The 121,896-nt window shown below is 47.1% G+C and overlaps 6 protein-coding genes across 9 annotated transcripts; 5 read left to right on the forward strand and 1 right to left on the reverse strand.

Annotated features, from left to right (window-relative positions):
- Positions 1–2,829: 2,829 nt before the first annotated feature.
- Positions 2,830–13,758, forward strand: LOC117379648 (uncharacterized). Of its 2 annotated transcripts, XM_055225602.1 has the most exons (6): positions 2,831–3,056; positions 4,649–4,751; positions 7,742–8,671; positions 10,271–12,604; positions 12,702–12,764; positions 13,422–13,721. In XM_055225602.1, exons 3-6 carry the CDS (start codon positions 7,789–7,791, stop codon positions 13,472–13,474), a joined length of 3,333 nt encoding a protein of 1,110 aa, XP_055081577.1. In that variant the 5' UTR covers positions 2,831–3,056; positions 4,649–4,751; positions 7,742–7,788; the 3' UTR covers positions 13,475–13,721. The 2 variants fall into 2 exon arrangements, with proteins under 2 accessions (XP_033832245.2, XP_055081577.1); XM_033976354.2 differs by lacking the exon at positions 4,649–4,751 and having other exon boundaries at positions 2,830–3,056; positions 13,422–13,758.
- Positions 13,759–25,205: 11,447 nt separating this feature from the next.
- Positions 25,206–55,654, forward strand: LOC117379325 (DENN domain-containing protein 5B-like). The gene is given in 23 exon segments (XM_055225608.1): positions 25,206–25,532; positions 31,923–31,982; positions 33,104–33,201; positions 35,515–36,123; positions 36,271–36,469; positions 38,109–38,301; positions 39,106–39,487; positions 40,706–40,897; positions 41,019–41,250; positions 41,335–41,591; positions 43,922–44,047; positions 44,254–44,406; positions 44,529–44,613; positions 47,525–47,597; positions 47,788–47,916; positions 48,451–48,572; positions 48,847–48,992; positions 51,407–51,525; positions 52,057–52,250; positions 52,375–52,457; positions 53,135–53,261; positions 53,683–53,869; positions 55,334–55,654. Coding segments are annotated over 23 exon segments (4,047 nt in total). The 5' UTR covers positions 25,206–25,435; the 3' UTR covers positions 55,518–55,654.
- Positions 55,655–61,316: 5,662 nt separating this feature from the next.
- Positions 61,317–74,404, forward strand: lemd3 (LEM domain containing 3). Its single transcript, XM_033976359.2, has 14 exons — positions 61,317–62,374; positions 63,858–64,086; positions 64,877–64,917; positions 65,016–65,085; positions 65,784–65,857; positions 66,414–66,496; positions 67,170–67,315; positions 68,195–68,296; positions 69,024–69,126; positions 69,223–69,398; positions 69,634–69,715; positions 69,875–69,980; positions 70,859–70,937; positions 71,085–74,404. The coding sequence occupies exons 1-14, from the start codon at positions 61,337–61,339 to the stop codon at positions 71,207–71,209; spliced, it is 2,454 nt and encodes an 817-aa protein (XP_033832250.1). The 5' UTR covers positions 61,317–61,336; the 3' UTR covers positions 71,210–74,404.
- An 877-nt stretch (positions 74,405–75,281) lies between these two features.
- rint1 (RAD50 interactor 1) lies at positions 75,282–83,868 on the forward strand. The gene is made up of 15 exons (XM_033976350.2): positions 75,282–75,543; positions 76,455–76,580; positions 76,662–76,777; positions 77,049–77,222; positions 78,220–78,360; positions 78,433–78,568; positions 79,437–79,547; positions 79,653–79,878; positions 79,998–80,135; positions 80,225–80,319; positions 80,588–80,692; positions 81,081–81,301; positions 81,831–82,011; positions 82,179–82,297; positions 82,711–83,868. Exons 1-15 carry the CDS (start codon positions 75,304–75,306, stop codon positions 82,943–82,945), a joined length of 2,364 nt encoding a protein of 787 aa, XP_033832241.2. The 5' UTR covers positions 75,282–75,303; the 3' UTR covers positions 82,946–83,868.
- A 1,020-nt stretch (positions 83,869–84,888) lies between these two features.
- On the forward strand, positions 84,889–98,624 carry tmtc1 (transmembrane O-mannosyltransferase targeting cadherins 1). Of its 2 annotated transcripts, none has more exons than XM_033976358.2 (20): positions 84,889–85,252; positions 86,506–86,683; positions 88,134–88,207; positions 88,736–88,918; positions 90,268–90,349; positions 90,572–90,675; positions 91,677–91,755; positions 92,868–92,978; positions 93,264–93,385; positions 94,188–94,346; positions 94,642–94,755; positions 94,914–95,057; positions 95,378–95,486; positions 95,578–95,680; positions 95,923–96,058; positions 96,205–96,349; positions 96,432–96,569; positions 96,797–96,916; positions 97,070–97,147; positions 97,347–98,624. In XM_033976358.2, exons 1-20 carry the CDS (start codon positions 84,951–84,953, stop codon positions 97,464–97,466), a joined length of 2,601 nt encoding a protein of 866 aa, XP_033832249.1. In that variant the 5' UTR covers positions 84,889–84,950; the 3' UTR covers positions 97,467–98,624. The 2 variants fall into 2 exon arrangements, with proteins under 2 accessions (XP_033832249.1, XP_055081629.1); XM_055225654.1 differs by having other exon boundaries at positions 93,267–93,385; positions 97,347–98,585.
- A 2,426-nt stretch (positions 98,625–101,050) lies between these two features.
- On the reverse strand, positions 101,051–119,197 carry ipo8 (importin 8). 2 transcript variants are annotated; one of them, XM_033976349.2, is made up of 26 exons: positions 118,984–119,197; positions 117,665–117,746; positions 117,242–117,398; positions 116,170–116,328; positions 115,054–115,210; positions 114,536–114,625; positions 114,332–114,426; positions 112,926–113,010; positions 112,474–112,608; positions 111,632–111,731; positions 110,439–110,515; positions 109,999–110,115; positions 109,319–109,408; positions 108,501–108,666; positions 107,994–108,154; positions 107,502–107,627; positions 106,980–107,046; positions 106,450–106,575; positions 106,250–106,347; positions 105,269–105,364; positions 104,957–105,162; positions 103,866–104,071; positions 103,542–103,615; positions 103,209–103,323; positions 102,923–103,046; positions 101,051–102,389 (listed from the first exon to the last, which is right to left on the reverse strand). In XM_033976349.2, coding segments are annotated over exons 1-26 (2,994 nt in total). In that variant the 5' UTR covers positions 119,068–119,197; the 3' UTR covers positions 101,051–102,388. The 2 variants fall into 2 exon arrangements, with proteins under 2 accessions (XP_033832240.1, XP_033832239.1); XM_033976348.2 differs by having other exon boundaries at positions 106,971–107,046.
- Between the last annotated feature and the right edge of the window lie 2,699 nt (positions 119,198–121,896).

Consider the following 121,896-nt stretch of genomic DNA (forward strand, 5'->3'; position numbering starts at 1 on the left):
TGCTCCTCATCATCAGCCTCTTCATGGCAGAATAAACTTAGAAGTGAGTGGAGCAGATCTACATAAAAATGAAGAGATTTAAGATGTTTATTTGAAAACCAAGCTGTGAATATGTTGTTTACGTTTATTAACGATGTGATAAAATCTAAGTATATTCATGTTGTGTCTTTAAAGTATTTGATCTGTGTCAGACTCATTAACATGTGAAGCTCTGTCTCCCACAGGAGACTCTCTGATGTTCTGTCCAAGTGTAAAAGTTCATTATCATATGGGACAAAAGTCTCTGATTTGTGTCTTTGTCGTTCTGGGATAAAACAGCAGAGCTCAGATGATCAGGAACTGAGGCTGGAAGTGGACGGAGACGTGGACGGAGACGGTGGAGACGCTGAAATGCTCCCAGTCTGTGTCCAGGGCCCTGTCCAGTCCAGTCTGTGTCCAGGGCCCCGTCCAGTCCAGTCTGTGTCCAGGGCCCCGTCCTGTCCAGTCTGTGTCCAGGGCCCTGTCCTGTCCAGTCTGTGTCCAGGGCCCTGTCTTGTCTGTATCTGATGGAACAAACAATAAACCTTTTTTCTGTATTTCAAACTTCACTGATCTTCACAAATGGATCACTTTTCAACTAGAACTGTATTTTTTCCACAACAACGATATATAAGTTGAGTTAATATATAAGTTAATCTCCATTTTCACCTTTCATCATCTTTTTAATGTTTTATTATTTATGTAAGTGCGGCCGGGAAAACCCTCTCTGCTGGTGCGTTCACACCGGGGCGTCAGGTGCGTCACGTTCACATGTAAAGTCTATGGTGGACGCCATTGCCACCATTGACTTTACATGTGAACGTGACGCACCTGACGCACCGTGTGAACGCACCGTAATTTGTCCTCAAATGCAAAGGCTCCAACTAGAAGCGTCACACACACGGGCAGGAGCTCGCCACGCTGGGGTCACCTTACGTTTACCGAGTGTTGGTGACGTTTTACGGGCGCCAACCACCAAAACCAACCCATCTGTGCAGACCCTAGTGTCTGACGCAATAATAATGCAAAAAGTATTTGCATTACCTCTGTGATGTCTTTATTTAGCTCTGGGGAAAACCATGTGCTCCTGCCCGGCGGACAGGTCGCTAACTCAAAAAATAGCATCGGGACAACGATAAAATGAAACGCAGAGACAAACTCTGCAGCGGCTCAACCACAGTTAGCTTCAAACAGCATTTTCTCGTGGAGCTTTGCTAACTGTTTACTATGGTATCCCTGAAAATTGATGAACAAATGGGCTAGAATTGGTGACCAGTATTTATTGGTTATATGACTTAAGTAAATACATTATATGAAAGTAATAACATAAATGTTGATTAGACTAAAAAGTTATACCATTCTACCATGCGGATTAGAAGAAATATATTAACTAGCAAGAATAAAGTTAGGAACACAATATAACTATTTCCCCAAATCATTGGTTTGGTTGTACTATTCATTAAAAACTATCAAACGCAAACGTTTCACGATATATAATGAGTTTTAAAGCATAAAAATGGCACTTACCTGTCTTAATGTCAACTTTAGCGTCCTTGGCCTCGTGCGATGGTACTGGTGGACGAAGTCCTTGCAAATTTCCTGAGGACAACCCGTATGACCAAAAATGGTCATTTGCGCATGCGTGCACATGCGCAGTAAACGTTTTTTGGCTCTGACTATCAAACTATGTTTTTTTCATTGTGTCAACAAAAAATGTGATCTGAGGCCAAACTTCTGGTCATTTTAGCGTTTAAGTTTATTGAGACAACTAATGTAGAGTTTGTGGAAATTTACTTTTTTTTGGTACTGGAGGTAAAAACCTGAGCCTCAGCAACTTCAAGTTGGATTTTTTACAGTGAGTGTAAGCCCTCCCTCCTCCTCCCTCCTCCTCCCTCCTCCTCCCTCTCTCCTCCCTCCTCCTCCCTCCTCCTCCCTCCTCCTCCCTCTCTCCTCCCTCTCTCCTCTTCTCCTCCATTCCTCCTCCCTCCTCCTTTCTCTTCCCTCCACCTCCTTCCTCTCCTCTCTCTTTCTTTCCTCCTCCCCATCGCTGCTCCTCCTCTTCCTCTCTCCCCCTCCTCCTCCTTCCCCTCGCTCCTCCCCCTCTTCCTCTTCCCCCTCCTCCTTCCCCTCGCTCCTCCTCCCTCTTCTTCCTCTCCCCCCTCCTCCTTCCCCTCGCTCCTCCCCCTCTTCCTCTCCCCCCTCCTCCTTCCCCTCGCTCCTCCCCCTCTTCCCCCCCACCTTCCCCTCGCTCCTCCCCCTCTTCCTCTCCCCCCTCCTCCTTCCCCTCGCTCCTCTTCCTCTCTCCCTCCTCCTCCCCCTCACTCCTCCTCCCTCCTCTTCCTCTCTCCCCCCCTCCTCCTCCCTCCTCTTCCTCTCCTCCTCCTCCCTCCTCCTCCCTCTTCTTCCTCTCCCCCCTCCTCCTTCCCCTCGCTCCTCCCCCCCTCCTTCCCCTCGCTCCTCTTCCTCTCTCCCTCCTCCTCCCTCCTCTTCCTCTCTGCCTCCTTCTCCTCCCCCTCGCTCCTCCTCCCTCCTCCTCCCTCTTCTTCCTCTCCCCCCTCCTCCTCCCCCTCGCTCCTCCTCCCTCCTCTTCCTCTCTCCCCCCTCCTCCTCCTCTTCTTCTCTGCCTCCTCCTCCTCCTCCCTCCTCTTCCTCTCTGCCTCCTCCTCCTCCCCCTCGCTCCTCCGCCCTCCTCCTCCTTCTTCTTCCTCTCTCCCTTCTCCTCGCTCCTCCCTCGCTCCGCCCCCTTTTCCTCTCTGGACCAATCAGCGCACAGGCCAAAGTTCATAAAAGTCGCTGTTTCCGCTTCTTCTCCACAGAACTGTTTCCTCGCGTCGTTTCTTCGGAGCCTCCAAACCTCCACAAACCTCCACCAACTCCTCCACCTCCACCGACCCCAGACACCGCCTTCAGGAGCCGCCGAGGAGCCGCCGAGGAGCCGCCGAGGAGCCACGACAGCGACTTTTTGAGCCGTTTTCGGAGTTTGGCGCAAACTCCCCACAGGATTTGTCGGTGATAATGTTGAGTTTAACTTAGTGAAGGTGAGTCTGTTGTTTTGACTGAAAATGAGCGCGGATCCGAAAAAAACACAGATTTTATCATTTAACAGTTTTAGTTTTCAATGGCGCCACTTTTTTTTTTTTTTGCTCTAATTTTGATAAAGACCCGCTCTTTTTGCGTCATGAGGACGGAGGACGCAGCTTTTTCCAACTTTTTAAACTTTTGGTGCAAATTTGAACTATACAGTTTTTCTCTGATTTTGTTATAGACCATTATTTTTGCGTCATTTTTTCTGCGTGTTTACGGAGGATGCAGCTTTTTTCTTATTTTTTTAATTTTTTTTACATTTTTGTACCAAACTTAAAATCGTCTCTAAACAGATTATGACGCCCGAAATGCGCCTGAAATGTGCCCGAAATGTGCCCTTAAATGTGCCTAAAATGTGCCTTAATGTGCTTTAATGTGAGCTGTGACGGTGTAAATCGTTAAATGCACAAAATTGAAACAAAAGGCGTTTGTCTCCCTCTGGTGGACACAGCCGGACAATGTAGGATTTATTATTTTTATGAGAAACTTTTCTTTGTTTTTTGTTTTTTAATAGTTAAACATAATTAAATGCATTATAAACTATATTAAATTTCTCCTTATTTCAACTGCTAAACCAGTGCTTTTTATAATTTGAAAGAAAAACACTTTTACTTGCAATTTTGAATAATTGTTGTTTTTGTTTTTTTTTCCTTAAACGCATGGCAGGAATAAAAATAATTACTTAGATATTTAAATTATTTTCTTACAATTTGAAAAAACAATTTCTTTTTACAGCCAAACTGAGTTCTTGACGATATTAAAGTCGACACAGTTTGAAGTTCAATACATCGCTGAAGTAAATACAGATGAAAACTATAATATTAAAACTAAACTAAAAACTATTCTAAATCTATTTATTGCAGTTCATTGTTTTTAACACTTTTGTAAACAGTCTGTAATAATCACACAAGTTATTTTGGCTCTTACGGTTTAAATCTTATTGTTTTGTCAGTAGTGCAAAGAAAAAGTACGATAAATACCAACCTCAAAATATGTTGTTCCAGCTTTTCATATACTGACAGATAAGTCGATCCAGTGCTTCGTTAGCAGGTTAGTGATGTCCATTTATATACACATACTTTAATTTGATCTATTTTATTAATTTGCAGTCGTTTAAAATGTTCCAGATTCATTCTGTCGCATCTCGAGCCAAAGAACAAACCACCGCCGTCCAGTTAGATTTGATTTATTCTGGTGACATCTCTTCGGTCGCCCGTCGTTTACAAATAAAATCACATTTTTCTCGTCAGATTAAGAGTTTTGTGCTTCGCTCAGTAATTCTGCAGAAATCCACTGTTTTTCAGGCCCTTGTGATACTGTTTTTTTTTTTTTTTTTTTTTGGCAGAGATTTTTATTTTAACCAGACTCACATTTTTGTAAAGAGTTTGAGACGTCTGTATTGCTGATCCCTGACTGAAGTCGTGTAAAATGTCCCATATTTGTGCTTTATGAACTGAATTGAACCACAGATCCAGCGTTTCACTGTTGCCAAGGAAACGCCGACTGTGGTGGGACGAGTTTTAATTTTGTGTTTTTCTTTCCAAAGCCCTGGAGCTCAGCACTGAGGTGTAGTCGCTCGGTGTAAAGTGTCGCCCCCTAGGCCTGGTCTGGGGAATCTCTGTGGAAGAACCTTCATCACAGGACCACAGGTGAAGGCCGTCGGGTGGAGCGCTCCGCCTGTCGCCCGTTGGCCGTCGGGTGGAGCGCTTCGCCCGTTGGCCGTCGGGTGGAGCGCTTCGCCCGTTGGCCGTCGGGTGGAGCGCTCCGCCTGTCGCCCGTTGGCCGTCGGGTGGAGCGCCCCGCCTGTCGCCCGTTGGCCGTCGGGTGGAGCGCTCCGCCTGTCGCCCGTTGGCCGTCGGGTGGAGCGCTCCGCCTGTCGCCCGTTGGCCGTCGGGTGGAGCGCTCCGCCTGTCGCCCGTTGGCCGTCGGGTGGAGCGCTCCGCCTGTCGCCCCTGGCTGTCGGGTGGAGTGGTCTGAACAGCTCGTTGGTGCAGAGCCTTGGACAGTTCAGGAGCCCCGGGGGGAGGGGGGGGATAAATTGTCCTCGTCCCGGTGGTGTTTGAGGTGGTGCCGTGTGTGAACAGCTGATCCTGTCGGTAGAAGCTGAGGTTTGAAGCAGATGGAAGATTTTTTAGGAAGATATTTGTGTTTTAAATGGCACTGATTCAAATTCTGTATGTTAAAAAAAAAAAACGGGAGGAGGCCCCGAGAAAAACCCTGGACACGCTGGAGGGACCCACGGGGTCCCACCGGAGGAGCTGGAGGGACTATGTCTCTCTGGGGACGCCTCGGGGTCCCACCGGAGGAGCTGGGGACTAGTGTGATTATTATTAGTCCATAAATATTTGTACCAGTTCAATCTGATCAGGATTTAAGACACAAATCTAATTTTTTATCAACTTTCAGTCCAAGTTTGAAACGGGGTGTAGTGATCGTGGTGGTCGTTTGACAGCTCCGCCCCTCTCTTCACCAGAGCGTCCGAGACAGAAGGCCGGAGGTCAGGTGACACGAGGCCGACTGTATGGAGCCGGTTACGCTCAGGCTCCTCCCCCTCAGAGGTGACGTCCCCAGAGCCTCCGTGTCCTGATCTCCTCAGAAAAGAGCGTCTGTGGTGGATGTTTTTATCCGTGAGGTGTCGTAGATTTTTAAGTGTCAGTTATCGGCTCAAAAATACAGGAAGCGGTTAAAGTACAGAATAACTCTTTAATAAAAGGAAGTCGCGCAACTAAATTTAGACAGTTTGGTCACTTGTATTTGAGGAAATTGTGTTGAAGATGGAATGTAAATATGAGATTATTCTGGAAATCACAAAGAACAGAAGACAAACGTGGAAGTTGAGTAAAAGAAAAGTGATGTGGTTTGGTTTAAAGACGTTTCCTCGAGTCACGTTTAAAGGTCCAAAACTACGCAAAAAACTGACTCTTGTAGCTTTAATTCATGTTCTGATGTCTCCTCCTCAAAAACAGATGGGAGTTGTTTTGTTTCACACACGTTTACGTAACACTTTTATTAGTCTATCAGTGTTTTTTTTTTTTTTTTTTGAGAGAAGAGCTCAGTCTAAATCTGCAGGTTTTGTGTGTTAAACGTGTGAGAATGAAACAAAAACACAACTCCAGGTCTGTGCGTGACGAGGAAAACGTCTGCACATTATTTCAAACTGAAAAACGCATTTGCTTCGACGTAATTTCATACCGTGTCTAGATTGTGTGTATTTTGACGGTAGTTTTGCTGTAATCCGCGGGTCGTTAAGCGGCTGCGGGGTCTTGATGAACGGGGCCTGACGCGGAGTTGCAGGTTTGTGCGTTTTTGGCGGCTTCTTGTGCTCGATTTTAAATTTGCCTTTTGTACTTTTATCCTTTTGCCTGTTTTGGGAAGTTGAACGTGAATGGAACATCTGGTGCTCGCAAAGACAAAATGTTTATTATCGTAAAGGAAAGGACCTGAGTTGCAGTGACTAGCAGCATAATGAAGCACTTAGGGAGTTGGTAACTTAGTCGTATGGAGTTTGCTCGTGACCGTCCACCCCAGATCCCATTCATTTTTTTCCATAGACTTTCAGGGGGGAAAAAATGATCGCCCCAAGTAAGTTTTTGAGCTTTAAATATGAATTAACCCTTTAAGGACTGAGCACATTGAGCAAGTCTCAGAATGTGCTGTTTTTTCACACAGCTTCCTCTTTTTTTTACACATCCATTTGCAACTCATCGAATAACTGACAACCAAGTCCCCGTGGCTCCTGCACTCTGATTGGTCGTCTTCGAGGGGCGGCGGAGGCAGATTACCGTAGTGACAGTAAAATATTTAACGAGCCCCGTGTCTCTGCTTTGAGACGCCATTTGGATTTACACGAGGGCGCGATTGTTTGTGTAGTTACGGTAATGGAAAGTCCACAACCGCGAGTCTATCTGCGACGTTAGCATCCGCCACTATAGGGTTAACTACGCGCTAACCAGTGACCACCTATAATTTTATTCAGAATCTTTGTCTGAAACTGTCAGCTTTTACCTGGTGGAACATCTAAGAATAAAATTTAGAAGGTGCGTGTATATTTCAGTCCAGATGTTTACTTCGGCACAGACAGTAATTCACACGGATTCAACACAATCTCCCAAAAATCACCTAAATATCACGTAACATCCTCTTAATGATTAACTCGGTTTGTCTCGACATAAACGGGTCCCTTTGGTTTACATCGGTACTTAGCTGGTTCTCTGAGTTCAGACATACACATAACAGTTCAAACATACCACAGTGGAGCTCACAGGAGGCAAAACAAGTAATGGCACAATACTCGTAATATGAAGCATATATAAGAAACATTAATCTCACAAAACTTAAAAAAATACAAAGTTAATAAAACATTTAGCAGAATCTTGCATTTTAAACTGCCTTTTTGGACTTAAAACAACCGTGTGATGGATATTCGTTAGCCACGTAGCTGGTTAGTCCCCGAAATTTAAATGCAAAAAGCTCAGTGGAAAAAATGAATGGGAAATTTACTTCCAGAACGTGCGCAGGTTTTCAGGGTTGAGCTCCGTCGTTTCTATGGAGACGGGCCCAACCCCCTGAATAACTCGATGACAAAGTGTTGACATGTGGAAGTCTGTAAACTCATACCATCTTTTCTTTTTGTTTCTAGACGTGTAACGGAGTAACTGGACCGTTTGTTCAAAGTCCGCTCGTGAAATGCTCTCTGGCTGTCGCCGCAGGGAAGACTTGGGTTCTGCTGCATTTTTCCAACACCGGACCGATGTGGAGGCGGCCGTCCCGTCCTGCTCCGCTCCCATGACTTTGGGCGCTCTCCAAACCATGCTGGAGTGTTTGAGCGTTCCATCTTTGAACACGCGAGGGTCGACGTATTCAAGAAATAACTCTACAAAACGATCTTATGGACAGAAACTATTGACTCATGGACATTATCACAAGGGACAGTTGTCAAAAAGCGATTCTGTCGATGCTAGCTCAAACGATGAAATGCGTCCAAATTTTAAGAGGTCACCTTCCCCGGGATCAAACATTAATCTTCAGCCCTTAACCGATGCTTCAGTTGACTCTGTCCCGCCCAGTGCACCGCTCGCTGGTAGTAAACAATATCTGGACGATGATCAAATCCTGCAAAAGATCGAGAACAAGCTTAAAGAATTCAGAGCCAAAATGAAGGAGTTGAAAAAGCGAAGTTCCTCTGATGCTTTGAACTGCAAACCTTTAAGTTCAACTCAGGGCTGCACATCCGTCGCGTCTGCCGTGACTGGAGCAGCTGTAAAAGCCACAGAGAAGGTCGTGGCGAGGGCCGTCAGTGAAAACGAGCGTTCAAAGAGCAGCAGGCAAGATCCAGAGGGGACTCAAATGAAGAGCGCGCCAGAGGGGACCCAAATGAAGAGCGCGCCAGAGGGGACCCAAATGAAGAGCGCACCAGAGGGGACCCAAATGAAGAGCGCGCCAGAGGGGACCCAAGTGAGGAGCGCGCCAGAGGGGACCCAAGTGAGGAGCGCGCCAGAGGGGACCCAAATGGAGAGCGCGCCAGAGGGGACCCAAATGAAGAGCGCGCTGACTGAAGATCATTCTACAGGTACATCTAATGAGCTATAACGAGGGACGAGCGCACCGCCATGGTAACCGATAGTAAAGAATGTTCCAGACATGTCAACTTTAACGACTCCTGTTAAAATATAGACCAGTGCAGTGTTTTTAGGGTGAAAGATATTTTTTTTAATTCAGAGAAAAAAATGTACTGACGAGTAGAGTTCTGCATTACAGGGAAACAAATGTACACCAGTTTGTGTCCATTTAAACACTTTAACTTTCTGTCAGTTTTTTTTTTTTCGTACACTTTTGTTCCACTCAAAAGATGGCCGCCGTATTTGCATTTCAACAGAAGCCACGTTCTGTCTAAACCAGGGGTCGGCAACCTATAACACTCAAAGAGCCTTTTGGACCCAGTTTCCACGGAAACACTGGGACCCGCAAATATTTAACGTCTAAAAATGAAGATGACACTGTTTATACTTTACCATAGACTGGAATAATGCAAGTTTTATTTTGACAGACCGGCCTTCTACGTGTGGCAGATAAATACGGCAAAAATAAGTTAAGTGTCTAAAAAATGCACCTTACCACACGCTGAATCTGAGGGAGGCCTGCGCTCGTTTCTTTGAGATGAGGTGGTCCCATCGAGGACTGACGGGAGACGATGACACTCGGTGTGTTTCTGTCCATTCTGCTTCGGAGTTTTGTCTTGGTCCCTGCAGAAATGTCCTCTTCACACACAGGATGTTGTGAATGGTAGTAATGTTTTCAGTGCTCTTGTGGCGAGGTCAGGATATTTTGGCTTGATTTTCGTACAGAACGTCAGCAGAGACGTCTCAAACAGACGTTTAAGACCACCGTCATTTGCAATCTCCAACAGTCGATCCTCTTGATCCGGATATGCTCGATTCGCCCGGTTTACTCATAAAAAATATCTCTTATCTTATTAGGACAGGCGAAAGTTACATTGGAGAAGATTGAGGTCGTGGACGTATTTTTTACTGTTTTTGTGCAGCCCGGTAGCAAAACTGTAACGGACTGGTCCTCGGCCCGGTGGTTGGGGACCCCTGGTTTATTAAATCCTTGAAGTGCTACAGAGACGTCTGCTCCTGAACCTCTGCACAGCGTCTGCAGATCAGAGCTGTGTCTTAACGCAGGACCGTAAGCTGTCGTCTGAGGCGTGAGCGATGTTTGTTTTTCCACATTATTTTGAGAGACGAAGAATAATAAAATATAATTTTATTTTAATATTTTAAGATAATATTTCAATTTAAACTACAATTTAAAAAAAAAAGAACAAATAAAATATGCTTCAATTAGATACTTGTTAATATATTTTCCCGAGCTGCAGCATAAGGATGAGGGTTGCCGACCCCTAATTTAGATCTTATAATGCACCATCCGGTACACTTAAAACACAAGTACTGCCTCTAACTAAAACGACAGACTTGAGTATAGTTAAAGAATTTAAGACTACCTCTGTTTTTAATTTGAGGGTTTTTTTTTATTAGTTTTTAATGGACACTAGCACTAAAATGTCTGATTAGCAGTTTCCTTGAGCAGGTAGAAACTTCAGTTGACAACATTTTGCAGAAGTATTGTAGTGGGTAGTTGGATAATGTTCATCTTTTTACATCCACAGAGCATGTTCGGATAATGCGGGAGACTGCTGCAGTTCACTCAGAGATGGAGGACAAGGAGAGCAGTTCTGAGGTTCTCAGGGCCATGTCTGATCCGCCATTGGAGGAATTGGTTAAGGAAAACCAAAGCTTTACTGTACACCACAACCCACCAAGTCAAGTACACGTTTGTGCAGGAACTGACCCGCGTAGCCCTCAAAAGGATATGATCAAGAAAGAGGACATTGAACCTGAGGCTGTGGACTTAATGTTAAGCAAGTCTCCTCCAAAGTTGTTAGCATGTACAACTAAGGACCAGCAACCCTTTGGTTCGGCTTCAAACGACCAAACTTTTCACAGAGTTGAAAAGTCCAAACAAAGTCCATCCAACTCTCCTGCTGGTCATGGAAACTTGACTCTGAACTCGAGTCAGACTGGGGAATGCAATAATACCAATGTTAAATCCTTTGTTGCTGACTGCAAACAAGTAATTAAGCCTGAAGCACAATCAGAAGAACTGATAGAAAGCGAGGAAAAGGCGGTCCAGGCTAGTAGGGAGATGGATTCGTTCCCTTGCATAAGTGAGGAGTGGGGTAGTCTGAGAGATCCAAAGTATGACGACATATCAGAAGAAGAGGTTGATGTAACGCCACAGGTTTCCCCACACGCTGTGACAAATGCTACATCAGAAGAAGCAGTACCTCCTACACCTGAACAGCAAGACAGTTTTGAAAAAGTACCTCGTCCAAAATATGCCCAAGCGACATCATTTTTACAACAGGAAGTACATTCAGAGGAGGATTCAGAGGAGGAGTCGGATTCAGAGGAGGTGATACTTTTTGCGACGGAGTTAGAGTTAATGGATGAGATCATTGTTCTGGACTCTAGTGACGATGAGGAGGAATTGGAGTGTGTTTCCATTGCAGATCAACACCCTGATTTTCCAAAAGTTGAAGAGTTTGAGACATTTGAGAGTTTTTGGCAATTCAAATTAAAACAATTCATGAAGAACCTACCTAATCCTTTGGTAACCAGAAACGCCGAACCAGGAGCTCCTACTCAGTCTGACCCACCCATTTGCAGTGGACTTGAATCTTTACCTCTTGAAAAGGCTGCTGCTGATCAGGTGTCACCTCATTGTAGTTCACAGAAACATGGGAACGCTTTTGAAAAGGCCACTGAAGATTTGGGAATTTTAAAAAAGTTTGCTCCTGAACAAGTGCTAACCCATGGCTCTGAGGACAGCAGTGACACCGAAGATAGTTTGGATTACCCTTCATGCACAAAATCCAACTATCTGACTGCGTCCAATCAGGTTAAAGCCCCGTCTCTACAGTCCAATGACTCAAACGGTGAAGAGCAGGGAGAGGAACTCCAGGCTTCACCATTGGACTCTGCGGATTGGTTTCCTGATTTGTCTCAGGATGAAAGTGAGAATGAAGGAAAACCGACAAAAAGGTTCGTAAGCTCTCCCACTGTTGGGGCCCAAGCAACTGTAGGACTCACTGAAAGTACAGAGCCTGACAGGTCTAGAGCTCCACCCAAAAAGGCAAAGTACAAATCACGCCATAATTCTGAGAATGATCAAGATGGGAGTGAGACATGTAGCTTTTCAGCTGAAGCGTCCACCCAACTACCCAAGAGGCAAGAGTCTTTCAAATCTAGGTATAATCAACCAGATGTTGGACCACAAAGACCTCGGCAAAACTCCTGCTCTGGTCAGAATGGCTCAACGGTCCACCGAGCAATCAAACGAAAAATACCCAAAACTAACCCCAGAAGTGAAGAACAAGTTAAAAGAAAAAGGCTTTCCCCAGACACGGGTAAACAAGGGCCTCAAAATATGCCAGAGAAGGCCAGGGTAAATGCTACCTGTAGAGCTAATGCTCAGAATGCTAATTTAAATTTGTCCAAAGAACGGAAACTACATGGGAAGTTGGTTTCAAGACGGTCTTCATTGCCCAACCAAAGCAATGGAAAGTCACCTGAAGCTCAGGCATTTGGTCTACCTGCCCAAAACCGGAGTCAGCCAACCCCACCGAGTCCACCAAAATCTCACAACTCATTTTTAAACCCAAATGTGAATTCGTACAGCACTGCGGAATCAACACCAGCCAAGCAAGCACTTGTCAGGAACTGGTCAAAGAACCACATCTCAATCCCGAAAGAGCGGAGAAGCAGCTACGAAGCAGAAAGCACAAGAATGGTCCAGGATGGAAAGACACTTAAACAAAGTCCATCCAAGTCACGGAAGAGACGCAACTCTCAAACTCTGCAGACGCGACTGATGAAGAAGACCAAGCTTCAAGCCCAGACATTGACCCAAGCCGTACACCAGAAAGAGTCCACCGTGCAGAGTGTGTTGTTTGATTTCTGTTTTAATAATTGCTCATTTTACGATGTTGGACTTGACTTATGTACTTGAATTTATCTTCCTGACCCTTGTAATTCTAGGTCAAGTGACCCTCGGTCAGGGGTACAAGTGGAAAGACAAGACACGAGTAGATCATATAGATGGTAAGATTCACACACGTCATAAACATTGCGGAAAAATGAAAAACCTTTGCAGCGTGGGCGAGGGACGATCATTGTTGCTTGTGGCTATACTTTTTTTTTTTTTTCTCTCGGAACATACAACATAAGTTTATCCATATCATCTTAAAATAATAAAATCAGGGAGCTATGTTGGAATAAAGTTGTAAGATTTTAACATGAAAGATCTGTCACCTCCTGTGGTTTAGAAGCACATTTTAAAGTGTAGGTCGTTAGTTACCACAGAGCTCTGATTAGTCATGAATGAACTTCAGACTTTTAGGATTACCATGTCAGAATACTGTGTTCTTCTCCAGAGCTGTGGATGAGTTTGTAGTGAGGGGAAAATAATGATTGGCCCTATATCAGCACAGTTTACCAGCCATCGGTTGTTCTGGATTTTAAACAGTCGGCCATGAAAAATCCATGTCGGTCGACCTCTAAAGCGTCCATGTTGTTTAGTCTTAATGTCTTTAAAATTGCACATACGTCTTATAAGCGGTTGTCAAACTTTCTTGCCTGAACTTTCATTGTGAAGAAATCCAATCCAGTTTAGTCCAGTCTCTTTGTCTTGAGTAAAAGTGTAAAAGTGTTGGCCTGTTGTTTGTGGCTGTTGAATATTGTGTGTTGGTCTTGTTGCAGAGGAATGGCTGGACACGATGTACGGTGAAACCTTCAAGAGGCCCCATTACTGACCTGCCCTGACCGTTTTAACCGAACCTTTGACTCTTAATGGTGTACATAGACTTTCAACTGTTTATCTTTTTATACCTATTGCCTTTGTTAAATATTTAAAGTTTAAATGATGCATTTTTTATACTGTTCTGTCAATGTTTTATAAGTTCATGTTAATAGTTTTAAAATGTTTTCTTCTGAATAAAACATACATGCCATTATTTCCAATTGAAAGGGAAGGGCATCCAGAGCAACTGGAAATGCAGCAGTTCAGGTTCTATCTATTTACCCTTTTCTGCTGCGCAAAAATGAAATCCTGAATAATGTGCCTTATGTAAGTGAAGTGAACTGTTTGCACCTCTGTGTAAAAACAACTGGAAGCCTACCAGGCCTCTGTAGGTGCTGGAAATGAGAGTCAGGGCAAAGGGCCCTCGTGGTTGGACTTGAGTTTTTCTGAGAGACGGGGTGGAAAATGCACAAGTTAAAGTGTGTGTGAGAGAAACAAGAGCTGGACTGAACCGAGCAGAGGACTGAGGCGTCAACATCTCCACTAAATCTAAACCTTCAGACCGCGGGATCAGAAAAGCATTGTAGGGCAGACGCCACCAACGAAAAATACTTTACACGCGTCCACTGTGTCTGCTGCAGTCTGCATAGTGAATGAAGGAAGACCAGGTTGAGGGAGTGGTTTTCGTGTATTTATTATGTAACCTCATCAACGGAGGCTCAGTGACGGCACATCTGGGTCCTGATTAGCCTTTAGGCGAGTTACATCAGCACAGTATAATTAAGTTGAGGCTAGTTTGTAGCTGAAAAAGGGAGAATGATGTTGCTACATCAGTGAAGCGTAGTCTGTATTTGCCTGATGCTCAAACAGAGTCCAAAGTGTGAAAAAAGACGCGCCGCATCAACAGCAGATTTGCGCGGAAACACAGAATCGACTAGAGTCACACCCACCACAGACTCGACACGGCAAACACCCACACCCGTCTAACCACAAGTACAAATGTGTTGAAGGATCTCGTTCCTCAGCAGGAGCGGCCGTCAGGGCGAACGTGACGCCACAGATTATGTTTTTAGTAGCTGAAGATATTAGGTAGAAGCTAAAAGATTGAATTGCTAAAGAAATTGATTTGCTAAGCTAAATTGTGATGCTTATTATGTTACTCATTTAATCATCAGATATACTCTCTGCTCATTTTTGTCATTTTGATACTTTTATTTTTTACCTTTAATTTTACATTGATGCTTTTTTGCTTTACTAGAATGAGGTTATACTTATTGTGTGTTACATTTAAGCCTAAAATTGTATGTCAAAACTAAATAGAAGCCGTTAACAGACGATTGACGAATACCATTGTGGCCTTTGGCAGAGTTAAGAGGCAACAGTGAAGAGACTAAAACAGGAAACTGCAACAGGAAACGATGACAGCAGATCTGAAACTTAAGTTTAGTGGGGATTACCCAGGTCGTGGAGTTCATGGCAGGAGAATGTTCTAGAACTGTTTGGTGATTGGACAGTGACGATGTACTTCCCCTTGTAAACTGTATATAAGCTGTGCATTTTTGAAGAGCGGCTGTAGATTTCTCTTCTGAGGGGCGATACTCTCATGTACTGAAGTTACTGTTTACCTGGCCACTCCGCTGAGCTCGATTCCCTGGCGTACGTTTGGTCTCGTCCTCTTGTACGCTCTGAATGGGCCAGTGAGGCATTGGGGCCTGCGTTCAGATCTAAGTTGAAGTTATAGATCGACTTTTACTCTGCGGGGGGTGAATGGTACATGGGACGCCCTGGTGATTAGCGCCGTCCTGACACCTTCTCGTGCCTTAACCTGAGCGACCATCGCTGGCATGAGCAGGGGCGTCCTCACACCTTTGCCTGCTGTAATCGTGAAGGAAGAGATTGCAGACCAGGTAGAGAGTTGAAAGAAGTTTATCTGATCAGATGAATGAAGTTGCAGACAGCAGGCACACGCATTATGTTTCAGATGAGTTTTTCAGTACTTAAAGCCCCTTAAAGGTACTATCTATAGAAGACAGTTCTTACAAGGACTTAACTCATTTTACAAACTGTCCGTACAAGGTCACAAAGGGATGTACGGTTAGCTGTTTACAGAGAGGTAGAATACGTCACTGAGAGATGCTGCAGTCACTAAAAGATGGATTTCTAGACTTCTTGTCAACCTGAAGAGGGAAACCAGTATCATGTGACCGAAGCAGCTGGTTCTAGTGAAAACCTCTTTAAAATAAGTTTGTGTCACATTCTTACAGAGAAACAAGTTCACCTCCACGCTTAAGACACGAAGTAATCAACTCAAGATTTAAGAGTAAAGAAAAACTCACACTTTCACCTGCGTTAAAGTCGATGTACTCGTGCATCCTGGACAGAGAAAGCAAAAAAACACCACAAAAAAGACACTTACACTGACTGCATCTCCATCTTTTTTACACTTTTCATACTGGTAGGTCATCCAGCCTTGTGTGGTAAAAGGGTTTTGTAGGTTACTGTCAGGGGTCCGTTGGGGTCTCTCCCTTAGGAAAACTTATTCACGTCGCTCTACTGCTGCGGCTGTTTCGACATCCGGAAAAGGGAGGATGACGTTGCTACATCAGTGGAGCTCTTTACATTAAAAAAAAACAAAACACTCACCCATTCACCCACACACCAATGTACGCAGACGTCTTTGGGAGCTGGAATCACACCAACAACCTTCAGATGAGAGGACGAGCAACCTCCCAACAGCTGCTGCCGCCATTAAGGTCGAAAGTACACAAACTGTCATGATCCTGCCTGTCCTGTCACCTGTTGTTTCCCCTCCCTGTCTTGGTCACGTGTTTAAACATGGAGCTGGGGGCGGAGCTGTCTCCTCCCGCGCACACCTGGAGCGGATTCCCAATCAGCCGCACCCGGGGACCTGGGAGGAATAAGAGGAGCCGGGACCTGACACTCGACACCAGATCGTCCGCGTACCTCAGTGGTAGTATACGCTCGGCTTAGCTCTTGTTTTTTTGATTCTCATCACTTTTACTAAGCTGGAATTTTTGCTCCTGCCAGATCCTGCTCCCGCTCCTCGGACCCGCTCTGCTCTCCTGCCTCCGATCCGGCTCCACCCCGCCGGTACAGTCCGCCCGTTTCTCTGACTATGCTCCGCTCACCCTGTTCCTGCTCCCTGGACCCGCTCCGCTTCCCCGTCTCAGACCCTGCTCCGTTCTGCCGGCGTTGTCCGTCCTGCCCCTGTCTCCGTCTCCCACGCCCCGGGACTACGACTCACGCCCTGTTCCTGGTTCCCCGTTAGTTCTGTATCTTTGGTCCCCCCTTGAGCCGAGCGTTACGTTACAAACAAATTCCTGCAAACATAAGGATCCTCTTTGGAGATCACAGGACCTGCAGCGTGCTCTAGGAAAAGGACTGGAGTCAAAGTCAACAGCTCCAAACCAAGACCACGGTTCGCTCCAGGTGGGTGGAGGAATGTGGGGGTCTTGTTCGCGAGTGAGGGAAGGATGGAGCGTGAGATTATCAGGCGGTCACTGTGTTGGACTGTTGAGTCTAAAAGCAAAACTATCTTTACTTTTGTTTGGTCATGAAGCTTCGCTCTCGTCTCCAAAGTCGACTAGAGGCTCAGGATGGACAGACTTCTCAAGTGAATCCAGGGAAGTCCTCGTCTCACCTGAGGAAATGCAGTAGATAGTTCCCCGTTTACCTCAAAAATTAAAGAAATAAAACCTGCTCAGATGGTGACGGAGAGGAAACCCAAGCCTCGTGCACAGATACCAGATACACATTTGAGCAGATGTCGGTGATAAAAACATTCCCAGGTGTTAAAAGATCCGCTTTTAGTGAGTCCACTCTGATCCGAAGGGGAGAGACCGAAGCCAAGGACGACCAGGACTCATAACGAAACTATCACTGTAAGACATTTTGCATAATACTGGACGTTTTAAGGCGGCGTTGTGTGTCCTGAATAACGGGAGGCAGTTGTACTTTGCTGGAATTCCTTTACAGAGATAAGGCAGACGGAGATGTCCCGGGTTAGAGTTTTCTGAAACTTTCATCTACTCACAGAGAGAAGTGGAAGATGTTTTGAAGGAGGAACAAAGACATGAACCTGCTCAACATTTGATTTATTTATTCATATTATTCTTCAAATAGAGGGTTTGGGACCAGAGTAATTTGTTTAGACTTAAGACCTGAGAATATTTCACGTCTTTATGAAATGTTTTTGTGTTAAAGTTGAATCATTTATGTCTTTATATTTTTATTTTTTATCATTGTTACATAATTGCTTCAAACCATGTTATTTCTTTACTGTGAAAACTCATTTATTTGTGTTGTATTCACATTGAGCTGTGGATTCATCACCTCAAGATCACGCAGTGTTTTATTTTATGACATTTCTATGGGTTTTATTCTTTGAGGAATTTATTTTTGTTGTCATTTATTGGGGGAAATGAGCTTTGAATGTTGGCGGAGAACCTGCTGGTGTTAAATGTGCCTCAATGTGCTGTTTATTTGAAGTTTTCCTCCTCGTGTGGATTGTTCTGTGCTGAACCTGCTGCAGAAGATGTGGAGATGTGATGAAAGCCTCGTGTTCTTCCAGGTTCCTCTTGTCTCCTCACAGACGGGTTGACCTCATGGTGCACGTCGCTCCTCTACAGGGACAGTGCACAAAATGAGAGGTCGGAGATGAAACCTGCTGAGTGGAGAAACAACAACAGAAGACACGATGATTCACAAATGAGTGGGTCAAATGACACGATGTTGAGACACTGACGGCTCCATTCTGAGTCCAAACTGAGTCCAAACTTGAGTCCAAACTGAGTCCAAATTGTACTTTTCAATAAGGTTTATTTTAATTCAGTTTAATCCAACTCTCTGGTGAGTAATGACCCAAAAACAACAGGAAACCAGAGCAAACCCACCCAGACACAGGGCGTAGTAGAGCGCAGGGGTCAAGAGTATCGGGAATCAGGAATGAATCAATACTAAAACTAGTACTGACAATGTGATACTCATTTGAGCAGGTTTGATACTGAAAAAGTCCCATTCACAAGACAGAACCTGAACAGTTTTAGATCTGCAGCTGCATCAGGCGAGTTTATCACAACACAAGTCACACATGAAGAAACAAAGTGTTTATAGAATAAGGACAAAAAAATAACACAAATCAAAACATAAATAATCACAAATAATCATCATAAAATGAACATTAAAACAGAAGAACAGAACAAGTATAAGACACAGACTGAGTGACGTCAGAGTCTGAAGGTTTAATGATTTCCACAGGGGACATGAACCAAGAAGCAACAGACTCAGGAAAAGGACAGTGAGTCCTGACATGTCCCTGAGGACATAGTGTCTCAGTGTTTGTGGTGTTTTATGACCCTCAGAGTCGGGGGTCACACATTCTTCAGGGAGAAGGTTTTACTGATAAGAAACGGCTTTAATCACAACATCAGAACTTTAGTGTTATGTCCTCCACCACCCCCCACCCCCTGTGTCCACAGTGTCTCAGCACGAGTACATGAGTACATGGGTACATGAGTACATGAGTACATGAGTACATGGGTACATGAGTACATGAGTACATGAGTACATGGGTACATGAGTACATGAGTACATGAGTACATGGGTACATGAGTACATGAGTACATGAGTACATGGGTACATGAGTACATGAGTACATGAGTACATGAGTACATGAGTACATGAGTACATGGGTACATGAGTACATGGGTACATGAGTACATGAGTACATGGGTACATGAGTACATGGGTACATGAGTACATGAGTACATGAGTACATGAGTACATGAGTACATGGGTACATGAGTACATGAGTACATGGGTACATGGGTACATGAGTACATGAGTACATGAGTACATGGGTACATGAGTACATGGGTACATGAGTACATAAGTACATGAGTACATGAGTACATGAGTACATGGGTACATGAGTACATGGGTACATGGGTACATGAGTACATGGGTACATGGGTACATGGGTACATGAGTACATGAGTACATGGGTACATGAGTACATGGGTACATGGGTACATGAGTACATGAGTACATGGGTACATGAGTACATAAGTACATGAGTACATGGGTACATGAGTACATGGGTACATGAGTTCATGAGTACATGAGTACCTGGGTACATGAGTACATGAGTACATGGGTACATGAGTACATGGGTACATGAGTTCATGAGTACATGAGTACATGAGTACATGAGTACATAAGTACATGAGTACATGAGTACATGGGTACATGGGTACATGAGTACATGAGTACATGGGTACATGAGTACATAAGTACATGAGTACATGGGTACATGAGTACATGGGTACATGAGTTCATGAGTACATGAGTACCTGGGTACATGAGTACATGAGTACATGGGTACATGAGTACATGGGTACATAAGTACATGAGTACTTGAGTACATGGGTTCATGAGTACTTGAGTACATGGGTACATGAGTACATGAGTACATGAGTACATCCAGTTTGGAGTTTTACTGCACTGATAGAAAATACTTTACATCTTGTTATTTTATTAAGAAATGAAAATTATTTTTATGTTTTACTTTTTATTGACCATTTTTACTTCTTTATTGTTACATTTACACACAGCTGTGGAGTTTATGACTCAGTGTGCAGTATTTTATTTTATGACATTTGAGTTTTATTCTTAACAGTATTTTTGAGGAAATATAAAGTATTTGTAAACTTTACTTAAACATTGGAATTAATTTTACAGAGACAAGTTTGTGCGAAACACCAGTTTAACTTGAAGCTTGTGCTTAATCTTCTGCTTTTATGTTTTATGTTCTGTCTGTACTTTTGTGTACTTTTGTGTACTTTTGTGTACTTTTCTGTACCGTTTCCATCTGTGGAGGAAATGTTTCTGTCTCATGTGGTTGTACTGAGAAACTGAAGGTGGAGATGAGGTTCAGGACGATCAACCTCAGAGGAGTTTGAGGTCAGACTTTTGTACTCAAGGACTGTATTTTGTATTTTGTATTTCGTGTTTTGTGTACTCGTCCTGTGCCTCAGATGATGTGGAGTCTATCTGTGTTTAAAATTGTGTAAATAAATAATTTATTCTTGATTCAACTTAAACTCTGAGCGTCTCGGCACACGAGGTCTCCACAAAAACTTAAAAAAGGACAATAAAAATAATCTGTAGGCTGTTTGTTGAAGGAGTGGTTTCCTGGAGTGAAAGTCTGTGCACTCTTCTTCTTCTTCTTCTTCTTCTTCTTCTTCTTCTCTTTTACTCCTGTGGTCACTTATTTCTGTTTCTGAGCTCAAACTGTTGTGCTTTCTCCTCTGACACAGGATGTGAGCAGATGCACATTTCCTGAGCAGCACAGCAAAGAAAAATAATCTCAAGACTAAGATTAAACTGTGACAACTGATTTATGAAGACGTTTAATTTTAGCAGGATTAAGTAGAATAAACACAGAATAAATATGTTTAAAAGAGTTAAACGGGTTCAATTAAAAAGGTTCCAAACCAGACTGGGGCATGTTTCAGCAGGTGGAGGAGCTGATGGTGCAGAGTGAGGCCACTGCCATCTGCCCGTTATTATTATTATTATTATTATTATTATTATTATTATTATTATTATTATTATTATTATTATTATTATTATTATTACCATTATTATTATTATTACTATTATTATTATCATTATTATTATTATTACTATTATTATTATCATTACCATTATTACCATTATTATTATTATTATTATTACTATTATTATTATTATTACCATTATTATTATTATTACTATTATTATTATCATTACCATTATTACCATTATTATTATTATTATTATTATTATTACTATTATTATTATTATTACCATTATTATTATTATTATTATTATTATTATTATTATTATTATTATTATTATTATTATTATTATTATTATTACACTTCTGAATATGACTCTCAGCTGAAACATGTTAAAGGAAACACATCTCATTAAATAACTCTGACCTGATGAACAGATGTAGAGCAGCACAAGATGGAACAACAGCGCCATCTGCAGTCCACAGGAGGAAGAACAACAGCTCCAGTCTCTTCTTTTTTCTTTTTCAGGGACTGAGCACAAATCCATGAATCTTCCACAATCACAGTGACATTATAACATCAGTTCATCTTTAACATTAGTGAACAATAAAATAATATTCATAAAATGTCCCAGTGCAGTGTGTTTCCTTCAGTCCAAACACATTTAAAAACAAACAAACATTATGTGCAAGTTTTTTTTAGAGTGAAACAACAAATAAACCAGATTATGTGACACATTTGATTATATAAAATGTACTTTTTCACATTTCTAGTTAAATTATTCAAATCTCCAGCCCCAAAGAGAATCTGTGTCTGTTTTTACCTGATTTTGACTTAAAAACATTAAAAACAGAAGTAGAGTCGCTCCTCACTGACGTCACGCATCAGAACATCCTCACTACTCACCACGATGTGTTTATAAGCACTTTTCACTACTTTCACAGAGCAGAGCAGAGTTTTACTGTGATAGTAAACAACAACTAACAACAACTAGCATGTTAACGCGCACGTTCTGATTCTGACAATGAAACAACAGAGTTAAACTAGAACTTACACCGACTGCTCTGACGTCACCTGTGGAGCTCCACCCACTGCATGGACTACAAGCGCGTAGTGCATGATGGGAAATGATGTCCTGTCCACACATTCACTTCACTTTTGATCAGAAACGTGACTGTTCTGTCCAAAGAGGATCAGGCTCAGATCAGAGGTTTGAGAGATTCTGCTTCTAAGACACAACCACAGGTCCAATCGATAGGATGGATCGATAAATAGATCGATCGATAAATAAAGGAATAGATAAGTGTTAGAGGGACTGTGTGAATATTTATGGATAAAGTTCAGTTTATGTTGAAATGAGAGTGATTCATATTTGGACTGGACAGAGAATCACAGTGTGTGACCAGAGAAGGTTAAAGGTTTTGTTTTATTTTACATGATTTACATTTGAATGTCTTAGTTTTGCAAAACATGGTAATGAATCTTTTCAGTATTTTATTGAAAGCACTTTATTGTTATTGTTTATTTTGATGAAGAAAATACTTGAAGTTCAGTTTCTGAAATTGTGTGACATGTTGATTTATTTGCACTTCAAATGACATTTTTATATTTTATTTTATAATTTACTTGTGAACAAATGCAATATAATTTCAATCTGTTAAAGTGAAATAAATGTTAAAAGTTCACATCTGGGGGTTCGCTACCTGCTGGTTTACTTTAAAAACTGATCAGAGCTGAGTTCATCCCAGGACTATGAGATCCTGCAGTTAGTCTTATTGTCCACCAGAGGGAGCTGTTCTACTACAATCAGAGAACTGCGTCCTGACACATGAGCCAATCAGAGAACTGCGTCCTGAATACTTAGAATACTTTTACACAGTTTCATTATTTTAGAAAATAAAAAAATAAAAAAATAAATAAAAAACAGTCACCAGAAAAGTGCACTTATTTTAAACCTTCCTGCAGTACCAGCGTGTATTCATGTATTTATAAAAAGTAACTGTACCAGAGTACTGTTACTCCACATAAGTACTCTGAGTACAGATTCTTGGATGTACTCTGTTACTTCTTAACCCTGACCTTGAGTTGCACCATGGACCTGAAAACAGACGAACACGGGTTTAACCTGCAGCTCAGACACATCACATGTTACATTTAAAGTCTTAACAGGGGACTTTTCTCTCTTAAAGGGCCAGTACCTGACTTTTCTCATGTATCTGAGCTACTCGAGTACATGTGTCCTGTCCAGATGTGACACAAGCAGCTCTGAGGTCTGTCTGCGTCTGATTATAAACAGTTTTATCATCTGAAAATCAGGACGTGCGTGTTAACATGCTAGTTGTCAGAGGTGGCTAGTACTCATTTACATTTACTTAACAATTTTACTTCTCAGATTAGTTTTCAGACCCAATACTTTAGTCTAACTCGAGTAAGGGGTTTTGATACTCTGGGGCATTAAAGTGGAGGTATTTCCCCCTGTGGGGCATTAAAGTGGAGGTATTTCCCTCTGTGGAGCATTAAAGTGGAGGTATGTCCCTCTGTGGGGCATTAAAGTGGAGGTATTTCCCTCTGTGGGGCATTAAAGTGGAGGTATTTCCCTCTGTGGGGCATTAAAGTGGAGGTATTTCCCTCTGTGGGGCATTAAAGTGGAGGTATTTCTCTCTGTGGGGCATTAAAGCGGAGGTATTTACGTCTGTGGGGCATTAAAGTGGAGGTATGTCCCTCTGTGGGGCATTAAAGTGGAGGTATTTCTCTCTGTGGGGCATTAAAGCGGAGGTATTTACGTCTGTGGGGCATTAAAGTGGAGGTATGTCCCTCTGTGGGGCATTAAAGTGGAGGTATTTCCCTCTGTGGAGCATTAAAGTGGAGGTATTTCCCTCTGTGGGGCATTAAAGTGGAGGTATTTCCCCCTGTGGGGCATTAAAGTGGAGGTATTTCCCTCTGTGGGGCATTAAAGTGGAGGTATTTACGTCTGTGGGGCATTAAAGTGGAGGTATTTCCCTCTGTGGGGCATTAAAGTGGAGGTATTTCCCTCTGTGGGGCATTAAAGTGGAGGTATTTACGTCTGTGGGGCATTAAAGTGGAGGTATTTCCCCCTGTGGGGCATTAAAGTGGAGGTATTTCCCTCTGTGGGGCATTAAAGTGGAGGTATTTACGTCTGTGGGGCATTAAAGTGGAGGTATTTCCCTCTGTGGGGCATTAAAGTGGAGGTATTTCCCTCTGTGGGGCATTAAAGTGGAGGTATTTCCCTCTGTGGGGCATTAAAGTGGAGGTATGTCCCTCTGTGGGGCATTAAAGTGGAGGTATTTATGTCTGTGGGGCATTAAAGTGGAGGTATTTACGTCTGTGGGGCATTAAAGTGGAGGTATTTCCCTCTGTGGGGCATTAAAGTGGAGGTATTTCCCCCTGTGGGGCATTAAAGTGGAGGTATTTCCCTCTGTGGGGCATTAAAGTGGAGGTATTTCCCCCTGTGGGGCATTAAAGTGGAGGTATTTCCCTCTGTGGGGCATTAAAGTGGAGGTATTTCCCCCTGTGGGGCATTAAAGTGGAGGTATTTCCCCCTGTGGGGCATTAACTGTCACATATTTATATCTCCATGTTTTTCATTTTATTGTTTTGAAAATGCTAAATTCGCCCAAAACAACAAATGAACATGTTTTTTAAGTTTCACTTTCATTGTTTACGCTCTGAGTCCCTCCCCCCTTTGCTCTCTGTGCTAAGCCCCTCCCCCTTCAGAGCACTATCACAACACAATCAGCTGCATCGCACTAATGAAACTACTGCACATCACATCAGGTTTGTGAAGTCGTAGTGTACAGTTTGTATGGTTTTGTATATTTATGGATATGTTTATGATGCAGACTTGTGGGCGGAGCCTCGTACAGACTGATCAGCCTCTTCAGACATGTTTTAGCAGAGTTAGAACATGAGAGAAAGCTAAAAAACAAACAAAAAAAAAAAAAAACACAGTACATTTTGTTTAGTACCTCCTCTTTAATATAATAACAGTCTGAAATCTTTCCAGAGTTTTATTTTGAAAGTCCCGGGCTGGAGCTCTGTGGGCGGGGCCTCTGTGTCTCTGTGGGCGGGGCCTCTGTGTCTCTGTGGGCGGGGCCTCTGTGTCTCTGTGGGCGGGGCTCTGGTGCTTCTGTCCGGGCTGAGCAGCAGTGTGAGCGCCCCTGTGCCTCCTGCCCGGGACCAACAGCTCCTCCAGCGGATAAACCCTCCGGACTGTCCCGTGCCCGGTGCTCCGTGTGTCCCCGGGCTGTCCTCGTGTCCCCGGGCTGTTCTCGTGTCCCCGGGCTGTCCTCGTGTCCCCGGGCTGTCCTCGTGTCCCCGGGCTGTCCTCCTGTCCCGGGTCATGCCTGTGCGCCTGTAGCGGCTCAGGCTTCACCATGAGCGGCTGGAGCGCTGCGCAGTCCCGCCTCGTGCACTACTTTGCGGTGTGTGGACTGGACCCTCAGACCGGGCTGGAGCCGGACCAGTCCGCGGGTAAGAGATCCGCTGTTTTTGCGCTGTTTTATGCGGCGTTTTGTCAAGTCCAAACGAGAAATGTAATTAAGAAACTGGTGCAAAAATAGCGGTGTTTTTGAGGTAACAAAGAGCGCGCCGGGGTCAACAACCTGTCACTGACGCACAGGAGGAGACTTTAACTGGACCATTTACTCTGTTATGACTGTACATCTAGGCTGAGCTCTTCTCTCAAACTGAAAACACTCTGTTCCACCTTGTGATGTCATCATGTGGTGATACAGGAAGTGCTCCACTGTGTTTTTAAACTCCACACACCTTCATTTCTAGAATCATTTGGATCATTTCAGTCCTGGAGTTGTCTCTTATCTCGACTGAACTAAAGGTAAAAACGAGCTGTTCACTTGAAAACTACCACCTGATGACATCACAAGGTGGAACGTCGCGTTTTGAGACGTTACAGACTCATTTTGAGGAGGTAACGTGTCACTCTCCGGCGGTGGAGGGTCTGCTGTCTGTTGCCATGGTGATGTTACTTCTTTCTTTGTCTAAAATTAAAAAATTAAAAGTATCTGTATCCACGGAGACTCGGCCAAGTTACAGGTCAGAACTGTGGAGAGGAGAGCCCAATCGCAGAACTAAACCAGGTCTAAACCAGGACAGGACTGAGCCAGGTCTAAGAATGCGTGGGTTTTTTTTTTTATATTTTTGAACAATAAAAACATACAATATGACACAAGTTTAAAAATGCCGTACTGTGGAATATTCCAGGCAAAGAGTTAACATGGCCATGGAAAAGTGCCTTAGTGCAGCTTTATCTGTGGCTTAAACGTGTGTCTGGGTCTGTCCGTGCTGGGCAGTGTCCGCGTCGGTCTGCGTGTCGTCGTTTGTGGAATAAATGTTCAGAAACTCCAAAAATTCCAATTTAAAATTCCGAAAACGTTCCTGTTTGCTTGGACGCCTCCGCAGAGCCGCTCCGTGTGTGGGAGGTGCAGAGGAGGGTGGGGAGGAGGTCGTGGGTTCGACTCCTGTGTGACTGTGGCAGAGTGGTTAGCCTGAGGTTGTGGGGTAGATTCCTGGTCTGTGTGACTTTGGCTCGGGCGTGTGATGCTCTGACATAGCTCACATTCTGACACCAGATGCATTGTGGGTCGTCTCTGGAGGGCAGATAAAATCCTTTCAGACCTGATTGGCCCAAGTGTAAATCAGGACTGAACCGGAACTGGACCGGGACTAAACCAGGACTAAACCAGGACCAAACCTGGACTAAACCGGGGCCTGTCACAGTCTCTCTTCCTCTCGTTTGCCTGTGAGTTAATCCTTTTACAACTAATCCACAATCTCCCTCTCTCCCTCTGTCTCTGTTTCTTTTTCCCCGTCTCTCTCGCCATCGCCCGCTCTCCCACTTTCATTCTCCCTCTCTTCCTCTCTCTCTTTCCCTCTCCTCTCGTTCTCTCTCCCTGTCTCCCTCTCTCCTTCTGTCTCTCCCTCTCTCTGTCCCTCTCTCTCTCGCCCTCTCACTTTGTCCCCTCTCTCTCTCTTTCTCTCTCCCTCTCTCTTTCTGTCTCTCCCTCTCTCTGTCCCTCTCTCTGTCCGTCTCTCTCTCTCGCCCTCTCACTTTGTCCCCTCTCTCCCTCTCTCTTTCTCCTCTTCCTCTCTCTCTGTCCCTCTCTCTGTCCCTCTCTCTTGCCCTCTCGCTTTCTTCTTTCTCTCTCTCTCTCTCTCTCCCTTTCTCCTCCTCTTCCTCTCCCTCTCTCTCTCCCCCTCTTCCTCTCCCTCCCTCCCTCCCTCCCTCTCTTTCTTTCTCTCTCGTTTCTTGTATATTACTCTCTTCTGTTTCTTTTTGAGCTCATATTCTCATATTAAAGTTTTAATCCTACACATTTTACTGGATGTTGTAGTTTTGTACAGTTGGGACGTTCGCTCTATGTCCTGGTCCTGAAGTCGGGCCCAAAGTATCGAAAGTATCGAAAGTATCGAAAGTATCGAAAATCAGATTAACTAGTATCGAAGGTCGACTCATTTCACAGGTATCGATACTAAAATAGAGTTTTAAATGTTCATGGCTCTCCGTCTGCAGAGGGGGAGGAGCGGCAGACATTTTGGGGTCCTCTCTTTAGAGTGACCTTTGACCCCGGCTCCATATGGTGCGTTTGAGAAAAGGAGGAGACAAAAAGAAGATGGACGTGTCCAAGTTTAGCACAAAAACACACGAGATTTGTCATCACAACAGGAACGAAAAAATATCAGTTATTTTAGTAAAACTTCAACTAAAATCACAGAAAGAGGAGGCGTTAAAGAGGAGGCGTTAAAGAGGAGGCGTTAAAGAGGAGGTGTTAAAGAGGAGGCGTTAAAGAGGAGGTGTTAAAGAGGAGGTGTTAAAGAGGAGGTATTTACTTCTATGTGGCCTCTTTCACACCTCCTCTTTCATACCTCCTCTTTAACACCTCCTCTTTAACACCTCCTCTTTAACACCTCCTCTTTAACTGTGACATGTTCAGATCTCCATGTTTCGTGTTATTGTTTTAAAAATGCTACATTCGCCCAAAACAACATATTTACATTTTATGAGTTTCTTTTTGTTTTCGTCTCCTCAGTCACATGACTCGGTCACATGACTCGGTCACATGACTCGGTCACATGACTCGGTCACATGACTCAGTCACATGACTCGGTCACATGACTCGGTCACATGACTCGGTCACATGACTCGGTCACATGACTCCGCACACTCTGTTATGTCAGACGATAATCCCTTTATATAATCCTAGTCTCGCTCACACTGTGTCCGGCTCTGGCTCCAGGACAAACTGCGGCTGTGTCTTTGGGCAAGACACGAGGACAAACAAATATCACGGACGGAGAATAAGATCTGTGATTCTGAGTTTATTCAAAAACATGGAGAAAAAAGACCAAACGACATATCGCCCTCTGCTGGAGTTGTGCCAATACTAAAAGCTCAAATATCGGCCCATGTTTTGACTAATGATGTAACAATAATGGAAATATCATGATATTGTATCGTCAAAAGTCTCTCCATAATATCATGAGCCGTACGAGTCTCTGCGTCTGTTCATTATTTTGGTGCAGCATCAGCTAAAAAAACACCAAACTACATAGACCATGATCCTTTGCTCTGTTTCTGTTTCACATGAAGAAATAATTTATTAAACACTTTGAAAACTTAATGGTTTTGTGGCTCCTGTGTCTCAAAACTCACACTTTTATTGAAATTGGGAAACATAAAATAAAACTATTAAAATTCGAATTAATTAATTTAAAGACCTAATTATGTTTAAATGTAGAATACTTCAGTTTGTGGTTTTGTTTTAATGTTTTTTATGCCTCAGAATTAGCATTAGCGTTAGCACAGAGACACAAACATGTCCATGTCCCTGTGTGTGTCCATGTCCCTGTGTGTGTGTCCATGTCCCTGTGTGTGTTCTCGTCCCTGTGTGTGTCCATGTCCCTGTGTGTGTCCATGTCCCTGTGTGTGTCCATGTCCCTGTGTGTGTCCATGTCCCTGTGTGTGTCCATGTCCCTGTGTGTGTCCATGTCCTCTGTGTGTGTCCATGTCCCTGTGTGTGTCCATGTCCTCTGTGTGTGTCCATGTCCCTGTGTGTGTCCATGTCCCTGTGTGTGTCCATGTCCCTGTGTGTGTCCATGTCCCTGTGTGTGTCCATGTCCCTGTGTGTGTCCATGTCCCTGTGTGTGTCCATGTCCCTGTGTGCAGTGGGACTTTGCTCTTTGTGTGAATCAGCTCCAGCTCACTGTGGACTCTGGTCCTGAGTCACTGATGTCGTAAACTTAGAACCGTCAACAAACCAAACGCATGTTCTGTACGTCTGACGCCACGGCAACACCGGGAGGAACGCCACGTTTAAAGCTGCATCATGTCACATTTCTCGATTAAAACATGTGAACTCAAGACATTTTTTTTCTAATTCCATAGGATTTATTTACCATCACCAACTTTTTTTTCTTGCTCCATTCCCAGTCTCATCTCGGTCTAGTCCTGGTCTAGTCCTGGTCTAGTCCTGGTCTAGTCCTGGTCTAGTCCTGGTCTAGTCCTGGTCTAGTCCTGGTTTAGTCCTGGTCTAGTCCTGGTTTAGTCCTGGTCTGTTTTGTTGCAGCTGTGTTTCTTCTTTATGACCTGGTGTGAGTGGATGTGAGGACAGACACTGCAGGTGTCCAGAGCTCATCAGGACTAAACCAGGACTAAACCAGGACTTAACCAGGACTTAACCAGGACTAAACCAGGACTTAACCAGGTCTAAACCAGGACTAAACCAGGACTTAACCAGGACTTAACCAGGACTAAACCAGGACTTAACCAGGACTAAACCAGGACTAAACCAGGACTTAACCAGGACTTAACCAGGACTAAACCAGGACTTAACCAGGACTTAACCAGGACTTAACCAGGACTTAACCAGGTCTAAACCAGGACTAAACCAGGACTTAACCAGGACTTAACCAGGACTAAACCAGGACTTAACCAGGTCTAAACCAGGACTAAACCAGGACTTAACCAGGACTTAACCAGGACTAAACCAGGACTTAACCAGGTCTAAACCAGGACTAAACCAGGACTAAACCAGGACTTAACCAGGACTTAACCAGGACTAAACCAGGACTAAACCAGGACTTAACCAGGACTAAACCAGGACTAAACCAGGACTTAACCAGGACTTAACCAGGACTAAACCAGGACTTAACCAGGACTTAACCAGGACTTAACCAGGTCTAAACCAGGACTAAACCAGGACTTAACCAGGACTTAACCAGGACTAAACCAGGACTAAACCAGGTCTAAACCAGGACTAAACCAGGACTAAACCAGGACTAAACCAGGACTAAACCAGGACTAGACCAGGACTAAACCAGAACTAAACCAGGTCTAAACCAGGTCTAAACCAGGTCTAAACCAGAACTAAACCAGGACTTAACCAGGACTAAACCAGGACTAAACCAGGACTAAACCAGGACTAAACCAGGACTAAACCAGCACTAAACTTACATCTGGACTGAAACTCATTCAAAACATGTGAAAGTTTCACTTTCATATGAAACATGTAAATGTCACAGCTGCATCAGGCGTCAGTCCTGTGTCTGTGTCAGCAACTCTCAGACCTGTGTGTCAGATGCCCTCCCCGTGTGTCAGATGCCCTCCCCGTGTGTCAGATGCCCTCCCTCTGTGTGTCAGATGCCCTCCCTGTGTCTCTGTGGGGTCTTATTCTCCATAAAAACTGCTAACTTCCTGTCCACATGATGACATCACAAGGTGGAACAGAGTGTTTTCAGTCTGACAGAAGAGCTCAGTGTAAATCTGTAGGTTTGTGTTAAACGTTTGAGAATGAAACAAAAAAACACAACTCCAGGTCTGTGTTAATCAAAATGTGCATTAATTGTATTAAACAAAGGCTCAGTGTCAGATACAGATGTGTGACCTTTGACCTGGTTTATGGTTAATATCTGTGTGACCTTTGACCCTGTGCACATGGAACTAAATCTGCACAAAGTTCAATGTCGTCTGTCGGTTTAAATAAATAAAAGTATCATGATTTTTCTCACAACAGCTTCAGAAAGTGGAGCCATTATTCAAAAACAAACGCGACGTGAGAGTCGTCAAAGGACTTTGACACAAAGATTAAACTGACGAGTTCAACATTTGTCTAGTCCTGGTTTAGACCTGGTTTAGTCCTGGTTTAGTCCTGCTTTAGTCCTGGTTTAGACCTGGTTTAGTCCTGGTCTAGTCCTGGTCTAGTCCTGGTCTAGTCCTGGTCTAGTCCTGGTCTAGTCCTGGTTTAGTCCTGGTCTAGTCCTGCTGTGTGTCTTTATGACCTGGCAAGAGTGGATATGAGGACAGACCCTGCAGGTGTCCAGAGCTCGGGACTAGACCAGGACTAGACCAGGACTAGACCAGGACTAGACCAGGACTAGACCCGGACTAGACCCAGGACTAGACCCAGGACTAGACCAGGACTAGATCAGGACTAGACCCAGACTAGACCCAGGACTAGACCCAGGACTAGACCAGGACTAGACCCAGGACTAGACCCAGGACTAAACCAGGACTAGACCAGGACTAGACCAGGACTAGACCAGGACTAGACCAGGACTAGACCAGGACTAGACCAGGACTGAACCAGGATTAAACCAGGACTAGACCAGGACTAGACCAGGACTAGACCAGGACTAGACCAGGACTAGACCAGGACTAGACCAGGACTAGACCAGGACTAGACCCCTCCCTGGTTTAAACCTCTGCTCCATCTGAAATCATGGCTGGTTCATTAATGCTCTGCTCCTCTGTCTCTTGTGTTTTGTGCCTGTGTGTGGGCGTGCATGTGGATGTGCATGTGGATGTGCACGTGGATGTGCATGTGGGCGTGCACGTGGCGTCTGCAGCTCTGTGCCGGTACCTGGAGGCGGACCGAAGCGGCGAGCCCTGCCCAGAAAACTGCACAGGTAAAACTCCACTGTCGTATCCGTCGCCTGTGTGCTGCTAATGCTAACGTGCTAACTGTGAGCTAATGCTACGCTAATGCTATCGAGTGTCCGGTCTGTTCTTCAGCGTCAACCTCGAGTGTGAACTTTTAGTATCGTGACGTCACCAGAGCCTCGTCCCTCCACTTTAAACTCTGGAGCCGCTCTGTCACATCTGAGCTGAAAAGAGCGCTCAGCTGGGGTCAGAGGTCATCACGAAATCATCACACGACCAAGAGAGGAGAGGAGAGAGAGAGGGTGGGAAGAAGGGAAAGGGGTAGAGAGAGGGAGAGAGATGGAAGAGAGTTGACATGATGTAAAGAGCTCTGAGCTGGGGGTCAGAGGTCATGAAATCATCACAATAATGACCACGAGAAGAGACAGAGAGAAGAGACAGAGAGAAGAGACAGAGAGAAGAGACAGAGAGAAGAGACAGAGAGAAGAGACAGAGAGAAGAGACAGAGAGAAGAGAACAGAGAGAAGAGACAGAGAGGAAGAAGAGACAGAGAGGAAGAAGAGACAGAGAGAACAGACAGAGGGAGAACAGACAGAGGGAGAACAGACAGAGAGAACAGACAGAGAGAACAGACAGAGAGGGAGAAGAGACAGAGAGAACAGACAGAGAGGGAGAAGAGAGGGAGAAGAGACAGAGAGAACAGACAGAGAGGGAGAAGAGAGGGAGAAGAGAGGGAGAAGAGAGGGAGAAGAGAGGGAGAGGAGAGGGAGAGGAGAGGAAAGAGGAGAGAAAAAACAACAGTTCACTTTAAACAGTTTGGTCCAGAGTTACTCCTTTGACCTTATTCATCAGAACACCCTCATTACTCACCATGATGAGTTTATAAACATCCTTAGAATCTTAGAGACCAGAGCGTGGTCATGTTAACAACTAGCATGCTAAAGCACACTTCCTGATTCTTGTAAAATAAAACTCTTTATAATCAGATGCACAGAACACAGACGTATTTTGACCTCAGAGCTGATTATGTCATTTCTCTGTATTATGACAGCACTGGGGCACTTTACAGGTCAGATCTGTGGAGAGGAGAGCCCACACATATAAGTTTATTTATGTTAATAAATGTTGTGCTTTTGTTGTGTCTCAGAGCCGAGTCTGGAGCACACAACGTTCCGCTCCAAAGTTCTGGCACGATTCCCGGAAAATGTGGACGGGAACCTCTTCGACCAGGACGCGGTCAATATGGTGAGAGTCCGGGTTTAGTCCTGGTTTAGTCCTGGTTTAGTCCTGGTTCAGTCCTGGTTTAGACCTGGTTTAGACCTAGTTTAGTCCTGGTTTAGTCCTGGTTTGGTCCTGGTTTAGACCTGGTTTAGACCTGGTTTAGTCCTGGTTCAGTCCTGGTTCAGTCCTGGTTTAGTCCTGGTTCAGTCCTGGTTCAGTCCTGGTTCAGTCCTGGTTCAGTCCTGGTTTAGTCCTGGTTTAGTCCTGGTTCAGTCCTGGTTCAGTCCTGGTTCAGTCCTGGTTCAGTCCTGGTTTAGTCCTGGTTCAGTCCTGGTTTAGACCTGGTTTAGACCTAGTTTAGTCCTGGTTTAGTCCTAGTTTGGTCCTGGTTTGGTCCTGGTTTGGTCCTGGTTTAGTCCTGGTTCAGTCCTGGTTCAGTCCTGGTTTAGACCTAGTTTGGTCCTGGTTTGGTCCTGGTTTGGTCCTGGTTTGGTCCTGGTTTAGACCTGGTTCAGTCCTGGTTCAGTCCTGGTTCAGTCCTGGTTCAGTCCTGGTTCAGTCCTGGTTTAGTCCTGGTTCAGTCCTGGTTCAGTCCTAGTTTAGTCCTAGTTTAGTCCTGGTTTAGACCTGGTTTAGTCCTGGTTTAGTCCTAGTTTAGTCCTAGTTTAGTCCTGGTTTAGACCTGGTTCAGTCCTGGTTTAGTCCTGGTTTAGTCCTGGTTTAGTCCTGGTTCAGTCCTGGTTCAGTCCTAGTTTAGTCCTAGTTTAGTCCTGGTTTAGACCTGGTTTAGTCCTGGTTTAGTCCTAGTTTAGTCCTAGTTTAGTCCTGGTTTAGACCTGGTTTAGTCCTGGTTTAGTCCCGGTTTAGTCCCGGTTTAGTCCCGGTTTAGTCCCGGTTTAGTCCTGGTTTAGTCCTGGTTTAGTCCTGGTTCAGTCCTGGTTCAGTCCTGGTTCAGTCCTGGTTTAGTCCTGGTTTAGTCCTGGTTTAGTCCTGGTTTAGTCCTGGTTTAGTCCTGGTTTAGTCCTTTTTCCACCTGCTCGAGTCTCAGTCATAAATATTTCATTTCAGATCTTCTTTCGTTGCCGTAGAAACCTGACGCTGTGAGATTTACACTTTAGACTCCGAGTCAGACACAGGCAGAACACGCAAACCCCACACGGTCTGGGAATAGAACCGGGGACCCTGTGGCTGTGAGGCTTGTCCCTGTGCAGCCTCACTCTGGGTTAAATGTCCATATGACTCTATTTTCTGATGTCTCCTCATCACACACAGACCTGGAGCTGTGTTTTGTTTTTTTTGGGCTGAGTTCTTCTCTCAAACTGAAAACACTCTGTTCCACCTTGTGATGTCATCATGTGGTGATACAGGAAGTGCTCCACTGTGTTTTTAAACTCCACACACCTTCATTTATAGAATCATTTGGATCATTTCAGTCCTGGAGTTGTCACTTATCTCGACTGAACTAAAGATAAAAGGAGCTGTTAACGTGAAAACTCCCACTTGATGACATCACAAGGTGGAACGTCGCATTTTGAGCTTTGGAGATGTCACAGACTATTTTTGAGGAGCATTAGACTTAACGCTCTGTTGGTGTTGGATGATCCTGTTGAGCCTCGGGGAAGTTCAGGGACATAAACCAGTTCCTCTGAGACTTGTCAGTTTGAACATGTCTGAGTCTGAGGACGACTTTGTTTTTAAAGGAGCCGTTTGTCTCCTGGGCCAAGTTATTACAAATTTAAACGAGCTGTGTGTTTACTGCCTCTTACAGGTTTAAAAAGGTACTACACTCACTCAGCCTCGACCTGTGACCCCTGACCTGTGACCCGACGCTGCACTAGCTCTGAGTCCTGTTCAGGTCTGGGGTTTAAAACGACTGGATTTGAGCAGTGAACCTGGGAGAGTCATGTGACGCTCATTCTGCTCTCTGATTGGATAATCGTCTTGAACCAAAACTCCAGATTAAAACAGAAACAAATGAGACGTGTCCAGTGTTTTTGTGATTAAAAATAAATCAGTATTATATGATTGAAAGTTTTATTTGATGTGTGTTTAGGTCGTGTCTGGGGTCACACAGGGGTCACGTGGAGTTCAAACTCTAAATGTTACATACAGTTCCTTTAAAGAGGATAAAAGTAAAATCGACTTTTATTTATGCTCTGCCTCCCCCCTCTCTCTCTCTTTCTTTCTTTCTCTCTCCCCTACTCTCCTTCTCTCATTCCCTCTCTCTTAATCTTTCCCCTCTCTCTATCTCTTTCTGTTCTTTTCTCTCCCCCCCCTCTCTCTCCCTCTCTCTTTCTTTCCCTGTCTCGCTCCCTCTCTCTCTTTCTCTCTCCACAGCTGTGCGTTCCCGGGGGTCTGTCGTTCCGCACTCGTCCGCTGCCTCCGCACTTTCACTCGTTCCTCATCACTCGTGAGGACTTCAGTCGGACCTACGGCTTCGTCCTCACCTTCTACGAACAGGTGAGGAGCGAACAGGTGAGCGTCGCCATGGAGACGCTGCTCAACGGGCACCGCCGGACCCGAGACCGGACCCGAGACCGGACCCGAGACCAGACCCGAGACCCGACCCGAAACCAGACCCAAAACCAGAGTGAAGACCAGAAGAAAGACCAGACTGGAGACCAGAACAAAGACCAGACTGGAGACCGGACCCGAGACCAGGCCGGCTCCTCCTCCAGCCCCTCCTCCACCTCCTCCACCTCCTCCTCCATGGACTCCCTCTCCAGCGGGGGGGAGTACACAGACCTGTGCCCGCCTGAAGCCTCCGTGCGTGGGGTGGAGTCGGCGGGTGGCGCCCTGTACGTGTCCAAAGCTCTGTGTGTCATCGCGCCGCTGCCTTTCATGGGCGCGTGCCGCAGTTTTCTGTGGCAGCTGCACCGCGCCGTGATGTCAGAGACCCCGCCCCCTCTGCCGCTGGAGAGCTACGTCTACAACCTGCTCTACGAGGTGAGAAAGTACCACTGATACTACGACTGCTATTACTACTGCTACTGTAATTACTACCCCGACACTCTGCTCTTTGAGGAAGTATCACAGATACTGCACTGGGTCAAATGCAGAGGTAAAGAGTCACATACCCACGTTGTCCTGTAGGTGCCGCTGCCCGCCCTAGGACGCTCTCTGCGGTTCCAGGGCGTGTACGAGCCAATCGTCTGCCAGCGTCCGGGACCGGCCGAGCTCCCGTTGGCCGACTTCCCCCTGAGTGAGGTCATCGGTCTCCTCGGACTGGACAACCTCATCCAGGTGTTCACCTGCACGCTGCTCGAGATGCAGATCCTGCTCTACTCACAGGGTGAGATACTAGTACTGCTACTGCTAATACTACTACTACTACTACTACTACTACTACTACTGCTGCTACTGCTGCCTCTGTGCTGCAGATGTGACGTACACAGAGTGATGTCATAACTGTTTCCATGGCAACCATCATGTAAACAAGCACAGGGCTGATCTGAACAACAAGTGGATCAGTTTGGAGGAGGTAGAGTCCTCTGAGCTTCAGACACTTCACTGATGTAAAACTATTTAGCACAGGTTCAGTCCACAAAACTCATTAACCGACTTTAAAGTCCCGTCTCCTCAGGACAGACTCTGGACTGTGGGCAGATTATAAAAGCTAAAGTTCTGTCGCTCCAGTTTAATCCAGATGTTGTTGTGTTTGAAATTGCAGCAACAGAAATGATTTGGTTGATAAATCCATCCCAATCCAGATTAAGGTCAGTGAACGTGAAGAGACGTCAGGGAGACGCAAACAAAATGGCCGCCGCTGTTTTATGTAGAGACACAGACTGTATGAAAAAGTGAACCAAAGTGAATGTGACGCCACAGAGTTCAGCTCCAAATGAGGCTCATGGAGGCCAGAGCAGGTGAAGAGATCACGAGTATCATAGCAACCAAAGAGCCAATCAGGAGGCACTGTCAATCAAACCTGTTGCTAACGCTAACAGGAGCGACCTCGGGGAAAGAAGGACCTGATTTGTCTGTTATTAATGTTCAGATCTTGATTTACAGACACAATAGTGAAATAAAAACACATTTTTTAATAGAAAGTGAACTGCAGCCGGAGGTCGAAGGAAACACGTCTCGCTCATGTTCACTTCCTGTTTTGGAAAAGCTGCAGCGGAACGTCAGATATGTCCATTTATATTTACACGAGATGGACTCAGGGTCAGAGAGGACAGGAAACATTAGAGAGAGAGAGAGAGAGAGGAGGGAAGAGAGAGAGAAGAGATGTGCGAGAGAGAGAGAGAGAGAGAGGAGGGAGGGAAGAGAGAGAGAAGAGATGTGCAAGAGAGAGAGAGGAGGGAGGGAGAGTGATGATAGGAGAGAGAGGAGGGAGAGGGGGCATGAGAAATGGGGAGAGCGACGATAAGAGAAAGAGGGAGAGGGGGGAGGGAGAGAGGAGGGAGAGAGAAGAGGAGAGAGAGGGAAAAGAAGAGAGAGGAGGGAGAGAAGAAGAAGAAGAGGGAGGGAGGGAGAGAAGGGTGAGGGAGAAAAGGCAGAGAGAGGGAAAGAGGAGGAGTGAGAGACAGAGGAGAGCGGCTCCTTGTTGAATCCTGCTCTTAAACTCAGACAAACAGACGACTCCAGTTTGTCCTGAGACGCGTCCGAACACGTCGAGTCTGAAACACAAACACACACAGAACAGAGAGTCACACGCTCCCCTCCTGAGGTCTGAGGTCTGAGGTCTGAGGTCCGAGGTCCTACGACACGTGGAGTTATATTTTACACATTTTAAATCATAATATTCATCTAAAACAACTTAATAAAACAAACTAATCCACTATCTCACAACAGCAGGGTCAAATAAATCTCTTTTTGGAGCATCTCAGTTCAACATTTAAACCATCAGCTCTCTCTCTCTCCCCTCTCTCTGTTTTCTCCTCTTCTCTCTCCCCTCTCCCCTCTCTCCTTCTCCTTCTCTCTCTCAGATCCTCAGAGTCTCATGTGTGTGTCCGAGTGTCTCTCGTCGCTGCTCTTCCCGTTCCAGTGGCAGCACGTGTACGTCCCGCTCCTGCCCTCCACGCTCCGTCACTTCCTGGACGCTCCGGTGCCGTACCTCATGGGTCTGCAGGGTCAGGGGGGCGGGGGCGGGGGCCGCGCCTGTCTGGACCTGCCGCAGGAGGTACTGGACGAGCCGTGATCACCTGTGGTTCAGCTCTGTATGGTCAGACTGTAGCCTCAGACAGAGCAGTGCCTACAGTTAGCGTCACACAGGGAGTGTTGATGACATCATCTGTAAAGTATCAGTTTATCTCACACATTTTTTCTGTCCCTTGTTCTCTCCCCCTCTCTCTTTCTTTCTCTCTATCTCTCTTTGTATTTCTTTCTCTCCTTTTCTCTCTACGACTCTGCCCACTGTCTGTCTCTTTTGTGTCTGTCTCCTCTCTCCCTCCTTCCCTCCCTCTCTCCTTCACCCTCCCTCTCTCCTCCCCCTCTTCTTCCCTCCCTCTCTCTCCCCCCTCCCTCTTTTCTCCCCTCTTCCCTCTCTCTCTCTCCCCCTCTCCTCCCCCTCTTCTTTTCCTCCCTCTCTCTCCATGTGTCCTCCTCCCTCTCCCCTCCTCTCCCCTCCTCTCCCCTCCTCTCCCTCCCTCTCCCCTCCTCTCCCCTCCCCTCCTCTCCCTCCTCTCCCTCCCTCTCCCCTCCTCTCCCCTCCTCTCCCCTCCTCTCTCCCCTCCTCTCCCCTCCTCTCCCCTCCTCTCCCCTCCTCTCCCCTCCTCTCTCCCCTCCTCTCCCTCCTCTCCCCTCCTCTCCCTCCCTCTCCCTCCCTCTCCCCTCCCCTCCCTCCTCTCCCCCCTCTCCCTCTCCCCCCCTCTCCCTCTCCCCTCCTCTCCCCTCCCCTCCTCTCCCTCCTCTCCCTCCTCTCCCTCCCCCTCTCCCCTCCTCTCTCTCCCCTCCTCTCCCCTCCTCCCCTCCCTCGTTCCGTCCGGCTAACTTGTGCTTCGTGGACATTGATAATCATTCCGTTGATCTTCCGGAGGACTTCCCGCACTTCCCTCTTAAGTCGGACCTGATCCAGGAGCTGATGGACGTCCTGCAGAGCTCCGGCGTCTCCGCCCCGGAGTCGAGCTCCTGTCCCGGGTCGCCGCGTCCGTCCAGCTCCCCCTGCACCCCCAGCGCCCTCCGGAGGAACAGCCTGGAGGCGCAGGACCGACGCAACGGGAACCTGCCCCCCAACCAGGCGGCCATCTTGGAACTGCTGCAGAAGAACGAGACGCTGGAGAGACTCGAGGCGCTGACCAGACGCACCGGGGTCAGCGTGGCCAGAGTGGACGCGCTGAGGGCAGGGGTCAAAGGTCAAATAGCAGAGGTAAAGAAAGAGAAAGTAAAGAGTGATGTGAGGGTCAGAGGAGGAGAGGAGGGTCAGAGGAGGAGAGGGTCAGAGGAGGAGAGGAGCAGAGGAGGAGAGGGTCAGGAGGAGAGGGTCAGAGGAGCAGAGTGTCAGAGGAGGAGAGGGTCAGAGGAACAGAGGGTCAGAGGAGGAGGGGGTCAGACGGGCAGAGGAGAAGAGTTGGGGGTCAGAGGAGGAGAGGAGGGTCAGAGGAGCAGAGGAAAAGAGGGTCAGAGGAGCAGAGGGCCAGAGGAGCAGAGGAGGAGAGGGTCAGAGGAGCAGAGGAGGAGAAGATACAGAGGAAGAGGGGCAGAGGAGAAGAGTAGGGGTCAGAGGAGGGGAGAGTCTCCTCTGACTCTCCCCTCCTCTGAGGGTCAGAGGAGCAGAGGAGGAGAGGAGGACAGAGTCAGAGGGTCAGAGGAGGAGAGGAGCAGAGGGTCAGAGGAGGAGAGGAGCAGAGGGTCAGAGGAGGAGGGGGTCAGAGGAGGAGAGAGTCAGAGGAGGAAGGGGTCAGAGGAGCAAGGGGTCAGAGGAGGAGGGGGTCAGAGGAGCAGAGGGTCAGAGGAGGAGGGGGTCAGAGGAGGAGGGGGTCAGAGGAGGAGGGGGTCAGAGGAGGAGAGGAGAGGGGCAGAGGAGGAGAGTAGGGGGTCAGAGGGACAAAGGAGCAGTGGAGGGGGTCAGAGGAGGAGGGGGTCAGAGGAGGAGAGGAGGGTCAGAGGAGGAGAGGAGCAGAGGGTCAGAAAGTCAGAGGAGGAGGGGGTCAGAGGAGGAGGGGGTCAGAGGAGCAGAGGGTCAGAGGAGCAGGGGGTCAGAGGAGGAGGGGGTCAGAGGAGGAGGGGGTTCAGAGGAGGAGGGGGTCAGAGGTGCAGAGGGTCAGAGGAGGAGGTGGTCAGAGGAGCAGAGGGTCAGAGGAGGAGGGGGTCAGAGGGTCAGAGGAGGAGAGGGTCAGAGGAGCAGGGGGTCAGAGGAGCAGGGGGTCAGAGGAGCAGGGGGTCAGAGGAGCAGGGGGTCAGAGGAGCAGAGGGTCAGAGGAGCAGGGGGTCAGAGGAGCAGAGGGTCAGAGGAGCAGAGGGTCAGAGGAGGAGGGGGTCAGATAATTCTACTATGTCCCTTTCATCACAGACTGTTGGATTATTTTCCTTCTAAAATTACGTTAAATATAAATCGTCCCAGAGTTCAGTCTGTGTCCCGTCGCAGGCGGAGAGACGGCGTCCGAGCTCTCGTCTGGAGGAGGAGAAGAGGGCGGCCATCTTGAACGCTCAGCTCAGAGAAGTCTTCGCCGCTCGCTTCATCTCCATGTTCTGCGACTACGAGGCGTTTGTGATCCACAGCTGCGGCGACCTGGAGACGTGGCTCACGGCGCGAGAGAACATGCACAACTTCGACAAGGTGAGGCGCTAGAGAGGCGTTTAGAAACACGGGCGGGTCAGAAGTACCCCGTGGAAGTCAAATACCTCCTCTTTAATGTGTCCTAAAGTCATTCCGTTATTCCCAAACGTTCCCTCTCCAGGCGTCTTTCCTGTCGGAGCAGCCCGAGCCCTTCCTCCCGTTTCTCTCGCGCTTCATCGAGACGCAGATGTTCGCCTCGTTCATCGATCACAAAATCATGTCTCAGTGGGAGCAGAAGGAGGCGCTGCTGCGAGTGTTCGACCAGCGCATCGAGAAGAAGAAGCTCCACCAGCTCCGAGCGCCAAACCTGAGCTCCACCCACGCCCGCCGCAGCTCCGCCCTCCTGCAGGCCGGTAAGAGCCCCGCCCACAGGCACCAGTATCGCCCCTGATCCCCGCTCACTGTGTCTGACGCCGTGTCCTGCGTTTCCCCTCCAGCCCAGGCGGTGGAGCAGAGGTACCAGAACATCGACCACACGGCGGTTCTTCCTCACCTCCTGAACATGAGGATCGGACAAGGACGAGTCGACCAGGGACATTTCCCCCGTCTGCAGAGAGACGCCCTGAACACGCCCCCGAACAGGTGAGACCGAGACCTGGGACTGAACCGGGGCTGAACCAGGACTAAACCAGGACTAAACCAGGACTAAACCAGGACTAAACCAGGACTAAACCAGGACTGTCTGCAGAGAGATGCCCTGGACACGCCCCCAAACAGGTGAAACCGAGAGCCAGGACTAAACCTGGACTGAACCAGGACTGAACCAGGACTGAACCAGGACTGAACGTGGAACCAAAATAGCCTTTTTGGATCTTTTTTATCATGTTATAACTCTGTTCCCTCACACACACCTGGAGTTGTGTTTTTCAGGCTCGTTTGATGAATCCTTGTTTTTAAATCTGCTCCGTCTAAGCCCCATAGAATTTCTCAGTTTTGTTACGTCAGAGGTAAAAATCCTGACATCTCCTGCTGTTTTTAAGTCAATAATTTAAAATCTGACCATTTCTGTGTCAAATCAGCTGAAGGCTTCTGTTAGCATGTTGGAAAAAGTTGCTAACCGTTGGGGAGGCTCTATAATTGAATTGTAATTCCGTGTGCTGCCAGTAGATGGCGTCCTAGCCTCAGTTGTCATGGAGTCACCTGTAGAATCGAGGTGTTTTTTGGTTCTAAAACATGAGACATGATGCTCTTTAACATCAGCTGTTTATTTTTGCAGATGGACACACAGAGGCACAGCGCCCCCCTCTGGCCACAGACACACACAGGCCCCCAGAAAAACAGAGCCCCAACTGGACAACGAGCAGAAAGAGGTACAAGCATCCACCCGTCCACTCATCCACCCGTCCACTCATCCACCCGTCCACTCGTCCACCCGTCCACTCGTCCACCCATCCACCCGTCCACTCATCCACCCGTCCACTCATCCACCCGTCCACTCATCCACCTGTCCACTTGTCCACTCATCCACCCATCCACCCGTCCACTCGTCCACAACAGACTGCACCTACACAGCTCTCTCTCCTCTCTCTGTCTCTTTCTCTCTTTATCTCTCCCTGCTCTTTTGATATCTCTCTTTCCTTCTTCTCTTCATCTGCCGCTCTGTCCATCTCTCTTCGCTCTCCATCTACCTGTTCCTCTCTCGATCTTGTTGTCTCTTTTCTCTCCCTCCACATTCCATATCTGTCTCTTTCTCTCTCTTTATGTTGCGCCCTCTTTCTTTCTGTTCTTTCTTTCTTTTTGTTTAGTTTTCATTTTAGTTGCATGTGTTTAATTTCTTCTCTGTATTTCCTGTCTCGTTTGCATGCCTCCGCTCGGCTCCTCCCCTCTTCCTCTCTCCTCCTCTGTCTCTCTCTCTTCTTACCTCACTCCTCCTCTCTTCCTTCTCTTCCTCCTCTCTCTCCTCCCTCTGCTCTCTTCCTTCTTCTCCTCCTCTCTATTCCTCTGTTCCTTCTCTTCTCCTCTTTCCTTCATCCCTCCTCCTCTCTCTCCTCCTCCTCCTCCTCTTCCTCCTCTTTCAGTCTTTCATTTCTGAGGAGGCGGAGCGAGCGTCTCTCTTAAACTCTTTGGCGTTTTGGGATTGGGATCATGGCGTTCCTCACCAGACAAAGCCCAGAAAGTCTGCGTCTGCGTCGTGTCTGGTACGTGCCGCTGTGTCCTGTGTGTCAGATGCCCTCCCGTCCTCCAGGGTGTGCCCCGCCCCCTCCCTACAGTCGTCTAATAAAGGAGCACTGTGAAACTTTTATGGACACACTTTTTCAAATACAAACTGTGCACACGGTGTTTAAATGTCATTACCTGCTGTTCATCGTCCGTCTTTTTATACATTTGCAGCTTTACCCTGTTCCACCCCTCACTCTGTGTCACTCTGTGTCACTCTGTATCACTCTGTGTCACTCTGTATCACTCTGTATCACTCTGTATCACTCTGTATCACTCTGTTACCTCCAGCGTCTCCTTCAGTCTCACTTCTGGTCTGTTGGATTGTGTGAAATTATCAGTTTATTTTTGTTGTTGTCATGGAGACGGTGCAAGGAGCTAAGTATGAAAGTCTAAAGTATCTAACACTCTGTTTATCCCCCCATCTCCCACTTTTCTCCCTCCCCTCTCTGTTTCTTTCTCTCTTCCTCCCTATTTCCCTCTCCCCTCCCTGCCTCCCACTCATTTTCTCCCTCCTCTTTCCCTCCCCTCTCCCTCTCTGTTCTCCGTCTCTCTCTCCCTCCTTCTCTCCCTCCCCACCCCGCTTTCTCTCCCTCTTTCTCCCTCCCTCCCCTCTTTCTCTCCCTTTTTCTCCCTCTATTTCCCTCCTCCCCCCTTTCTCTCCCTCCTTCCTTCCTCCCTCCATTCTTCTCTCCCTCTCTGCTCTCTCTGTATCTCCCTCTCTCCCACTCTCCTCCTCTCTCCTCCCTCTCTCTCCCCCTCCCCTCTTTCTCTCCCTCCCTCCCTCCTTCCTCCCTCTCTCTCCCTCCCTCCTTCCTCCCTCTCTCTCCCTCCCTCTCCCTCCCTCTCCCTCCTTCTCTCTCTCAGCTGCAGGAGTCTCGTTCTCTGGGGAAGTCTCTCCGTCAGCCCAAACTCTCAGACTTGTCTCCCGCCGTCATCGCTCAGACCAACTGGAAGTTTGTGGAGGGCCTCCTCAAAGAGTGTCGCCTCAAGGTACAGAGGAGTCCACTGTGCCCCCTCTGCTCCTCCTCTGCTCCTCCTCTGCTCCTCCTCTGCTCCTCCTCTGCTCCTCCTCTGCTCCTCCTCTGCTCCATCTGCTCCTCTCTCCTCTGACCCTCTACTCTTCTCCTCCTCTGCTCCTCTAAACCTCTTCTCTGACCCTCTGTCTCTCTCTTCTTCTCCTCCTCTCCTCTGTGCAGACCAAGCGCCTCCTTGTGGCTAAAATGGGCCGTGAGGCTGTGGAGCTGGGCCACGGAGATGCGATGATCTCTGGTTTGGAGGAGAACACTTTGGTGGCGTCTCTGTGTGATCTTCTGGAGAGAATCTGGAGCCACGGTCTCCTCGTCAAACAGGTGAGACCCCGAAGAAGCAGAGAAAACAACACGACGCCATCTTTGTTTTTTCCCAGAATCCTTCAGCTCTAAAAGGTTCACTCGGCCTCATATTTCACATTTAAGACTTTCTGTGTGTTTAGGGGAAGTCGTCTCTGTGGTCTCACCTGCTCCATTACCAGGCCCGCGAGGAGCGACTGGAGCAGCAGGCGGCTCAGGCCACACAGGGTACAGCCATGTTCTCCCCTCAGATCACACGAGTCCCGACTGTGGAGCTGTACAAGTCTAGAATCGTGTTTTTAAGGCGTGTGGTTGTCGTACGCAGCTCTAGAATCGTGTTTTTAAGTCGTGTAGTTGCCGTGTGCAGCTCTAGAATCGTGTTTTTAAGTCGTGTAGTTGTCGTACGCAGCTCTAGAATCGTGTTTTTAAGTCGTGTAGTTGCCGTGTGCAGCTCTAGAATCGTGTTTTTAAGTCGTGTAGTTGTCGTACGCAGCTCTAGAATCGTGTTTTTAAGTCGTATAGTTGTCATGTGCAGCTCTAGAATCGTGTTTTTAAGCTGTGTGGTTGTTGTACGCAGCTCTAGAATCGTGTTTTTAAGTCGTGTAGTTGTCGTACGCAGCTCTAGAATTGTGTTTTTAAGTCGTGTGGTTGTCGTGTGCAGCTCTAGAATCGTGTTTTTAAGTTGTGTAGTTGTCGTACGCAGCTCTAGAATCGTGTTTTTAAGTCGTATAGTTGTCATGTGCAGCTCTAGAATCATGTTTTTAAGTTGTGTGGTTGTTGTACGCAGCTCTAGAATCGTGTTTTTAAGTCGTGTAGTTGCCGTGTGCAGCTCTAGAATCGTGTTTTTAAGTCGTGTAGTTGTCGTACGCAGCTCTAGAATCGTGTTTTTAAGTCGTATAGTTGTCATGTGCAGCTCTAGAATCGTGTTTTTAAGCTGTGTGGTTGTTGTACGCAGCTCTAGAATCGTGTTTTTAAGTCGTGTAGTTGTCGTACGCAGCTCTAGAATTGTGTTTTTAAGTCGTGTGGTTGTCGTGTGCAGCTCTAGAATCGTGTTTTTAAGTTGTGTAGTTGTCGTACGCAGCTCTAGAATCGTGTTTTTAAGTCGTATAGTTGTCATGTGCAGCTCTAGAATCATGTTTTTAAGTTGTGTGGTTGTTATACGCAGCTCTAGAATCGTGTTTTTAAGTCGTGTAGTTGTCGTACGCAGCTCTAGAATTGTGTTTTTAAGTCGTGTGGTTGTCGTGTGCAGCTCTAGAATCGTGTTTTTAAGTTGTGTAGTTGTCGTACGCAGCTCTAGAATCGTGTTTTTAAGTTGTGTAGTTGTCGTACGCAGCTCTAGAATCGTGTTTTTAAGTTGTGTGGTTGTCGTACGCAGCTCTAGAATCGTGTTTTTAAGTCGTGTGTTTGTCGTACGCAGCTCTAGAATCGTGTTTTTAAGTCGTGTAGTTGTCGTACGCAGCTCTAGAATCGTGTTTTTAAGTTGTGTGTTTGTCGTACGCAGCTCTAGAATCGTGTTTTTAAGTAGTGTAGTTGTCGTGTGCAGCTCTAGAATCGTGTTTTTAAGTTGTGTGTTTGTCGTGTGCAGCTCTAGAATCGTGTTTTTAAGTTGTGTGGTTGTCGTACGCAGCTCTAGAATCGTGTTTTTAAGTTGTGTAGTTGTCGTACGCAGCTCTAGAATCGTGTTTTTAAGTCGTATAGTTGTCATGTGCAGCTCTAGAATCATGTTTTTAAGTTGTGTGGTTGTTGTACGCAGCTCTAGAATCGTGTTTTTAAGTCGTGTAGTTGTCGTACGCAGCTCTAGAATTGTGTTTTTAAGTCGTGTGGTTGTCGTGTGCAGCTCTAGAATCGTGTTTTTAAGTTGTGTAGTTGTCGTACGCAGCTCTAGAATCGTGTTTTTAAGTTGTGTAGTTGTCGTACGCAGCTCTAGAATCGTGTTTTTAAGTTGTGTGGTTGTCGTACGCAGCTCTAGAATCGTGTTTTTAAGTCGTGTGTTTGTCGTACGCAGCTCTAGAATCGTGTTTTTAAGTCGTGTAGTTGTCGTACGCAGCTCTAGAATCGTGTTTTTAAGTCGTGTGTTTGTCGTACGCAGCTCTAGAATCGTGTTTTTAAGTCGTGTAGTTGTCGTGTGCAGCTCTAGAATCGTGTTTTTAAGTTGTGTGTTTGTCGTGTGCAGCTCTAGAATCGTGTTTTTAAGTTGTGTGGTTGTCGTACGCAGCTCTAGAATCGTGTTTTTAAGTCGTGTAGTTGTCGTACGCAGCTCTAGAATCGTGTTTTTAAGTCGTGTGTTTGTCGTACGCAGCTCTAGAATCGTGTTTTTAAGTCGTGTAGTTGTCGTGTGCAGCTCTAGAATCGTGTTTTTAAGTTGTGTGTTTGTCGTGTGCAGCTCTAGAATCGTGTTTTTAAGTTGTGTGGTTGTCGTACGCAGCTCTAGAATCGTGTTTTTAAGTTGTGTAGTTGTCGTACGCAGCTCTAGAATCGTGTTTTTAAGTCGTATAGTTGTCATGTGCAGCTCTAGAATCATGTTTTTAAGTTGTGTGGTTGTTGTACGCAGCTCTAGAATCGTGTTTTTAAGTCGTGTAGTTGTCGTACGCAGCTCTAGAATTGTGTTTTTAAGTCGTGTGGTTGTCGTGTGCAGCTCTAGAATCGTGTTTTTAAGTTGTGTAGTTGTCGTACGCAGCTCTAGAATCGTGTTTTTAAGTTGTGTAGTTGTCGTACGCAGCTCTAGAATCGTGTCTTTAAGTCGTGTGTTTGTCGTACGCAGCTCTAGAATCGTGTTTTTAAGTCGTGTGTTTGTCGTACGCAGCTCTAGAATCGTGTTTTTAAGTCGTGTAGTTGTCGTACGCAGCTCTAGAATCGTGTTTTTAAGTCGTGTGTTTGTCGTACGCAGCTCTAGAATCGTGTTTTTAAGTCGTGTAGTTGTCGTGTGCAGCTCTAGAATCGTGTTTTTAAGTTGTGTGTTTGTCGTGTGCAGCTCTAGAATCGTGTTTTTAAGTCGTGTGTTTGTCGTACGCAGCTCTAGAATCGTGTTTTTAAGTCGTGTGTTTGTCGTACGCAGCTCTAGAATCGTGTTTTTAAGTTGTGTGTTTGTCGTACGCAGCTCTAGAATCGTGTCTTTACGTTGTGTGTTTGTTGTTTGCAGGGGATCAGGAGAGGAGGAGGTCCGACTGCAGCCTCCAGAACACGGCTCGCCTCGCTCTGCTCCAGGACATGAGGTAAACATGACCCCACACAAGAGCTCCACCTTCAGGCAGAGGTGGAGAACTCCTCTGTGTGTGGACCATGGATCTATAATCAGACCTGGATCAGACCCTCCCCCTCTGTCCCGGGTGGACAGTGGACATTACTTCACGTGGGTGGGTCGTGTGTTTGTTTATATTTGTTTGTTTGTTTGTTGTTCCTCAGACATGTGCAGCTGATGTCGGAGATAAAGACGGACGTGGGTCGAGCTCGCGCCTGGATCCGCCTTTCTCTGGAGAAGAAGACGCTCTCACAACATCTCAGACAACTGCTGTCCCGACAAGGCCTGACCAAGTGAGTGACCAGGACTGACCATGTGACCAGGCATGAACGAGTGAGAGGGAATGAACGAGTGAGTGACTGAGACTGACCACATGTGTGACCAGGCCTGCGTTAACGTCTCCTGGGCCCTGTTTCTTCTTTATTTTTATGATTATTTACACTGTAGATTCTCAAAACTATGAATGACACGTGTAGCAAATGTAACAAAAAATAAACTCAAAATAAAATATATCCAGCCTTTGCTTTAAAGTGAAAACCATTTCACACAGACAAATTGGATTCTGTCATATTTGTGAGGCATAAAGTCACGAGAATCCATCTTGAGACTCCTGCTGTGAGGGTCAACGGGTGGACCAATCACAGAGCAGCTTTGAGGTGTGGGCGGAGCCAGAGGTGAAGTGTCCAAATGAATCAAAACAAACAAATGACAACGTCTCTCACCTCAACTGGATTTAATAAAAGTCAGATGTTTGGTCTTGTTCCGCTGTTTTGACCCGTCGTGTGGATGTTCTGGAATGTTCTCTGATGTTCTGTCGTGTTCCACAGGAAGCTGTACAAACGTTACGCGTTCCTTCGCTGTGAGGAGGAGAAGGAGCAGTTCCTCTTTCACCTTCTGTCCCTCAACGCTGTGGATTATTTCTGCTTCACCAACGTCTACACCACCATCAGTGAGTCCTCCACAAACCAGCGCACGCTCCGCTCCACCTGGTGATGTCACGAGGGGGGCATCATTAATAACAGTAAAACTAAAACAGCTGGACTCACTTTATTCTCGATATTTTGCTTTAAGATGTTCAGAGAAGGACTAAGTGGGCGGGGCTAAACGTTCTAACAGGTTCAGGTTCTTTAAATGGTTTAAATTAGTGTTTTTACTGTGTGTTTTTGGAGCATTACGCTGTTTCGTTTTAATTTTAGTTTGTAACGCGTGGTGTGTGTTTGCAGTGATCCCGTACCGCGTGGCCATCGTCCCCATGAAGAAGCTCAGCAACAGCCTCCTGACCTCTAACCCCTGGGTCTGCGTGTCCGGAGAGCTCAGGGACTCTGGGGTCAGACCCATCCCCAAAAACCTGCTGGAGATGGGCTTTGACGTGAGTGAACACCGGGGGGGGAGGGGCCAGTCTGGACACACCCTCTCTTTCAGCGTGTTTTTTTTCTTTATTTTTTACCAGTTTCTACAGAATTCATGAGATAAATGAAGAAAGATGTATGGAATTAGTTAAATTAAATATTTTTGGACAAAGCAAAAGGGTTGAGACTTTGAGGATTTGAAAATAAAATATAACAAGAACAGGAACAAACAAGGAAAAGGAAGGCATTTCTCTGACAGTTTGAACCTTCATTTCACTAAATAAATGCGTTGTCTTTTATTTTTATTGGTCTAATCAGTTTTGGTCCTTCTTAAACAGGAGGTATTTTGCAAAATTATCTTTTTTTTTAGCTTCTCCCATGTTCTAACGTCGTTCCCTCATTTAAAACGCGTCTGAAGAGGTTTTAGACGTCATCCGTGCAGGTTTGAGTAATCTAGTGATCTCTCCTGGCCTCTATTCAAACCCTCCTTACAGTTAGCAGTACGAGGCTCCACCCACAAGTCTACATCACCCACGCTCCACACGACAATCCTCCATAAATACACAAAAACATGATACAAACTGTGCACTATGACGTGACAAACCTGGTGTGATGTGCAGGAGTTTCATTGGTGGGATGCTCTGAAGGGGGAGGGGCTTAGCACAGAGAGCAGAGGGGAGGGAGGAGTAAAATCCCCCTCTTTAATACCCCTTAAATGTGATGATGTAATGACGTGTTCTCTTTACGTTCAACTCTGTGACTTCATCTTTTCTTTAATGAATCAGTTTCACTTTTATTGTGATTGTTTTTGTTTTTATTTTTATTGTTGTGAATCTTGATGATTTTGTTTTGATTTCTGTTTTGTCTCAGTCTGCGTTCAGGCCTCACTCTCACATCTCCACCGTCTTCAAGGTCAGAATCACTCTCTTCTCTTCTCCTTCTCCTACTGCTCCTCTCATCCTCTCTCTCTCTCCCTCTCCAATGCTCCTCTCTCTCTCCACCGCTCCTCCCATCCTCTGTCTATCTCTCTCTTTCTCTCTCTCCCCACTGCTCCTCTCATCATATCTCTCTCTCTCTCTCTCTCTCTCCACTGTTCCTCTCATCCTCTCTCTCTCTCCCTCTCCAATGCTCCTCTCTCTCTCCACTGCTCCTCTCATCTTCTCTCTATCTCTCTCTCCACTGCTCTTCTCTCTCTCCACTGTTCCTCTCATCCTCTCTCTCTCTCCCTCTCCAATGCTCCTCTCTCTCTCCACTGCTCCTTCATCCTCTGTCTCTCTGTCTCTCTCTCTCTCTCCACTGTTCCTCTCATCCTCTCTCTCTCTCTCCACCGCTCCTCCCATCCTCTGTCTATCTCTCTCTTTCTCTCTCTCCCCACTGCTCCTCTCAATCTCTCATCCTCTCTCTTCACTGCTCCTCTCATCCTCTCTTCCTCTTCTCGTTTCTCTATCCCCTTCTCTCTCTTCTCTCCTCATCCCTCCTTCATTTAACACCACTGTCTGACTTTACATTTGTCTCCCTCCTCTCTTTCATCCTCTATCTCTCTCTCTCTCCTCATCCTCTCTCTCTCCACTGCTCCTCTCATCCTCTCTCTATCTCTCTCTGTCTTTCTCTCATCCTCTCTTCATCTTCTCCTTTCTATATCCCCTTCTCTCCCTCTTCTCTCCTCATCCCTCCTTCATTTAACACCTGTCTGATTTTACATTTGTCTCTCTCTCCTCTCTTTCATCCTCACTCTCTCCTCATCCTCTTTCTCTCCACTGCTCCTCTCATCTTCTCTCTATCTCTCTCTCCACTGCTCCTCTCTTCCTCTTCTCGTTTCTCTATCCCCTTCTCTCCCTCTTTTCTCCTCATCCCTCCTTCATTTAACACCACTGTCTGACTTTACATTTGTCTCTCTCTCCTCTCTTTCATCCTCTCGTTTCTCTTTCCTGATGATCCTCGTGTCTCTTCCTTTTTTCCACAGTTGACATAATAAAATCCAGCCGCTGTTTCTCGTCTTTTAGTTTGATGAAAACTGTCAGCGAGACGTTTAATGTTTTTGTTCTTCTCCATTTTGACTTTTACATTTAAAAAGTTTAGTTTTCAGTTCAGCAGATTTTCCAGTTCATATAAAACAGTGGAATAATCCATCAAAATGAAAAAGACGTGATGTTGTGTTTGATTTTACACAGAAAGGTGAGAGGGACTTACTGAAAAACTGTTGGCTAATGCTAATGCTAATGCTAATGCTAATGCTAGCTTGTGACTAATGCTATTTGAGAGAGATTTGTTTTACAGCACAAACCGTCTCCCCTCAGGTCAGTTCCTTCTGGTCAGACTGTGTTAAAGTTGAGTAACAGATCTTCAGACAGAGCAGTGCCTCCCGTTAGCTTCGCCCCTCCCCCTCAGAGAATGTTATGACATCATCTATAAAGTTTATGTTTATCTGTGTCAGTGTCAGAACCTGGGCCGTCTGACCACGCTGCAGATCGGACACGATAACGCCGGACTTTTGGCCAAGTGGCTCGTCGACTGCGTCCTGGTCAAGAACGAGGTCACCGGACACGCCTACAGGTCGGCGCCACCTCGCAATGAACACGCCCCTTATCGATTTAACGAACACTCCGCATACATTCGATATTTCAGATGGACACGACTCAATTTAAGATTTTTTCCCGTCTTAAAAACATTAAAAACAGTACTCAGATGTATTCAGAACATCCTAATGACTCACCACGATGAGTTTACAAGCACAACTCTTACAGACCAGAGCAGAGTTTTACCTTCACAACAACTAGCATGCCAACGTGCACTGCCTGATTCCCAGACAATAAAACACTGGGGATTTATTTAGACCCCAGAGCTGTTTATGTAACGTATTTGTGATAATTTATATATTTTAAATCACAATGTTCATCTAAAACCACTTAAACGGTGGGCATGTCACAGTGGGCGTGTCACAGTGGGCGTGTCACAGTGGGCGTGTCACAGTGGAATAGAACGTGGTTAAACATCTGAACAGTAATAAACAAAACCACAGAAATGATGAGTTTAGTTCGAGTTCTTTGCCGTCGCTCCTTTTTGTGACAAACTTTGTTCCGTCAGATTCCCGTGCGGCCGGTGGCTCGGAAAAGGCGTGGACGACGGCAGCCTGGAGCGCGTGCTGATCGGCGAGCTGCTGCCCCCTGGTGGAGGCGTGGAGGAGGAGGCGGGACGAGGCTCCGGGACCCCGCCTCAACAAAGCTCCCCCTCCCAGACGCGACGGATCAGCCTGAGCAGCATCACGGCCAGAGGCATCAGTAAGGAGTCGAACCCACGACCTCAGGCTAACCACTCTGCCACAGTCACATACTCAGGAGTCGAACCTACAACCTCAGGCTAACCACTCTGCCACACTCCTCCTCCATCTTGTTTCTGTTTCAGAGCCGACGTCGGGGCAGATCCAGGACGCAGTTGGAGAAGTCGTCAACAACATGATCAAACACTTCCATAAACCAGAAAAAGAGGTTTGATATAACTTTACATTTGTGTCAGATGCCCTCCCGTCCTCCTGTGTCCTGTGTGTCAGATGTGTGTGTGTGTTGCAGAGGGGCAGTGTGACGGTGTTGTTGTGTTCATGTGTGTGTGTGTGTTGCAGAGGGGCAGTGTGACGGTGTTGTTGTGTTCATGTGTGTGTGTGTGTTGCAGAGGGGCAGTGTGACGGTGTTGTTGTGTTCATGTGTGTGTGTGTGTGACGGTGTTGTTGTGTTCATGTGTGTGTGCGTGTGTGTGTGTTGCAGAGGGGCAGTGTGACGGTGTTGTTGTGTTCATGTGTGTCTGTGTGTTGCAGAGGGGCAGTGTGACGGTGTTGTTGTGTTCATGTGTGTGTGTGTGTGTGTGTTGCAGAGGAGCAGTGTGACGGTGTTGTTGTGTTCATGTGTGTGTGTGTGTGTGTTGCAGAGGAGCAGTGTGACGGTGTTGTTGTGTTCATGTGTGTGTGCGTGTGTGTGTGTTGCAGAGGGGCAGTGTGACGGTGTTGTTGTGTTCATGTGTGTGTGTGTGTGTTGCAGAGGGGCAGTGTGACGGTGTTGTTGTGTTCATGTGTGTGTGTGTGTGTGTGTGTGTTGCAGAGGGGCAGTGTGACGGTGTTGTTGTGTTCATGTGTGTGTTCATGTGTGTGTTCATGTATGTGTGTGTGTTGCAGAGGGGCAGTGTGACGGTGTTGTTGTGCGGTGACAACAGTCTGGTCACGGCTCTGGAGCAGCTCTTCGCTCACGGCTTCAAATCCTCACGACTCTTCCAGAAAAACATCTTCGTCTGGGACTTTGTGGGTGAGTGGAGCCACGGCGCCCCCTGCTGGCGAGAGACACTGTTTGTGCCACGTTTTATCGATATCGAATCACACGAGCAGGCGGGGGTTTGACCATAGACTGTTTATATGAATGGACATTGCTAACCCGCCGCCGCCGCCGCGGCGTTCCAAACAGGAAGTGATCATGGACGTGCTAACATTTTAAGACCAAAATGACGAGTCTGAGAGAAGTGACTGTTTTCTAATGTAAAGTGAATTGGAGTTGATTGAGCCGGAAGTGCGCCCGTGATCACTTCCTGTTTGGAACGCGGCGGCTAGCAGGTTAGCTACGTCTATTTATATAAACAGGATATGGTCCAAACTTTGACCGGTCGTGGACGTAGCTTTGTCTGTTTGTAGTTAAATAAATACATTGGAAAATAAAATAAATGTGTCATCAGAGAAAGCCTGTGCTCACATGGCCTCAGCGCAGCGAGGGGCGGACCTCAGGGCGGACCTCAGGGCGGACCTCAGGGATCAGGACCAGGGCCGCTGTTCTTTCTGCCGATACGTTCAGGCCATCAACTCATCGTCTCGGAGCGTCGGGAAGGACGGGAAGTTCCAGCTGCTCGTGTGTCTCGGCACCAGGTAAATATTCAAAAAGACTCATAGGCTGTGTCCGAATGTCTCCCCCAGCCCCTCACCCCTCACCCCTCGCTCACTCCACAGACAAGAAAGTCTAAAGGATAAACGTTCATTTGTCATAACTCCTAATCAGATTGGATTGACACAAGTTTTTATGGACTAATAACGTACACATTTTTGTCAAGATGGATCTCACATAAACGGATGGGATTATTCATTTTTTTGGTTGTGTAAATTCTCGCTCCGTTAACACCTTAAGCTAAAGTAAGCGGTTAGCATTAGCAACCGCACAATCAGGATCCACAGTGATAAACCAGAGCTTCATCTACTTCAGTCGTGTTGTGTCCAGTTAAAGACCCGTCTGTGTCCGCTCTTTTTCCAACTCTCCCGGTGCATTGTGGGATATACTGATGCCCACTACTTTTCACGGTGCATTGTGGGAAATTTTGAGTGCACTACTTTTTTCTCCAACAGGACATTCAGACAGCACTAAGCCCTTAAATAGTGCCCCCTGTAGGACTAGTGTGGACATTCGCACACAGTCCACATGTTTAAGTGAAAAGGCGGCGGTCGGCTCTAGATCCCAAAAGAAACAATCCGTCAAGATTTTACTACAAATCTTACTTTGTTTGAAAAATAATAATTTTCATAGCAACAAGTTTGACCCTATTAAAAACACACAGCAGCTGTAGTGCGCCCTCCAGTGGACACGAACGCACACTACACTTAACAGTCACATTGAAACATTAATCAAATTATTTCCCTCCTCTCCCTCCCTCCTCTCTCTCTCTCCCTCGTCTCCCTCCTCTCTTTCTCCCTCCTCTCTTTTTCCCTCCTCTCTTTCTCCCTCCTCTCTTTTCCCTCCTCTCTTTCTCCCTCCCTCCTCTCTCTCTCCTCCCTCCCTTCCCCTCTCCCTCTCTCCCTCCCTGCTCTCCCTTTCTCTCCTCTCTCTCTCCTACCTCCTTTCTCTCTCCCTCACTCGTCTCTCTCTCCTCCCTCCCCCTTCTCCCCCTCTCTCTCCTCCCTCCCTCCCGCCTCCTCTCTCTCTCTCTCTCTCTTCTCCCTCCTCTCTCTCCCTCCCTTCCCCTCTCGCTCCCTCCGTCCTCTCTCTCCCTCCCTCCTCTCTCCCTCCTCTCCCTCCCTCTCTCTCTCTCCCCTTCCCCCTCTCCTCCCTCCCTCCTCTCCCTCTCTCTCTCTCCCTCTCTCTCTCCCCCTCCCTCCTCTCTCTCCCTCCCTCCTCTCTCTCTCTCCTCCCTCCCTCCTCTCTCTCTCCCTCCTCCCTCCTCTCCTCCCTCCCCCCTCCTCTCTCCCTCCCTTGTCTCTCTCTCTCCCTCCCTCCTCTCCCTTTCTCTCCTCCCTCCTCTCCTCCCTCCCTCCTCTCTCTCTCTCCTCCCTCCCTCCTCTCCCTCCCTTCCCCTCTCCCTCCCTGCTCCCCCCCCCCCCCCCCCCTCCCCTCCCTCTCCCCAGGGACCGTGTGCTGGCTCAGTGGCTCCCCCTGTTGTCCTCTTGTCCTGTGACGTTTCAGTTTTATGAGGACTGGGCTCTGATTCGAGACGTTTCAGCCGTGGACAGTCTGAGCCAGGTCCTCCTCACTCTGCACCACTTCCCCCTGAGACTGGAGGCTTCACTGGTCAAAGGAATACGGCTCTGAACCAGGACTAAACCAGGACTAAACCAGGACTAAACCAGGACCAGACCAGGACCAGACCAGGACTAAACCAGGACTAAACCAGGACTAAACCAGGACCAGACCAGGACCAGACCAGGACTAAACCAGGACTAAACCAGGACTAAACCAGGACTAAACCAGGACTAAACCAGGACTGAACCAGGACTGAACCAGGACTGAACCAGGACTAAACCAGGACTAAACCAGGTCTAAACCAGGACTAGACCAGGACCAGACCAGGACTAAACCAGGACCAGACCAGTACCAGACCAGGACTGAACCAGGACTGAACCAGGACTGAACCAGGACTGAACCAGGACTGAACCAGGACCAGACCAGGACCAGACCAGGACCAGACCAGGACCAGACCAGGACCAGACCAGGACCAGGACTGAACCAGGACTGAACCAGGACCAGACTAGCACCAGATCAGGACTAAACCAGTGCTAGAGAAGTCATATTACATAGACCAGGTTTAGTCCTGGTTTAGTCCTGGTTTAGTCCTGGTTTAGTCCTGGTCTAGTCCTGGTTTAGTCCTGGTCTAGTCCTGGTTTAGACCTGGTCTAGTCCTGGTCTAGTCCTGGTTTAGTCCTGGTTTAGTCCTGGTCTAGTCCTCTCATCTGTTGTGTACAGTGTTTTGTGTAAATATGTGTGAATACTTAGAAATGTAAGGTTTATTTTTTTACTGTTCAAACTGTCATTAAAATCTGCAAAAAACAATGATCTGACTTTATGTGGTTATCCTGTCTCCTCCCCCCAGTGAGGAAGTTGTGGGTTCGACTCCCCATCTCTGAGTGGAGTGTGCTTGTTCTCCCTGTGTGACTGGCAGAGTGGTTAGCCTGTCTCCTTCAGTGGGAGGTAGAATCTGATTTTTGATACTTTTGACCTGATTTCTCCCGTTTATTTGAGCTGAAAATGTCCTGCCTCAGTACAGATTTATTATGTTCACAGGTTTTGAATTGATTGTTTTTTTCTGTTTTTATTTGTATATTTTTGTTGCTCAAATTCTGAATATGTTCAAAATAAACCCTCAGCCTTTGCAGCAGGTCTCACACAATAATAAAAATTACATCGCTCAGACCAGCTTCACCGGGGCCCCACCCTGGAGCACCCGCCCCATGTCCTGGGGTCGTCCTTCCGAGGACCCACCTCCTGCGGGAGGATCCGTGGAAGGCTGGTGCGAAGAGATCTGTCGAAGGCGGGGCCTCGACAACTGGATCTCCAGACATGGAGACCATCTCTGGAGACATGTCACTTCGCCGGGTGGGAAGGAGCCTGAGCGTTAGTGACTGGATACAGTCGGCCTGACCTCCACACACAACGTGAACTCTGGAACCCAACTCCTTAAGAGGGGCTGGACTCCCCCGGTCTATGGCGTTGCCCGCGGGGAGCGGCGGCGGGCTGGTGTGGGCTTCTTGCCCCACAGCTCATCCGCCACGTGTTGGAGTTCACCCCGGTGAACGAGAGGGTCGAGAACAGGTCTCTCACTCTTGTGTCGGCCTCACGGCCAAACAGGAGTGTAGTTTGATAAACGATTGCCAAAGTGCATAGAAAATCAGATACAAAACAGATGACAACAAGATAAAAAGAGCATAACACAACAAAGCAACAGAACTTAAACAACTAAGGAGAAAGTCCACGTGTCCCCTGCTACACTGATGTCTCTCCCGAATGTCAAATTAACCCTGCATAAACCCCTCCTCCACAGGAAGCCCCTCCCCCTGTACGCACCATGTCCTCCACAGGAAGCCCCTCCCCCTGTACACACCATGTCCTCCACAGGTGCTGTGGGTGGAACATGACCTGTATCTTATATTTAAAACATCTCTCAGGTTCAAGTCCCTTTACTAAAGTGTTTAACCAAATAAACTATAGACACTGACACAAAGAAATAAACAAACTTAAACCAGTTCTCCCTCCACGTGGTCCGGCCCACGACCACACCCAAGTCTATAAAAAGTGGCAGACGTAGGACACGCCCCCTCTGTGTCTGGACCATGTGGAGAATTGACACAATAACTGAATTAACTACATTTAACCAAATAAAATATTTTTAAACTAACAAGTGTGTGGTGATTTAACTAAGTGAAAAACTAAACAAAACAAACCCGGGATATTTCAATTTAGTTTTATTTTGGAAAATTTTGGAAAATGAACAAACAAAACAGATGGGAATATTAAAAGGGACAAAGGCCCACTTTGTCACATATATATGTATATGTGTATATATATATATATACACACACACCCATATATATACTATTTATTGATTTTATATATATATATATATATATATATCTCAATAAATAGTACTGTGACTAGTCCGTGCTGGGGGTGGGGTTCTTGATGATGGAGCAGCTCTTCTGTGGACTCTTTGATCGTAGATGGGTGGAGGAGTCACACTGATCTTTCTGGGAGCTTGACCTATGCTCCTGTATACGACCTGGTACTTTTACTCAGATACTTTCTACACTCCTAGGTGTGAAAGTACTGCTCCTTTACTCTAGAACAAACAGCGCCCCCTACAGTGCAGTGCAGAAGCATCTATATTTGGACACTCGCCTGCTTCACCGGAGCTTGCGTCCGCCTCCATCTCTGATCGGGCAGAATCTGAGGCAGTTGCAAAGCTCTGGGCCTTTGTTTGGTGTTAGAGCTTTCGTTCAGAATAATGAGCTCGCCACATTTTTTGGGTCCGATCTGCGGAATTTTGATTTTTTCCTGAGTGACTTTCGAAGTATTTGTCAGGACACATCTGTTGGTGGGCTCAGTCGGCTTCACAGGGAAAGGAGATGACATCGATGCTCTTCGCAACAGTTTTTGGGGAGCGCGGGTTCGCTGTGGGGCTGCAGGAGGGGGCCGTGGCGTGTACAGAGAGGGCACTTGTTGTTGTTTCCTCTCTGGACGCTCAGCTTTAACTTTAGACGCCTTCTCTGTCTCTCTCTGCTTGGACTTCTGACGCTCGGTCTCCAGTAGGCGGCGCTCTCTCTCCCACTGCTCATTCTGGAGGTGGTGCTCCTCAAGGGAGATGACAGTTCTTTGATTGGCCAATGCTCTCTGGACCTCCCACTCCACCTGCTCCTCGTAGTATGTGTGCTCCCGTCTCTTGGCGTCTCTCGCGAGCTCCTCTTGCTCTTGCATCTTCTGCCTCTTCTGCAGGAGACATTTGTGATCCGCCATGGAGCTGTTAAACTTCACGTTCTGCCGATGCATCTGCCTCCTCTGCTCGGCCTTCTGACGCTCAGTCTCCAGTAGGCGGCGCTCTCTCTCCCTCTGCTCTTTCTGAAGAAGGAGCTTGCTCTGTTGCTCCTCCCTCTTTTGCTCCTCCCTCTTTTGCTCCTCCTTTCTCTGCACCTGTCTTTTGCAGTTGGTGTCTCTCTCCTCCTCTTTGGGTCGCTGCTGCTCCCCAGTGGCATTAAACACGTCTGGGTGAGGTGAAGGAGCACGCTTGTGTCTTCTCTTCTGCACCTTTAGTTCTGCGGTCTCCATATTGTAAGTGCTGGCAGACTGCAGGAGGTGCTGTTTCTCCTCCTCTTGCTTGTCTCTAACTTTGGACGCCTTCTCTCTCTTTCTCTGCTCGGACTTCGGCCGGAGCAGAGTTTGGTTGTCCTTCTGTACTTTGAACATGTGGACGATGCTCTTGATCTCCAGTAAACTGACTGTGTCTTCTGTGGCCTTGGTTTTGGACCTGTCTAGGACCTTTGGTTTTACCCTACTTTTGTGCGAACTTTGTGATGTCACTCGTCAAAGTCTCTCGTTACCATGGCAACAGCGAGCCATGACAACCGGCTGCAGAATCGGTGTTTTGTTTTTCAGATTCTAGAATGTGATGAGCCTAAGTAATACACGGACTCTCCTGCTGTTTTCATGTCGCTCTGAGGTGTGTCCTGTCTGTAGAATTACACACATCCAGCCTCACTCTTTTATCTGCAGGTCCAATGGTGAAAAGTAGGACATATTTTTAGTCCATATTTGAGTTCCTCTTTCCCCAAAACGATCTTCCTCTTCATCCATTGATAAAGTTAACTTCACTATCTTTTAGTCTTTTAGTTTGTAAAACACCCATTCAAATGTCCCTCTGCTGCCTCCGTGCACTCAGAGCGCACCTGGAGGGGAGGGGTCCTTCACACAGGTGTAAACAGCTGTCCACACCGCTGCCCGACTGTATGTAGGGAGCACATATCTATTTACTGGAAATAAAACACATCTAATCGTTTAAGAGAGATATTTAGACTAGGATAAACACCCCAGTGCTGTTTAGTTTTCACATAAACCTTTCCAATCATTATTTTCAATATAAATGCACGGGCTCTAGGGGCCCTCTGGTGGCCTCGGGGCCCTAAGCAGCTGCTTAGTCTGTATCTAGTCTGGGCCCTGACTGTAATGAGCTTCTTCACATCAGTACATGAAAACAACAGAAACCATCAGTGCTCAGTATGAACTCAAATAAACCTATAATATCATTACATAAATAAAGACAAAAACGTGTACATTAATATTTGGAAACACATTTGGAATCTGCACAGTTAAAGGAACTATGAAAGGAAGCATAATTACTCTAGTTCTAATTCATTTAGACTATTTGGATGAGGCCTGTGTTAAATCTGATCTTTGGAATTTTGGGTTGCTGGTTTTAAGTAAATAAGCATCAACCCACCTTGGCCTTCATTTGTTTACACCACTGTATATTTGAAAAAACAAAACTGAGTTTATGTTTTTGACTTGGCTTCTGTCCTTTTTCTGTATTTGACTGTATTTTGTGTATGTGGTATTTTATGTTAAATGTGACCATCAACCTCTCCAGGGACAACAGATGGAAACAGCCTGTGGCTAAAATCTGGCATATTTACATATGTATCTTATGTTCATTAATATGCACTGTCCCTTTTCTAAATAAATAAATAAATAAATAAAACAATACAAAAATGTTGAAGAGATTAATCTAAATATTGGTCATAAAAAACATCCATCCATTTATTTTCTTCCTCTTATCTGGGGCCAGATTGCGAGGCATCAGTCTAAGCAGGGACTCCCAGTCTTCCCTCACCCCAGACACTTCCTCCAGCTCCTCTGGTGAGACCTGAAGGTGTTCCCAGGCCAGAGAGACATAGTCCCTCCAGCGTGTCCTGGGCCTTCCCTCTTCCTGGTGGGACTTGCCTGGAACACCTCCCTAGTGTTCCGAGCACAAAAAAAAAAAAAAAGAAACAGAAGAGGAAAGAGAAGGATTTCGGGAACATCAAAACATGGAACTAAGAAATCAAATCCAACCTTCTTAACTCTCACTCAAGGTTGCAATTCCTTTTTTAGTGTTCGTTTTTTTTAAGTGTTTGTGTTAGGGAGCTCTGAATTTTGCCAGTGAATAGGCTAAGTTATGATTTGTAATTTATTATTTTAATGACAGTTCCCTTTATTTTATTTAATGGGTTGTGTGCAGAGACTCTATAAACAAGTAAAAATGTAAAAGTAAAAAAAAGTTATATATACAGTCTATGGTTGTGTCCTTGATTCTAAACTGTAATTCAGTACATCTGGTAAAACTATGTGCTTGTACCTTTTATTGTTTTCCTCTGTGTTCTGCTCTTTTTGTTTGTTGAAATCTCTTTATATGGTAACCAAGTATTATTTATTCTTTTCTCTTTTTTTGTAAATAAAAATATCTATTGTCCCCAGTTATGATTTTTTACGTCACTGGGCAAAAGTTTACCCTTTTTTTTTTTTTTTTTGGCAAAACTTTACCTGCGTCGCGCTATTTTTTTTATTACGTCACTTCCTGCTCGCGGCCTTCTCCCAGAGTTTGATCCAAAATGGCGTCCGCGCAGTTAACGGATGAGGAGCTTTTCTCTGAGCTGAAGCGCCTCGGCTTTATCGCCGGCCCGGTCACCGAACACACCCGGCCCGTTTACCTGAAGAAACTGAAAAAGCTCCGCGAAGAGCACCTGGAACAGCAGCGGGGCAGTTTACGGCAAAGTAAGACGCAGACCAAGACTCGGAGTGCGGCTCTAAACAACAACAGTACCAGCCCGAGCGGCGCCAACAGCAGGCCAGCGGGCTCTCGGCCAGCCAGACCCGGCCGGAAGTCCGCTGTGCTCGGCTTCAGCTCCGACGAATCAGACGCCGAAGCTCCGCAGAAAAGGAAAGGCCTAAATCACGGCGCTAAGGCGAATAAAGGCTCTGGTTTATCTCCGTCTCCAAACGCAAGACTCAACCCACAGATAAGTTCTGCTAACGCGAGTTTAAGCGACACTGGAAATGTGCGGAAAAGCGGCGGCGGTAATCCCACTTTTGCTAGCCCGCGAAGCGTGTCTCTGAGCTGGGCGAACCGAGCCAAAACCAGCGCCACAGAGGAGGACGGAGCCAACGACGAATCCGGGGAAGAGGACGACTGTGATGGGGACCAGGGGCAGGTCAAATCCCGCTCTTTAAACGGGAGCAGGACCTCGCATTTGGGCGCAATTAAACCCAAGCAAATCGGGGACTACTCCGACTCCGACGAGGAAGAGGGGGCTGGGGGCAACGGCAGACCGAGCCCTCCCCAGGACCCGGGACAGCCTCGCAGAGTCCTCAACCGAGCCTCGTACACGTTTAAAGAGGTCAGACCCAGCGGCCCAGACATGGTCTCTCTGCGGAGGGACGAGCTGGAGCTGGGGCCTACCCGACGAGAGCCCATAGGAGCCTCCAAACCGGGCCACAACTTCTCCAGAAACTACTCCGAAAACCACGGGACCGACGCGGACACCAACAACCACGTTTCCGGGAGAGAGCCGAGGGATGGCGGGGTTTATTCCTACACAAACTCGGGGCTGAGGTCTCGATTTTCCGCCTACAGCAGCGTGTCTCCACAGGTGGGTAGAGACGGTGTGTGTGGGTCCTCCAGGTCGGACTCGGTTTGGTTTGGACACTAGACCGGGCTAGTCCACATTAAGTCCACTTTGACTCACAGTAGACCTGATTTAGTCCGGGTTTATCCCTGGTCTTGATGGGTTTTTTTCCCCAGATAACAGCAAGACTAATGAATGAACTGCTGAGCTAAAACAGACATTTCAGAACATGTTTGTAGAAGGACAGACTATATTTATACAATTCCCAAACACAATATATGTTTAATTATCTTGCTATGGTCATTTAGGATGTCACTGCCTGGCTCTACACAATTTCAGTGATGGTTTGGATTATAAAAACAGAATAGAGATCATTTTCAGGACAAATTTTGAAGTGGGTTATATTATTGAAGCAAATGTAGAGATGATACTGATTCCGAAACCACGGTGGTAATAAAAACACTCTTTCTTTATACAATATACTGTGATTTTCAACATTAAATGGTAGTACTTTGTTTTCTGTTCCCATGTGTCCTTGTATATGTGTGTAAACCCTCAGTGTCCAGTAGTGAAACATACAGAGACACATCATTATAACATCATTTCTGTCCTGTCAGTGTGATTTTTTAGTATTGATACCTGCGAAACATGTGTGTTGAGGTTTGATACGAGTTTTAGTATTGATTAATGTCTGATTTTCAGTACTTTGGACAACCCTAAAGTCCAAATGGAAATATAAAAGATCATTTAATGTTGAAAATCACATTCTGTCGTCTAAAGAAAGAGTGTTTTTATTATTAGCGTGGTGGTTTTAGTTTCGTGACAACACTAGTCCAGTCTTAAAATGATAATACCACCGTTTGATCATCGTCAGGTGATTTCGTGACAGGTCTGTGATGGACAGTTGGACATTTAAAGAAACTACGCTCCTACATATCGCAAAACTGACCGGTGTAGCTTTAATCCATGTTCTAACGCTGTTCCCTCCTCAAAAACAGACCTGGAGTTGTGTTGTTTCATTCACATGTTTGAGTCACACTTTATTATTAGTCTGTGACATCTACAAAGCTCAAAACGCAACGTTCCACCTTGTGATGTCATCAAAAGGGAGTTTTCATGTGAACAGCTCCTTTTACCTTTAGTTCAGTCGAGATAAGTGACAATTCCAGGACTGAAATGATCCAAATGATTCTATAAATGAAGGTGTGTGGAGTTTAAAAACACGGCGCACTTCCTGTATCACCACATGATGACATCACAAGGTGGAACGGAGTGTGTGAATGAAACAAAACGCAACTCCAGGTCTGTTCGAGATGAGGAAACGGCTTTAGAACAGAGATCAGAAAAGAGTTTGATATGGACCACTATTATTTTGTGCTGAAAATTACGTTCAATCGCCAAAGTGTTGTTGTTTTTTTTTTCCATCATTGTCTCAAAATCCGTCCAGTTTGACATTTTCGTATCGTGACTCTTGCAGTTTGTAAATTGTTTGTTCTGCCTGTTCCAGAGTTACAGAGGGACTTACTCCAACCACAGCCGCAGCGTGGGGCAGCGGCGGCCGGGCCCAGACGAGGAGCTCCTGCAGCAGTTCAGACGGGAGGGCGAGACGGCGTCCTCCGGCAGGTTCAGCGCTCACTACCTGTCCATGTGTCTGCTCACCGCCGCCTGCCTCTTCTTCCTGACGCTCGGGTTCATGTACCTGAGGATGAGGGGCGCGTCGGAGAGCGATACGGCCGGTGAGTACGGGGCTCGGACGGGGCTCGGACGGGGCTCGGACGGGGCTCGGACGGGGCTCGGACGGGGCTCGGACGGGGCTCGGACGGGGCTCGGACGGGTTTTGTCTAACTGCTGTTTTATCGTTTAGAGACTTGTACTTTGTGGTGACATCATGACGAGGGGGTGCTCTACATGTGTGTCTGTGGGGGAATGTTCAGCAGTTACCGTGGTGACACAATGTGCACAATAGCAAACGCAGCCCAAAAAGTGTTAAAATAGTTCGTAACTCGAGGAAAAAAAAGCTCATCGGTCTTATATCTTTACTTTTTCGACACTTTGCAGCTGATGTTGTCAATGTTCTCTGGGGGTGTGACGCTAACTGTAGGCACTGCTCTGTCTGAAGCTCTTACTCAAGTTAGACTTTAGTCGGAGCTTTGTTTTAACGCAATCTGACCATAAAGCACTGACTTGGCTGGAACTCCCAACAGGTGACCCTCTCTAATAACATTACAGTTACAAGCTAGCATTAGCATTAGCATTAGCCAACAGGTTTTTGTGTAAAATCAAACTCTAAACGGGACCATGAGCTTGGACTGATCACAGGCTCCTGAACATGAGCTCTTTAAATCACTTTTTCTATTTCTTGAGTTTCCATAAACTTTTTTGGTAGCGTTTGCTAATGTGAGCGTTGTGTCGCCATGGTAACCGCTGAGCATTCTGCCATAGACATGTAAAATCCTCCCCAGCGTGATGTCGCTTTAAAATTAGTTGCTTGTGATTCAGTGAGTTTATTTACTATTTTTCTTACAGTTTGGAGCCATCCCTTTGGCCGTGAGTTTGACGAGACTTATGTGAGTGTTTTTCTTTTTAGAAGTTACTTTTTTTAAAATCTTGAATAATTAAAGAAATGATAATTATTCAGAGTGACTTATTTTATGTTTTTCTTTAGAATGAGACGGAGAGAGCCCTCATTTTGAATCTGATTCTGCGTCTTCATGACCAGCTGGCCTTAGTCGCAGGTTTGTAAACATCACCTGGTTTATAAAACGTGTTTGTTACAGACGTAGGTCATAAACTCATGAGTCTTGTCCAGCTCCAGTTCAAGTGTTTCTGCTGCTGTGACGCTTGGACCAATCAGACTGAAGTGTTTGTTTGAACGCTCTGATCATTAAATCGCTTTCAGAGAGAGTCATTCCAGATCCATGTGTAGATGTGAATGAGAACAACGAGGCAGACGCTGAGGAATTATTCAGATGTTGATAATGTGTATTTTGAGACACATACTCTGATATATATTTATTTTTAAAATCTTTTTCGCTCTGCCCTTGAACTAAAATGAGTTTGGTCTTGGTTTACAGCTGGTTTACTTCATGTTTATATCTGATTAAAAAGTTTAGACTCGGTTTAGTTCTCAGTTTGGACCCGGTTTAGTTCTCAGTTTGGACCCGGTTTAGTTCTCAGTTTGGACCCGGTCTAGTTCTCAGTTTGGACCCGGTCTAGTTCTCAGTTTGGACCCAGTCTAGTTCTCAGTTTGGACCCGGTTTAGTTTTATGTTTGGACCCGGTTTAGTTCTCAGTTTAGACCCGGTTTAGTTCTCAGTTTAGACCCGGTTTAGTTCTCAGTTTAGACCCGGTTTAGTTCTCAGTTTAGACCTGGTTTAGTTCTACTTAATGTTCTAGTCTCTCAGGACGCCTCTTAAATGCCTGACTCTTTACAGGAGACTACGACTGTGGAAACCAGCAGAACGTGAGCAGGAGTGTGTCCATAGACGAGGCCACAGCCTTTTTACAGGTAAATCTGATTTGTCCCATTTGTCTTGTAGTACTTTTATATTATATGTAGTGTTATTTTTATTACTAAGGAGTAGACTCTATAATGACTCTGATACCACGACGATCATGAACAATAGAATGTGATGTTCCACATTATGGTCGTACTTTTTTCTATTGGTATGTGTCTTTATATCTGTGTAATGTGTCCCACACCTGTGAAAGACACCGTGTCCCACACCTGTGAAAGACACCGTGTCCCACACCTGTGAAAGACGCCGTGTCCCACACCTGTGAAACAGAGACACATTATTATATTCAGCAAAGGTTCATTTGTCAATGAGACTTTTTAGTGTAAACACCTGTGAAAAATGAGTGATCAAAACTAAATCTAGTATCAAAACTAGACACTCATTTCAGTGTCTGATTTCGATCTGTACAGTGTGTGTGTCTACAGTGTGTGTGTGTCGGGGATGTGTGTGTGTCTACAGTGTGTGTGTCTACAGTGCAGAGTTGTGTTGTATTGCAGCCCTGGTCTTTATCACAGACGTGTCTAATCTTCTCTGTTCTTTTTGTAGACGCAGAATGAGAAGTTTGACAGTTTTTTCGTTGTTTCTCTGGAGTGGATCCTGAAGACGAGTCAGGACGTGGTGGGAATCAGGTGAGACGATGAAGAGGCGACAGGCTTCAGTTTGAATCAGTCCTGTTGTGCTTGTGTCTCTATGGTTCTCACCTCTGACCCTGTGGATCATTTTGTTACTTTAAAGTCGTTTTACATGAATATTATGATTTAAAAAGTGTAAATTATTACAAGTCCGCTGACTTCCACATTAGAAAATCGCGTTGCCCAATTGGAGTTGATGTCATTATAAATGTCATCACAACAAAGCGCCGCATGCTGTAGCGCCCCCTATTTTTTAAATTTGACCAAAATGACGACGCGGTGCTGCTGAATCCTGCACGTGTCACTGATTAAGAAAATAAAACTGGAGAAGGAAGTACAGAGCAGTGAGCTCGTATCAGTGGAAGTGAAAACGGGAGAAGTATGAGTTTATAAAGGTTTTTTCATAATTTTGAGAGAGCAGAGTTTACAGTGACAGTGAAGTTGGCAACAAGTAGCATGCTAACAACACACTTACTTGAACAACACTTTGTAAATAGATGCAGACAGAACACAGTGGACTTAGCAGGTACAGGCCCTTTAATGTGGGATCTGTCGCTCTTTAGACAAATGTTCAGACGATACATTTACACGTCTCCAGCCTGTACTTGGTGCAGGTGGGTGACGTGCCTTGCCCAAGGACACAGGGTAAAGCGTTGGTGCATTTCCTCAGGCTGCTGGGAGCAGAGTCGAGCGAGCCCCTCACTGATGTGTCTGAGGTCCTCCGACTGGAGTCCACACATCCCAGAATGCCGTTCACCTGCAGATTCAGACGAGCTTTCTTCTCCGTCATCAACAAAGTTCTGCTCATCGCTGCAGGTACGACACACACACAGTCTGTACGACACACACACGGTCTGTACGACGCACACACGGTCTGTACGACGCACACACGGTCTGTACGACGCACACACGGTCTGTACAACGCACACACGGTCTGTACAACGCACACACGGTCTCTACGACACACACACGGTCTGTACGACACACACACAGTCTGTACGACACACACACAGTCTGTACGACGCACACACGGTCTGTACGACGCACACACGGTCTGTACGACGCACACACGGTCTGTACGACGCACACACGGTCTCTACAACCGACACACAGTCTGTACGACCGACACACAGTCTGTACGACCGACACACAGTCTGTACGACCGACACACAGTCTGTACGACCGACACACAGTCTGTACGACCGACACACAGTCTGTACGACACACACACGGTCTGTACGACACACACACAGTCTGTACGACACACACAGTCTGTACGACACACACAGTCTGTACGAGACACACACAGTCTGTACGAGACACACACAGTCTGTACGAGACACACACAGTCTGTACGAGACACACACAGTCTGTACGACACACACACAGTCTGTACGACACGCACACAGTCTGTACGACACGCACACACACACACACACTGCACAACAGTTTTAGTCCTGGTTTAAATCTAGATTAGACCTGTTTTGGTCCTGGTTTAGTCCTGGTTTAGTCCTGGTTTAGTCCTGGTTTAAATCTGGTTTAGTCCTGGTTTAGATCTGGTGCTACTCTGAAGCCAAACCTTTTCTTCGGTGGCACTTTGTGTGAAGCGTTTGATCTGCTGTTCTAACCTCATAACCTTCACGTCCCTGTGTGTTTGTTTGTTTGTTTTTTTGTGTGTTTGTGTGGGCGCCGCAGTGGTGGGCGGGGCCTGGGGCGTGGTCTGTTATGTGAAGTTTCACTGGAGACGAGAGGAGGAGGAGACACGGCGAATGTACGACATGGTGGAGCGCATCATTGGTGAGTCCGCCGCTTACACGCACGTCCTGTTTGACTCACGGTAAAGGAGCAGTGTGGAACTTTTCTGGTCAAGGATACTGATTGGCTCTTTGGTCTTTGGTTGCTATGATACACACGCTGGGATTTCCAAATGTGGAACCTGGCTCCAGATCAGCCTCTTTACCTGCTCCAGCCTCGAGCTTCATCTGACTGGAGCTAAACGCAGTGGTGGCGTCACATTCACACAGGTCACTCCTTTACACTGTGGGAGTATCCGAGTACACGGTCTGTGGGAGTATCCGAGTACACGGTCTGTGGGAGTATCCGAGTACACGGTCTGTGGGAGTATCCGAGTACACGGTCTGTGGGAGTATCCGAGTACACGGTCTGTGGGAGTATCCGAGTACACGGTCTGTGGGAGTATCCGAGTACACGGTCTGTGGGAGTATCCGAGTACACGGTCTGTGGGAGTATCCGAGTACACGGTCTGTGGGAGTATCCGAGTACACACTGAGTAACTATTCTGGTTAGTTTTGCAGAAAACAGTCGGACAATCAGATGAACACACGGTGGATTTGATCCTTCAATTCCCCAAATTGTACAGTTGTAGTGAGATATTCTTCACCACGAAACTGATAAAGTTATATTTATCTATTTATTTATTTGCATTAAGTCGTTTTAGACCTAAACAGAGTAATTTCACTTGGCACAAGCTGAAGTGTCAGTCATAACCTCTGTGTTTGTGCAGATGTTCTGAGGAGCCACAGTGAGGCCTGTCAAGAGAACCAGGAACTGCAGCCATTTCTGCCCATCCCCCACGTCCGGGACTCCCTGGTCCAGCCCCAGGACAGGTCAGTGCTACAGTCCTGGTCTTGTGCTCATTTTGTTCCCATCCCTAGTCCATTATTACCTATATTTTTGTGTTTGTTTGTTTTTGTTTTTTTTAGAAAAAAGATGAAGAAGGTTTGGGATCGCGCCGTAAAGTTCCTCTCCGCTAACGAGTCCAGGATCCGGACCGAGACCCAGCTCATTGGGGGGGCGGACTTCCTGGTCTGGAGGTGGATCCAACCTTCACTGGGAGACAAGAACACACTGTCCTGCTCCAAAGTGTGGCAGGGCAAAGGTGAGTGCAGAGGAGGGACAGGGAGTATATGGTGCAGAGGAGGGACAGGGAGTATATGGTGCAGAGGAGGGACAGGAGGAGAACAGCAGAGTGGAGGGTGCAGAGGAGGAGAGTGAAGATATAAATACATGTATAGATGAATAATATTTATGCTGCGGAGGAGAGGGTCAGATGAAGCAGAAGATGCAGAGGATCTTTTGTTGATGCATAAACTGACTTGTGAAACTTTTCTCAGCTTTTCCGCTGGATCGAAGGAATTCTCCTCCGAACAGCCTGACGCCGTGTTTGAAGATCAGGAACATGTTCGACCCGGTCATGTGAGTGTCTTTATGAAGTACAAGACCTAATGAACCCAATCACCGAACTTCTATTAAAATTCAGTTTCACGACCCAAATATCTGGTGGATGTTCCAGTCTGCACTTGTCTGTGCTGTTGGTCTAAAGCCTCACTGTGGGACTTTTCTCGTCTGCTTCAGGGAGGTGGGAGAAAACTGGGACCTGGCCATTCACGAAGCGATTCTGGAAAAGTGCAGCGACAACAACGGCATCGTGCACATCGCAGTGGACAAGAACTCCAGAGAGGTCAGACTGTGCAACGAATGAACGAACGAATGAATGAACGAACACACACGGAATGAATGAACACACACGGAATGAACGAACACACACGGAATGAACGAACACACACGGAATGAACGAACACACACGGAATGAACGAACACACACGGAATGAACGAACACACACGGAATGAACACACACGCACGGAACGAACGAACACGGAACGAACGAACGAACACACACACGGAATGAACAAACATGTCAGTGTTTGGTCTGTCTTTGGTCAGTGCATAAGAGTGAACTGAAAACAGACTGACCAGACACTGACTTCAACAGACGTGACCCGTCGAGTGTCCGTCCTGTTGTTTATTTTCTGGGAGGATCTAATGGAGATTTTTTCAGCCGACATCCAGTATTTGTTACGTTAAAGTAAAGTTCACATGTGGACTTTTCAGTTTTGAAATAACCTCATGTATTTATCTGGGTTTAAAATAACGTCACTTCTTTGTACAGCTGCATTTTTAACACAGTTCCCCTTTTTTTCCTTTTTTTGTTAAATTGAGTCTGTTCAGTTAATCGTTGCCGCCTGTAGATTTGTTAAGTGTCAAAAATCAGACACTAAACTAGTATCAAAACTAGATATAATCATTTCAGTGCGATGTTAAGATGGTTCTTTTACAGCTTAAATCTTTATTATAATGAACTAAACCTGTTCTGTACCTGTGGATTGTTTTAAATGGGTTTGTTGATGACTCCTCCTCCTCTTCCTCTTCTCTCTCGTCCTCCTCCTCTTCCTCTTCTCTCTCGTCCTCGTCCTCTTCTCTCTCGTCCTCGTCCTCTTCTCTCTCGTCCTCCTCTTCTCCCTCGTCCTCCTCGTCCTCCTCTTCCTCTCGTCTCTCAGGGCTGTGTGTACGTGAAGTGTCTGTCTGCGGAGCACTCGGGGAAGGCCTTCAAAGCTCTGCATGGCTCCTGGTTCGACGGTAAAGCTCCAAACTCACAGGGACACGGGGAGGGCATCTGACACACAGGGACACAGGAGGACGGGGAGGGCATCTGACACACGGGGACACAGGAGGACGGGGAGGGCATCTGACACATTTATACATTTCCTTTGTGTGTATCTTCAGGTAAACTGGTGACCGTCAAGTACCTGCGATTGGACCGGTACCACCAGCGCTTCCCACAGGCCCAAAACTGTACTACACCTCTCCACAGCGCCAGACTCCACAGCGCCTCCACCTGCTCCTCCTGAGAACTGCACCTCTCCTCTGTTCACTGTACAACGAGACCAAAGGGGGAACTAAACCAGGTCTAAACCAGGACTAAACCGGGACTCAAACCCCTCCTCAAGTCCACAAACTCCACACACACCAGTAACTTTTGCTTTTCGACCAGGGACTTTTTTTTTTTTTTTCCCCTAAGTGGAACAATTGAACAAACTCTACTCACTACTTCCTGTTTTACCTTTTTGCTCTGGAAAATTGCTGCATGGTATATTTTTTAGACAAACTTAACGAGATGTAAATAAAGCGGACGTGGCGGCACATGCTTTTATATTAAACCCCAAAATAAGCTCACGGTTTTGCTGCTCGCTCGACACACTCCAACACGATTCCACTCGCTCATCGTTTTTCATTCACAAAACAAAACACAACCCCGAGATCGAGTGCTCAATGGTCGTTTTTTGTTTTTTGTTTTTTTCAGTTTTGTGTCTTTGTAATTTCATTCCATGTTACACCATTTTCTGATCTGTTTCTAATGTTGTGTCCTCATCACAAACGGACCTGGAGTTGTGTTTTGTTTTTTGATTCTGCAGATTTACGCTGGGGTCTTCTCTCAAACTGAAAAAAAACACTCTGTTCCACCTTGTGATGTCATCGTGTGGTGATACAGGAAGTGCTCCGCTGTGTTTTTAAACTCCACACACCTTCATTTATAGAATCATTTGTTTCATTTCAGTCCTGGAGTTGCCACTTATCTCGACTGAACTAAAGGTAAAAGGAGCTGTTAACGTGAAAACTACCACTTGATGACATCACAAGGTGGAACAGGGTCACGCAAAACACAACTCCAGTTCTGTTTTTTGGAGGGAACAGCGTTAGAACATGGATCAAACCTCACAAGTGTCAGTTTTGTGTGATATAGGACCTTTTTAAATCCTGTTTTTGCAGTTAATCCAGATGCTTTTTCCATGTTGTCGTTAGCGTTCCGAAGGTGGGAACGCGTCCACTGTTTATTCCGCCTCACGCCACGAGTGGAAGTGTGCACGGTCGAGATTTTCAGATCAAAAATATATTTAGAAGCAAAACTTATTAAAGATTTATTCAGAATTAGATTAAGACTACGACAGTTTAACGAGATCTGAACCCCGAGAAAGATGGGACTAAAACAGTACAAATATGACCCGAACCAGGACCGAACCAGGACTGAACCAGGACCGAACCAGGACCGAACCAGGACCGAACCAGGACCGAACCAGGACTAAATGAGGACTAAATGAGGACTAAACCAGGACTAAACCAGGACTTCTCTGATCAGGTGTGAACATAACGGGTCATACTAAAAATGTATAAACCAAAACTAAACTAGGACTAAACCAGGACTAGGCCAGGAAACTAAACTAAACTAAACCTACACCCCTCCCCTCCTCCTCTAACCCTGAAACAGACTGTACAGCGCCACCACCGGCTTCTACTGAGAACTGCACCTCTCCTTTGTTCAACTAGGTCTTAACCAGGAACAACCAGGATCAAACTTGGACAAAACCAGGTCTTAAACAGGACCAAGCTAGGACTCAACTAGGATCAAACCAGGACTGGACCAGGACTGGACCAGGACTGGACCAGGACTGGACCAGGACTGGACCAGGACTGGACCAGGACTGGACCAGGACTAAACCCAAATCTTAACCAGGACTAAAGTTGGACTAATCTTCTGATAATCTACATAATAAACATATCTTGTTTCTCTGTGCTCTGTTAAAGCTTTACTGTGGAACTTTTCTGGTGGAGGATACTCCACTTTCTTGTCTCCATGGTTTCCTTAGAATGTTCCTCAGTAGGGCATTAAAACTTGACTCTTTGGCCTTTATCCTGTTCTGAGGGTCACTGACTGTGACCAGGCTTGCCTCTTGTCTCCGTGGAGATAGGTGTTTAATGCTGTACTGTGGAATATTTCAGACGAGGCGATAACGTCTCCATAAAGCCAAACAGGAAGCGGACCCAACACCAGAAAAGTTCCAGAGTGTAGCTTTAAATGGGTTGTAAACGTGGCGTCAGGCGGAGCGCTCCCTCTCAAAATGGCCGCCTTTAAACTGTCATGAAGCAGCAACGAAATCCAAAGTGCCTTAGACCTCCATGCAAGACCAAGACCGGGACCAGGACTAGGACCAGGACCAGGACCAGGACCAGGACCAGGACCAGGACTAGGACCAGGACCAGGACCAGGACTAGGACTAGGACTAGGACTAAGACCGGGACTAGGACTGAGTCAGAACTCAACCAGGAGTAGGACTAAACCTGGTTTACACTGGACCAGGGACTAGGACCAGGGACTAGGACCAGGGACTAGGACCAGGGACTAGGACCAGGGACTAGGACCAGGGACTAGGACCAGGGACTAGGACCAGGGACTAAACTAGACCAGGAACTAAACTAGACCAGGAACTAAACTAGACCAGGACTAAGTTTAGGTGTAAATTGTCATCTTGGACAAGACGGGTCTATCCCAGGACTACATCTGGACTAAACCAGGTCTGTCCCAGGACTAAATCTGGACTAAACCAGGTCTGTCCCAGGACTACATCTGGACTAAACCAGGTCTATCCCAGGACTACATCTGGACTAAACCAGGTCTATCCCAGGACTACACCTGGACTAAACCAGGTCTATCCCAGGACTACACCTGGACTAAACCAGGTCTATCCCAGGACTACACCTGGACTAAACCAGGTCTATCCCAGGACTACACCTGGACTAAACCAGGTCTATCCCAGGACTACACCTGGACTAAACCAGGTCTATCCCAGGACTACACCTGGACTAAACCAGGTCTGTCCGAGTTTAGCTTTAGTGTTTATATGAAAAGCGTGTATATTATAATATTTATTCTTACCCATCCATGGGCATGTTCTCATTCTGTCAATAGATGTTTTTTTTTTGTTTTTGTTTTTTTGTTTATAAAATATTTTTGTATTTGTGGCAGTGAGTTTGTGCTTCAGGACTAAACCACATGGGGCAGAGAAGGAGACTTTTTCAAATGTATTTTTCTGTATAGATTGTACATTGGTATATATGTATTAAGTGCTTATTATTATTATTATGATGCAGCAGTTGTGTTTTAGCCTCGGTCCAAAGTGCGAGACGGAGCACGGATCGGACTAAAACAGGGCGAATGGAATGGGTCAAATGTACAAACTTCAAATTAAAGGTTTATTAGGGTTTTTAAACTGGCTCTTGGCTTTTATTTTGAAAATTAATGCGTTGTATACATGAAATATTAAAGGACTCGACTGGGACCAAATCTTGGCCTTACAGACTAAAGTTGAACTAAATTTATCAGGGTTCAAAGTGGCTCTGGACTTTTATTTTGAAATGTGTTTGTGCATGTAATATTAAGTAACTAAACCAGGACTAAACCTTGACCTTTACTTGGACTAAAGTTGGACTCTTATTAGGGTTTTTTAATTGGCTCTGGGCTTTTATCTTGAAGAGAAATGTTTTTATATACATGAAATATTAAATAAATAAAACAGGACTAAAAAGGGTCTAAAACAGGTCTAAACCGGGTCTAAACCGGGTCTAAAACAGGTCTAAAACCGGGTCTAAACCGGGTCTAAACCGGGTCTAAAACGGGTCTAAAACGGGTCTAAACCAGGTCTAAACCAGGATTAAAACAGATTTTACCCAGGGATAAACCTTGGCCTTATGTGGACTAAAGTGGGACTAGGTTTATTAAGGTTTTTAAACTGTCTCTCGGCTTTTATTTTGAAGAGAAATGTATTGATGCATGAAATATTAAATGACTAAACCAGGACTAAACCAGGACTAAAACCAGGTCTAAACCAGGTCTAAACCAGGTCTAAACCAGGACTAAACCAGGTCTAAACCAGGTCTAAACCAGGGCTAAACCAGGACTAAACCAGGGCTAAACCAGGTCTAAACCAGGTCTAAACCAGGTCTAAACCAGGACTACCCCCTGTCCTCAGACTAAAGTCAGACTGTTGAGTTTTTAGCTGGCTCTGGTCTGTTCCACGCACAGGTGCAGTGTCTGATCTTTGCCTCTGGGGGGAGACATTTCGCAGCTGAGAGGAGCGTGATGACGTGTTCTGTGTACGTCAGCACAAACATGGCGGCGGTGACAGCTCAGAGCATCAACACAAACATAAACATGCCCGAGGAGCGCGCCGGGGACAGCACCGAGGAGGAGCCCGGGGACCAGAGCCCGGACCGCGGCCCGGACTCTCCCCGGAGCCCGGAGCCGAACCTGGAGCTGCTGCGGAGCGCTCTGCCCGACCTGAAGTCCCTGAGCCGGGCGGGAGAGCTGCTGGAGCGGCTGCAGAGGGAGACCGAGGCGCTGGAGGAGCAGGTCACAGGGGGCTATTTTATTTGAGATTAAATGTGTATTTTAAAAGTTCTGTATCACACAAACTGACTCTGTGAGGTTTAATCCATGTTCTAATGTTTTTACCTCCTCAAAAACAGACCTGGAGTTGTGTTTTGTTTCATTCTCACATGTTTGAGTCACTTTATTATTAGTCTGTCACATCTACAAAGACCAAAATGCGACGTTACACCTTGTGATGTCATCAAGTGGGAGTCTTCAGATTAACAGCTCAGCCTAAAGAGGAGACAAGAGGAGAAGAGTTTTCAAGTTAACGACTCTTTTTTTATCTTTAGTAGAGATAAGAGACAACTCCAGGACTGAAATGATCCAAATGATTCTATAAATGAAGGTGTGTGGAGTTTAAAAACACAGTGGAGCACTTCCTGTATCACCACTTGATGACATCACAAGGTGGAACAGAGTGTTTTCAAGAACTCAGCCTAAATATGCAGCGTTTTTTTTTGTGTTTAAACGTGCGTGAATGAAACAAAACACAACTCCAGGTCTGTTTGTGACGAGGAAACGACGTTAGAACAGATCAGAAAATGGCCGTTTAAAGAACAGAACCAGCTCCAGAGGCTCAGGCTCCTCTGACCTGAGCGGCGTCGGACATTTGTTTATATTTGGATGTATTTTAAATGTTGGCCTGTCCGGGGACTGCAGATGGAAATGAGCTTTAGTTACATCTGGTGTGAAGCTTCTGTTATGAGATTAATGTGTTTAGACTGGTCCCTGTTAAAATAAACCAACAAACTATAATATAATCTCTAATCTGCCGACTCCTAAAATAACCTTTGTTTGAGTTTAGCTGAAGTTTGTGTTTAGATTCTTGTGATTTATTTGAATAATTATTTAAATCCAGATTCTGAGTTGGACGGATGTTTTTGTTCCAGGTTCGGAGGGAGCCGGACGGTTTTCCTCCACGAGTGTCGTCAGCGCTCAGAACCGCGGAAAACGTCTCGGAAAAAACCCAAGAGCTGCTCAAGAGAGAGGAGCAGGTGTCTGAAGAACTCAACCAGGTCTGAACCAGGTCTAGACCAGGACTGAACCAGGACTGAACCAGGGACTGAACCAGGACTAATAGTTTGTTTTTGTCTCAGCACCTGGAGAAAGCCCGCCCCTGTATGGAGAGTTTTGGACACGCGTTTCATCAAGTGGACATTATCGAAAGACATATTAAATATCTGCAGTGTCTCCAGCGAATAGAAGAACTGAGGTATGACTCACCTGTGTGTGTGTGTGTGTGTGTGTGTGTGTGTGTCGGGGTGTGTCGGTGTGTGTGGGTGTGTCTTGTCTTGATTTACAGACACAATAGTGAAATAAAAACCCCAGGATCATGTAGAGGGTTAATACGAACATTTAAGACCAGAATGAGTCTGAAGCAGCAGAGACAGAGAGGACACAGTTTTTATAATGTAAAGTGACCTGGAGTCGATGGAGCACTTGACCACGGTCCTGTCCCTGTCCCCGTCCCCGTCCCGTTCCAGCTCTTCGGTGCAGCAGTGCCTCATGACTAACTCTGTGTGGGAGGCCGTCTCTGCCGTGGACAAAATGGCCGCCCTGGTTGTTGTTCTGAGGGAGTCCAGGTGCTCCCACCTCCAGAACTTCCTCCAGCAAACGCTCCGGTTCTGGCACAAAATCCTCAAAGATCGTCTCACCAGGTCAGGCCTCTGCTCCTCTGTCTCTGCTCCTCTGACTCTGCTCCTCCTCTGTCTCTGCTCCTCCTCTGTCTCTCTGCTCCTCTGTGTCTGCTCCTCTGTGTCTCTGCTCCTCTGTCTCTGCTCCTCTGTCTCTCTGTCTCTGCTCCTCTGTCTCTCTCCTCCTCTGTGTCTCTGCTCCTCTGTCTCTGCTCCTCTGTCTCCCCTCCTCTGTGTCTCTGCTCCTCTGTCTCTGCTCCTCTGTCTCTGCTCCTCTGTCTCTGCTCCTCTGTCTCTCTGCTCCTCTGTCTCTGCTCCTCTGTCTCTCTCCTCCTCTGTCTCTCTGCTCCTCTGTCTCTCTGCTCCTCTGTCTCTGCTCCTCTGTCTCTCTCCTCCTCTGTCTCTGCTCCTCTGTCTCTCTGCTCCTCTGTCTCTGCTCCTCTGTCTCTGCTCCTCTGTCTCTGCTCCTCTGTCTCTCTCCTCCTCTGTCTCTCTCCTCCTCTGTCTCTGCTCCTCTGTCTCTCTCCTCCTCTGTCTCTCTCCTCCTCTGTCTCTGCTCCTCTGTCTCTCTCCTCCTCTGTCTCTGCTCCTCTGTCTCTCTGCTCCTCTGTCTCTGCTCCTCTGTCTCTGCTCCTCTGTCTCCCCTCCTCTGTCTCTCTGCTCCTCTGTCTCTGCTCCTCTGACTCTGCTCCTCCTCTGTCTCTGCTCCTCTGTCTCTGCTCCTCTGTCTCTCTGCTCCTCTGTCTCTCTGCTCCTCTGTCTCGCTGCTCCTCTGTCTCTCTGCTCCTCCTCTGTCTCTCTGCTCCTCTGTCTCTCTGCTCCTCTGTCTCTCTGCTCCTCCTCTGTCTCTGCTCCTCTGTCTCTCTGCTTCTCTGTCTCTCTGCTCCTCTGTCTCTCTGCTCCTCTGTCTCTGCTCCTCTGTGTCTCTGCTCCTCCTCTGTCTCTGCTCCTCCTGTCTCTGCTCCTCTGTCTCTCTGCTCCTCCTCTGTCTCTGCTCCTCTGATCTCTGTTGTTTTCTCAGTGATTTTGAGGAGGTCTTGGCGACTCTTCATTGGCCGATTCTTTCTCCTCCGACGCAGACGCTCTCTCCTCCTCCAAACGCTCAGGACGTCTCCTCTCAGCTCGAGGCTCTGGTCTCTCAGCTCCTCGCTCTGCAGAACTCGTATCCTTTGTGCCAAATTAAATACTAAAACCATGGCCGAGTTTTGGTGTTTCTCTCCTTAAACAAACTCAGGGATGACATTATTTCCCAGAGTTCCACGGGGCGTAAACAGGAAGTGTGCCTCCCGGTGCAGATCATGCTGCTGCCGCTCACCAAAAGATTCAAGTTCCACTTCTACGGAAACAGGCAAACCAACTGTCTGAGCAAGGTCTGAACTACGACTGTACAGGTCCCCTCCCCCGACACGTGGGCGTGGTCACGTGACATCACAGTATCGTTGAGCCCTTATTGGTTAAAGTCCCATATGACACAACTCTGTGATCTGTTCTGTTTCCTCGTCACACACAAACCTGGAGTTGTGTTTTTTTTTGTTTCATTCTCACATGTTTAACACACAAACCTGCAGATTTAAGCTGAGTTCTTCTCTCAGACAGAAAGAAAACACTCTGTTCCACCTTGTGATGTCATCATGTGGTGATACAGGAAGTGCTTTTAAACTCCACACACCTTCATTTATAGAATCATTTGGATCATTTCAGTCCTGGAGTTGTCTCTTATCTCGACTGAACTAAAGGTAAAAGGAGCTGTTCACTTAAACTACCACTTGATGACATCACAAGGTGGAACGTCGCATTTTGATCTTTGTAGATGTTACAGACTAATAATAAAGTGACTCAAACATGTGTGAATGAAACAAAACATGACTCCAGGTCTGTTTTTGAGGAAGTTTGAGTCTGTTTTTGAGGATGATTCACAGTTTTTAAAATAAATCTCCAAACTTTTGCTCCACAAATGTTGAACTTTCTCATCATTATTTTGGGATCAGCTCCACAAACTCGTCATTTGGTCTTGAAAAACGTCTCCACTTCAAAATCCTGTGAGTTTTGTTTATTTAAACCGACAGTGAAGAGGCTGAACTTTGAGTCAGTTTTAGTTTCATGTGGACAGGCCCAGAGATCACACATATTAAACCACACGTCACATGAACGTGGCCAATCACACGTCTCAAATATCACATCACCATGGAAACGCTCCATTAAAGCTCATATGTGTAACATTTGCTCCTCCGTCCACAGCCCGAGTGGTACCTGACCCAGGTTCTGGTGTGGATCAATTACAGCTCTGAGTTTCTGGACGAAAAGATCCAACCCATCCTGGACCGAGCCAGAGCCGGGGTCAGCGCCAAGGTGAGACCTGGTCTAGACCTGGTCTAGACCTGGTTTAGACCTGGTTTAGTCCTGGTTTAGACCAGATTTAGACCAGATTTAGACCCTGTTCTGCTCTGGTTCCAGGTGGACTTTTGCCGTGGTCTCCTGTCTCTGGTGCAGTTGAAGGTCCAGAACGACGCGTCCCGGCTGCTGTACGAGGACACTCTCTTCTGCCACCTGGTGGAGGAGGTGCTGCACTTCGAGAAGGAGCTCCGCAGTCAGCCGCTGCTCCCTTCATCTGTGCCCGGCCTCCTCCACCTGCTCCTGGAGGAGAACCTGCTCCAGAAGTGGCTCTCCATGGAGAAGAAGAGTGAGGCCCTAATACAACCACCACTACTACTATTACTACTACTGCCACTACTACTATTACTACTGCCACTACTACTGGATGGATCTAATTTAAATATTGTGAATAACTTCCTGTTTTAGTGGCGTTGGAGAAGGTGGACTCCATGTTGTCATCTGAAGGAGCCTGGACGTCTCAGTACAAAGACATCAGCGACGTGGACGAACTCAAAGCTCCAGACTGTGCCGAGACCTTCATGACCCTCCTACAGGTCATCACAGGTGAGAACTAAACCGGGACAAGACCAGGACTAGACCGGGACTGAACTGGGACTGAACCAGGACATAATATTCCAGTATTATTCCCTCAGACCGTTACCGTGGGTTACCGTGCGCCGCGTCTCAGCTGAAGTTCCTGGAGCTGCAGAGGGAGCTGGTGGACGACTTCCGCATTCGACTCACTCAGGTCAGAACCTCCTAAAGTGCATCAAACACGTCTTTAAAGATCAGGTCAAAGAGGAGGTCAAAGTGCATCAAATACGTCCTTAAAGATCAGGTTAAAGAGGAGGTCAAAGTGCATCAAACACGTCCTTAAAGATCAGGTTAAAGAGGAGGTCAAAGTGCATCAAACACGTCCAGTACATTCATAAATCAGATGTCACGTCCCGACAGTTTCTCTTTAACTTACTCTCGCTTGAGCACGACGCCTCTGATGTTGGGACGCTGTTCTGCAGGTGATGAAGGAGGAGTCCCGGGCGCCGCTGGGAGCTCGTTACTGCGCCATCCTCAACGCCGTCAACTACATCTCCACCATCCTCTCGGACTGGGAGGACAACGTGGTACGCTCTACGCTTTAACTCCGACCAGAACGATACTGAACGGGGATTTTTCTGACAAACTTTGCGGTTAGATTTGTGATTTTATGTTTTAATAATGAGATTCAGTTCAAAGTTCACATTTCAAACAAGAAGAATTGACAAAAAGACTGAAATCTGAGCTGACATATGAATCACATTTCAGAACATGTTTGTACAGATCTAAACTACAGGGTTAGACGTTTTTACGCAGGATGTTGTTGTTTGTGAAGGAAACGCTGGTACTTCAAAACCTGCAGACTCTGATTTTGTAGTTGTGTTAATTCAAACTGTAAATTGGATGTAAATCTTGCCGCAGGTCGTAGCTCTGTCCTTCTCCATAAACAGTCTGTGACCTCGTTCTCGTGGTCAGTTCTTCTTGCAGCTGCAGCAGGCCGCCGTGTCCCTGGGGGAGGAGAGCATCGTGGGGTCCCTGGGGGTCACAGAGCTGGGCCGTTTGGCGTCTCTGGAGACCTCACTGTTCCAGGGGCTGCTGGGGCTTTTGGACCGGCTCAGAGCGGACATGACGGGACGCCTCCTGGACACCATCATGAGGGAGGTGTCCGACAAAGCGCGACCCTACTGCCACGACCGGTGAGAACGAGGACTGGACCGGGACTGGACCGGGACTGAACGAGGACTGAACCGGGACTGGACTGGGACTGAATCAGGACTGAATGAGGACTGGACCGGGACTGAACCAGGACTGAACCAGGACTGAACCAGGACTGAACCAGGACTGAACCAGGACTGAACCAGGACTGAACCAGGACTGAATGAGGACTGGACCGGGACTGAACCAGGACTGAACCAGGACTGAATGAGGACTGGACCGGGACTGGACGAGGACTGAACCGGGACTGAACCGGGACTGAACTGGGACTGAACCGGGACTGAACCAGTGAATAAATAATTAGTGTAAAGTGTGTTGTGTTAGTGCTCTGAAGGGGAGGAGGCTTAGCGTGGGGAGCAAAGGGAGGGGAGACTCAGAGCGTCACAAAGTCTAACATTTTCAAACCAGTTAAAGGAAACACGGTGATGTAAATGTGTCATGTGTTACAGAAGTAAAACTCCCTCTTTAAGGAGTAGACTCAACACTCACTGAGTGGTTTGTCGCCCCCAGGTGGCTGTCTCTGGCGTCTCCGCAGGACCAAACCGTCATGTCCCTGTCCACCTCCGCATGTCCCATGATGCTTTGCGTGAGGGACCGCCTCCTGCAGATGCACACGGCCCTAAGTCTGCCCCTGTTCCAGATCACATGGCAGGGCCTCGCCGAGCGGCTGGACGGCTTCATCTACCAGGAGGTGAACCGGGACTGGACCGGGACTGGACCGGGACTGAACCGGGACTGAACCGGGACTAAAACAGGGACTAAACCAGGACTAAACCAGGACTAAACCAGGACTAAACCAGGACTAAACCAGGACTAAACCAGGACTAAACCAGGACTAAACCCGGTCTCTTGTTTCAGGTGATTCTGGCCAATCACTTCAGTGAAGGGGGAGCGGCTCAGCTTCAGTTTGACATGAGCAGGAACCTGTTTCCTCTGTTTGGACATTACTGCAAACGGCCCGAGAACTTCTTCAAACAGTCAGTGTCTCTACGGCTCAAACACGCGGCTCAGACACACGGCTCAAACACACGGCTCAAACACACACGGCTCAAACACTTACGGCTCAAACACACGGCCCCAACACACGGCTCAAACACACACGGCTCAACCACACACGGCTCAACCACACACGGCTCCAACACACGGCTCCAACACACGGCTCCAACACACGGCTCCAACACACGGCTTAATCACTTACGGCTCAAACACTTACGGCTCAAACACTTACGGCTCAAACACTTACGGCTCAAACACTTACGGCTCAAACACTTACGGCTCAAACACTTACGGCTCGATCAGTCTCACACAGTCACACTCAGTCACTTCTTTAAACAGTCTGAGTTAAACTATTGCGTCTGAAAAGTTCTCCCATATCCTGTTTGTGCCGCAGTGTGAAGGAGGCGTGTGTGCTCCTCACTCTCAGCCTGGGCTCGGCCCTCCTGCTCCGAGACCTGATCCAGGACTCGGACCTGAACCGGGATCTAAACCAGGACTCTGGACTCCAGGGACCCGCGGGAGTCGAACCCTCGCCTCAGGCTGCGCTGAACGAGCTGGGGGTGTACTGTCTGTCCCCCAAAGACGTCCTCATCCTCCTGAACCTCCGAGCAGCGCGGCCCGGACAGTGAAAACACACTCCCCTCTCCATCCCTGCTCACACACACGCAGCCCGGGAATGTGCCGGACTCCAAACACTCGGCATTTCGTTTGTGGGCAGGGCTAGCGTTCCATGTCCATCAAAGCTAGCTAACTGCTGCCTCATCTGTCCACGCCCCCTCGCCTGCCCACGCCCCCTCATCTGTCCACGCCCCCACACCCCCTCGCCTGTCCACGCCCCCACACCCCCTCGCCTGTCCACGCCCCCTCGCCTGCCTGCCTAAATGACCTCTGAGCTTTTATTTTGAAGGCGGTGGTCTTTATAAACGACCTCTGAGCTTTTATTTTGAAGGCGGCGGTCTTTATAAATGACCTCTGAGCTTTTATTTTGAAGGTGGTGGTCTTTATAAATGACCTCTGAGCTTTTATTTTGAAGGCGGTGGTCTTTATAAATGACCTCTGAGCTTTTATTTTGAAGGCGGTGGTCTTTATAAATGATCTTTGTAATAAACAAAGAATAAAAGCTCAAAGTGTTTTCTCCAAGTTCAAAAGTGAAATGAGGGAATATCTCCTTAATACGAACGCCATTGCTGCTCTGTGATTGGTCTGCCAGCGAGTGGGCGGAGCTTATCGCGCCAGCATTTTCCAGAATCACAAAACAACAAATCAAAACATAAATAATCACCATAAAATTAACTTTAAAGGAGAAGAAGCAGAATTAAACCCTCTCTCTGAACAGAACCGAGTGGAGCCTGGGAGTTTATATTTAAATCTGAGTCCGTGTCGTTTGGTTTGAAAACTCTTTAATCAAACGAGCTCCTTCAGTGTAAAAGGGTTTATATGATGAGCTGTTTGTGACATGCAGTACCTGCGGTGTCCACCAGGGGTCACTCTGTTAAAACTGTCCTACTGTTAAAATGTATAAATGTATAAATAAATAATTATGGAAAAGGTGACATCAGAGTTTTATTTCATTTGGGTTTACAATAGTCGACTTTACGCTTACGTCTGTTTAATTAGACTTAACGACGACAAAAGGAGCCTCCACATAACCCATGACCTTTGACCCCTTCACCATCGTTTGAACCAAAACTCGGCTCCGTCGCTCGTCTGTGGAAAGACTCCAGTGAAAACAGAAGAGGAGGAAGCTCAAACTCTGGTCACATTAAAGGTCACATGAAACATTATCTCCATGGAGACACGACGATGCCCGGAATGTTCCACAGATAAAGGCAAGAAGACAGTTTGTACCGTCGTCTGGAACGTTCCACAGTCTCATGAGACGAGCAAGTGGCAGACCCTCCCCCCAGAAAAGCTCCACGGTGCAGCTTTAAAGGGGGAAGCTTCGTGATAAAAACATCGTGACTCTGCTACTCTGAGGAGACGCCGTCGACCACGAGCGTCTCCCGTTTCCTTCAGATCAAGAGTCTGGATGTTTCTTTATTTAACACGTCTGAGATCTGTGGTTTCCAACAAAATAAACAAATAAACAAAGTGAAATCAGGTTTTAAATGGGACCGTCCAGCGGGAGGTTTGAGGGCCGCATTTTGGCCCCGGGGCCGTGGTTTGGACGCCCCTCACGTGGACCATGATCCTTTGCTCAGATGCCCTCCCTGTGTGTGTCAGATGCCCTCCCCGTGTGTCAGATGCCCTCCCCGTGTGTCAGATGCCCTCCCCGTGTGTCAGATGCCCTCCCCGTGTGTCAGATGCCCTCCCTGTGTCGGATGCCCTCCCTCCTCCTCTCATGGGGCAGGTCTCGTGTCTCTTAAATCCACAGATGTTGTTGTTGAGCAAATCTCGCGAGAGGATGGCACTTGTCACGCGCGGTGAGGAGCTCCAGCTGTGACCCAAAAATAGCTCCAGAGGGAGGTGCGCGCGGCTCCGTGACGCAGCCCCGGCTCCTCCCTCTGCTCCTCCCTCTGCTCCTCCCTCTGCTCCTCCCTCCTCCTCCTGCTCTGTCCCCAGACCTCGGTTCACCTGGAGCGGGATGGACGGCTCTGTCTCCGCTGCTCCGGCTCGTTCCTCTCCGGGGATGACATGACGGCTCCGGCCCGGGACAGACGGCTCCTCCCGCGGCTCGGGCTGCGCCTCCTGCCCGGGGAGGAGGCTTTGTGCTCGGCGGCCCGGTGCGCGGCGGTGGCGGTGCTGTGCGTCCTCTGCTACGGGAACTCTCTGCGCGGGGAGCTCGTGCACGACGACGTCTGGGCCATCGTCAACAACCCGGACGTGCGCCCCGGGGCCGGACTCGGAGCCGCGTTCAGGAACGACTTCTGGGGCAAACGGATGTCGGACAACACCAGCCACAAGTCCTACCGCCCCCTGTGCATCCTGTCCTTCAAGTAAGACCCGGGACGGGACCGGGACCGGGACTAACGCGGGACTGGGACAGGACTGGGACAGGACTGGGACAGGACTGGGACAGGACTGGGACTAAAGCGGGACTAGACCAGGACTGACTGGGACAGGACTGGACCAGGACTAAACCAGGACAGGACCAGGGACTGGACTGGGTCTAAACTCTGTCTGTGGGAGCAGACAAAATATAAATATATAAAATACATTTTTGGATCAAGATTCTAAGGAATAGACTCGATACTGATCCTGATACCACAGAGATGATACATGTGTGTGATCCTCAGTGTGCAGCAGTAGCACTGTGGCTCTGTGGCTCTCTGGCTCCCTGGCTCTGTGTCCCTCTGTCTCTGTCTCTCTGTGACTCCCTGGCTCTGTGGCTCTCTGGTTCTGTGGCTCTTTGTGGCTCTCTGTGCCTCTGGCTCCCTGGCTCTCTGTCTCCATGGCTCTGTGGCTCTCTGGCTCTCTGTGACTCTCTGTCTCTGTGGCTCTCTGTGGCTCTCTGGAAGGGAAGGAGGAGAGAGGGAGGGAGGGAGGAGGGAGGGAAGGAGGTGTGGCGGCTCTCGTTGGATGTGCCAGATCTTTTAGGAGAGGAAGGAGCCTGAGCCAAACTATTCTTCAACTGTGGAGAGTAAACATCACGTGACCTTTGACCTGCTGTGATCAGGACGTCAACAACGACTTTTATCACACACTTCAGATCATATTTAACATTTGACACGTCTAACACATTTCTGTCCCGATTTGGCTGTTTAAGTTTCACATTTTACTTCCTGGTTGGAGAGATGACATCACACCAGGGAAATCCACCTGTTACCACGGCAACCGCCCTCTGCACCGAGCCGGCTCCACGCGAACAGAGAACACTTTAAAGATAAATGAAAATCTAAGAAAAGTCAAATCCTGTTTAAAATGTTGGAAAAAACATGTGAATGAAACGAAGCACAACTCCTCTGACTCTGCTCCTCTGACTCTGCTCCTCTGACTCTGCTCCTCTGACACTGCTCCTCTGACTCTGCTCCTCTGACTCTCTGCTCCTCTGACTCTGCTCCTCTGACTCTGCTCCTCTGGCTCCTCACGCTCCTCTCTGTTGCAGGTTGAACATCTGGCTCTCTGGCTCTCCTCTGGCTCTCTGGCTCTCCTCTGGCTCTCCTCTGGCTCCTCCGGCTCCTCCGTCTCTCCTCTGTCTCTCCTCTGGCTCTGTGGCTCCTCTGGCTCCTCACGCTCCTCTCTGTTGCAGGTTGAACATCTGGCTCTCTGGGATGGCTCCTCTTTACTTCCATCTGGTGAACGTGGCTCTTCACATCCTGGTCTCTTGCCTCCTGCTGGTCACTTGCCGCCGTTGCGTGTTTTCCGACTCGCGCTCGTCGTTCCTCGCCGCTCTGCTCTTCGCCGTTCACCCCGTCCACACTGAGGCGGTGAGTCCTGTCCTCCCTCTCACCAGGAGGTTGTGGGTTTGAGTCCTGAGTGTTTCCTTTTGTGGCAGTGGTTATTTGAGACTCGTGACATGTGATGCCTGGGCGTAGCAGCTGTGTTTCCTCTCTCCCTTCTCCTCCCTCTCTTTCTCCCTCTGCTCCCTCCTCCTCCCGCTCTTATTCCTCCTTTCTCTTTCTCCCTCGCTCTTGTTCTCTTTTTTCCTTCTCAAACTTCTCTCTTTGTGAAAGAACTCCTGAATTACCTCCTTATCCCCCTCTCACACTCTTCCTTCTTTCCCTCCTTCTCTCTCTCCCCATTTCTTCTCCCTCCCTTCTTTCCCTCTTTCTCTCTCCCTCCCTTTCTTATCTCTTTCTCTTCCTCTGTCCCTCCCTCTCCCCTTCCTCTCTTCCTTCTTTCCCTCCTTCTCTCTCTGTCTTTTTCTGTCTGTCCTCTCTCTTTATCCCTCTCCCTCCCTCCTTCTCTCTTTCTCCAGTGTTTCTTGACTCCAGTTGTTCTTCTCTCCTCATTCCCTCCCTCCCTCTGTCCTCCCACCCCGCTACCTCTCTCTCTCTCCATCTCTCCTCCCTCCCTCTCTCCGACTCTCCTCTTAGTTCCAGTTCTTCTCTTCTCCCTCTCTCCTTCTCTCTCTCTCTCGGCTCCAGTTCTTCTTCCCTCCTCCCTCCCTCCCTCCTCTCTCTCTTTCTCCATCTCTCCACTTAGCTCCAGTTCTTCTCTTCTCCCTCTCTCCTTCTCTCTCTCTCTCGGCTCCAGTTCTTCTTCCCTCCTCCCTCCTTCCTCCCTCCCTCCTCTCTCTCTTTCTCCGTCTCTCCACTTAGCTCCAGTTCTTCTCTTCTCCCTCTCTCCTTCTCTCGGCTCCAGTTCTTCTCTCCTCTCTTCTCCCTCTCTCACTCTCTTGGCTCAGTTGTCGTTCTATCTTTCTATCATTCTGTCTTTCTGTCTCACTCTGGTCACATCTCCAGGTCCACACTCACCACAGGCTCCATCTGTCAGTCAAACCTGTCGCTAATGCTAATGCTAATGCTAACGCTAACAGGAGCGACCTCGGGGACAGAAGGACCTGATTTGTCTGTTATTAATGTTCAGATCTTGATTTACAGACACAATAGTGAAATAAAAACCCCAGGATCATGTAGAGGGTTAATACGAACATTTAAGACCAGAATGAGTCTGAAGAGACAGAGACAGAGAGAGGACAGAGAGAGGACAGAGAGAGGACAGAGAGAGGACAGAGAGAGGACAGAGGGGGCGCTGTTTATACACATATATGGTTCATGATCACTTCCTGTTTGTAGCGCGGCGGCGGCTAACAGGTTTATCTTTGTCTGTTCATATAAAGTCTGTGGTTTGTCCTGGTCTAAACTTCAGGATGAACAGTTTTCAGGTTTGTTCTCGTCTCAGTTTTTTGTCTCAGTTTTTTGTTTGTTGTTTCAGGTTTCTGGGATCGTGGGTCGCGCTGACGTCTTGGCCGCTCTGCTCTTCCTCCTCTCCTTCCTCTGCTACGTCAGGTGAGCACCTCCTCCTCCTCCTCCTCCTCTTCAAGGCATCAGTCCCAGACCACAGGAGCTCAGAGTAGAGTCACTGCTCCTCCACGTGGAGAGGAGCAGCTGAGAGCATCTGTGCCTCCTTTTGTAGGAGCGTGTATTGATCTCTCCCTCATTCTCTCCATCTCCTCTCCTCTACTCCCCTCTCTCTCCCTCTCCTCCTCTCTCACCTCTCTCTCTGTCCTCCTCTCTCCCTCTCCTCCTCTCTCTCTGTCCTCCTCTCTCTCTGTCCTCCTCTCTCTCTGTCCTCTCCTCTCTCCTCCTCTCTCTCTCTGTCCTCTCCTCTCTCCTCCTCTCTCTCTCTTCCTCCCTCTCCTCCTCTCTCTCTCTATCCTCTTCTCCTCCTCTCTCTGTCCTCTCCCTCTCCTCCTCTCTCTCTGTCCTCTCCCTCTCCTCCTCTCTCTCTGTCCTCTCCTCTCTCTCTCCTCCTCTCTCTCTTTCTCACCTCTCTCTCTCCCTCCTCTCTCACCTCTCTCTCTCTCTCTGTTGCAGGAGCGTGGACCCCTCTCTCTCCCTCTCGTCCCCTCCCTCTCTCTGCCTCTCCTCCCCCCTCTCCCTCGTTCTCTCTCTCCTCTTGGGGACGTGTGCGATGTTGGTGAAGGAGACGGGGGTGACGGTGTTTGGCGTGTGTCTCGTTTACGACGCTCTGATCCTCTGTCGAAAGCCTCTGCTCTCGTGAGTAACTCCAAAGACTTTAAAGTCACGTAAACTCTCTGTTCCACCTTGTGATGTCATCATGTGGTGATACAGGAAGTGCTCCACTATGTTTTTAAACTCCACACACCTTCATTTATAGAATCATTTGTTTCATTTCAGTCCTGGAGTTGTCTCTTATCTCGACTGAACTAAAGGTAAAAGGAGGAGTTAATGTGAAAACTACCACCTGATGACATCACAAGGTGGAACGTCACATTTTGATGTTTGTAGATGTTACAGACTGATAATAAAGTGACTCAAACATGTGAATGAAACAAAACACAACTCCAGGTCTGTTTTTCAGGAGGAGAAGTGTTTTTAATCAGGACTTTCTCCAGTTGTGCCTCAGGTCTGGAGCTGCTCAGATTTAAAGTGATTTATCTGAACGAAAACATCAACTACAGACAGAACCACCTCCCTCTCTTTCTCTCCCTCTCTTTCTCACCTGACCCTCTTTCCCTCTCCCTCACTTCGCCTCTCCCTCTCTTCTCTTTCTCTTACTACTTTCCCTCTCTTTCTCATCCCCGCCTCTCCCTCTCTCTCCCTCACTTTCCCTCTCCCTGCTCTTCCCTCTCTTCCCTTCTCTCTCTTCCTCTCCCTCTAGGTCTTCTCTCCTCTACCTCTCTTTCTCTCCCCGCCCCTCTCTCTTCTCTGTCACTTCTCCTCTCCCGCTCTTCCGTTCTCTCTATTTCTCTCCCTCACTTTCCTTCTCCCTCTCAGTCGCTTTCTCTCTTGGCCTCTCTTTCTCAACCCCGCCTCTCCCTCTCTCTCTCCCTCACTTTCCCTCTCCCTGCTCCTCCCTTCTGTCTTTTCCTCTCCCTCTAGGTCTTCTCTTCTCTACCTCTCTTTCTCAACCCCGCCTCTCCCTCTCTCTCTCCCTCCCTGCTCCTCTCCCTCTCTTTCTCTCCCCGCCCCTCTCTCTTCTGTCACTTCTCCTCTCCCGCTCTTCCGTTCTCTGTTTCTCTCCCTCTCTTTCCTTCTCCCTCTCGGTCGCTCTCTCTCTTGACCTCTCTTTCTCAACCCCACCTCTCCCTCTCTCCTCTCCCTCCCTCTCTCTCAGATTCTTGTCATTCCTTCTTGTTTTCTTCCTTCTCTCACATTCGTCTGAACAGCTGCAGATTCTGTTTGTGTCTCTGCTCCTCAGTCTCACAAAAAAAACACATTTTCATCGGTGACATGATCCGTTCTGTTTGTCCAACGTCCACGTCTGGGAGGGCATCTGACACACCACATGTGCAGATCAACTACAGACATTTGACCTTTGCCCTTCTCAGTGTAACACTGCAGAGGGACGGGAGGGCATCTGACTCGTTGTGTTCTTGTTGCAGACTGTTGAGTGGCTCTGGGGTCAGACTCTTCCTCCGTGAGTCCAGTCCTCTGCTCAAACGAGCCACAGTCGTCACGGCTCACGTCAGTACATTTAATACTACGAGTACTTTGAATACTGTTACTGCAAATACTACTCTCTCATGTCTCTCTCTCTCTCCCTCCTCTCTCTCTGTCCCTCCTCTCTCTCTGTCCCTCCTCTCTCTCTCCCTCCTCTCTCTCTCTCTCCCTCCCTCCTCTCTCTCTCCCTCCTCTCTCTCTCTCTCCCTCCTCTCTTTCTCTCATCTCTCTCTTTCTCTCTTCCAGGTGGCTGTGATTCTCTCCATTCGTCTGTGGTTGATGGGCGGGTCCATGCCTCTGTTTTCTGAGCAGGATAACCCCGCCTCCTTCTCGCCCCACCTCCTCACCAGGTGCAGTACTCAAATGTGGTCGCAGTATTGATACTTTGCAGTATGTGTGTATTTGTGTTGTGTACTTTGTAGTATGTGAGTATTTGTGTTGTGTCCTTTGCAGTATGTGTGTATTCGTGTTGTGTCCTTTGCAGTATGTGAGTATTTGTGTTGTGTCCTTTGCGGTATGTGAGTATTCGTGTTGTGTCCTTTGTAGTATGTGAGTATTTGTGTTGTGTCCTTTGTAGTATGTGAGTATTCGTGTTGTGTCCTTTGTAGTATGTGAGTATTTGTGTTGTGTCCTTTGTAGTATGTGAGTATTCGTGTTGTGTCCTTTGTAGTATGTGAGTATTTGTGTTGTGTCCTTTGTAGTATGTGAGTATTTGTGTTGTGTCCTTTGTAGTATGTGAGTATTCGTGTTGTGTCCTTTGTAGTATGTGAGTATTTGTGTTGTGTCCTTTGTAGTATGTGAGTATTCGTGTTGTGTCCTTTGTAGTATGTGAGTATTCGTGTTGTGTCCTTTGTAGTATGTGAGTATTTGTGTTGTGTCCTTTGTAGTATGTGAGTATTTGTGTTGTGTCCTTTGTAGTATGTGAGTATTTGTGTTGTGTCCTTTGTAGTATGTGAGTATTTGTGTTGTGTCCTTTGTAGTATGTGAGTATTTGTGTTGTGTCCTTTGTAGTATGTGAGTATTTGTGTTGTGTCCTTTGTGGTATGTGAGTATTTGTGTTGTGTCCTTTGCGGTATGTGAGTATTTGTGTTGTGTCCTTTGCGGTATGTGAGTATTCGTGTTGTGTCCTTTGCGGTATGTGAGTATTCGTGTTGTGTCCTTTGTAGTATGTGAGTATTTGTGTTGTGTCCTTTGTAGTATGTGAGTATTCGTGTTGTGTCCTTTGTAGTATGTGAGTATTTGTGTTGTGTCCTTTGTAGTATGTGAGTATTTGTGTTGTGTCCTTTGTAGTATGTGAGTATTTGTGTTGTGTCCTTTGTAGTATGTGAGTATTTGTGTTGTGTACTTTCAGGTTCCTGACGTACAGTTTCCTGCTCTCGTTTAACGCCTGGCTGCTGTTGGCTCCGGTCACGCTCTGCTACGACTGGCAGGTCTGATACTCTCACTACTACTACTACTACATAACGTACATGTACTACAAGTATGTGTACTCAGATACTCCTGAATGTCTGTGTACTCGGGCACTTTCACACCTTAAGGATGTGTACTCACTAATGGGACTTTTTTTAGTATCGATACCTGTGAACAATGAGTCTCTAGTTTCGATAGTAGTTTTAGTGGATTGGCGTCTGATTGGCGTCTGATTGGCGTCTGATTGGCGTCTGATTGGCGTCTGATTGGCGTCTGATTGGCGTCTGATTGGCGTCTGATTTCCTTCTCGCTCTCGTCACATTCACACGAGGAAATGTGGGTGAAGTGTCTTGCCTAAGGACACGACGACAACTGGAATTCCCATCCTCCGATCCAAAAACGAACCAGGCCCAACCCTTTTGAGTCAAGTAATGATTTATGTACATGATAAGGACTGAGGTGAGAACACTGCAGTACTACTACTACTACTAGTACTACTACTACTACTAGTACTACTACTACTACTACTACTACCACTACTTACTACCACTACTTACTACTTACTACTACCTACTACTACTACCTACTACTACTACTTACTACTACTACTTACTGCTACTACAATTACTACTACCTACTACTACTACTACTACTACTTGCTACTATTTACTACTACTACTTACTACTACCTACTACTACAACTTACTACTACTACTACTACTACTACTACTACTTAATGCTACCACTGCTTACTACTACTTACTACTACCTACTACTACTACTTACTACTACTACTTAAGACTACCACTTACTACTACCTACTACTTACTACTACTACTTACTGCTACTACTACTTACTACTACCTACTACTACTACTACTACTTAAATCCATAGTAGTCCATCTTCTGTATAAGCAGTAGTTGTGTGCGCTCCCCCTGCTGGTGTGGTCGTGTCAGTGCAGGTCACACATACAGAACAATGTTGAGCTTTTGCCCCGCCCCCTTTTCAGTCGTCCAATCGATGGGCAGCACACGTCTTTAGTCTAACACAGTGATTTCAGCGGAGACGATGAGAACGTCCCTGAAAATGTCTGATCTAAACATGGACGTGTAATCCCCTCTGTGGCCTCAGGTGGGCAGTATTCCTCTGGTGGAGTCTCTCTCGGACCCGAGGAACGGCGCCACGGTGATACTACTACTACTACTGTGTCTGCTGTGTGCGACCTGTGCCAGCTCCATACGGGTGAGAATACTGCAGTACTACTACAACTACTACTACTATGGCCACGAGTATCATAGCAACAAAAGAGCCAATCAGGAGCGAGGCTGTTGAAGGTAACGCCCCCGCCCACATCGCTGGTTTAGCAGGGAGCGGGCGCTTAGCAACGCTGTCAATCAAACCTGTTGCTAACGCTGGAGGGTTTTAGTGAACTGGTAAATCAAATGCTCATATTTCCACAGAGCTGATTCAGACGTTACATCTGGGTGAAGTGTGTGACTCTGGACTGTGTGTTTGTTTCGCCGTCAGAAGCAGCAGAGCCGGGAGGTGTTAGTGGGACTCCTCTTCCTCATCTTCCCCTTCATCCCAGCGTCCAACCTCTTCTTCAGAGTCGGCTTCGTCGTCGCAGAGAGAGTCCTCTACATGCCCAGGTGAGGCTAACCACTCTGCCACAGAAGCTTTACTGAATATAAACGAGGACCAAACGAGGACCAAATGAGGACCAAACCAGGACTAAACGAGGATTAAATGAGGACTAAACCAGGACCAAACCAGGACTAAACGAGGATTAAATGAGGACTAAACCAGGACCAAACCAGGACTAAATGAGGACCAAACCAGGACTAAATGAGGACCAAATGAGGATTAAATCAAGACTAAATGAGGACTAAACGAGGATTAAATCAAGAGTAAACGAGGACTAAATGAGGATTAAACGAGATCTAAACAAGGATTAAATCAAGACGAAACGAGCACCAATTCGGGACTAAACGAGGACCAAACTAGGACTAAACGAGGACCAAATCGGGACTAAACGAGGACTAAACAAGGACTAAACAAGGACCAAACGAGGACTAAATAAGGACCAAATCGAGACTAAACAAGGACTGAACGAGGACCAAACGAGGACTAAACCAGGACTGAACCAGGACTAACCAAGGACGAAATCGGGACTAAATGAGGACTAAACGACGACCAAACGAGGTCTAAACCAGGATTAAACCAGGACCAAACCAGGACCAAACCAGGACCAAATCAGGACTAAACCAGGACCAAACCGGGACCAAACCAGGACCAAACCAGGACCTTCTGTTGCCTAAAGTGTTTTTATTTGCACTGTAGTATCCAAATCCAGTTTGAGTGCTGTTGTTTTGAAGTAACCTTACCTAACGTGAGTACTGGGCCTGTGTGTTGACTGTGTGCTGCCCCCTGTGTGCTGCCCCCTGTGTGCAGTATGGGGTACTGCATCCTGGTGTCCCACGGCCTGACTCGCCTGTGCCCCCTGCTGGGCCGATGGGGCAGTGCGGCGCTCAGTGTGGCTCTGCTTCTTCTCTTCTCCTGGAAAACGGTGGCTCAGAACCAGGTGTGGCTGTCGCGCGAGGCCCTCTTCAGGTCAGACACGTTTGAGTGTTCATTTTATTTATTTAAATCAGCCCTGTTGTGCTTGTGTCTCTATGGTTCTCATCTCTGTGGATCATTCTGTTATAATTCACACATTTTAAATCACAATATTCATCTAAAACCACAAAACACGGAGAAACATCTGAACAGTTTGGAGAACAGAGGATTTAAGATCATTAGATTTGAATGTACTTCCTGTGGGCGTGGTTAATGTACTTCCTGTGGGTGTGGTTAATGCACTTCCTGTGGGCGTGGTTAATGTACCTTCCTGTGGGCGTGGTCTCAGGTCGGGCATCCAGACTCTTCCTCAGAATGCCAAAGTCCACTACAACTACGCCAACTTCCTGAAGGACACAGGGCGCCACCCGGAGGCCATCCGCCACTACAACATCGCCCTCAGGTGTGTGTTTGTGGTACAGCATCTGTCACTCCCATTTAGGCCACACCCCTATTAGAAAAGTTCCATAGTCCCCCTTTAAAGAGTGAACATTGGGCTTCTCTGCACCAGTGATAATGATGTACTGTTCCTTCTGTCTTTGCGCCCCCTGGTGGTCGCAGGCTGTACCCGCGTCACGCCAGCGCCCTGAATAACCTGGGCACGCTGACCTCTGACACCCACGAGGCCGAGCGATTCTACAGGAAAGCACTGGACATCAGCCCCCAGCACAACAGAGCGCTGTTCAACCTGGGGAACCTGCTCAAGTACTGGACCGGGACTACAGCGGGACTGGGACTGGACCGGGACTGGACCGGGACTGGACCGGGACTGGACCGGGACTACAGCGGGACTGGACCGGGACTGGACCGGGACTGGACAGGGACTACAGCAGGACTAAACTGGGACTAAACTGGGATTAAACCAGAATTGGACTGGGACTAAACTGGGATTAAACCGGGACTGGACCGGGACTGGACAGGGATTGGACCGGGACTACAGCAGGACTGGACCGGGACTGGACTGGGTCTAAACTCGGTCTAAACTCGGTCTAAACTCGGTCTAAACTCGGTCTAATCTCGTGCAGGACTCGGGGGCAGGACGCTGAGGCTGAGGAGCTGTTGAAAAACTCCATTCGCTTCGGTCCACATTTCTCTGACGCCTACTCCAGCCTGGCCTCTCTGTACGCCGAGCAGGTAAGCCAGATGCCCTCCCTGTGCCTCAGATGCCCTCCCTGTGCCTCAGATGCCCTCCCTCTGTCTGATTTTCCTTGTGTTTTTTTCGCAGAAGCGTTTTTCCGAGGCCAAGGACGTTTATCTGAACGGCCTGGAGCTTTGTCCTGAAAGCTCTGATCTTCACAACAACTACGGCGTTTTCCTCGTCGACACAGGTCTGAGTTTGAAAACATCAGGTTTAAATTCAACCAGTGGTGGAACGTAACGAAGTAAAAGTAGTAAAAGTACAAGTACACATGTGAGGTATCTGTACTTTCTACTAGGGTTTGAATAAGGCCCCGGAGAGAAACAGAATTATGCAGAAAAGCTCCTCTTTAAAAACTCTGAATGTCCCATAGAGTGCATTAGCCTTTAGCATTAGCACTGTTGAGCTAACTGTGGTCCCTGCTGTGTCCAGGAGAGGGCGCTCTGGCTGCGGCGCATTACCAGAAGGCCGTAAAGCTCAGACCGGAACATTACGTCGCCATGGTGAATTTAGGCCGCCTCCTCCGCTCCACGAACGACAACGAGCAGGCCGAGGTCTGGTACAAGAGGTCAGTCCTGCTCCAGACCGGGTTTAGACCTGGTTTAGACCTGGTTTAGACCTGGTTTAGTGCTGGTTTAGTCCTGGTTTAGTCCTGGTTTAGTGCTGGTCTAGTCCTGGTCTAGTCCTGGTCTTAAACCGGTCTTTCTCTCTCAGGGCTCTGTCGGTGTCTCGCAGTGTGGACGTGCTCTCTCCACTGGGGGCGCTGTTCTACAACACGGGGCGTTTTGAGGAGGCCCTTCAGGTTTACAGAGAGGCCCAGCTCCTCCAGGCGTCCAACTCTGACCTCGGCCTCGCCCTGGTCAGTGTGTCAGATGCCCTCCCCCGTGTGTCAGATGCCCTCCCCGTGTGTCTCGGGTAAATACTCCGTCCGTCTGTTTCAGGCTCAGGTCCTGGCGATCTCTGGACGGCCGTCGGAGGCGGAGCAAACCACTCGGGACATTCTGCTCCGAGAACCAGGATGTATCGAGTGTTACCGTCTGCTGTCCGCCCTGAGCAGCAAGACAGGGGACCACAGACAGGTGAGAGGCAGGGGCGACGGGTGAGAGACAGGTGCGACAGAGAGACAGGTGCAAAAGGAGAGACAACTAAGAGACAGGCGCGACAGATGAGAGGCAGGAGAGATGAGGAGGAGAGCGTGAGAGGAGGATTTGCATATACGTCACAGACTAAAGCGTCCTCCTCTGCGTCACAGACTAAAGCGTCCTCCTCTGCGTCACAGACTAAAGCGTCCTCCTCTGCGTCACAGGCTCTGGAGTTCCTGGAGGTGGCGCTGCAGCACGACTGCGACGCATCTGTGAGGGCGGAGCTTCTGTTCTCCAGAGGAAACCAGCTCAGAGAGATGGACCTGCTCCAACAGGCCTTCCAGGTCCTGGTCTAGTCCTGGTCTAGTCCTGGTCTAGTCCTGGTCTAGTCCTGGTCTAGTCCTGGTCTAGTCCTGGTCTAGACCTGGTCTAGACCTGGTCTAGTCCTGGTCTAGTCCTGGTCTAGTCCTGGTGTGAAAGTTGTTTTTTTTTTTCAGAGTTATCAACAGGCCGTCCAGATCAATCCAGACCAGTCCCAGGCCTGGATGAACATGGGAGGAATCAAACATATAAAGGTCTGATCTCCTCCTCTGCTCCTCTGACCTCCTCCTCTGCTCCTCTGACCTCCTCCTCTGCTCCTATGACCCTCTGACCTCCTCCTCTGCTCCTCCGACCCTCTGACCTCCCCTTCTGCTCCTCCGACCCTCTGACCTCCCCTTCTGCTCCTCCGACCCTCTGACCTCCCCTTCTGCTCCTCTGACTCTGTCTTTTCAGGGAGACTACGCTGCTGCACGGACATACTACGAGAAGGCGCTGAGTTTGAGTCCCGGCTCTAAACTGTTGAAGGAAAACCTGCAGAAGTTGGATCGTTTGGAGCGAAGATCGAAAGGCTGAACCTCCAGAACGCCGCGTTTGTTCCACAGAGTTCAACATGATGTGAAAGGAGGTGAAAGGAGGTGAAAGGAGGTGAAAAGAGGAGGCTCAGGTCTCATTTAGATGAAGTAATTTAAACGTCCTGTATCACACAAAACTGACTCTTGTAGCTCTAAGTCGTGTTCTGTCGTTTCCTCGTCACACAGACCTGGAGTTGTGTTTTGTTTCATTCTCACATGTTTAACACAAACCTGCAGATTTAATTCTTAGAACATGCTCTACGCTCAGTTTTTTGTGATATTGGACTTTTTAAACCAGTGAAAACTATGAAAAGTCCTGATGTTGACACCAGGGGGCGCAAGGGTTTCCCCTCAGACTCTGGGACCACTTCCATCACCTGATGATGTCATAAGGTGGAAGGCGAAATGTATAACTCTATAAAAATCCAACTAGTCATATTTAACTCCTACTGATACAAATATTTTTAATTAAAGAGGGAGTATGATGCAAAATCTTTTTTTTTGTCCTCCCATGTTCTAACACTGTAGATCCCTGCATGTTTGAGCAATCTAGTGATCTCTCCAGGGCTCTATTCAAACCCTCTTTACAGTCTGCAGTACGAGGCTCCGCCCACAGGCCTACATCACCCATGCACATGACAATCCTCCATAAATACACAAAAACATGATACAAACTGTGCACTATGACGTGACAAACCTGGTGTGATGTGCAGTAGTTTTATCAGTGGGATGAGGCTGATTGTGTTACTCTCTGTACAAGTCGCTCCCCCTTCAGAGCGTCAGCAGAGTCCATCCGTCCCGTTTCTTCTGCTTTGTCCGGGGCCGAGTCGCAGTGTGAGCAGAGGCCCAGACTTCCCTCTCCACAGACACTTCCTCCAGCTTCCAAAAATGAAAGTGAAACTGATAAAACATGTTACTACGTCGTTTTTGGTCAATTTCACATTTTCAGAACATTAAAGCCCCACAGAAGTAAATACTCCCTCTTTAAGTGTTTTAAATCAGACATGTTTTCATTTGTCATAAACTTATTATTTTATATATTTCAAGATATTTATTACAAAGATTTAAATTGTACAGTGTAAATAAAGTTTTTATTCCAAACCTGACGATCGACGCAGCAGAAAAATGTGTGAGTGAAATAAATCATTTATTTAAACATTTATTTCTGTCCTGTCTGTTCACACCTGATTTAGTCCCGGTTTAGTCCTGGTTTAGACCCGGTTTAGACCTGGTTTAGACCTGGTTTAGTCCTGGTTTAGTCCTGGTTCAGACCTGATTTAATCCTGGTTTAGTCCTGGTTTAGTCCTGGTTTAGTCCTGCTTTAGTCCTGGTTCAGTCCTGGTTCAGTCCTGGTTTAGTCCTGGTTTTGACCTGATTTAGTCCTGGCTTAGTCCTGGTTTAGTCCTGGTTTAGTCCTGGTTCAGTCCTGGTTTAGTCCTGGTTTAGTCCTGGTTTTGACCTGATTTAGTTCTGGTTTAGTCCTGGTTCAGTCCTGGTTTAGACCTGGTTTAGTCCTGGTTTAGTCCTGGTTCAGTCCTGGTTTAGTCCTGGTTTTGACCCGGTTTAGTCCCGGTTTAGTCCTGGTTTAGTCCTGGTTTAGTCCTGGTTTTGACCTGATTTAGTCCCGGTTTAGTCCACTTGTTCCTGGTTGTGTCTTTGGGCTGATGTTGATCTATTTTGTGTTTTATTTTATTCAAACTTTAACTTTTCAAATAAATTGTATTTTACAGATTAACAAAAGAATCTATTAAAATAAATGATTGAAAAACAAAATTAACCATGACCAGATCTGACACACGGGGAGGGCATCTGACACACACAGGGAGGGCATCTGACACACAGTCCTTGTTTACGTTACGGTTGCCAGGTAACAGTTCTGTGTGTCACATGTGCTGCGTCCAACCAGGAAGTAAAATTATAAACATAAATCTCATCGTGTTAATCTGCGCAGGATTATTAAAATTCAACTTAATCTGGTGGATAAAAACTGTTGTAAATATAAATTATAGTTTTACACAAATCAAGAAGCAATTTGTGAAAAAAAAAGTTGAAAAATCTGTTGAAAATTACATTGGCAAATGTTAATTTTTTCACAGTAAGTTTAGGTACAGTTAATATGGTTAAGGTCTGAGCGAAGATGGATTATCTGACAGAGGCAAAAGTGCACTGGGGAAAATGATGCAAAAATGATGCAAAAATAAAGAAAAATGACACAAAAATGATGCAAAAATTACACAAAAATTACGCAAAAATGACAAAAATAAAGAAAAATGATTCAAAAATAATGAAAAATGATGCAAAAATGATTCAAAAATAAAGAAAAATGACGCAAAAATGACCTAAAAATGACACAAAAATAACATGTAAGAAGTGGTGTTTAAACATCGATGACGTCACACTGAATTCTGTCTAAAAGTTCGAAACAATTTACACAAGAAACACATTTTTCTGATACTTAAAAAGGAAAACGCCTTTATTTAGTTTAAATAATGTTCATAGTTTTATTTATCAAATCATAATTTTAGATTTTTTTCACACTTTGGCCATTTTTTTTAGGTTTCAAATTTTACTTCCTGGTTGTAAATCATGACATCACATGACATCACACGACATCACATGACATCCATAACTGTTACCTGGCAACCAAACGTCTCTCCTCTTACAGAAATTATGATCTGACAAATAAAAATATAAGAAAACAACTTTATTTTGTGGAAATCATGTTTACAAAATAAACTGGACAGAGTTTTCTCAGTGTGATGTCACGATTTACAACCAGGAAGTACAATTTGAAATCTAAAAAAAATGTCCAAAGTGTGAAAAAAATCTAAAATTATGATTTGACAAATAAAACTAAAACAAAAATGTTTTATCAAAATCTTAAATATAACGATCTTAAGTGTGTTTTAGTGGAAATGAGCGACGCGATCCCAAACACAAAGTTTTACTGTTCATTTATGCACAATATATCTCCAGCTCCAAGGCATTTACAAAAGACCAAAACAAGCACATTTCTATTTACAAAACCTCCTGTACAAGAGTCTCACAAAATGCTGGTCGAAACGTCGCCAAATACACTTCAGAATATTCATCTGGAACTTTTCAGGGTCGAATGGTTTGGTTCACGTGGAAACGGGCGTCAGCCCGAGAACTGACCAGTGTTTGAGGAGTCGACGAGTTATTTTTATTTAAAGCTCCATCTGTTTTATGTTTGTCAAAAGGATCGAAAATCAGATTCTAATAAAGGAGCATCTAGTTTCGATATATGAGCAGGTAACGATGCTCTGGCCCCTCCCCTCACCTGGCTCCTCCCTTCACCTGGCTCCTCCCCTCACCTGAGCCCCTCCCTCCCCTGGCCCCTCCCTCCCCTGGCCCCTCCCTCCCCTGGCCCCTCCCCTCCCCTGAGCCCCTCCCCCTCCTGTGCTCTCTCCTCTGTCAGCAGTAACACAGGCAGCATCTAGTGGTGACATGTGAGAATACAGCGGGGCGGCAGGTCTAATTACAGATGGCAGCTTTAATATGATTTGTCCATTCAGATTTTTTAAATTAAAGGCTGAAATACGGCGACGAAGACGAAGACGAAGACTTTTGGACGCCGACAAATAAAGTGACTGATAAAAATCTAAAGTGGAACTCAACATTGAATTCATCAAACTGTTTTTAAAAGTTTTACCTTCTGTTCCTAGTTATTTTTTGGCGACTTTATTCCAAACTGAGTAAATTTGCAGATTTCTCCAGTGGCCTCTGCACTGTCAAGTACTACATGACACCACACATGACTGCCCCGATTAAGCCGGGTGTTTCTTATACGAACGTGTGGCTGTGGGGGGCGGAGTTTGAAGTGTGGACACCTGTTAGACCAATCACACTGCTCATGTATCCAGACCCCGCCCCCATCCCTTTAGTCCTCGAGGCTCCGCCCAGTTTAGCAGCTCTGTTTGAGTCGTGGATGTGGGCGGAGTTTAGTCCCACTTTAATAAACGCGTTGTCTTCATTATAAAATCTCTTTTGGTTTAGTGTCAGTCCAGATGACGACACGGTTCTTTTCCAAATTGGCTCTTTTCTCTTTTTTTTAATGTCCCACACCTGGAAGTGAAGTTTAATGCTCTTGATCCTTTGCTGCTGACGTCACGTTCTCTGGGCGTGTGATGCTAACTGTAGGCACTGCTCTGTCTGAAGATCTGTTAAACTTTAATCCGACACCGTAAAGAGCCGACTCATCTAAACTCCAACAGGTGAGCTGATCTGTGCTGTTAAACAAGTCTCTCTCTCTCAAACAACATTACAGTCACAAGCTAGTTAGCATTAGCATTAGCATTAGCGTTAGCATTAGCCAACAGTTTTTCAGTTTGTCTCAACTTTTTGTGAAAAAATACAAAATGGATTTAAAAAGGAGTTTGATTTTAAAGTTTGAGTTTTCAGACAATCTACAAACTTATCGGTCTGTGTTTGTTTCTGTAAAACAACGTGTCGCCACGGTAACAGCTCAACATTCCGTCATAGATACACATGCAGAACACCCCCCCAGCGTGACATCACTGCAAAGTCTCAATACTGTGGAACTTTCCCGTTAACGTAATAACGACCAGAGCGCCCTGAATGAGTCTGATCACTGAAACAAAAACCAGCACAAAGTTCGACGGCGGCGGGACAAATTCCTACGTCTACGTTTTAGTTTCGTAAAGTTTCAAACCAAATGAATATTCTGAAGTATACGCTTTTTTAAACTCATGTGAGAGTTGTTTCGTTGGCGATGTGTTCAAATATGACTCCAGTCTGGGAGAGATTCCAGTTTTTGTCCCAGAGGTGATTCCAGGTGAGTGAAACCTGGAGGTGTCCAGCGTTGCTCGATGGCACAAAGGCAGTCCCTCAGTTTGAGTTTGACCCACATCACTCAGAGCTGCTCCAGCGCAGGGTCCGGCCTCTGGAGAGGAAACAGGGTTTAGGACTAAACCAGGACTGAACCAGGACTGAACCAGGACTAAAGCAGGACTAAACCAGGACTGAACCAGGACTGAACCAGGACTAAACCGGGACTGAACCGGGACTGAACCGGGACTGAACCGGGACTAGACCAGGACTAGACCAGGACTAGACCAGGACTAAACCAGGACTAAACCAGGACTAAACCAGGACTAAACAGGACTAAACCAGGACTAAAGCAGGACTAAACAGGACTAAACCAGGACTAAACCAGGACTAAACCAGGACTAAACCAGGACTAAAGCAGGACTAAAGCAGGACTAAACCAGGACTAAACCAGGACTAAACCAGGACTAAACCAGGACTAAACAGGACTAAACCAGGACTAAACCAGGACTAAACCAGGACTAAACCAGGACTGAACCAGGACTAAACCAGGACTGTACCAGGACTAAACCAGGACTAAACCAGGACTAAACCAGGACTGTACCAGGACTAAACCAGGACTAAACCAGGACTAAACCAGGACTGTACCATTGTCCTTTGGCCGCCTTCCTCTGCTGTGCGATGCCGTATATTTCCTGTAGTTGTTTCTTCTGGTCGTCACTAAGTGGCGCTGTGAGCCGCTGGTACCAGGATGTGTCTGTGTTCTGGACCCCTGAGGAAAAACAAACAAAACACGTCAAATAATGATGCAGAGGAGGGACAGAGGTGCAGAGGAGGGACAGAGGTGCAGAGGAGGAGGGTGGTGCAGAGAAGGGACAGAGGTGTAGAGGAGGAGGTGATGCAGAGGAGGGGCAGAGGTGTAGAGGATTCTCACGGAGCAGGGCGTTGGTGAAGTACGTGTATTCATCCTCTGCATTGTCATAGTCCAGAGGAGTCGAGTACTCCTCCAACAGAGTCCCAGCGAAACAGTCCTCCTCCCAGAAGTCCTCCTGCAAGACCAAGACCAGGACTGAACCAGGACTGACCCAGGACTGAACCAGGACTGGACCAGGACTAAACCAGGACTAAACCAGGACTAAACCAGGCCTAAACCAGGCCTAAACCAGGACTGAACCAGGACTAAACCAGGACTAAACCAGGACTAAACCAGGACTAAACCAGGCCTAAACCAGGACTAAACCAGGACTAAACCAGGTCTAGTTCTTACCTCGTCCTCCGTCTCCTCTGTGGTTCCGCTGAGCTGTGGTTCAGAGACTTCGTCCTCGTCACTTGGGATCTCCTCTGGACCAGGACCAAAAACAGGAGTTAGACCAAGACTAGACCAGAACCAGACCAGGACCAGACCAGGACCAGACCAGGACCAGACCAGGACCAGACCAGGACCAGATCAGGACCAGACCAGGACCAGATCAGGCCTGAACCAAGACTTTGTGAGGTTCATCATTTGTATTTAAAGATTTCTATCCAAAACAGTGACTTTCCCATAGATTTATATACAAATACATATGAAAGTTCCCTCTGAGCGCCTCACCGTTGTGGTCCTCGTCCTGGGTGCTCCCTCTCGGCTGCAGGGGGGGTTTGTGGAGGAGGCGGGAGGCGTACAGATGTTTTAAACCCAGAAAAAGGAGCAGGACGGAGGGTAAGATCTGAGCCGCCACAGCCTCCAGCGCCGCGGGTCTGGTGGGCAGCTCCATCAGGACACACAGGCCCAGGATGCACAGTTTACGATCATGAAGACTGGACACAAGAACCAGGACTGAGCCGGACTGGACCAGGACTGGACCAGGACTGGACCAGGACTGGACCAGGACTGGACCACGACTGGACCAGGACTGGACCAGGACCAGGACTGAGCCGGACTGGACCAGGACCAGGACTGGACCAGGACTGAGCCGGACTGGACCAGGACTGGACCAGGACCAGGACTGAGCCGGACTGAACCAGGACTGGACCAGGACTGGACCAGGACTGGACCAGGACTGAACCAGGACTGGACCAGGACTGGACCAGGACTGGACCAGGGCTGGACCAGGGCCGGACCAGGACCGGACCAGGACCGGACCAGGGCCGGACCAGGACCGGACCAGGACCGGACCAGGGCCGGACCAGGACCGGACCAGGGCCGGACCAGGACTGGACCAGGTCTAAACCAGGACTAAACCAGGTCTAAACCAGGACTAAACCAGGTCTAAACCAGGACTAATCCAGGACTAAACCAGGACTAAACCAGGTCTAAACCAGGACTAAACCAGGACTAAACCAGGTCTAAACCAGGACTAAACCAGGTCTAAACCAGGTCTAAACCAGGACTAATCCAGGACTAAACCAGGACTAAACCAGGACTGAACCAGGTCTAAACCAGGACTAAACCAGGACTGAACCAGGACTAAACCAAGACTAAACCAGGACTAAAGCAGGACTAAAGCAGGACTAAAGCAGGACTGAACCAGGTCTAAACCAGGACTGAACCAGGTCTAAACCAGGACTAAACCAGGACTGAACCAGGACTAAACCAAGACTAAACCAGGACTAAACCAGGACTGAACCAGGACTAAACCAAGACTAAACCAGGACTAAAGCAGGACTAAAGCAGGACTAAAGCAGGACTGAACCAGGACTGACCCGAGGAAGTACTCCGTGTCGTTGATCCACTGGTTGATGAAGTGTGCGGTCAGGGGCTGGGGGCCTGAGTCCAGCGTGTGGAGGAGGAGGGCGGGGCTGTACCACATCGCCGCTATGGCGACCTGCAGACACATGGTCCTCAGCTCCGACGTCTTCACCCCACGCATCAACCGCTCCAGAGCCGTGTGCACGAACACCGGGACCACCTGAGGGGCGGGAGGGCATCCGGGTTAGAATACAAGAACACAGAGAGGAGGACAGAGGGAGGAGGAGGTGCACAGGAGGACAGAGGGAGGAGGAGTAAACTCTGACCTGGTCGATGCCTCGGCCTCTGCACTGGAGGATTATCACCTCTAAGAGTTTCGCCGCGTGACACTCGGCGTCCTCCCCACAGTCAGACGAGAGAACCTGAAGAACACACAGAACTCAACCAGGACTGGACCGGGACTGGACCGGGACTGGACCGGGACTGGACCGGGACTGGACCGGGACTGAACCAGGACTGGACCAGGACTGAACCAGGACTAAAACAGGACTAAAACAGGACTAAAACAGGACTAAAGCAGGACTAAAGCAGGACTGGACCGGGACTGGACCGGGACTGGACCAGGACTAAAACAGGACTAAAACAGGACTGGACCGGGACTGGACCAGGACTAAAACAGGACTAAACCAGGACTAAAACAGGACTGGAGCAGGACTAAACTAGGACTAAAACGGGACTGGACCGGGACTGGACCGGGACTGGACTAGGACTGGACCGGGACTGGACCGGGACTGGACCGGGACTGGACCAGGACTAAAACAGGACTAAACCAGGACTAAAACAGGACTAAACCAGGACTGGAGCAGGACTAAACTAGGACTGGAGCAGGACTAAACCAGGACTAAAACGGGACTGGACCGGGACTGGACCAGGACTGGACCGGGACTGGACCGGGACTGGACTGGGACTGGACCGGGACTAAAACAGGACTAAAACGGGACTGGACCGGGACTGGACCAGGACTGGACCGGGACTGGACCGGGACTGGACCGGGACTGGACCAGGACTGGACCAGGACTGGACCAGGACTGGACCAGGACTAAAACAGGACTGGACCGGGACTGGACCAGGACTAAACCAGGACTGGACCGGGACTGGACCAGGACTAAACTGGGGCTGTAGGCATATTCACTGGCAGAAATGTTTCTCAGTGGAGCTTTAATACAGTTCCATGGTAAAAGCGTTTAAAGTGTAAATGAGTGAGACGAGCCCCAGAGTGAGCGCCCCCTGGTGGACGGGGGTGGTACCTTCTTGCACATGCTGTAGATGACCTCCAGGTGTTTGGGGTTGGACAGGAGCATGTCTGTGTCCACCGTCACGTAGTTATGCAACAGAGGCATCATGTCTGGAAGAGAGAGCAGGAATCAAACCCACAACCTCAGGAGAACCTCAGGAGAACCTCAGGAGAAGTAAAAACACTAGTACTGTGTAGTAGTAGTATTATTACCGGTGAAGTAGTCGAAGCAGTCGTGCTGGAACACCTGGTACAAAGCCCCCAGAACCTGCCACATCTGAGGGGAGATGTTCTGACACGTCAGACCGAACGCCAGGGACAGGATCTCCTCATAGAACTCTGCACCAGGAGGAGCACAGGAGTAAGAAGAGGAGGAGTAATAACAGAGTGAAGAGAGGAGGAGAGACAGGAGGAGAGAGGAGGACAGAGAGAGCGACAGATTCAAGTTTATTTCTATAGCACATTTAAAACAACTTGTGTTTTACATAAAAGTCAACAAAAAACAAATGTAAGAGGCAGAGAGAGGAGGAGAAAGAGAAGTACAGAGAGAGAGGGAGGAGAAAGAGAGAAGTACAGAGAGGAGGAGAAAGAGAGAAGTACAGAGAGAGAGGAGGAGAAAGAGAAGTACAGAGAGAGGGAGGAGAAAGAGAGAAGTACAGAGAGAGGGAGGAGAAAGAGAGAAGTACAGAGAGAGACAAAGAGGAGAGAGGGAGGAGGTGGAGGGTTAAACACACCTGCCATACCTATGACGGGCTTCTGCAGCACCAGACCAATCACCTGCAGACAGATGGCCTCCAACTGCTGCGTGATCTGGAACACAACACAGGTGTGAACCAACACGGGTGTGAACCAACACGGGTGTGAACCAACACAGGTGTGAACCAACACGGGTGTGAACACAACACAGGTGTGAACCAACACAGGTGTGAACCAACACGGGTGTGAACACAACACGGGTGTGAACCAACACGGGTGTGAACCAACACAGGTGTGAACCAACACAGGTGTGAACCAACACGGGTGTGAACACAACACGGGTGTGAACACAACACGGGTGTGAACACAACACAGGTGTGAACACAACACAACACGGGTGTGAACGCAACACGGGTGTGAACGCAACACGGGTGTGAACGCAACACGGGTGTGAACCAACACAACACGGGTGTGAACACAACACGGGTGTGAACACAACACGGTGTGAACACAACACGGGTGTGAACACAACACGGGCGGGGTATCGATTTGTGTGTGATTCTCGATACCTCAGAGTGATTCTCCATCACGGTCAGGATTGTGTCCATGGTGCTGAGCAGACCCAGAGCCATCACCGTCTTATCCTCACTCTCCTCGTACTCATCACTCTGAAGAACACGAGTGAAGATCTCAGCCTGAGGAGGAGGAGAGGAGGAGGAGAGGAGGAGAGGGGAGGAGAGGGGAGGAGGAGGAGAGGAGAGGGAGATGAGGAGGAGGAGGGGAGGAGAGGGGGAGAGAGGAGGAGGAGGGGAGAAGAGGGGGAGAGGAGGAGGAGAGGGGGAGATGAGGAGGGGAGGAGGAGAGAGGGAGAAGAGAACAGAAAGGAAAGGAGAGGAGAGACGGTGCGTGAGATGACGGGGAGAGAGGGGGGACAGGGTAAAATAAAGTTTAAAATGTTTTTATTGGAATATTTTTTTATTTTTAAAGTAAAAGAGTTGTTGTAGCAATAGCAGTAGTAGTAGTAGTAGTAGTAGTACTAGTAGTAGTACTATTAGCAGTACCAGGTTGCGTGTCATCTCCACGGCGATGGCGGACACTTCCTGGTTGTATTCACAGATGAGTTTCTGGATGACGTTGGTGAGGTCGTCGTTCTCCGTTTCCCTGACGACGTGAAGCAGCTCCTGCATCACCGGACGAATGAACGGGCGAATGTGCACTTTGGCTGAAACACGAAAGACGAAACGTAAAACACGAAACACGATGAAAGAAACACAACAGCAGATGTACTGGAATAAAACTTTAAAGAGGAACATTTACTTCTGTGGGATTAACTGTAACATATCACACATTTAGATCCATGTTTCCTTTGTTTGTTTTGAAAATACTAAATTTACCCAAAACAACCTGTAACATGTTTATAAGAGTCTCCCCTCCCTTTGCTCTCTTTGCTAAGTCCCTCCTCTTTCAGAGCACTATCACAACACAATCACATCAGGTTTGTCGGGTCCCTTGTGTGGTCCTCGTGCGGTCGCTCGTGTGGTCCCTGTGTGGTCCTCGTGCGGTCTCACCTTGCTGTTGGTTGGACACGAGCGTCTGCAGAGCGATGGCCGCCTCCACCTTCACGGGCATCTCCTTGTCCTCCACCAGGTCCTGCTTCACCAGCTCCACCGCTCCACGGAGCACCTGCTCGTCATGGAAACGCAGCGGGCTGAAGCAGTGGAGCACCCAGCACGACTGACACAAGGCAAAAAGAGACTTATGTTAGTCAATGTCACCCACCTTCAATTTAAAGATACAGTATGGAACTTTCTGGAAGCGGCTCGTCACCTGAATGTTTCCACGGAGATAAAAAATTAAAACTATACTTCAGAACATTCTCCATGCAGGTAGACGCGTTTTATGTCGTACTGTGGAATATTACACGCAAAGGAACAACATCTCCATGGAAACAAGCAGTAGGCCAAATAAGAGTCAGGTTTGTGGAGATGCGAGCCCGCTCAGAGTAAGGACGCAGGTTTTTCAGTGCGATAAACATGACCCAAAATTGTTTTAAAAAGCTCTTATTTCAATCTATTTTGGGGTAAAAGTGACATACTGTGGCTTTAAAAGGTGACGTCCCTGATTCTTACGTCTTATAAATGGATTGTAATTATTCTGTGCCGAGTTTGTGAGCGTCTTTCACAACTTTCAAAGACAACAAGTTTATAATCAGATCCTGAATCCTATGAAAACAAAATGGAGAAAATGGCGTCTTGAAAATAGTCGATTAAAGATTAGTCAAACGTGAATCACTCCAAATACAATTTCAGAGGCTCAATGAAAAGAAACGACTAGAATATGGAGAAACGTCTGAACATTTTGTAGAACAGATCCGGTTCAAACTCACTCTCGCGCGCAGATATCCCAGCGGAGAGTTGAGCAGCGGGAACACGTAGTTCTGTAACATCATCTCCATCTGCTCCCTGTACGCCCGCTTCTGTGGGGCCAGACGACAAAGGGTTAAACTCAAAAACAGGCTTTAAATTTACCACTTTTTCACCAAAACATAGTTAACATTTTTACATTTACAATTTTACAAAAACAATGCCTAGTTTTGTCCTAGTTTTGTTATAATTTGACTTCCTTTTTGGACCCGGACATAGACGCGTAATTAGTAGACGAGGCGTTCGATGCTAATGCTATCGTCCATTTAGCAACTCGTTCCCTGTATTTTTTTCCTATAGCTGTTAGCGTTAGCATTAGCCCTCATAAATCTCAAAAACATTAAGGTCAGACCCTCGTTTAAAAAGTCTCTGAATGTGTAAACCTTTCGGGGTCTTTTGATTTTAGCCCATAATTAGCATAAAAGTGTCATTTGAGCTAACGGCTAACACGCTCTCAGTTGAGATTTGTGAACGTGTGCGGTTCTGGTGAACATCTAGCGACGCTAAACCTCGTCTCTGACACGTGACAGCGAGGAGAGCAGATAAAAACACAAACATCATGAAATAAACACGTTCTAGACTTTAACTCGAGTCTGACATGATGTAAACAGTGTGGGGGGCTGGACTGCAGGGGGCGCTGTACCTTCAGGAGGAGCTCGGCCAGAGTCCCCACACAGTGCAGCGCTCCGTCCTTCCTGCGGGGGTCAGCGGAGGGGTCCATGAGCGTCTGGTGACAGAACTCCATCATCTGAGGAAGAACCTGCGCGAAATAAAATAAAACACAATGAGATCTGATGAATTTATCGTAGAAATATGATCATTTCTGCTCCAAGGCTGTTTTGTAGTTACTTTAAATAATAAAAACAGATATAAAACACATTTGGATATTTTTCGGGGGGTATTTTGTTTGTGTTTAAAGTAAATCTGTGTTATTTTCAGACCGTGCTGTAGTATCAGATGTGTATGTTTTTATTTTCATTGTCGTATCAGGATCAGTATCGAGTCTTTAGTGTCAAAGTGGAGTTTGACATGTTGCATCGTCACATCAGTGGGCGGAGCACAGTAGACCGTCGTGCGTCTCACCTCTTTGCGTTTGCGGGCGGCTTTACACAGCAGACCCTGGGCCGCCGTGGCAGGGAGGGCGTGGTCATCGTACAGGTCTGAAGAGAAAAGCACAAAGTACAAAGACCAGGGGCGTCAAAGTCATTTTCACCGAGGGCCACATCAGTAAAACGGCGCCATCAAGAGCCAGATGTGACTGTGCGGCAGGATAAATGTCACTAAAATAAATGTAACTACTTGCTAAATTACTCTTTTTGTATTTATTACTTATTCACGTTGCTAATTTGACATGTCTGTGTAACTGCGTATCCCCTGATAAACTGACATTTTTAAAGTGTGTATCTGGACACACTCCTCACAGACCTTCAACTCTGCTTCAAAAACAGACTTTTACAGACTTTTAATTATTGGACAATGTTGTTTTTCTTGAAGTTTAACATTTGCACACTTAGCTCCGTGCTTGGTGTCAAAATGTCGACATAGATTGTACTCTACACAACCGACCCGCTTCATAACACAAAACGCACAGGTTTGTCTCCTTGAAGCACAAACTTGTATTCGACTTTAGCGTCTTTCTTGAAACTTCCTTCCACGCCAACAATTTTCCTCTTCCTGAACTTTTTGGGATTATTCTTTGTAAATATTTTTCAGTTCCACTTGTTGGGAAAATCTCATTAGTTTATTGTCAGTGCAAATATTAAAGCAGCACAGACTTATTTTAAAATGACAGTCGTGCCTTTTAATTTACCTTTTAATTTACCTTTTAATTTACCTTTTAATTTACCTTCTCACGTCATAAAATTATGTGTCTTGGCCCCTGAGCCTTGAGTCTGACACACATAATGAGCAGTGGGGCTGATAGAAGTAGTAGTAATAGTAGCAGTAGCAGTAGTAGTAGTAGTAGTACTCACTAAACTTCATGCGTATATACTGCAGTAGTAGTAGTACTCACTAAACTTCATGCGTATATGCTGCAGTAGTAGTAGTACTCACTAAACTTCATGCGTATATACTGCAGTAGTAGTAGTACTCACTAAACTTCATGCGTATATGCTGCAGTAGTAGTAGTACTCACTAAACTTCATGCGTATATGTCGCAGTAGTAGTAGTAGTAGTAGTAGTAGTAGTAGTAGTAGTAGTAGTAGTAGTAGTAGTACTCACTAAACTTCATGCGTATATGTTGCAGTAGTAGTAGTAGTAGTAGTAGTACTCACTAAACTTCATGCGTATATACTCGTAGGGATCCTCCTGCCACAGTTTGTCGTCCTCGTCTTTGTAGCACATCAGAGGGAAGATCACCTCCTGGTTCAGGATCTGGACAGAGACAAAGACCAATTTAAACACAGCTAACACGCTAACGCTAGCCACAGCTAACACGCTAACGCTAGCCACAGCTAACACGCTAACGCTAGCCACAGCTAACACGCTAACGCTAGCATCACAGACAGGAAGTGAGCAGGGGCACAATTCAGTTCATGTGTGTTACCTGTATGTGTGTGTGTTACCTGTATATGTGTGTGTGTTACCTGTATGTGTGTTTCCAGGTGTGTGTGTTACCTGTATGTGTGGCTTCAGGTGTTTCCAGGTGTGTGTGTGTGTGTGTGTTACCTGTATGTGTGGCTTCAGGTGTTTCCAGGTGTGTGTGTGTGTGTGTGTGTTACCTGTATGTGTGGCTTCAGGTGTTTCCAGGTGTGTGTGTGTGTGTGTGTTACCTGTATGTGTGGCTTCAGGTGTTTCCAGGTGTGTGTGTGTGTGTGTGTTACCTGTATGTGTGTGTGTTACCTGTATGTGTGTTTCCAGGTGTGTGTGTTACCTGTATGTGTGTGTGTTACCTGTATGTGTGGCTTCAGGTGTTTCCAGGTGTGTGTGTGTGTGTGTGTTACCTGTATGTGTGTTTCCAGGTGTGTGTGTTACCTGTATGTGTGTGTGTTACCTGTATGTGTGGCTTCAGGTGTTTCCAGGTGTGTGTGTGTGTGTGTTACCTGTATGTGTGTGTGTTACCTGTATGTGTGGCTTCAGGTGTTTCCAGGTGTGTGTCTGTGTGTGTGTGTGTTACCTGTATGTGTGGCTTCAGGTGTTTCCAGGTGAGCGAGTGCGACAGGCCTTGGCTGAGGTACAGGAGACACTGCTGTAGGACTCGTGGCGTGACGTACTGCTTCTGTCGATACTGATCCACCACCTTCAGCAGCGTCTGACACACAACCGCACGTTTAAGAGAGTTTAGGTTTCAGTTTATCAGGTCAAATGTGTCTGACACCAGCAGACAAAACAATAACAAGCGAACGAGCAGGTCTGAGCGAGAGGCGCAGACCTCCCCCTCCCCAGACACCTCCTCCTGTTTGTGCGTCCGGTTCACAGACTGTATAAAGAAGCGACTGAGTGTGTGACGTTACCCACAGCTTCAGCTCCAAGTGAAGCTCATCGAGGCGAATTTAGAGCGCATATCATAGCAACAAAAGAGCCAATCAGGAGCGAGGCTGTTGAAAGTATGCTAGCGGGTTAGCTTACCTGTTGCAGACCCACAGCGTACGTTTTCAGGAAGAAGTCGGCGAACTCGGCGTACTCTTTAGTCACATTCCCTGGACTCCCGTATCTGCGGCACAAACACACACAATGCTTTAAAGCCCCATTCTGCGCCTTTTCCTCGTCACACACAGACCTGGAGTTGTGTGTTTTGTTTCATTCACACACGTTTAACGCACAAACCCTGCAGAATTAGCCCGAGCTCTTCTCTCAAACTGAAAACATTCCAACTTTGCTGCTTCTACCGCGACTGATGTGGGGAAACAAAGTGAAAAGCGACGTCACAAAAGCGTCGGAGAATTTTCAGACAGTTTGAGATTCTGGTCTATTTCAAACCTACAAATATTTTAACCTCCTGAGTCCTGGTGTCCTCATCTGTGGACAACACATTTTGGATTGTTTAGGCCACAGTGCAAATTTTTAGAAGAACAGCAACAAGAACATGTTCAATTTTGAATATTTCTAAGAGTTTAGAATATTTATTTATTTTGTTTATTTATTTATTTATTTATTTTATTTTATTATTTTTATTTTATTATTTTATTTTTTATTTGTTTTTATTATTTTTTTTGTATTTTTATTAGGTTTTTTTATTTTATTTACTTATTTTTTTATTATTTGATTTGATTAAAGCTCGGGTCTCAGGAGGTTAAAGACAAGATTTTTACTAGGAAAGACGGTCCTTCCTCAAACAGAAATGGAGCCTGTGACATCATCTATCCCCAAACTATAACTCCATCCTCAGACCCAAAGCGAACAAAGGAAACAAAGAGAACAATAGCCCAAGTCAGGACGCCAATAGGTGTGAAATCACTCATTAATGGCTTGAATGACTACGCTAAGTCGGACTCGGGCACCGTGAAACTTAGGGTCGCACAACAGACCGAGCCCACGGAGTCTGTACACAATGGATGTTTTCAGTTTCAGTTTAGTTGTCTCCTGCCTTCAGACGCCGAAAACGTTTTGTCCAGTTGACGGGTTTTATTTTTCTTTTGCCGTCAGAGTCAGCTTTGTGTCGGACCTTTAATATAATGCAGTCGTCTCTTCTCCTGGTTCTGGGCTGTGTCGCTTTTACAGCAAATAAGTGCTGCGTTGCCATAGTAACGCACTGTTTACGAGCTAGCAGTTAGCCGTTAGCATTTGGTTGTTTCTCTCCCGACTGCCCCTTTTACTTTTTTGCTGTGTTTCAGTTCTTTTAGTAAATCTTAACCAGAACTAAACAGGACTAAACCAGGACTAAACCAGGACTGAACCAGGACTAAACCAGGACTAAACCAGGACTAAACCAGGACTGAACCAGGACTAAACCAGGACTGAACCAGGACTAAACCAGGACTGAACCAGGACTGAACCAGGACTAAGTCAGTCTCAGTGGAGGGTGGGTCCAGTACCGTTCAAAGAGTCTGGTTATGATCCTCATGGCCCATTTCTTGCACTTCCACCAGGCGAGCTCCGGCCGGTCGTCCTCGTCCACCTCCAAAGTCTCCTGTGAATCACAACCAAAAACCAGGACTAGACCAGGGTCTAGACCAGGTCTAGACCAGGACTAGACCAGGACTAGACCAGGACTAGACCAGTTCCAGACCAGGTCTTACCGCAGGCACGTCTCGGTCCATGATCTGTCTGAACACTTCCATCCACTGCGTCATCACTGTGTTGTCGATGAGCCTCAGAGGGAGCGAGTACTGCAGATACACAAAGTACACAGAGTACTACACAGAATACACACAGAGAGTACTGCAGATACACAAAGTACACAGAGTACTACACAGAATACACACAGAGAGTACTGCAGATACACAAAGTACACAGAGTACTACATAGAATACACACAGAGAGTACTGCAGATACACAAAGTACACAGAGTACTACATAGAATACACACAGAGAGTACTGTAGATACACAGTGTAGTGCACACTACACACAATATTTTAAAAGTCGACTAGCCGATCGATAACTCACGCAAAAACTACTATTTATACAGAAGAAAGTACTAGGAAACAAAGTATTTATCTAAACTAGTAGCAGTAGTAGTGTCAGTAGTAGTAGTAGTAGTAGTAGTAGTAGTAGTAGTAGTAGTAGTAACAGTAGTAGTAGTAGTAGTAGTAGTACCTGTACGAGTGAGTAGAAGATCTTGAGCACTTGTTTCTGGATGAGCACAGAGAAGATGGTGGAGTCGGGGAGGAGCTGAGCGAGGAGCTGCTGCACCCGAGGAAGAAACACCGTCATGGCCACGAGGAGCGGCTCACGCTCCTCCGCCTTTCTGTATCTACACAAACACAAACGCACAAACACACAAACATCAATACAAACACAAATATCAACACAAAAACACAAACATCAACACAAACACAAATATCAACACAAACACAAACACACAAACATCAACACAAACACGTCAACACAAACATTAACACAAACATCAACACAAACACACAAACATCAACACAAACACAACATCAACACGTCAACACAAACATAAACACACAAACATCAACACAAACACGTCAACACAAACATTAACACAAACATCAACACAAACACACAAACATCAACACAAACACAACATCAACACAAACACAAATATCAACACAAACACAAACATCAACACAAACACAAACACACAAACATCAACACAAACACAACATCAACACGTCAACACAAACATAAACACACAAACATCAACACAAACACGTCAACACAAACATTAACACAAACATCAACACAAACACACAAACATCAACACAAACATCAACACAAAGGCACAAACATCAACACACAAACACGTCAACACAAAAACAAACACGTCAACACAAACACCAACACACAAACATCAACACAAACACAAACAGACAAACATCAGCACAAACATCAACACACAAACACGTCAACACAAAAACAAACACGTCAACACAAACACCAACACACAAACATAAACACAAACATGTCAACACAATAATCAACAATCAGACACTATTCGACACACTAGTCTGGACACTAGACTCATTGTTCGAGGTGTCGATACTAAAGTCTGTTCTTTAGTTTTGAAATACAGGCCCAAACCCTCGTTACTGTTAAATGTACGACTCAGTACGAGGCTCCGCCCACAGGCCCACATCACCCACGCTCCTCCATAAATACACAAAAACATGATACAAAACTGTAGTCTACAACTTCACAAACCCGGAAATACACAGACTGATGTTGAAGTGAAACGGCGGCACTCACTCGTACGTCTTGACGAGCTGGTAGAGCGCGAGCAGAGCGCCGTACCAGCCGCTGCTGTTCTGCGCCCGGAGGTACACCTGCAGTTTGTCCACCACACCCGGCCACCGCCCCGGGAAGTCGTGACGGATGATGGCACGAAGGCACATGGTCAACTGAGCCCTGTGAGCCAGAGAGCCAGAGTGAGCCACAGAGAGCCACAGAGAGCCACAGAGAGAGTCAGAGAGAGACAGAGAGAGACAGAGAGAGACAGAGAGAGACAGAGAGAGAGTCAGAGAGAGACAAGAGAGAGCCAGAGAGAGCCACAGAGAGCCACAGAGAGAGTCAGAGAGAGACAGAGAGAGACAGAGAGAGACAGAGAGAGACAGAGAGAGACAGAGAGAGAGTCAGAGAGAGACAAGAGAGAGCCAGAGAGAGCCACAGAGAGACACAGAGAGAGTCAGAGAGATGATGGCACGAAGGCACATGGTCAACTGAGCCCTGTGAGCCAGAGAGAGCCAGAGTGAGCCACAGAGAGCCACAGAGAGAGACAGAGAGAGCCAGAGAGAGACAGAGAGAGCCAGAGAGAGCCACAGAGAGCCAGAGAGAGTCACAGAGAGCCACAGAGAGCCACAGAGAGCCAGAGAGAGTCAGAGAGAGTCAGAGAGAGACAGAGAGATGATGGCACGAAGGCACATGGTCAACTGAGCCCTGTGAGCCAGAGAGCCAGAGTGAGCCAGAGAGAGCCACAGAGAGCCACAGAGAGAGACAGAGAGAGAGTCAGAGAGAGTCAGAGAGAGTTAGAGTGAGCCACAGAGAGTCAGAGAGAGCCAGAGAGAGAGACAAGAGAGCCACAGAGAGAGCCACAGAGAGCCAGAGAGAGCCAGAGAGAGAGACAAGAGAGCCACAGAGAGAGCCGCAGAGAGCCAGAGAAGAAGAGAGGAGCAGAGAGCCAGAGAAGAAGAGAGGAGCAGAGCGGAGCAGAGGGGAGCAGAGAGGAGCAGAGAGGAGCAGAGAGGAGCAGAGGGGAGCAGAGGGGAGCAGGGAGGAGCAGAGAGGACCAGAGAGGAGCAGAGAGGAGCAGAGAGGAGCAGACCGTATAGATTCCGGGCAGCGGATGATTCCTTCGATGATGTTGTCTCTGATTTGTTGTCGGTCGTTTTCGTGGATGTTAAACGGGAACACGACCTCCCCGATGGCGGGCTCGCGGTCCTGCCAGTACTGACTCACCATGTTCTTCAGGTAGATCGCCGCTAGCAACCACAACAACAACAACACAAACAACAACACAAACATAAACAACAACACAAACATAAACAAACTTAAACATCAGCAGGAACATGTGTAAAGTCTAGTGACGTCATGATACGAACATTTCAGCAAAGAGAGGGCAGAGTTTCATGAGACTCTCTCCTCTCTTTGCTCTCTGTGCTAAGCCCCTCCCCCCTTCAGAGCCGCATCCCACCAATGACACGACTGCACATCACGCCGGGTTTGTTGCCAGAGTTAAATTCCTCACCTGCCTGACGGACGGGGAACTCCACCTGCTCCGACACGATGATCTGCAGCAGCGTCGGAGCAAAGTTTATGATTTTATACGACTGAAAACAAACGAGAAACAGATTTAAAGTTAGACGAGAAGAAAAGACAGAGGAGGAGAAGAGGAGGAGAGGAGGAGAGGGTCAGAGGAGGGTCAGTTATAAACCACACCACGTTCATACATAAACAGGTGAAGTGTTTTGCCAAAGGACTCAAGAACAACACACACTGACTGAAGCTGAGATTGAACCACCAACCCTCTGGTAGTATGGCGGCTGCTTTACCACCTGAGCCACTATCAACCCAAATAAAAGCCTTTCTTAAGAAACTGGGGATTAAACCAGGATTAAACAATTTATAAAACCATTTCAAATCTCAATACTTCAAATTATAAACATTATTATTATTAGTAGTAGTCGTAGTCGTAGTCGTAGTCGTAGTAGTAGTAGTCGTAGTAGTAGTAGTAGTCGTAATCGTAGTAGTAGTAGTATTATAGTGTAAAGTTTGATGTATTTTATTTCACAGACACACTCTCTGTCTCTGAGTTTCTCTCTGATCATGCTGATGTTCAAATCTCATTGTCTCATAAATAAACAGTAAAAGAGCCAGTTTTCTGAACGGCTCTTTGAAATGAGCCGATCCAAAAGACTCGAATCACATAAAAGAGCCGAAAGTCCCATCACCGCTGTCCCCTCAGCGGGACGAAAATAAACCCCAACTAAATATAACAACTAAATGTAGCTCAGGCGAATAAAGACCGGACTGACCACAACTGACCACAACTGACCACAACTGAACACAACTGAACACAACTGAACACAACTGACCACAACTGAACACAACTGACCACAACTGACCACAACTGACCACAACTGAACACAACTGACCACAACTGAACACAACTGACCACAACTGGACCCAAGTCTGGACTAAAGGACTGGTCCAAAGTAGTTTTCAGACGGGACCGGCCGAACCTGCGCCTCTCCATTGTTTAGTGCGCGATTTACGCCCGGCTCTGCCCCGGCTCTGCCCCGGCTCTCTGCTCTGTCCCGGCTCTGTCCCGGCTCTCTGCTCTGCCCCGGCTCTGCCCCGGCTCTCTGCCCCGGCTCTCTGCCCCGTCCCTGCTCTGTCCCGGCTCTGCTCGGCCCGGCTCAGGACAGCGCCACGGCCCCGGGCACAGCCTCTACCCGCGGCTCCTCTCTGTTCTTGAGCCGGGCCCGCTCTGGATCACCGTGTACCCGCTCCACGGAGAGGCAGGAGCCGCGGGAGCCTCGGGAGCCGCAGGAGCCGCGCGCTCACCTGGTTGAGCTCATTCTCGGCCGCCAGGCGCAGGCTCGGGTCGATGGTTCCCTTCAGCGCCTGTACGATCCGGTTCGGGTCCATTGGGCCTCAGTGGAGCGGGACCTGCGCTGTTTTTAGCCGCAGATTCATAAGCAGCAGCGCAGTTCCGGAGCGGCGCAGCGGGGCCCGGGCGCACGGGCCTGTGACGCACTGCGCACTGACGCTTCCGCCGCGTGCGCCACAATAAAAGCGCAGACGCACATTTGACACGGGCGCAGTGTGACTGTTCAGAGGAAACAGCTGCGCAGACTGTGGGGCTTGACTCTGTGCCGCTGAGCAGGACAAAGTGACGCAAAACCAAAGTAAACACTGCGCTTTTACGACGGTTCTGAACGAGAGCGCCGCCGTGTGGACGAGGCTGGACATGTGCAGATGAACAAAACTGTGAAAGTCACAGAACACTGAATACTGCAGGAAAATGTGTTCTGTGACGTATTCTGACACATGGGCCAATCAGAGTACTGCATCTGAAAGTACTTTTACATCGAGTTTAAATTATAGAGTCACAGGATTAAAAACAGCTTCATGTTTGTTTCACCGTTAAAATCTCAACAGGAGAGTTTTATACTTTTCTCTGTTTCTGTGCAGTTTATTTTGATGCAGTACTCAGCGTGTACTCCAGTGTGTACTCCAGTGTGTACTCCAGCGTGTACTCCAGTGTGTACTCCAGCGTGTACTCCAGCGTGTACTCCAGTGTGTACTCCAGTGTGTACTCCAGTGTGTACTCAAGTGTGTACTCAGTGTGTACTCCAGTGTGTACTCCAGCGTGTACTCCAGTGTGTACTCCAGCGTGTACTCCAGTGTGTACTCCAGCGGGTACTCGGTGTACTCCAGCGTGTACTCCAGTGTGTACTCCAGCGTGTACTCCAGCGTGTACTCCAGTGTGTACTCCAGCGTGTACTCAGTGTACTCCAGCGTGTACTCCAGTGTGTACTCAGTGTACTCCAGCGTGTACTCCAGTGTGTACTCAGTGTACTCCAGCGTGTACTCCAGTGTGTACTCCAGCGGGTACTCGGTGTACTCCAGCGTGTACTCCAGCGTGTACTCCAGTGTGTACTCCAGCGTGTACTCCAGCATGTACTCCAGTGTGTACTCCAGCGGGTACTCGGTGTACTCCAGCGTGTACTCCAGTGTGTACTCCAGCGTGTACTCCAGTGTGTACTCCAGCGGGTACTCGGTGTACTCCAGCGTGTACTCCAGTGTGTACTCCAGCGTGTACTCCAGTGTGTACTCCAGCGTGTACTCAGTGTGTACTCCAGTGTGTACTCCAGCGTGTACTCCAGCGTGTACTCCAGTGTGTACTCCAGTGTGTACTCAGTGTGTACTCCAGCGTGTACTCCAGTGTGTACTCCAGTGTGTACTCAGTGTACTCCAGCGTGTACTCCAGTGTGTACTCCAGTGTGTACTCAGTATGTACTCCAGCGTGTACTCCAGCGTGTACTCAGCGTGTACTCCAGCGTGTACTCAGTGTACTCCAGCGTGTACTCCAGTGTGTACTCCAGCGTGTACTCCAGTGTGTACTCCAGCGTGTACTCAGTGTGTACTCAGTGTGTACTCAGTGTGTACTCCAGTGTGTACTCCAGCTTGTACTCAGTGTGTACTCAGCGTGTACTCCAGCGTGTACTCCAGCGTGTACTCCAGCGTGTACTCAGTGTGTACTCCAGTGTGTACTCCAGCGTGTACTCCAGCGTGTACTCAGTGTGTACTCCAGCGTGTACTCCAGCGTGTACTCCAGCGTGTACTCCAGTGTGTACTCAGCGTGTACTCCAGCGTGTACTCCAGCGTGTACTCAGTATGTACTCCAGCGTGTACTCCAGCGTGTACTCCAGCGTGTACTCCGTGTACTCCAGTGTGTACTTCAGTGTGTACTCCAGCGTGTACTATTCACACTCACATCCTCAGTGGGACACATTAAATATTTGACATGGGCTTGTTAAAGTAGATTTTCAAAAATAAACAGTAAAAGTACGTTTAAAATAACACGGGCCAATTCACCTGAAGCTCGAGGGCCAAGAAAAACTGGTCAGAGGGCCGCATTTGGTCCGCGGGCCACAGTTTGGACATGTTTGTGGTTTAGAGCCGTTTAAGAGCAGAGCGCCCCCTTCTCCTCCTTCCACCATCTTTGAGTCGCCGTTTTAATAAAGTTTAAACATCGTCAGCTCCTGGAGTCATTTATAAAAAACTAACATGGAATTATCTTTTTATCCAAGTCTCATTTTGGACATTTTAGCGAAAACTGGACGTGAACGTGGAGCAGACGTCTTCGGGGGAGCACTGACCGTTGTAGGGGAGTGATTTGTGATTATGTTTTTGTGCGATTTTAATGTCTTTCTTATTCTGTAATTTTCTTATTCATACGCCCAGCAGAGCTCTGCGGTCTGCCACCTGCTGGACGTCCCCAGAACCAAAAGGAAACAGTGGGGGGACCGTTCATTTTCTGTGGCTGGTCCCAGACTTTGGAACTCTTTGCCCTAGAGTTTGGCTCAGTCACTCCTTTGTCTCTGTTTAAAGCCAAAGACTCATTTGTTCACGATTGCCTTCAGCTAATGACCGTTTTTACTGTTTGTTGTTTTTTGTATATAGAATTTTTGTTGTTTTTTATATTTTACATTGTACATTTTACATTTTAATGCACTTGAAAAGCACTTTGGTTCAGTTTTTGCTGTTGTAAAGTGATATACGAATAAAGTTTGATTGATTGATTGCTGTATAAATAAACCGGAGGACGGCGCCCCCTCAAACCCCCCTCTGGCCCCGCCCCTGCTTTGATTTTAGAAACGTAACAGTGTCCTGAAGATCACTAAATAAAACACAGAATACAGTTACTCAAAGTATTCAGAGTACGTATTCTCGTCACTTGTACTCAGTTAT

Source organism: Periophthalmus magnuspinnatus, chromosome 12 (assembly GCF_009829125.3).
Source record: "Periophthalmus magnuspinnatus isolate fPerMag1 chromosome 12, fPerMag1.2.pri, whole genome shotgun sequence".
Taxonomy (NCBI): Eukaryota; Metazoa; Chordata; class Actinopteri; order Gobiiformes; family Gobiidae; genus Periophthalmus; species Periophthalmus magnuspinnatus.

Bases quoted from the DNA above. Each gene is read 5' to 3' on its own strand.
- ipo8 (XM_033976348.2), bottom strand. From the start codon at position 119,067: ATGGACCCGAACCGGATCGTACAGGCGCTGAAGGGAACCATCGACCCG. The intron at 112,609-112,925 runs GTAAGCTAACCC...GTTGTGTGTCAG, and splicing joins ACGCTGTGGGTCTGCAACAG to ACGCTGCTGAAGGTGGTGGA. The intron at 108,667-109,318 runs GTGAGTTTGAAC...GCCTTGTGTCAG, and splicing joins TGGGATATCTGCGCGCGAGA to TCGTGCTGGGTGCTCCACTG.
- rint1 (XM_033976350.2), top strand. From the start codon at position 75,304: ATGGCGGCGGTGACAGCTCAGAGCATCAACACAAACATAAACATGCCC. The intron at 78,569-79,436 runs GTCTGAACTACG...CTCCGTCCACAG, and splicing joins AAACCAACTGTCTGAGCAAG to CCCGAGTGGTACCTGACCCA. The intron at 82,298-82,710 runs GTCAGTGTCTCT...TTTGTGCCGCAG, and splicing joins CCCGAGAACTTCTTCAAACA to TGTGAAGGAGGCGTGTGTGC.
- LOC117379648 (XM_033976354.2), top strand. From the start codon at position 7,789: ATGCTCTCTGGCTGTCGCCGCAGGGAAGACTTGGGTTCTGCTGCATTT. The intron at 12,605-12,701 runs GTGTGTTGTTTG...TTGTAATTCTAG, and splicing joins GAAAGAGTCCACCGTGCAGA to GTCAAGTGACCCTCGGTCAG. The intron at 12,765-13,421 runs GTAAGATTCACA...GTCTTGTTGCAG, and splicing joins ACGAGTAGATCATATAGATG to AGGAATGGCTGGACACGATG.
- lemd3 (XM_033976359.2), top strand. From the start codon at position 61,337: ATGGCGTCCGCGCAGTTAACGGATGAGGAGCTTTTCTCTGAGCTGAAG. The intron at 62,375-63,857 runs GTGGGTAGAGAC...TGCCTGTTCCAG, and splicing joins ACAGCAGCGTGTCTCCACAG to AGTTACAGAGGGACTTACTC. The intron at 69,716-69,874 runs GTGAGTGTCTTT...CGTCTGCTTCAG, and splicing joins AACATGTTCGACCCGGTCAT to GGAGGTGGGAGAAAACTGGG.
- tmtc1 (XM_033976358.2), top strand. From the start codon at position 84,951: ATGACGGCTCCGGCCCGGGACAGACGGCTCCTCCCGCGGCTCGGGCTG. The intron at 95,681-95,922 runs GTCTGAGTTTGA...TGCTGTGTCCAG, and splicing joins CGTTTTCCTCGTCGACACAG to GAGAGGGCGCTCTGGCTGCG. The intron at 96,570-96,796 runs GTGAGAGGCAGG...TCTGCGTCACAG, and splicing joins AGACAGGGGACCACAGACAG to GCTCTGGAGTTCCTGGAGGT.